At 43.2% G+C, this 144,179-nt stretch overlaps 3 protein-coding genes across 12 annotated transcripts; 2 read left to right on the top strand and 1 right to left on the bottom strand.

Annotated features, from left to right (window-relative positions):
• Positions 1–35,829: 35,829 nt before the first annotated feature.
• cnot10 (CCR4-NOT transcription complex, subunit 10) lies at positions 35,830–83,999 on the bottom strand. 5 transcript variants are annotated; one of them, XM_063056721.1, is made up of 22 exons: positions 83,901–83,999; positions 83,290–83,387; positions 80,371–80,532; positions 78,950–79,100; positions 78,538–78,683; positions 69,275–69,349; positions 67,838–67,921; positions 66,411–66,528; positions 60,753–60,902; positions 58,972–59,174; positions 58,747–58,868; positions 57,440–57,616; positions 56,357–56,440; positions 55,992–56,105; positions 55,167–55,297; positions 53,393–53,428; positions 51,983–52,066; positions 50,242–50,369; positions 46,892–46,967; positions 41,765–41,909; positions 36,217–36,282; positions 35,830–35,914 (listed from the first exon to the last, which is right to left on the bottom strand). In XM_063056721.1, exons 1-21 carry the CDS (start codon positions 83,932–83,934, stop codon positions 36,222–36,224), a joined length of 2,379 nt encoding a protein of 792 aa, XP_062912791.1. In that variant the 5' UTR covers positions 83,935–83,999; the 3' UTR covers positions 35,830–35,914; positions 36,217–36,221. The 5 variants fall into 5 exon arrangements, with proteins under 5 accessions (XP_062912791.1, XP_062912777.1, XP_062912782.1 ...); XM_063056707.1 differs by having other exon boundaries at positions 83,868–83,997; XM_063056712.1 differs by having other exon boundaries at positions 35,831–35,914; positions 78,538–78,680; positions 83,868–83,997.
• Positions 84,000–84,164: 165 nt separating this feature from the next.
• On the top strand, positions 84,165–117,077 carry LOC134350866 (zinc transporter ZIP6-like). Of its 4 annotated transcripts, none has more exons than XM_063056668.1 (10): positions 84,165–84,413; positions 89,612–90,324; positions 97,939–98,107; positions 99,158–99,327; positions 100,127–100,294; positions 106,468–106,579; positions 107,654–108,055; positions 110,745–110,825; positions 113,913–114,103; positions 115,313–117,077. In XM_063056668.1, exons 2-10 carry the CDS (start codon positions 89,617–89,619, stop codon positions 115,463–115,465), a joined length of 2,154 nt encoding a protein of 717 aa, XP_062912738.1. In that variant the 5' UTR covers positions 84,165–84,413; positions 89,612–89,616; the 3' UTR covers positions 115,466–117,077. The 4 variants fall into 4 exon arrangements, with proteins under 4 accessions (XP_062912738.1, XP_062912732.1, XP_062912725.1 ...); XM_063056662.1 differs by lacking the exon at positions 84,165–84,413 and adding an exon at positions 84,424–85,016; XM_063056655.1 differs by lacking the exon at positions 84,165–84,413 and adding an exon at positions 85,031–86,036.
• A 1,011-nt stretch (positions 117,078–118,088) lies between these two features.
• Positions 118,089–139,859, top strand: tcaim (T cell activation inhibitor, mitochondrial). Of its 3 annotated transcripts, none has more exons than XM_063056689.1 (10): positions 118,089–118,461; positions 123,898–124,030; positions 124,717–124,867; positions 125,626–125,875; positions 127,044–127,166; positions 130,016–130,113; positions 133,049–133,140; positions 133,863–134,095; positions 136,399–136,530; positions 137,306–139,859. In XM_063056689.1, exons 2-10 carry the CDS (start codon positions 123,962–123,964, stop codon positions 137,526–137,528), a joined length of 1,371 nt encoding a protein of 456 aa, XP_062912759.1. In that variant the 5' UTR covers positions 118,089–118,461; positions 123,898–123,961; the 3' UTR covers positions 137,529–139,859. The 3 variants fall into 3 exon arrangements, with proteins under 3 accessions (XP_062912759.1, XP_062912750.1, XP_062912768.1); XM_063056680.1 differs by having other exon boundaries at positions 118,090–118,666; positions 137,306–139,858; XM_063056698.1 differs by lacking the exon at positions 118,089–118,461 and adding an exon at positions 118,745–122,869.
• Positions 139,860–144,179: the final 4,320 nt, after the last annotated feature.

Genomic DNA, 144,179 nt, shown 5'->3' with positions numbered 1-144,179 from the left:
AGGACAAGAAACTGCAGATGCTGGGAATCAGAAATAAAGTGCTAGAAACACTCAGCAGGTCAGGCAGCATCTGGTGAAGAGGGCAGCAGAGTCAACGTATTGGGTCAAAGACCCTTCATCAAATGCTGAAGCTAAAATTCTGTTAAAAGAACGTTGACCCGAAATACTAATTATCTTTCTTTATCATGACTTGCTGAGTACTTTGCATTTTCTGCAATTATTTTAGGACAGTTAGCTCTTGTCTATAACATTTGCTGCTGAAGATGGTTGTACCCCGTATATTGGGAGGCTACACAGAGTGGCCACTTTATTAGGTACACCTATACACCTGCTCATTAATGCAAATATCTAATCAGCCAATCATGTGCAGTGACTTGATGCATGAAAGCATGCTGACATGGTCAAGAGATTCAGTTGATGTTCAGAGCAAACATCAGAATGGGGAAGAAATGTGATCTAAGTGATTTTGACTGTTGTATGATTGTTGGTGCCAGATGGAGTGGTTTGATTATCTCAGAAACTGCTGACCTCCTGGGATTTTCTCACACAACAGCCTCTCGAGTTTATAGAGAATGGTACGATAAACAACAAACATCTAGTGAGCGGCAGTTCTGTGGGCGGAGACGTCTTGATGACGAAAGAGGTCAGAGGAGAATGGCCAGACTGGTTCAAGGTGCCAGGAAGGCAAAAGTAGCTAAAAAAAAATACACGTTACAATATCGTTGCACAGAAGAGCCTCCCTGAATGCACAACACGTCAAATATTGAAGCAGATGGCTACTGCAGCAGAAGGCCACAAATATACACGTAGTGACCACTTCATTAGGTACAAGTAGCAGCTAATAGAATGGCTGCTGAATGTACATCTACTTCGTACTTTCTGAAAGATCCCCTTCAATGTCTGCCACATCATCTCAACAGACTGATCCATTAACCTAATTTTCCGGTTCACTTAATCTGCTCTGTTTCTGTGCCCCTATAATTGACTTATTTAAATTTGAAATCCAATTTTGGACCCATTCTCCTTACTGAATATAAAATTAAATCATGTTATCTTCAATGCCACCCAGGTATGCCTTCGTGCTGAGCTCATGAATTAATCCTGTCTGACAACACAATATGAGGTCTCTGGTTGGTTTCAGAATGTATTTCTAAGAAATTATCCTGAAACCACTCCATAAATTCCTCATTTTGGCTTGCATTACCCAGTCTATGTGTACAGTAAAATCCTTCATGATTATCCCAAGTTCCCAATATTTCTTCCTTTATATGGAGTCCTATCGTGTGCTATCTTTCAGGTGACCCTGTACCTCACTCTCAAATTGATCATCTCCACTGATGCTATCTCAAGTCTGTGCACTCCTGGAAACGAACCAATTGGATGAAGAAAAATAAGTCAATTCACACTAAAATGAAGAGCAATTCTCCACAAAACCTCCTTCCGAAACAAAGTACTTCCATCCCTCATTACAAATGACAGAGTGTTTCAACTGCTCTACTGTTCAGTATATATTGCTTTGTGTTATTTGCTATAAGTCTAATTTTGTTTTTGTTTGTTTTGCTGTAGCTTCTGTCTCAACGGCTCATTGTTAATGGGAGGGTTTCGAGAGGTCTCCCTGCAAATCTCCTTTGTACCAAATAAATAAACAGAAGCCATTGCAGGAGGTCCAGAGGAGAGGGCAGATTATTTTTAGTAACAAGCCGAAGTGATAAGTTAACTGAAGCTAATCCAGATGTTGTAACTGTTGCTTGCTCCCGTGGAGTCACAGTCTATCCGAGTCCTTCTTTGCCCGGACTTAGTACCTGGCCTCAGACTGGGTTTCCAAGCTTCGCCACCCACAGTTCATTCCACAGAACCACCTGTATCACGTGAGCCTTCTTCCACGGTGGAATCAAGCTGGTTCTCCTGGTGTGATTGTGCACCCACATGCCACCGTCTGACGCACCGCTAGATCAGCAGCACGTTTTTTTACTAGGATTACCAGCCCTCCAGGTTTACATGAAGACATGCATTTCTCTGGCGCCATTCACAATCCCAGCATGTCCCAACACGTTCAATGGCCAACGAGGTAAATTGTAAGCAGTTTAATGAAGAACACCTAGCAGCCAGAAATGTGAAAATATGAAATGTTTTGATAACTGAAAGATATTGACCCCAGGACAGCCAACAGAAGTCCACTGCACAACTCCCTGATTTTTTTCATAGAACATAGAACGTAGACATCTACAGCACACTACAGGCCCTTCGGCCCACAATATTGTGCCGACCATGTAACCTACTGTAGAAGCTGCCTAGAATTTCCCTCACGCATAGCCCTCTATTTTTCTAAGCTCCATTATCTAAGTCTCTCTTAAAAGACCCTATTATATCCGCCTCCACCACCGTCGCTGGCAGTGCATTCCACGCACTGTGTAAAACTTACCCCTGACATCTCTTCTGTACCTACTTCCAAGCACCTTAAAACTATGCCCCCTCATGTTAACCATTTCAGCCCTGGGAAAAAGCCCCTGATTATCCACATGATCAATGCCTCTCATCATCTTATACACCTCTATCAAGTCACCTCTCATCCTCCGTCGCTCCAAGGAGAAAAGGCCAAGTTCACTCAACCTATTCTCAAAAGGTACACCCTCCAATCCAGGCAACATCCTCGTAAATCTCCTCTGCACTCTTTCTAAAGTATCCACATCCTTCCTGTAGTGAAGTGACCAGAACTGAACACAGTGCTCCAAGTGGGGTCTAACCAAGTCTTATATAGCTGTAACATTACCTCACCGCTCTTGAACTCCATCCCATGGTTGATGAATGCCAACACACCTTCTTAACAAAACTGTCAACCTGCACAGCAGCTTTGAGTGTCCTGTGGACACAGACCCCAAGACCTCTCTGATCCTCCACACTGCCAGGAGTCTTACCATTAATATTATATTCTGCCTTCAAATTTTACCTTCCAAAATGAACCACCACACTTATCTGGGTTGAACTCCATCTGCCACTTCTCAGCCCAGTTCTGCATCCTATCCATGTCCCACTATAACCTCTGACACCCCTCCAGACTATCCACAATGCCCCCAACCTTTGTGTCATCAGCAAACTTACTAACTCACCCTTCTACTTCTTCATCCAGGTCATTTATAAAAATCACTAACAGGGGTCCCAGAACAGATCCCTGCAGAACACCACTGGTCACTGACCTACATGTAAAACATGAACCATCTATAACCACCCTTCGCCTTTTGTGGGCAAGCCAATTCTGGATCCACAAAGCAAGGTCTCCTTGGATCCTATGCCTCCTTACTTTCTGAATGAGCCTTGCATGGAGAGCCTTTTCAAAAGCCTTACTAAAATCCATATACAAAACATCGACTGCTCTACCTTCATCAAAGTGTTTTGTTACAACAAATTTCTACAGTATTGTTTCCATTTATTTTATCTTACCGTAATTACATGGATAATCCAATCACCTCCTCATTCTTGATCTTTGCATTAGATTAGATTAGATTAGATTACGAACGTTTGTAGATTATGAGGACACGCAGTCCTCTTTTATTGTCATTTAGTGATGCACACATTAAGAAATGATACAATGTTCCTTCAGAATGATATCACAGAAACACAAAACAAACAAGACTGAAATATTGACAAAGACCATATAACTATAACATATAGTTACAACAGTGCAAAGCAATACCATGATTTGGTAAGAACAGACCATGGGCATGGTAAAAAAAGTCTCAAAGTCTCTCGAAAGTCCCATCATCTCACGCAGATGGAGAAGGAAGAAAAACTCTCCCTGCCATGAGCTTCCAGCACTGCAAACTTGCCAATGCAGCACCCTGGAAGCACCCGACCACAGCTGACTCTTGAGTCCGTCCGAAAACTTCAAGCCTTCGACCAGTCCTCCGACACTGAGCACCGAGCACCATCTCTGCCGAGCACTTCGACCCCGGCCCCGGCAACAGGCAATAGGCAAAGCCAAGAATTTGAGGCCTTCCCCTCCTGAGATTCTCAATCGCACAGTAGCAGCGGCAGCAAAGCGGGCATTTCAGAAGTTTCTCCAGATGTTCCTCTGTGCATCTCATGTCTGTCTCCATCAAATCAGGATTGTGCTCGGCATCCTACTTACAAATACGATATAATTTTGGAGCGGCCGCGCGCACTGCGTCGTGCTGCCAGCTTCTCCTCCCCTTATTCCCTTTCTAATGGTTGCTGCATTGAGACTTTGTGGACTAGTGAAAAAGCAATGCTTCCACAAAATGCCTCTGTCCAAATTTCATAGTTCAGAAGTTTAACATTGACTTTACCTTATTCAATAAATGGATGCCAACAATTCAATGTGAGACAAATGGATTTGTTTGAGACCAGCCTCCATTCTCACAGATCTCTGGAACATTCCTATAGCGATGATGACACTGCCTCAAAGCAATCCAGATACCACTTGAAATCAGGCAAGTTCTCTGGACACCCATCTCAAGAGTCCACTCAAGAAAGTGGAGTCTGCAGGCCAAACAATGAAGGATGCTGAAGTATCAGAAGTCTAAGTCAAGTTTATTGTCATGCACACAACTCCATGTATACACAGGTAAAATGAAAAACACACTTGTAGCAACATCTCAGACATATATAGAAACATAGAAAACCTACAGCACAATACAGGCCCTTCGGCCCACAAAGTTGTGCCGAACATGTCCCTAACTTAGAAATTACTAGGCTTACCCATAGCCGTCTATTTTTCTAAACTCCATGTACCTATCCAAAAGTCTCTTAAAAGACCCTATCGTATCCGCCTCCGCCACCGTTGTCGGAAGCCCATTCCACACACTCACTCACATATACTATCATATAGGCAGCATCCAAAGCATTTTCCAGGCTGGGGCACTTCATTGGCCATTGAAACAGGAGAAAGCCATTCAGCCTAGAAAGAGAATGCTGTCATTCACTGATGATATGACTTATCTGTGACCAAACTTCATCAAATTGACTAATTTTCAGGAAGTGTTATTAAAGATTTTTGTTAACCAGAATTAAAAGGATCAAAGTTTTAAAAAAAATTACACCTATATCACACCTGTGATGGTGTTACAGATCCTGGGGTGCTCTACAGGAGCATTGAATGAGCTAATCAAGAGGTATTAGGGCCGATGATCAAAATCTTGGTCGGAGAGCAGCAAAACATCTTAAAGGAGAGAGAGATAGAGAGATGTGAAGCGAGGATTGCAAACCTCAAAGCCTTGGTTTTGAAGAATGGTTAAAATTGACAAGAGGCTATAAGATCATAACACATAGGAGCAGAATTAGGCCATTTGGCCCATTGAGTCTGTCTGCCATTCGGCCATGTCTGATTTATGAATGTTTCTATCATTCATTCTAGCCGGCCAGCGGTTTCGGGGCATCTGCACTGGACTTCAAGGAGAGAGGTCCCAGGTTTGGATCCAGCCAGCCCCTTGCATGCCTTCCACCTGTGCTGGGTTGATAACCGAGCTAATAACTCGACCTCGTAAAAAATAGACAAATGTTAGAGAAATGGCAAGGTTTCTGCCCAATGCGCCACAGGGCACAGAAAAGAACGCCATCATTCATTCTATGAGATTTCTTGTTTCGCGGATGTCTGTGAAGAGTACGAATTTCAGGTTGTATACTGTATACATTCTCTAATATTCAAATGAACCTTTGAACCAATTTATTTTCCTTCTCAATCCCATTCTCCTGCCTTTGATGCCCTAACTAATCAAGAACCTATCAACTTCCAATTAAAATGTACTCAATGACAATAACCTGGAACAGTGAAGAGCTTTCAGGGGTATTTGGAGCCTGACAAAATTACAAGGCTAGAGAGGACTGAGGTTGTGGGAGGATTTATATGTAAATTTCTATGTTTTTGAATCAAACTGTCATCAGCAGTGTAAAAGAAATCAGTAAATTGATTTATTATTGTCACATGTTCCAAGGCATACCATTCACACAGATCATTACATCACATCAGCGCATTGAGGTAGCAATGACAGAATCAATAACAGAATGCAGAATGAAGTGTCACAGTTTCAGAAAAAGTGCAGTGCTGGGCATCAATAAGGCCAAAGGCCATAACGAGATAGATTGCATGGTCAAGAGTCTATTTGATTGTACAAGAGAACTGTTTAATCGTCTTATAACAGCAGGATAGAAGCTGTCCTCGAGCCCGCTGTTGTGTGCGTTCAGCTTTTTGTATCTTCTTCTGCATGATGGGAGGGGGCAGAAGACAGAATGTCTGGGGCAGGTGGCCTCTTTGAATATGTCATCTGCTTTACCAAGGCAGTGCGGAATGTAGACAGAGTCCATGGAGTGGAGGTTGTGCTGAGCGGAGTCCGCAGCTCTCCGCGGTTTCTTATGGACTCCAGAAACACAGTTACCATGTCAACCTGTGATGCCTTTGGAAAGGACGCTTTCCAAAAAAATCAGCGAGGCTCAATGGGGACTTGTCAAATTTCTTTAGCCCTCTGAGGAAGTGCGAACATGGTGGGAAGTGGGTGTACAGACTAATGTGTTCTAGAAGGAGGAGCAGAAGATTAAATTAATTTTTGAATAAAATATGAAATGCAAAGTTGAAATGTCACCAATGCATTTAGAATGAAACCTGAAATCGGGTAAGATGTAGAATTACACGCAAGTTCACGAAAGAGATGAGCAATGGATGAAGGTTGAAAAAGGAGTAATGTGAAATCAAGTGGCCGTGCAAGGTAGATGGAACCACTTTAATACGGTACCACAAGAAAACATTTGATACCACACTCCATGTAAGGTTGTACACTTGGGCTAAGTAAGTTAATACAGAGACTCAATGTTGGAACAGTAGATTGGAGATTGAGAGCAGCGATAGAAATAACTAATTGTGTAACTGACTCCGGCTCACAAGTCTGCAGGGAAAATGAGGAAATGATGTCTGAGATGTTTTGACATTTCCAATCTTGCAGTGAAATTGAATTATGAGTTGGAATGAGAAAAGTAAGAGGAGCTGGGAAGACAAGAGCAATGATCTTAATTGCTAATCAAGATGGGAATATTGTTGTAGGATGCCTTTAGTGCTTTTGTGGTTCAGGTGCCTTGGTAAATTGCTGAGTTGGTTTATTATTGTTGTATGCAGTGAGGTGCAGTGAAAAACTATCTTTCATGTAATTCAGACAAATCATTTTATTACATCAGTGCATTGAGATAATACAAGGGAAAAATAACAGAAGGTAGAATGAAGTTTTACAGTTACAGAGAATATGCAGTACAGATAGAAATTAAGGTGTGAGGTCAAGAGTCCATTTGGGGAGGCTATCCAATAATCTTAAAACAGTGAGGCAGAAGCTTTTCTTGAGCCTGATGGTACATGCTTTCAAGCTTTTGGGTCTTCCGTCTGATAGGATAGGGGACAAGAGAGAATGTCCATGGTGGGCAAGGGCTTTGGAGAGGGTCCAGAGAAGGTTCATGAGAATGATCATGGGAATGAAAGGGATAATGTATCAGGGGTGTTTGATGGCTCTGGGCCTGTACTCCCTGGAGTTTAGAAAAATGAAGAGGGATTTTGAATATTGAACAGGCTAGAGAGAGTGGACATAGAGAGGACGTTTCCTTTTGTGGGGGAATTTAGGACCAGAGGGCACAGCCTCAGAATGCAAGGACATCCATTTAGAATTCAGGTGAGGAGGAATTTCTTCGGTCAGAGGGTGGTGAAACTTTGGAATTCATTGCCAAAGATGGCCGTGGAGGCCAAGTTATTGGGTATATTTAAAGCAGAGGTTGATAGCTTCTTGATTAGTAAGGCCATCAAAAGTTACGGGGAGAAGGCAGGAGAATGGGGTTGAGAGGGATAGTAAATCAGCCATGATGGAATGGCAGAGCAGAATCGATGGGCCGAATGGCTTGATTGTACTCCTATGTCTTACGGGCCGGCTGGTGGCGCGGTGACATCAGCGCCAGACTCCGGAGCGAAGGTTCCCGAGTTCAAATCCAGTCGGGCCGCTCCCGGGCACGCTTTCCATCCGTGCTGGGTTGAGTGTCGAGCTCACAATTCGGCCTCGTAAAAAAAAACTGTGCTGTGAGAAGGACGTGAGGACCACTCACAGAACCTTTCCTCCAAGACAACCACTTGAAAAAGTGGTTGTTGAGGGTCTGGCAGAGTATGGCACACAACAAAAAATGTCTTATGGTCTTTGATTATTTTGGCTGCTTTACTGAGGCAGTCGGAAGTGTAGACAGAGCCCATGGAGGGGAGGCTAGCTTCCATGGTGTATTGAGCTGTGTCCACACACTTAGTTGTTTCGTGCTCATGGCTCGTGATGTCATAGCGCACTGCATTATACGGTAACAGTTCCGTAGAACAGACACCCTCCTACAACACCCCCACTTCTGCCTCTCCGTGAAAGCAAGGGTCTGGGATAAGATCGAGTGCAGTATAAAAACTGCTCAGCCTTTCCACAAGGGGTCACCCACTGACTGGGCCTTCTATGTCAGCACTTTGTAACAGCTGGTCATTGCTCACATCACTCTGACAGAGGGAGACCTCTGCCATCCATTAGTGAAGTGACTGTTATCACTGAAATGGCATGTAAAGGTCAAGGGTGAAGTTTTGGCTGCTGTGTGATTCACACCATCAGCTTTCACTCTGTCACATCTCGATTCTGGCTGCTGGACGCGAGAGGTGATCCTAAGGTTTTTGGTACAATTAATGCAGTATAAATAGAACACAGAGATTAATGTCCGCAAATGTTAATCTGACAGCTTTCCACTTGTCGAGATGAATGGGCTGCCACTTCAGGTTATCTCCAGGTTTTCTGAGAAACGGTGACCACTGACAAACATGCTTTCTCAAGCCCTGGATTCCCCCCGCAAACTTCTTTGTCTCTTTCTTCCTCCACCTCAAGGAGATCCTCAAAAACAACCTCTATGAGGAGGCTATGGCCACTACCCTAACGGGGTGAGAGTCAGTGCTAGGTTATGCTTGACATAGCTCTGTATTCGCTGAGGACGTTCACTATCGGACACTATATGAAAGCAGTTTCTTGTTGTGGCACCTACTTGTTCGTGCCAGTTGTAGCATGTGGAATTTAGTGACATTTGCAAATCTGGACTCCAAAGTAGCAATAATTATGTATTGTTGGGTCTATACAAAGGCAATCAAGTCAATTGCCTGACAGTTTCAGGGAGCTGGTTCGATCCCGACCTCTGAAGCTGTCTGCACAGTATTTGTACAGTTCGCCCAAGACTCTGTTTGTTCCCCGGGCACTCCTGCCACTTAGTAACCAAGGAACTATAACATTCACAGCCATCTAAACAAGCTTCTGAATGTTTAATCTAACCACTTTGCCAAGAAGTTTAAACAATGGAAGCTTGCATGCACAACCTACCTAAATATAAGCACTAAATGTGTGCTTATTTGTCAGTCACATCTGAATTCTCAATTACCCACGTGATTGACATTTTACTCAAAGCCGCATTGACTGCCCAGAATTTTGAATGAACTCATTTCTGTAATTGTTACAAATCCTGGTGCTCCTACTGTTCTACTGATACAAAAAGCAGAAAGGGCTGGAAATACTCAGCAGATCAAGCGGTGTCTGTGGAGAGAGAAAAACACAAGAGCTTTGGTTTCAGTCCAAGCACCAATCTCAGATCTCCAGAACTGAGCTTCACTTCAAACTATATATTACGCTCTGCAGATTCCATGTGACGGGCTATTACCATCACGTGGAAAGCTCCTCCCAGCTCTCTGGTATCGATAATCGTTCACTCCAGCCATGTGGTGCCAAGGGAATGTTGCAGTGTCATGAATTCCCGTCTTTTGGACAAGATGCCAAGTCAACCTGCTCTCTCCGGTGGGCTCAAACAATCCATGCTATTAGAGAAGAGCAGGGGAGTTATTCTCGTTTTCTCAACCAATGTTTATCCCTCAACCAAGATCTCAAAATGCAGCTTATCTGGTTATCGTCGCACTGCAGATTGTGGGATCTTGCCATGCATATTTAAAAATATATATTTCCTTTATTTAGAGATAACAGGCCCATCTGGCCCAACATGCCCATACCACACAAGTATATCCATGATTGCTAGAACTGGATTTGCCTTCCTCACCACCGACTCAACCTACAAGTTAACCTTCAGGGAATTCTGCACGAGGGTTCCCAAGTCCCTTTGCTCCTCATATTTTTTAAATTTTCTCCCCGTTTAGAAAGTAGTCTACACTTTACATTAAGGGAAGCATGAATCAGGTGAGAACATGCATTATGGTAAAATATTAGAATCATCTTCCAGAATAGCAGTGGGATTTAGGGATGAATGGCCTTCTCCAGCTCCTATTCCTTTGCCTATTTTGTAAAAAAATTAAGTTGTGAGTCACCTAAAGAGTGCAGTCAGTAAGCCAGAGAGGGTTCTGTAAGACTGTTAAATACGGAGTAGGATTTTATGGGGTTTCATAACAATGTAACCATTGCAAAACTTCAAATCAACTTCAGATGAGAGTAATTTGGACAGAGATCCCAAAGAAAATAAATTTTTGGTGAGAAATCGAATAATTCACTGGGGAAAAAGGAGGAAATTAAGGTGGAATTATTAAGATAGGCAGCAAACCAATTCAGGCTGATTTTAATTGCCAGGATATAATGAGCAATCTCTTTCAATAAGAAGAGATAAATCCATTGTTAAACTGGACTGTTTATTGGCAATCAAACCAGGGAAAAGTTCATGTTTGCTCTAATTAGTCAATCTCAAATCATTTGGGAACATTTGAACTCTAGTGATCAGTATTTTCAAGGAAAAGATTATAGAATTAACAGATGTCATGTCCTAAAAGTACTGACCTAATGAGTGGGAAGAATACTTTGGATGATTACTCAGGATTCAATTAGTTCTGATGACAGAACAGAATTTTTCATTAAACTTCCGCAGCCAGTGAGTGTAAAGCTCCCAAGCTTTGAGTTCTGCTATCTAACTATATCTCTCACTCGAATTCCTGGATAGAGTACAACAAAAAAACCGCCTGTAATGAACAATTCAATCCCATTAGTTTCAGTTCCTTTAACCACAAAATATATATCATCTCCCTCTGAGGATCAGCCTTCTTCTGAATCATTTGTCATTCAAAGCCACCATGACACCCAGGCCCCCCTTTACAAAGAACACACGGCTGTGCTCTACTTTCTCAGTTCATGTAGATTCAGCATGCCATCTAAAACTTCGACAAACTTCTACAGAGTATTGAGCAGACCACCTTCTTTCTGCAAAGTAATGCTGTGGGATCTTGTAAATCCACCTGAGACTGCAGTTTGTCTAGAGTTCGGTTTAACACCTTAACAATGGATGAGACTACTGACTGTGCAAATTCAGCCTGGGTTTTAATCTCAAGCCCATGGAGGGGGACACGAATGGAGGGAAGGGAGAATCATGGTTGTTGACTATATGCTTCCTTACTCTTTTTCCTCTCCCTTTGTCTGCTTTCATCTATCTATCACCACCAACTTTCTTCCAACTCCTGTCCCGCTCACCTTTCTGGCACTACCTGCTAGATATCTTGCGTCCCTCCTCAGTCCACCAATCACCTTTCTCACCATTCTGCTCCTTATTGGTCATCTCGCCTCTCCACCCTCCATCCTGATGCAGGGTTTCAACCTGAAACGTCGGCAATTCCTTTCCTCTTGCAGATGCAGCTCAACTCACCGAGCTATTCCAGCAGTTCGCTTGTTACTACAAAACCTGTTTGACCAGGTCACACTAACTCCACCCAGATCATGAATAAATGCAGTCTGCAAAACCAAGGTTCAACCTCTGCTTTCTGGTAGTCAAGGGTAACTAGTACTTTCAAAAATTAGTTCTGGTTCCACTTACTTCATCAATTTATTATCCACCTAACAACTTCCTTCTTGATCTCGGGTGTTCAGTTTAGCCAGGCTTTTTGGAGGGATCAGATGCGTGCTTAATGTTAAACTACACTTCAGCTATATTCATTTCATCCCTTGACCTTTGCCCTTTCCCTCTCAAGACTAATTCCACACCGCTGGATATGAGGAGCCCTCCAGAAGTACAGAGGTAGCCTTCAAACAGATACTCTACATTGTTTTTTTTTCAGAAGTAATTATCTCCTTCTCATACATTGACTGACCAGCCATTTACAAAAACATCATTAGAGGGAAAAAGAGCTGGATAAGTGTCCTAAAATGTTCCACCACTAAATCCCCCCTTCTGGTTTCATTTCTTGTAGTAAATGCAGCAGAATTCCATCAAAACCCAATGCTTTGCAAACCCAACAGTAAATCCGACGTCTCATTTAGCATGTTGCTTTTGGACTCCCCTTTTCCTATAATTCCTTATGCTATTTCTGCCAGCTTGGATTCAAGATGAGAATCAGTATTTACATTTTCAATTTTAAAAATCAGCAAAAAAATAATAATTTAGATATTTCCATTTCTACTTTACCTCAATTACTCTAAAGGGACCTGTTTGATGTTAAAATCCACGTGCACTGTTTATTTTTTCCATGGTAATTTTAGTTTTATTTGCTTTTTCTTTGCCTTCTGTGCAGATTATTCTTTCACTGTTTCTTAAAAGCCAAAGAAGCCTGGGTTTAAGTCCTCTTATCGGGGACCTGAAGCCAGGATCTAAGCCTGCACGTCAATCTGGAACTGAGGGGCAGCAACATTGTCAGAGGTGTCCTCTTCGGATGAATACTAAACCTCTTCGGTGGCTGGCTGCAAAAGATCTTGTGACAGGTACAGTTTGAAGAAGAGCTGGCCACTTTGATCTCATGTTTATTCTCAACATCACTCCATACAAAATAGCTTTATGTGAATGCGAATGAGGTGTGGGAACAAATAAGCAGAGGCAAAAAATTAGCATTGGAGAAGTTAGTGGGACTCAAAAGTGATAAATCCCTGTGACCTAATTAACAGCATCCAAGGATTTTGAAGAAAATTACTAATGGATGCACTGATTGCTACCTTCCAAAATTTAGTATGTTCTAGAATAGATTGGAAGGCAGTAACTGTAACTATATTATTTAAGAAAAGGAGATAGAAAACACGGCGATAGATGAGACCGCCAGTGTAGGTATCTGGGGCAACACAAGTGGCACTGGAACACTGGGGGCAGCCCTGGACTCCCTACCCAAGGAAGATGATAATTGTGATAGAGGGAGTGCTGTAAAATTTCAGTAGAATAATTTCTTAAATAGTACATTTCTCATATGAGGACATTTTCCAGAATGGACTTGTTTTGAATTGAATTGATTTTATTACTTACATCCTTCACCTAAATGAGGAGTAAAAATCTTTAGGTTACGTCTCCATCTAAATGTGCAATGTGCAATTTATAGTAATTTATAATAAATAATATATACAACAGGACAGTCAATATAACATAGAAATACAATTGTATCAGTGTGAATTAAGCAGTCTGATGGCCTGGTGGAAGAAGCAGTCCCGGAGCCTGTTGGTCCTGGCTTTTATGTTGCGGTTATATTTCCCGGATGGTAGCAGCTGGAACAGTTTGTGGTTCGGGTGACTTGGGTCCCCAGTGATCCTTCAGACCCTTTTTACACACCTGTCTCTGTAAATGTCCTGAATAGTGGGAAGCTCACATCTACAGCTGTGCTGGGCTGTCCGCACCACTCTCTGCAGAGTCCTGCGATTAAGGGAGGTACAGTTCCCATACCAGGCAGTGATGCAGCCAGCCAGGATGTTCTCAACCGTGCCCTGGTAGAAAGGATTTGGGGACCCATACCAAACTTCTTCAACCGCCTGAGGTGAAAGAGGCCATGTTGTGCTTTTTTCACCACACAGCCGGTACGTACAGACCACGTGAGATCCATAGAAACCATAGAAACCATAGAAACTACAGCACAGAAACAGGCCTTTTGGCCCTTCTTGGCTGTGCCGAACCATTTTCTGCCTAGTCCCACTGACCTGCACATGGACCATATCCCTCCATACACCTCCCATCCATGTATCTGTCCAATTTATTCTTAAATGTTAAAAAAGAACCCGCATTTACCACCTCGTCTGGCAGCTCATTCCATACTCCCACCATTCTCTGTGTGAAGAAGCCCCCCACTAATGTTCCCTTTAAACTTTTCCCCCCTCACCCTAAACCCATGTCCTCTGGTTTTTTTCTCCCCTTGCCTCAGTGGAAGAAGCCTGCTTGCATTCATTCTATCTATACCCATCATAATTTTATATACCTCTATCAGATCTCCCCTCATTCTTCTAAGCTCCAGGGAATAAAGTCCCAACCTATTCAATCTTTCTCTGTAACTGAGTTTCTCAAGTCCCGGCAACATCCTTGTAAACCTTCTCTGCACTCTTTCAACCTTATTTATATCCTTCCTGTAATTTGGTGACCAAAACTGAACACAATACTCCAGATTCGGCCTCACCAATGCCTTATACAACCTCATCATAACATTCCAGCTCTTATACTCAATACTTTGATTAATAAAGGCCAATGTACCAAAAGCTCTCTTTACGACCCTATCTACCTGTGACGCCACTTTTAGGGAATTTTGTATCTGTATTCCCAGATCCCTCTGTTCCACTGCACTCCTCAGTGCCTTACCATTAACCCTGTATGTTCTACGTTGGTTTGTCCTTCCAACGTGCAATACCTCACACTTGTCAGTATTGAACTCCATCTGCCATTTTTTAGCCCATTTTTCCAGCTGGTCCAAGTCCCTCTGCAGGCTCTGAAAACCTTCCTCACTGTCTACTACACCTCCAATCTTTGTATCATCAGCAAACTTGCTGATCCAATTTACCACATTATCATCCAGATCATTGATATAGATGACACACCACTCCCTGTGGCACACCACTAGTCACAGGCCTCCACTCAGAGAAGCAATTCTCTACCACCACTCTCTGGCTTCTTCCATCGAGCCAATGTCTAATCCAATTTACCACCTCTCCATGTATACCTAGCGACTGAATTTTCCTAACTAACCTCCCATGCGGGACCTTGTCAAAGGCCTTACTGAAGTCCATGTAGACAATATCCACTGCCTTCCCTTCATCCATTTTCCTGGTAACCTCCTCGAAAAACTCCATGACCTACCACGCACAAAGCCATGTTGACTCTCCCTAATAAGTCCCTGTCTATCCAAATGCTTGTAGATTCTGTCTCTTAGTACTCCCTCCAATAACTTACCTACTACCGACGTTAAACTTACTGGCCTATAATTTCCCGGATTACTTTTCGATCCTTTTTTAAACAACGGAACAACATGAACCACTCTCCAATCCTCCGGCACCTCACCTGTAGACAGCGACATTTTAAATATTTCTGCCAGGGCCCCTGCAATTGCAACACTAGTCTCCTTCAAGGTCCGAGGGAACAACCTGTCAGGTCCCGGGAATTTATCCACTTTAATTTTCCTCAAGACAGCAAGGACCTCCTCCTTTTCGATCTGTACAATTTCCATGATCTCACTACTTGTTTCCCTTAATTCCATAGACTTCATGCCAGTTTCCTTAGTAAACACAGATGCAAAAAACCTATTTAAGATCTCCCCCATTTCCTTTGGTTCCGCACATAGCCGACCACTCTGATCTTCAAGAGGACCAATTTTATCCCTTACAATTCTTTTGCTCTTAATATACCTGTAAAAGCTCTTTGGATTATCCTTCACTTTGACTGCCAAGGCAACCTCATGTCTTCTTTTAGCCCTCCTGATTTCTTTCTTAAGTATTTTCTTGCACTTCTTATACTCCTCAAGCACCTTATTTACTCCCTGCTTCCTATACACGTCATACAACTCCCTCTTCTTCTTTATCAGAGTTGCAATATCCCTTGAGAACCAAGGTTCCTTATTCCTATTCACCTTGCCTTTAATCCTGACAGGAACATACAAATTCTGCACTCTCAAAATTTCTGCTTTGAAGGCTTCCCACCTACCGATCACATCCATGCCAGAGAACAACCTGTCCCAATCCACGTTTTTTAGATCCTTTCTCATTTCTTCAAATTTGGCCTTCTTCCAGTTAAGAACCTCAACCCTAGGACCAGATCTATCCTTGTCCATGATCAAGTTGAAACTAATGGTGTTATGATCACTGGAACCAAAGTGCTCCCCTACACAGACTTCTGTCACTTGTCCTAACTCATTTCCTAACAGGAGATCCAATATTGCATCCCCTCTAGTTGGTCCCTCTAAATATTGATTTAGAAAACTTTCTTGAACACATTTTACAAACTCTAAACCATCTAGACCCCTGACAGTATGGGAGACCCAATCAATATATGGAAAATTAAAATCCCCTACCACCACAACTTTATGTTTCCTGCAGTTGCCTGCTATCTCTCTGCAGATTTGCACTTCCAATTCTCTTTGACTATTGGGTGGTCTGTAATACAATCCCACTAATGTGGCCATACCTTTCCTGTTTCTCAGCTCCACCCACAAGGACTCAGTAGACAAGCCCTCTAATCTGTCCTGCCTGAGCACTGCTGTAATATTTTCCCTAACAAGCAATGCCACTCCGCCACCTTTCATTCCTCTGCCTCGATCACATCTGAAACATCGGAACCCTGGAATATTAAGCTGCCAGTCCTGCCCTCAGTGATGTGTATGCCAAGGAACTTAAAGCTGTTCACCTTCTCAACCCCAGATCCATTGATGTCAATAGGGATTAGCCTGTCTCCATTCCTCCTCTAGTCTACAACCAGCTCCTTTGTTTTTGCAACATTGAGGGAGAGGTTGTTTTCTTGACACCACTCTGTCAGGGTGATGACTTCTTCTCTGTAAGCAATCTCGTTATTATCTGAGATTAGGCCAATCAATGTAGTATCATCAGCAAATTTAATTAGCAGATTGGAGCTGTGGGTGGCAACACAGTCATGGGTGTACAGAGAGTAAAGGAGGGGGCTTAGGACACAGCCCTGAGGGGCAGCTGTGTTGAGGGTCAGAAGGGCAGAGGTGAGGGAGCCCTCTCTTACCATCTGTCAACTCACTCAACTTCTCTTGAGTTCAGAAGAATGACAGGTGACCTCATTGAAATGTAGAAAATTCTTACAGGGCCCAACAGATGAGGAGAATTTCTTCATCCAGAGGATGTTTGCTAAGAGGACGATGGCTCAATTGCTGAGTGCAGTCAGGGTGGGGATTTTTAAATATTAAGGGATTCAGGGATATGGGCATGCCCTGGGTGCTGGAGGTCCTTAAGAAGACTGAGCGATTAAGAGTTCATCATTACTGTACAAAAGAAGAAGAGAGAATGACCAAGTCAAAAGGACTCATTGATTATGTTGGTTGCTTTCACCGGGCACTGGGAAGTATCGACAGAGAGAATGGAGGGGAGGTTAGGGTAAGAAACAATGTGGGAGTGAGCTAATGGGAACCCCTTGGTGACCTCAGCTGGTCGGGTCGCTTTGCATCGGCTGCTACAATGTGCCACTGACCTATTATTAACTAGTCTGATCAGCACCTTTGTGTGGTCGTTTGATGGTTTAGTTTCCTGGCAGCCACTGAATGTACACTGTAACGCTCACGACAATTCGCTTTTAACTATGTTCTCTGTAACTGAATAAAGAAAATAAATATGCCTCCCAGCCCTGGCTCAGGCTCTGAGCATGTTTAGTTTCAGTTACTATAAGCATTTAATCAGATGACTGCATTCATTGGCTTTGATTGACTCATAACATAAGTTGCCAGGGCTTTAAGCATTTTCTTGCTGTTGACCTGGCCAATTCACTTCAAGCAACAGGGTCTTTACTTACATTTTCCTTGTTCACAACTTGAGGGCTTGATTCCTGACCATCTCTAACCCAATCCCAGCCCCTACCATTGAGAGCACAGGGTGACTCCCTATTCTCTGAATGTCACATTCACAGGAATGCTGACTGCTTACAGTCACCTCAGCCCTACTCTGTACCTGCATCTCAACACAAATGTTATCATCTCTTCCAAGTGGTGAAGTGTCCAGCATTGTTTGGTCAGTTCGCATTCTTTCTCTATGTTCTGTCCTGGCTTCAGGTCCAGCCTTTAACAAAGCAGAGCAGGAGGCCATTCAGCCTATTATACTGGTACTGAATCATTGGTCATGGTCCCCGATTAAATCCCTCCTTGCTCCACTTCAGATCTTCAACAATTCCCAGTTTCTTATGCTTTTTTTCCAATCCACCTTTGGTAGTTCCTGTTGAACCTTTACATCTCCCCTATCAAGCAGCACATCTCAAATCAAGGCAATTTGCCGCTGAGAAACGTTTTCTGGTTTGAAATCTAGTCAACAGAACAAGTTGGTCACACCGGAGCATTGATAATGTAGGGGTTCCAGTCCAGCTATAAGCACCTTGCTCAACCTCCAGACTCCACAATGCACAGTTAGACTTGAATAAACTGTTGCTAAAGAATTATTGAAACATTAGAAACATAGAAGACCTACAGCACAATACAGGCCCTTTGTCCCATAAGGCTGTGCTGAACATGTACTTACTTAGAAATTACCTAGGGTTACCCATCGCCCTCTATTTCTCTAAGCAAGAGTCTCTTAAAAGACCCTATTATACCCACCTCCACCACCATTGCCGGCAGCCCATTCCACGCACTCACTACTCTCTGTGTAAAAAAATTTACCCCTGACATCTCCTCTGTACCTAGTCCCCAACACTTTAAACCTGTGCCCTCTTGTAACAACTGTTTCAGCCCTGGGAAAATGACTATCCACACGATCAATGCCTCTCATCATCTTATACACCTCTATCAGGTCACCTCTCATCCTCCGCCGCTCCAAGGAGAAAAGGCCAAGTTCACTCAACCTATTCTCATAAGGCATGCTCCCCAATCCAGGCAACATGCTTGTAAATCTCCTCTGCACCCTTTCTATGGATTCCACATCCTTCCTGTAGTGAGGTGACCAGAACTGAGCACAGTACTCCAAGTGGGGTCTGACCAGGGTCGTATATAGCTGTAACATTACCTCTCAGCTCTTAAACTCAATCCCACAGTTGATGAAGGCCAATGCACCGTATGCCTTCTTAACCACAGAGTCAACCTGGATTCAGACCCCAAGATCCCTCTGGTCCTCCACACTGTCAAGAGCCTTACCAATAATACTATATTCTGCCATTATTAGGCTGATGTTGCTTTCAGGAACTCCCAAAGAATGCAGGCTGGGCAATTGCATTCCCAGAACGGTTACAGGCATCAGGATTAAACAGAGTACGTGAGATGTCAATCTGTCTGTCCAATGCACTTTGTGAACGGGATGAGAAGGCCCTGGTGGGAACAGTACCAATCCTTCAGTGGAATCTCTGTACCACGAGGCTCAAATCATCAGGCTACAGAAAGTCTGTGTGCATTCTCTTGGATATTAAAGACGAAGAGGTGGTCTAATTTATGTGCTTAGGTAAAAATGATAGATCGAGGCATGGTCCTTGCACTTTCATATTCATATACAAAGGCTGTAGCATTTTAAAAGTATAATTTTATTAATAAATATCAAACTACTCTTATACAAAACAATGTCCATAGAAACTGCCTGAAAGTTGAAAGACTGCAAATGCCGAAAACCTGAAATATAAACAGAAATTGTAGGAAATACTCAGCAAGTCAGACATCATCCGTGAAGAGAGAAAAAAAGAGTTTATCTTCCGAGCTGAAGACTTTTCAGCAGAACTGGGAAACAGAGAAAGCAGGGTGATATGAAGCTGCAGTTGGTGGGTGGGGAGGGGTGGGAGGAGCTGCACGAGATTCCTTCCACTGTGTCAAAGCAAGAGAAAAGTTCTGTGTACAGACATCTACTGATGCCTCTGGACACATCTTCAGTGATGTCCCTGGAATCATCGGGTGTTTCGGGTCTTTCAACATCATACAACCTTCTCCAGGTGACCCAGCCAGGGCTGATCAGACCCCAGCTTGTGTCCAGATGGTTAGCTACTTATGACTCCATGGCTCCCCTCTTTTGAGCCACAGCCATCTTCAGGCCCTCTCTGCCGCATCGGTGATACTGCGGATGGTTCTCCTCTTCCTCTCTCCCTCGATGCCCAAATTGCTGAAGGCTCTAGCTAAAGAACAGGCTACGAATCCCCTACAACCAACCTCCTCTGGGAGACACCTCGCTCTCCATCCAGCCTGCTGACAGTTGCTGACCAGTCCTGCGTACTTGGAGAGCTTCCTTTCAAAGGCCTCTTCCAAGCTATCTTCCCATGGGACTGTCAGCTCCAGCAGCACCACTTGCTTAGTGGACTCAGACACCAGGACAATGTCTGGTTGCAGGGTGGTGGCTGCGATATGGTTGGGGAACTTCAGCTGCCATTTGAGGTCCACCAACAGCTGCCAGTCCCTTGCAGAGGTCAGAATGCCTGCAGATGTTCTTTTGGCAGGTATTGGCTGCTCCCCAGCTCTGACAAAGGCAATGGTCTGCTTGGAGGGTCGGGACCGCTTCACCCACTCAACTCCTGCACTGACGGCTTCAGCGATGGTCTTCAGGACCTGATCATACCTCCACCTGTACCGTCCCTCACCAAGTGCCCTTGCGCAGCCGCTGAGGATGTGCTCCAGGGTTCCTCGCTTGGAGCACAGTGGGCACGCAGGTGACTCTGCCTTGCCCCATGTGTGCAGGTTTGATGGGCTTGGAAGCACATCATATACTGCCTGGATGAGAAACTGGACGTGGTATGGTTCAGCTACCTTTGGATCACTTGAGTCCCTGTACTGTACCACTTCTCTGGCTCTTGTCACCTTGAATTCTTCCTCCAAGGATTTGAAGGGCAGTTGCAGTTTGTTGTGGTGTCCATAGAGTGCGATGCTGCTCAGGCTCTTTGGCAGCCCCAGCCATCTCCTGAAGAGATTGCTAATCTTCCTCTCCAAGGTTGGTGTGTGGGGAGGGGAGGGGTGGGAGGAGCTGCACAAGACAAGATCCGTTCCACTGTGTCAAACCAAGAGAAAAATTCGAAGTACTCTGTTTAGGACTGTCGGCAAGGGAAATCCTGACCATTCCCCCAGAAAGCTGTGGGCTTAGGGAGTCAGGGTGTGGTTGGTGCTTTCAAAAGCAAAATTGTTAGTGTTTCTTAGGAAAGGGGTGATTAGACGGGGCATGGTTTAATTGAAAACAGAGAACTACTTGAAGAGGTGGATGACCTCCTCTTGTCCCACTGCTTCTATAAAGGGTAAACATTAGTATTATCCCACTACAAAATAATTCTTCAATTAACTTTGATGTTCCTTGAGCAGTCAAAATGGAACTGGGGTTTTTCTCCAAGGCTTGTGAAATGTTATTGTTAAAACAGATGCAAGTCTTGTGACCACAATTAAAACTAGTATCCTATTTACCATCTAAAAAACAATAGATATTCCTGGCAATATTGAGCTGTTTCCTAAGCCCTTTTGCACCCAGAGGGAAAGGACAGACACCTGCTCTGTATGTAACACTGGCAATGCGTCAATAGGATCTATTCATTGCAATTGTAGTTTAGATGACAAAAGAAAGATAGAAAGGGTTTTATTTTTGCAATGCCATCATGTCCTGAGAGATATCTCAAAATACCTAACAAGCAGTGGAGTAGGACCTTCCATGCCCATTCACTGCAGTGACTTGGAAATGCTGCTGCCAATGTGCACCCAGTGAAGTCCCACTAACAGCAAAGAGATAAAGAAATCAGTTATAGTAAATTTTAGCTAACATATTGGAGAAAGTACCCCATTGCATTTACTGATTAATGCATGGAAAGAAGCCAATCAACTCATGAGTTCCATGCTGATTCTGAGAACAGCAATCTCCTCAAACCTTTTCCCTTTCCCTCTGTATTCCTACAACTTGGTCTTCCTCCTGGCAGAAGTCCTTGCAGATGTGTTCAAAGGCGGGCAGGGATTTTTCTGTGATGGAGTGGGCTGTGCCCTCCACTTTTTGTCAGCTTTCCCATTCTTGGACATTGGTGAATGTGCAATCACTACACTGACAGCATATGAGGTCAGGATTGAAATCGGGTCTCTGGCCCTTATTCAGAATCAGGATCAAACTTATTATCACTGACTTATATGTCATGAAATCTGTTGATGTACAGCAGCAATATTGTGCAAAAGCATAAAATTACTACACATCTTCAACTGCTCCTTGCTTCAGTCTAAGATCCCCTCGTGTTTTAAGAAGGCAACGATAATCCCGGTGCCGAAGAAGAGCGAGGTGGCATGCCTGAATGACTATCGACCTGTGGCTCTGACATCAATTGCTATGAAGTGCTTCGAGCGATTGGTTATGGCACACATCAACCACAGCCTACCGGTCAACCCCGATGCTTTGCAATTCGCCTACAGGAACAACAGGTCGACAGCAGATGCCATCTCTCTGGCCCTACATTCCACCTTAGGACAACTGGAGAATAAAGACACATACGTAAGGCTCCTTTTCATTGACTACAGCTCCGCCTTTAATACCATCATTCCAAATAAACTGATTCCTAAGCTCCAGAACCTGGGCCTTAGCACTCAGATCTGCAGCTGGATCTTCAACTTCCTCACAGACAGAACCCAGGCTGTAAGAATAGGGGACAAGCTTTCCTCTACAATCACTCTGAGCACCGGTGCCCCACAAGGCTGTGTACTCAGCCCCCTGCTGTACTCACTGTACACCCATGATTGTGTAGCCAAGTTTCCATCGAACTCAATATATAAGTTTGCTGATGACACCACAATTATAGGCCGTATCTCGGGTAATGATGAGTTTAGAATGGAGAGGAAATTAAGAACCTGGTGGCATGGTGCGAAGATAATAACCTATCCCTCAACGTCAGCAAGATGAAGGAATTGGTTGTTGACTTCAGAAGGAGTAGCGGACCGCACAACCCCATTTACATTGGTGGTGCGCAAGTGGAACAGATCAAAAGCTTTAAGTTCCTCGGGGTCAATATCACAAATGACCTGACTTGGTCCAACCAAGCAGGGTCCATTGCCAAGAAGGCCCACCAGCACCTTTGCTTCCTGAGAAAGCTAAAGAAATTTGGCCTGTTCCCTAAAACTCTCACTAAGTTTTATAGATGCACCATAGAAAGCTTTCTTCTAGGATGCATCTCAACCTGGTATGGAAGTTGACCTGTCCAAGACCGGAAGAAGCTGCAGAAGATCGTGAACACGGTGCAGTACGTCACACAAACCAATCTTCCGTCCTTGGGCTCACTTTACAGCGCACGCTGTCGGAGCAGTGCTGCCAGGATAATCAAGGACACGACCCACACAGCCAACACACTTTTCATCCCTCTTCCCTCCGGGAGAAGGCTCAGGAGCTTGAAGACTTGAACAGCTTCTTTCCAACTGTGATAAGACTGCTGAACGGATCCTGACCTGGATCTGGGCCGTACCCTCCAAATATCCGGACCTGCCTCTCAGTTTTTTTGCACTACCTTACTTTTCCTTTTCTATTTTCTATTTATGATTTATAATTTAAATTTTTAATATTTACTATCGATTTGTACTCCAGGGAGCGCGAAGCATAGAATCAAATATCGCTGTGATGATTGTACGCTCCAGTATCAATTGTTTGGCGACAATAAAGTAAAGTAAATTGAGAAAAAAATGTGTAAAATAGGAATGACAAGTTAGTATTCATGGAAAGTTCAGAAATCTGATGGCAGAGAGGAAGTTGCTCCTGAATAATAGCATGTGAATCTTCAGTCTCCTGTAGCTACTCTCTGATGCTAGTAATGAGAACTGGGCATGTCCTGGTACAATTTTAATGCATCACCCCATTAAAGTCGAGGATGCCCTAGGGGCCACAATAGGATGAGAGCAAAGACTGCAAAAGGTTGTGGGATTTATTAAGTTTACACTCTAATCAAAAATGCTTCTACACTGAATACACATAGGAGGACTAGATTTTGGATTGATCTGGGGCTCAGTAAAGCCTTGTGTGGATTAGAAAATGCTTCCCTGTTGGGATGATCCTCTTGTGAATGAACTTGACAGCACTTGATCCCTAATTTGAATCAGATCTTTGTAGTAACACAATCTCTGACAGGCTGGTCTGTTCCAAAGTCAATTTACTTTATCCTTTATCTAGATGGGAAATCAAAACACAAAAACAGAGTTTAACTGCTCTGGCATTTCAAATGACAGGGAGTTGTGTCAGCACTTTTACCTCCCTCCTCGCAGCACATTGTGAAAATAGAGAATTCACTGGCCTGTCTCTAGTGTCCGACTGCCCTCCTGGCTCAGGCATTAACCAGTACCAACTCCTTGTTTGAGCACCACGACGAATCACTTTTTCCAGAGCTCAGTAGGTACTTAGCTTTGAAAATTCCTGGGCCAGAAACTCCTTGATTTGAAAATTCTCTCATTTTCTTTCAAACTTCCATCTCTGAAAGTTCCTCCAAAAACATCACCTTCCAAGATCCCTAATTTCTGATTCTGCACTCCTGTGCTACCTGGCATTCCCATCAATCCACCATCAATAACTGTACTTTCAAACATCTTTTTCCAAAACTCTGAGCTTTCTCACTAAACCCCTTTCTTTTTCCTGTTCAAAGATGTCCCTTAAAGTCCATTTCTTTGACGAGTATCTGGTTACCTGTTTGATAATCTCCCTGCCTTGAAGTGATTTAGAGCACAGACTCTTTATAAATACGATCTACTGTTGAATCCGCTTTCACTATCCTTTCAGAAACCAATTGTAACAACTCAATCAAAAATTATCTTCTCTTGGTTCATACTCCCAATTAGTTAAATCCATTTCCTCCAGTTCCCAGCCCAGCTACAGAAGAAAATAATTTACTTGGACTAGTCCTAAATGGGTTTGAATACCTCAATTCAAACAGTTTTTTTTAGATTATGAGGACATGCAGTCCTCTTTCATTGTCATTTAGTAATGCATGCATTAAGAAATGATACAATGTTCCTCCAGTGTGATATCACAGAAATACAAGACAGACCAGGACTGAAAAACTGACAAAAACTGACAAAAACCACATAATTATAACATATAGTTACAACAGTGCAAGCAATACCGTAATTTGATAGAGAACAGACCATGGGCACGGTAAAAAGTCTCAAAGTCGCTCGAAAGTCCCATCATCTCACGCAGACAGTTGAAGGGAGAAACTCCCCCTGCCATGAGCTTCCAGCGCCGCAAACTTGCCAATGCAGTATCCTGGAAGCACCCGACCACAGTCTGACTGAGTCCGTCCGAAAACTTCGAGCCTCCGACCAGCCCTCCGACAGCGAGCACCGAGCACCATCTCTGCCGAGCGCTTCAAACTCAGCCCCGGCTGCTAACAACAGGCAAAGCCGAGGATTTGGGGCCTTCCCCTCCGGAGATTCTCGATCGCACAGTAGCGGCAGCAGCGAACCGGGCACTTCAGAAGTTTCTCCAGATGCTCCTCCATGCTTCTCACATCTGTCTCCATCAAATCAGAACTGTGCACGGCCTCCTACTTACAAATACTAATATCATTCACCAGAGAGGCCGCGTGCGCTACGTCACATCGCCATCTTCTCCTCTCCATATATTCTTTGTAAGAATATAGTTCCATATATTCTTACAAATTAGAGGGCTGTTCAGTCCATCAAGTCTACATTCGCTCACCAAGAAGACCCATATATGCATGGGGCCGAAAGAGATGAGAGAAGATCTTGAGTGGAATTTTCGAATCTGTATTTACTTGGAAGGCTGACACAGAGTCTGTCGAACTGAGATGAAACAGTGGTGAAGTCATAGGCCGTATATGATTTAGAGGAGGAGGTACGTGCTGTCTTGAGGCAAATTAGGGTGGATAAAACCCCAAGTGTCCTCTAGAATCTTGTGGGAGGTTAGTGCAGAAATTGCAGGGGCCTGGCAGAGGTATTCAAAATGTCCTTAACCGCTAGAGCATAGAAGACTAGAGCGTAGCTAATGTGTTTCATTGTTCAAGGAAGACTCTAAGAATAAGCCGGAAAATTATAGGCATGATAAATAATTCGCAAGTATTTGAGGGAATGGGATATATAAATATTTGGATAGATGGGGCCTGTTTAGGTATAATCAACAAGGCTTTGGTCATGTCTAACTGAGCTTATAGAGTTTTTTGAGAAGGTTATCAAGAAAGTGGACATGGTCTGCATGGACTTTAACAAGACCTTTGAAAGTCCCGTGTGGGAGGCCGGTAGGAAATTCTGTCACTGGGCATTCAGAAAGATGTAGTAAATTGGATTTAACATTGGCTGAGCAGAAGCCAGAGAGTGGCAGTAGGTGGTTGCTCCACTGACTGGAAGCCTGTGACTAGTGATTGGTGCTGGGTCCATTGCTATTTGAAATCTACATCAATGATCTGGATGTTGATGTGGTAAAGTGGATCAGCAAATTTGTGGATGACACCGAGACTGGGTGTGTAGTGGCTATGAAGGCAGCTCTCAAAGCTTACGCTGGGATCTGGAACATGAGGGGAAAAGGGCTGAAAATAGCGGACGGAATTTAACACAGACAAGTGTGAGGTGTTGCACTTTGGGAGGACAAACCAGGGTTGGACATACAGTGAATGGTACAACACTGAGGAGTGCGGTAGAACAAAGGGATCTGAGAATACAGATCCATAATTCCTTAAAAGTGGCATAAAGACCTGAAGATTTGGTCATAAAGAGGGCTTTTGGCATACTGGTCTTCATAAATCAGAGTACTGACCACAGGAATTGGGGTGTTATGTTTAAGGTGCTGGTGAGGCCAAGTTTAGAGTATTGTATGCAGATCTGGTCACCCACCTACAGAAAATATATCAATAAGATTGAAAGAACATGAGAAAATTTAAAGGATAATGCTAGAACTTGAGGACATGAATTATAAAGAAAGGTTGAATCAGATAGGATTTCATTTCCTGGAGTGTAGGAGAATGTGGGGAGATTTAACAGAGGTATACAAAATTATGAGGGATATAGATAGGATAAATGCAAGCAGGCTTTTCCACTGAGGTTGTGTGAGACTAGAACTAGAGGGGATAGCTTAAAGGTGAAGGGTGAAATATTTAAGAGGAACCTGAGGGGAACTCCTTCACTCAGAGGATAGGGAGAGTGTGGGAGTGTGGAATGAGCTGCCAGCAGAAGTGGTAAATGCTGGTTTGATTACAGCATTTAATTTTCCCATTTCCACATTCTCCCCACATTTCCATCAACTCTTCCCATATTTTACCACTCACCTACTAACTGGGGAGAGGGGGTCATTTACAGTCACCAATTAACCTAGCAGCCCACAAGTCTTTGGGATATTGTGGGGGGGGAGGGTTGCTGAGAACCCATGGGATAACCCTGAGAATCCATAGCAAAACCCATTCATTCACTGGGAGAACACACACACACTCCTCACAGACAACGCTAGAGGTCAGGATTGAACCTGGTATCTGGAGCTGCAAGGTAGCAGCTGCAGTAGCTGTAGCAAAACCTTCAACTTCTCTCTCAGATTTTAACGCTGAACTTCCTTCTCATGCCTGGCAGTCAAGAAAAGAAAGTAAGATCTCGAGTGTGCGTTCAACACCAAGAGCTCTGAGAATTGCTTGCTTGCTTACTAAAAGGAGACTCAGAAGTAACCAGGTGTGAGACAGAGCCACAATCAGTGAAGTATCATTGTTCGTGACCAGACCATTGCACATACCAGTTTCGTTAGTCTTTCAAAGTTTCTCCCATTCTCTGTCCATGGGATTTTAATTTCCTGTTGGATAAATGTCCATTAAACCTACCACTGAATCTACTCTTCACTTGGCAGGAGTGCTAACAACAAAACAGCACAGCATAAACTGCAAAACTCTGCAGATGCTAGAAACCTAAATTAAAGCTGAAAGTGCTGGAAAGACTTAGCGGGTCAGGCAGCATCCGTGGGAGAGAAACAGGACTAACATTTCAGGTGGAAGCATAAATCATGAGTCATCATTGTGAAGGAGTACAAGTGTGTGTAGTCTGGCTGGTCACTCTGACAGACAGTATATAAATTTGCTGTGCGGAAAGCAGATGAATCAGGGTAGGTCATTCATAGTGAACAGCAGGGTGCTGGGAGTGTTGCAGAACAGAGGGTCCAAGGAGTACAAATACATAGTTCCCTGAAAGTGGCAACACAAGTAAATAGGTTGAGGAAGGCCTTTGGCAAGCTGGCCTTCATCAGTCAAGGCACTGAATATAGAAGATGAGATGTTAGCTTGCACTTGGTGAGGCTGCATTTGGAATATTGTGTTCAGTGTTGGTCACTCACCTATGAGGAAGTTGCCACTGAGCTGGAAAGAGTGCAGAAGAGATGTATGAAGATGTTGACTGGACTGAGAGACTGAATTATGGAGTGAGGTTTAGCAGGCTGGGACTTTAGGAATGTAAGAGAATGAGTGGTAATATTTACTTTACTTTATACTTTATTGTCGCCAAACAATTGATACTAGAATGTACAATCATCACAGCGACATTTGATTCTGCGCTTACCGCTCCCTGGATTACAGATTGATAGTAAATATTAAAAATTTAAATTACAAATCATAAATAGAAAATAGAAAATGGAAAGTAAGGTAGTGCAAAAAAAAACAAGAGGCAGGTCTGGATATTTGGAGGGTACGGCCCAGATCTGGGTCAGGATCCGTTCAGCAGTCTTATCACAGTTGGAAAGAAACTGTTCCCAAATTTGGCCGTACAAGTTTTCAAGCTCCTGAGCCTTCTCCCAGAGGGAAGAGGGACGAAAAGTGTGTTGGCTGGGTGGGTCGTGTCCTTGATTATCCTGGCAGCACTGCTCCGACAGCATGCGCTGTAAAGTGAGCCCAAGGACGGAAGATTGGCTTGTGTGATATGCCGTGCCATGTTCACAATCTTCTGCAGCTTCTTCCGATCTTGGACAGGACAACTTCCATACCAGGTTGTGATACACCCTAGAAGAATGCTTTCTACGGTGCATCTATAAAAATTAGTGAGGGTTTTAGGGGACAGGCCAAATTTCTTTAGTTTTCTCAGGAAGTAAAGGCGCTGGTGGGCCTTCTTGGCAGTGGACTCTGCTTGGTTGGTCCAAGTCAGGTCATTTGTAATATTAACCCCGAGGAACTTAATGCTTTTGACCTGTTCCACTTGCACACCACCGATGTAAATTGGGTCGTGTGGTCCGCTACTCCTTCTGAAGTCAACAACCACAGATGGGGTCAATGTGTATGGACTTTCGCCAGGGTGTGAGAATCAAGGACTAAAGGGCGTAGGTTAAAGACTTGAGGGGAAAGATTAAATAGGAACCTGAGGGGGAACTTTTTCATCCAGAGGATAGTTAGTACATGGAATGAGCTGCCAGAAGTAGTGCTCGAGGCAGGTACATTTTTAAAAGGCACTTGCACAGGCACAGAAAAGGTTTAGAGAGGTACGGGCCAAAAGCAGGCAATTGGAAGTAGCATAGATGAGAACCTAGGTCAGCATAGACCAGTTGAGCTGTGTGAGGCTATGACTAATCTCTGCTGAAGTCTGCAACATTCTCACTCCAGTCAGGAGGTTGTGGCCTCAGGTTCTATATTAGAGACGTGGCTGTCCACAGTCTGGTATTGGGGGAATGCTACACTATCCCACCTGCTGCTTCTGGTTGGGAAGTTTAACCACAATCCAGCCTGGTCTTTTGGCTGCACATAAAAGATCCAGTGCCACAACTGCGTAGGTTCCCAAAGGTCTCCTGGCCATTCGACCTTCATCACTAAAATCACACCACTTGGCTGTTTGTGGTATTTGGCTGTGTATACATCATCTGTTGTGATTCTTACATCAGTGACTAGAATTACAATGTGTCGGCAGCATGTCTTGTGGTCATGGAATAGGTGCAAACATACACGTTATACGTTTTTAGGGCAAGATGTTTTATTGAGTCCAATTCAAACAAACTCAAATCACTATTTATTCACTATCTTTTCTTTGGAGTTACCAAAATCCATATATCTCTTGATTATGGCCAGGGGAATCTGTGCCTCCAATTTGGGGACCACACCAGATATGATCATTCCCTCAGCTCCAACTTTTGTCCCCTGTTCCTTACCCACCAGGGCTTGGGGATCACCCTCCTCAAAGTTCAACAGTTTTTTGATGGAAACACTTTCAGCTTTCTAATGCCCTGTACATGAAAAATATCCGGACCTCAAATCACCTAGTTCTCATTTTAACACTTCCCCTATTAGACAAAATGGTTTCTCTTTCCACTCAATCATCTCCTACATCTTAAATACCGAACCACCTTTAATCACCTAAATTAAAACACACTTTTTGCAACCTGTCCTCATGATTTAATCTTTCTTCCCCTTTATCATTAAGAACCCCTCCTTCTTAGAGGCATAAAGCAAAACAATACTGGAGATACCTGTGACGGTATTGATGTGCTTTTGGAGAATACTGAAGCCGTAGGCAACAGAAGCAGCGCATCAGCTCACAATTATGGTGGAGTCCACAGTTGCTACAATGGCCTCATTGGCCCGCTTGGAACACTCAAATCAGAGTGGCAGCAAGTCACTCTCCACCATCAATCGCTTGGACCAACCTGCACAACCCCAAACCTACCTCAGCAATGGAACACAGTGGACTATCTCTTGGATTTCCATGGACTTGTCTCTGATTGTGTAAAACAAGACATTAGTGCAAAAAAAAATCTATTCCCTTCACGGACTTGTATAATTTATATTGTGTGTTATCTGTACAGATGTGCTTTTGGTGCTTATTCCAATCTGACTCAATACGCTCAGTATTGAGGATTGGAGACGAGGTCTTCACATGCATGTTGGCATATACCACTCAGGTTATTCCCCAAAATGTTCCATAAACATCATTCTGAGACACTGCCAGTCAGAAGCACGAGGGTTCCAGCCCCAGTTCTGAAGACGAACAGCACCACTGAGTGGAACAACTGGGAACAGCAGGTGTCATTGTTGCTAACCCCTGATTGGAAGGGGCACGATTCCACTGCAACCTTCCCCACATCAACTCCCCAGCAGATCCATCAAACAGAGGGAGAAACCTTGGGCAGATGTTCAGACACATCAAAATCAGAAGTATCCTGAAGAAGAAAAGGCAAAGAGGTTCCAAAGTTGAATTCAACCGGAGGCACAATTGATTTCCGGGCTCCAGACACTGAACCGCACCTGGGACACAATAGAGAAGATGGCCAAGGCCAGACAGAGATGTTGGTCCTTCATTAATGTCCTAAGCGCCAGCGGCATAAAGGGCAGTAACTAACTAACTAACTCAAGAATTACAGCATTCTGAGAGGCTTGCAAGGCTGGAGGTAATCATAGATGTAGAACACTTAATGATTTGACAAGAATGAAAATACTAAAATTAAATCACTGCCAAATGCAGGGTTGGGGGGGGGCGGGAGTTGTGGGTGACGAGTGAACAGGATCCTTCATTTCCTCAAAACACCAGCAGTTTCACAGTAAATTAATTACTTTTGAAAGGTAGGCACATTGCCAGTTCCCGAGACAGCAATGTGATAATGTGCAAGTTATTTGTTTAGGTGCTGTTGGCTGAGGGATAAATATTGACCCTGAAATGTCAGGGAGAATTCCCCGGTCATCTTCTTTGAATTCTCCATACTAATCCCAAACTTACCATCAAAGCTGCAGACAACAGGGGTGCCACTGAACTGCAGAGTACTGACCTCTACCTTGTTTAGGTGAGACGGCAACTCTCAGACACCTCCTCATACCTACCCCTTGAAGAGGACCCCACTCCACACCATCAGAAAACCATCTCCGACACCATCACTAACCACACCAACTCTGGAGAACTCACATCCACTGCCACCAAACTCGAGAGTACCCTTACCCCGCACTGCTTGTTTCTACCTCCTACCCAAATCCACAAACCTGGACTGTCCAGGTAGGCCCATTGTCTCTGCCTGCTCCTGCCCCACTGAACTTGTCATCATACCTCGACTCCATTCTACCCCCTTGGCTCCAACCCCTTCCCATCTACATCCACGACAATTCTCCTGACTAACTTTCAATTCCCTGGCCTTGACTGCCTCATTTTCTCCATCGATGTCCAGGCAAGATACACTTCTATCCCCTATCAAGGAGGTCTTAAAATTCTCTGGTTCTTTCTCAATAAAAGAATCAACCAGTTCCCCTCCATCACCACCCTCTTCCATCTGGCAGAAATGGTTCTTATCCTCAACAATTCTTCCTTTGGCTCCTCCAACCTTCTCCGAGGGGTAGCCTCAGGGACCTGCATGGGCCCCAGCTGTGGCTGCTTCTTCATTGGCTATGTAGAATAGGTCATGTTTCAAGCCTTCCCTGGTAATACTCCCCAGCTCTTCCTCTGCTACATTGATGACCACATTGGTGCTGCTTTATGCACCAATGCTGAGCTCATCAATTTCATCAACTTTCCCTGGAGCTTCCACCCGCCCTTAAATTCACTCAATCCATTTGTTGGTCAGCAGATTCTGATGATCCAGAGCAACACACACAAAATGCTGGAGTAACTCATCAGGTCAGGCAGCGTCTATGGAAATGAATAAACAGTCCAAGTTTTGGGCCGAGACCCTTCTTCAGCTGGAATTTATTTGCCATTTGCTGTTCTGTAACCTCCTTCATATTTTAAATTCAAGATCAAGTTCAATTTTGTTGTTATCTGACTGACATGTATACAACCAAACGAAACAATGTTCCTCTGGACCACTATGCACCTGCAAAACATATCACACACAGAGAATAAAATATTACCAGAAATGAGTTTATAAAATATAATTTAATGTGCATGTAGTGTGCAGCATAGGTAAATAGTCAACAGGTTGCTGTCCTGGTGATGAGACCTCAGTGGTGGCTGGGTATTCATTAGTCTCACAGAGGAAAGAAGCTGTTACCCAGTCTGGCAATCCTAGATCTGATGTTTCTATCTCACCTTCCTCTTGGTAGTGGATCAAAGGGATTGTAGGATGGGTGGTAGGGATCCTCAAAATGCTTCAAGCCTTTCGTACTCTGTGTGTAGGAGCCATGTATCTATTTTCTATCTGTATTGTATTTTCTGGTGCATTTATGATGGTAAACTGTCACGACGGTTGGGGCGTGGTAGAAGCAAATGAGTATAGTTATGTATTCACATCTTGGCTTAGTTAGGTTAGTTTGCAAACAAGAGAAAATCTGCAGATGCTGGAAATCTGAGCGATAGACACAAAAATGCTGGAAAAACTCAGCAGACAAGGCAGCGTCTATGGAAAAAAAGTACAGTCGACGTTTCGGGCTGGAACCCTTCGGCAGGACTCCTTTTAGTTTAGTCAGGTGGAGAGGGAGTGAGCAAGCCATGGGGAATGTATTTTTAATTGATAGCTGTTTTAGTTCAGCTGCTAATATCGCTAATTGGAATGTTATTAGACCATTATATTGATAATTTAGCTTTGTTAGTTTTTTTTTTAATCACTGCAAGATTGTTCTTTTTTGCTAGTTTCATAATAAAGGATTGAACTCACTTTTGTCAATTTGGAACTTCATTATTTGGAAGTGTCAATTACTCTGGCTTATTCTCTCAGTAGTTTTCATTTGTTTCCAGGCATCTGCTACAGGATGGAGCACTCCTGGTAAATGTCACGCATGCGGGGGAGAGGGAGACCCCGGTGATCATTTCATTAGTTTTCACTATCCTCTGTGAGGTCATGTGATCCAATGTCTTGTAGCTTCTGTACCACATGAGCTAATGAAACAAAGGTATCTTGCAGCCAGACATGGTGCTACTGTAGAAAGTTGTTAGAATGAGACGTACAAAGCTTCCCAGAATAAGTAGGCACTGCTGTGCATTCTTGAGTAATGAGGAGACACTGGGGTCCAGGTTAGATCTTCTGTTGTGTACACAACAAAGAACTTTGTGTCCTTCACTTTCTCCATGCAGAGCCAATGATATGAAATGAGATGGCTGGCCTGTGCCTTCCTGAAGTCCACAATCATCTCTTTTGTCTTGTCCACATTGAGACTCAGGTTGTTGCTCTCACACCATTTCACAAGCCTCTCTACCTCCTCTCTGCATGCTAACTCATCATTTCATGACCAGACCAACCACTGTTGTATCATCTAGCAGTGCAATTGTAGTTTAGCAGCGGCCTGAGCACTCAGCCCTGGGAGGGGTGCACCAGTGCTCAGCATGATGGAGCTTGTTCTTGGGTAGAACTCAAAAATACAAAGGGTGCAATCAGTGTGATGGAATTATATCACAGATTCCACACCCCCCCCCTCCCCAAGTAGGCACCAGGACATCGAGGAACAGAGGTGCAGGCAGATTAAGGAAAAGTGTAAAAACAATAGGGCTGTTGTCATGGGGACTTTTTAAACTTCCCTGATGTAAACTGTGACCTCCTTCTCGCAAGAGGTTTAGATGGGACAGCATTTGTTAGGTTCATCCAGGAGAATTTCTTAAATAAATGTGTAGATAGTCCAACAGGAGGAGGCGCTGTACTGGATACGGTATTGGATAATGAGCCTGGGAGGTGACCAACCTTTCAGAGGGGGAGCAGTTAAGAACAGTGACCACAACTCCTTAAGTTTTAAGATAGTTATAGATAAAAATAAGTATGGACCTTGTGGGAGAGTATTAAACAGGGGTAGGGTAAATTGCAAGAGCGTTAGCCAAGAACTAGGGAGAGTTAATTGGGAAAAGCTGTTTATGGGCAAGTCCGCATCCAGCATGTATAGGGTGTTTAATTACCAATTGCACAGTTTTACAGGACAGGTACTTTCCAATCCAAAGGAAGGTTATGGATGGCAAAGTAAGATAACATTGAATGTCAAGGAAGTGATGAATTTAGTCAAGAAAGAGGAAAGATATTTACCTAGGAGAAAGGCATGGAGGATAGGTAGATCAATGCCAAGAGCATGAATCTGTTAGAGCATTACGAAGTAAATGAGGAGGTAGTGTTGGGTCTCTTAAAAAGCATTAAGGTAGGCAAGTCCCCAGGGCCTGATGGAATATACCCCAGGTTATCGTGAGAGGCAAGTGCAGAGGTTGCTGGAGCCTTGACCAATATCTTCGTGTCCTTTCTAGCCATTCCTGGAAGATTGGCAAGTAGCTAATATTGTTCCGTTGTTCAAGGAGGGAACCAGGGATAATCTTGGAAACTATAGACCGGTGAGTCTCAGGTCAGTGGCAGAGCAGTTACCCGAGTGAATCTTAGGGATAGGATTTATGAGCATTTAGAAAACCATGACCTAATTAGGGAGAAGCACCATGGCTTTGTGTGGGGCAAGTCGTGTTTTACTAATTTGATTGAGTTTTTTGACAAGGTGATGGGAGTGACTGTTGAAGGTAGATGTGGATATTGTCCACATGGATTTGACAAGTTCTCTTAGGGAAAGATCATCCAGCAGATTAAGATCATGGTGAATTGTGAATTGGGTTTGGATTCAGAACTGGTTTGCCCATAGAAGACTGGTAGTGACTGAAGGGACTTATTCTAGATGGAGGACTGTGATTAGTGGCATTCGGCAGGGATCTGTACTGTAGCCTCTGCTGTTAGTGATGTAAATGACCTGAATGAAAATATAGAAGGATGGGTTAGCAAGTTTGCAGTTGACATGAAGATTGGTGGTGCTGTGGAGAGTGTAGACGACTGGCAAAGAGTACAGTGGGATATAGATCAGATGCAGATTTGAGCAGAGAGATGGCAGATGGAGTTTAACCTGGCCAGATGTGAAGTGTTGTACCTTGGTCAGTCAAATGTAAAGAGAGAGGACACTGTTATGGGCAAGACCCTCAACAGTGTTGACGAGCAGAGGAATCTTGGAGTCCAAGTTGACAGCTCCCTGTAAGTAGCAACACAAGTTGATTGGATGGTTAAAAAGACATACAGCATGCTTGCCTTTATTAGTCGAGGCACTGAGATCAAAAGTCATAAATTCGGCTGTATCTGGAGTATTGCATCCAGTTCTGGTCGCCCCGTTACAGGAAGGATGTTGTGGCTTTGAAGACGGTGCAGAAGACTTACCAGGATGCCGCCTGTAACAGAGGCAAGTGCTAAAATGAGAGGCGCTGCAGAGGCCGAGGGGAGATCTGCCAAGACAATGAGAGGAGATAATGAGATAGAGAAGACAGACAGCATCTCTTCCCCAGGGTTGAAATGTCTAATACCAGAGGGTATACCTTTAAGGTGGAGGGGGGGTAATTTTAAAGGAGATGCAAGGGGCAAGTTTTTTTTAAAATATACATAGTAGTGGATGGTAGAATGCACTGCCTGGGGTGGTGGTAGAGGCAGATACATTAGGGACATTTAAGAGGTGTTTAGATAGGCACATGAATGTGGAAGGATATGGACATTGTGTAGGCAGAAGGGATTAATCGGCCATTTGATTTACCTGCTTCAGCACAACATTGTGGGCTGAAGGGCCTGCTCCTGTTCTATGCTCCACATACAAGGCAATCTGAAAGCAAATACATGGGTCAATACCAGTGGCTGTCATGAATCAATCGTGAAAGCCACTTTCAGCAAATACACCCCCCACAAGGACCTCCAATGAATCTGTATGCAAAGCCATCAAGTGCAAAAACAAAGATCCTGGAACTTGCAGCAAAACCTTACAGAAGAATCAGATACATGCGAGCAGAAATTGATGCGAAGTTGCCTTGCCTTCAAAAAAAAAATCACAGGCTTTATGGATGTTAGCAGTCTTTAAGCTGTATATAGCAGCCGTGACTCAGAGTAGAATGAACTGTCAGCCTAGATTTGTGCACTCCCAATGAACTGTACACAAAAATCTAGTGCAGTACAGTACTCAGAGTACTCAATTATGCATCATCTGTACCCCGCTGCTTACAATAATACTTCAAAAAGCAGAGAAATTTTTCATAGTGCTATAGGGCCCATTAATCCTACAATCAATATTTCTGAAGCAGATTATCCACTCTTTATTACATTGTTGCTTTTCCTACAACAGCAGTGTCTTAATCACAATCATCCTCCCAACTGCCTCTATCTTCACACCGCCCTGGATCCATCTGCTTCTCATTTCGTTTGACTGTCTTCATCTATCATCCACTTGTTCTCACGTCTCCACTCCATCCCCTTTCCAACTCCTGGCTCAATACACTCATCGTCCGTCACCCCTCCTTGGTTCACCAATCACCTCCGGACCTGCCCCCCCTCCTCTTTATCCTGGCCATTGCCCCTCTGTCCTCAACCCAAAATATCAGCAACTTCTCCCACCTTCCCACCACAGTTAGTGTTCAACCCACAGGTCCTCTAACAAATTATTTGTGGGTCTCAAATATTCTATTGGTTGCAATACCCTTTGCAAGATATGGAAGATACTGTGGAAAAAGTCTTTTTATTCATTTAATACTTGCGGCTGCTCCCTCTGTTTTGAGTCCCATATCTGTGCTCAATACAAACGACTCCTCCCTTGCATCTCATCCACAGTATCAGTGTGGAAAGCATGCATTCCATAATGCACACTCAGCCCGAGTTATAGGGTCATCTTTCTTTCCTCCCAGAGGCAGCATACTTCGGCATTGCGGAATGGGTGGGCCATTAGGTTGGCACCCAGAGTGAACTCTAAGGTCAGGGTGGCTGTGGTATCTGCCTTTGGGCGTGTCGGAAGTGTTCCATGTTAAAACAGTTTTCATCACATGGAAAACATCATGGCTCTAATTACTGAGCAGGCCGAAGCTTGCAAGGATACTGTTTCAAGTGTTCTCTCACTTATGCCAAACTACTTTCACTTTAAAGAGGCCAATAGCTTAGAATAGCCAAAGAATTAGGAAGACAGGCTTACTCATTTTCCTTCAACGTTTTCTATTATAAAAGATATTTCATTCTTTTCTGTCTTTTTGCTCAGGAGTAGCAAATGAGAGCAGCCGAGTGTGGAGAATGGAGTTTTCTTCTCCACGCAACTGGTTAGTATGTCATTATCACTTGTATACACGTTGGTTGGGCACCATTTCAACTTCCTACTGATGCTGAGGGCAGAAAGCCAAGCTGTCATATCTTTTTTATCATTTTGAATAATACATTTGTCTGCTACTTGGGCTTACATGCACATCTTTGCTTTATTTGCACTCAACGAAAAGCACCTGATTAACTGCTCCATTCTTGCTGGAAGGGGTCTGAAATCCATCCCATTCAACTTACGGTGTTCAGAGCCTTTGTAAAAACATTTCCCTTCTTTAGGGTTATATAAGGTAAGTAAAGGCATCCAATAGTCTTGCAAGACCATGGATCTGCGAGGGGAAAGTCTTCACTCTCCAGGGCGCAGGCCCATGCTGCAAGTCTCCCCTCTCCACGACACCAATGTTGTCCAAGGGAAGGGCATTAGGACCCATACAGCTTGGCACCAGTGTCGTCGCAGAGCAATGTGTGGTTAAGTGCCTTGCTCAAGGACACAACATCCTGCCTCAGCCAAGGCTCGAACTCACGACCTTCAGGTAGCTAGTCCAATGCCTTAACCACTTGGCCACGTGCCCACATGTGGGTCATATATTAGAATGGATATTTAAAGATTAGAGAGAATTAGAGCACTGTGCAAGAATGGTTCATACAAAGTTAGAACTGATAGTTTAAGGACAGGAGAAGTCAGTATTTAGGAGCCACAATTTGTCAGAGGAACTGTGGGTTGAACACCATCTGCGGTGGGGAGGTGGGAGAGGTTGTCATTTTGGGTCAAAGCAATACATCGGGACAGAGGGTGATGACCAGTTCAAAGAGAGGAGCAGATCCGGAGGTGATCGGTGAACCAAGGAGGGGTGATGGATGAAGCATATTGAGCCAGGAGTGGGAAAGGGGATGGAGTGGAGACGTGGGGACAGGTGGGTGATTGATGAAGGCAGTCAAAAGAAATGAGAAGCAGGTGGATCCAGGGTAGTGTGAAGATAGAGGCAGTTGGGAGGATGATTGTGATCGAGTATTTAAGACGCTACTGTTGTAGGAAATTACATGTACGAGGTTGTTAGGGGTGTGTGGTTGGAGTACTGTGGCACCATGGTAGTGCAACAGCCAGCACGACGCTGTGACAGCTCAGGGTGTCAGAGTTCAGGGTTCAAATCCACAAGTCCTCTGTAAGCAAGTTTGTACGATCCTTCCCATGCGCAAGGGTTTCCTCCGGGTGCTCCAGTTTCCTCCCACAGTCCAAAGATGTACTGGTTAGTAGGTTAATCGGTCATTGTAAATTGTCCCATTATTGGCTAGGGTTAAATCGGTGGGTTGTTGGGTGGCTCGGTTTGAAGTGTCTGAAGGGCCTATTCCGTGTTGTATCTCTAAATAAGATAGAAGAGAAACAAGATAGACTCTGGAATAAGGATTGTTGCTCCGACCGTCAGTCTCTGCTCAATCCTGAGTTGTACAACATGCCGCTCAGATATACAAACCCCAGGAGGGAGGGAGAAGATGGCGGCGTGACGCAGCGTGCGCGGCCGTTCCGAATGATATCGATTATGTGTTAACTAGGGGGCCATGCACAATCCTGATTTGATGGAGACAGACGCAAGAAGTATGGAGGAACACTTGGAGTAACTTCTGTAATGCCCGCTTCGCTGCCACTGCTACTGTGCAATTGAGAATCTCCAGAGGGGAAGACCCCAAATCCTCGGCTTTGCCTATTGCCAGGGCCGGGGTCAAAGCGCTCAGCAGAGATGGTGCTCGGTGTCGGAGAGCTGGTCGGAGGCTCGGAGTTTTTTGGACGGACTCGGAGTCGGACTGTGTTCGGATGCTTCCAGGATGCTGCATCGGCAAGTTTGGCGGCACTGGACGTTTACCGTCTGCGTGAGATGATGGGACTTTCGAGAGACTCTGAGACTTTGACTGTGCCCATGGTCTGTTCTTATCAAATTACGGTATTGCTTTACACTGTTGTAACATATGTTATAATTATGTGGTTTTTGTCAGTTTTTTAAGTCGGTTTGTCATGTGTTTCTGTGATATCATTCCGGAAAAACATTGTATCATTTCTTAATGCATGCATTACCAAATGACAATAAAGAGGACTGCGTGTCCTCATAATCTAAATAAGGAGACAATATGGTTGTCTGGAATGGATGATCTGGGCAATGCAGCACTGGCAGAAAATATGGGCCTTGGACATCTCTCCCAAAACAAGAGGTTCAGTTTTAAATCATGCAAGCAAAGGTATCATGTATTCAGAAGGGCAAAAGATGAACAGCTAGTAGAGGTTTAATGAGCAAGGTTATTAAGTGGAAGCTGGAATACCAATCACTATAATCAAACTGAACTAGATCAAGTGCCGAATGGTGTCTTCCAATCCTAATGTTCCTACAAACATTTCATCTTAATACATTGAAAGTGAGGCAATCAAAGAAACACAGCTATAAACATCCAAAAAGCAGTAAGTTCACAACCAAAACTATCAGTGAATGAGCAGAATGCAGAATTTACATTTGTTCTTTATTCACAATCAGAGTCAACTATGCTTCCAAAATATCATTTCATTTGCAATGTTTAAGAGTACCCGTGTTTGACCAGGCAGTTTGTGATATATTGGAACCTTACCCTCTTGATCTAATATCACCAGTGGGCTTCTGACTGTAGGCAGGATTCATGAGCCACAACAGCTCCAGATTGCAGCTTGTTCTGCTATCAATTAGACCTGATAAGTGGGTTGGGATGCTGCTCTTGGTAGGTTCTGAAGCAATGCTGTCTAACTGAACGCAAACAGCTGAACTTAGCTTCAGCACTGAAAATTACACATTGGGAAAATTATCACGGCCAAGGAGCTCTCTGAGAAAATCAAATGATGTCCTCCCCCTATATTGCTTCCAAACACTAAGCCATCGAGTCTGTGCCAGCTGCCTGCAGGTGTAATCTAGTCAGTTCCTAATCCCAGCTCTTTCCGGTGGCTCTGCATTTTCTACACCTCGATTCCCTTTCTCCCTGCTCTCTCAGAATCCTTTGACAGCCATGCTGGAAATTGGTAAAGTAAGTGAAGAGAGAGCACATTTCATTTTGGTTCCTTTTACGAATTCCTGGATCAAAAATTCATGACAATGCCTTCTTCATTTATTAATCTGATAAATTTCAATATTTTATTTTTTACAAGTTTCTTTCTCTAGGCTTCTTTACATGGTATATTTCCAGAAAGAAAAAGTAGTTACTGCTGAAAAGCAGCAAGAAATGAAGGCCAGGTAAAACACTATTTACAAAATGTCACTGGCTTGATTAAGACAGGACTTCAACTAGTTAGTAAAACTCACATTAGAACATCTGTGATACTCAAGGAAATTGCATTCCTAAAGATATTCTATAGTACCTCAAATGTTCAGCCTCCCCTCTTCTCGTTGTCTACTAAGCTCAGGCAGATAACATCACTAACTTTAGAAGGTGAACCAAGAGGATTTGTAAAACTCTGCTTAGTGGGAAGAATAGTTCCATCATTTTAATTTTGCTAATTGTACTTCCAGAATCAAACTCAATCAGCAATTCCATGACAGTTCAATTAACGGGCAAGATGTTGAGAAGAATTTTATAACATATGCACCATATGAGATGGACAACTAAATTGTCATATGAAAGTGTTCTTTAGCATATAAGGTTTTCATTGGATTACTTTAATTGCTGCTAATATAACAGGAAACACATCTGTTCAGCTATAAATATTGCAGTTACAAACCATTATCATAAAACAAAATATTAAAAACTTGATAAACCTCCAAATTCCAGAAACACACGGAAACTGTGCATGTTTTACCTTCAGTGAGCATTTGAGTCCAAGGTCGATCAACCCTATACTGACTGGTTCTTGTATACCTAGCACTGGATGTTCAAAAAATTCCTATTCTCCATCGTTCGATGGCTGAGAACTGCAGTGCTTGGTGGGTTTTCCCCTCCAACCCGAGCCTCTTCCCCAGCACGGGAACAGTCCTGAAGGCAGCAAATGGATTTTAGTACCGCAGACTCACTTCCGCTGGACAGTGCTGAATGCTGGTGGCTGCACGGTCTGGATGGACTGAAACACCGGCTTCTTCTTCACATCTGAACTCAGGGATTTCACCGAGGGTAGTAACTGATTCCTTTTGATGATCTGTAGTGCCAACTGCGTGTTGCCTGTACCCACCAACCGAAGAAAAAAGAAAGCAAAATGTACTGACTGGTGGAATTGTTCCCAAACATAACTGCATATTCATTGTAGGCAGAGACAAGATGTAAGCAGTATTAACAGAAAATGTAAACTTACAGCAAATTAATACAATGGTCAAAGCAAGGACTACTACATCTGTACATGAGAGCAAGGCATTAAAACTTAGAAGGCCATTCAGCCCCTTGAGCTGCTTCTGTCATTCAATGAGATCATAGCTGATAGCTTAACACACCATTTTCCTGGCACCCTTCTCTGACATGAAGCTATAAATCTGTTTGAAATGGAGTTGCAGATTTTCACTGCCTGCTAAATAGGGAAATGCTTCCAAACAGCGTTCATGAAGAGCGTGATAATGTCAAGGCAATGCTCCTTTGTTGCAGAATCATCTGAGGTGATAATTTCTCTCTCTACTGCTTCAACCTTAAGCATTTTAATCAGATTTTCCTTAATCTTACATCCTCGAGGGAATGTAAAACTTATCTTGCCTTTCAAATCCTTTTGTAGTCTCACTCTTCTTTATCTTTGCAATCACATCCAGCCCCCTTCTGAGACCTATGCCCCAACAATTCTGTTCTCTTGAACATCTCCAGTTTTAATTGTTGCACTACTGGTAGGAGCGTTTACAACTGCCAAGGCGATGTCTGGAATCACTTTCCAAAACCCTTCTCTCCTCATTTATGACATTCCTTGAAACTATCCCTTTTGGCTAGTTCCTGCCCATAGCCTTGACATCTCAATATTAATCATTTTCAGCTTTTACTCATGAAGTATATTTGATCTGTTTTTCATTCAAAACCTATTATATACTGGATATGACATTAATCTGACCAGAGACCCCGAGAAAAGAACCCATATAATGGGAAATTCATCCATGGAAAAGAGGAACACTGACAAATATGGGCTCAGTGAACCTTCGTAATTCAGAAATATGATACAGCAATTGACAATTAGACCATAAGATCAAAGGAGCAGGATTAGGCCATTCAGCCCATCGAGTCTGCTCCGCCAATCTATCATGGCTGATCTCAGATCCCACTCAACCCCATACGCCTGCCTTCTTGCCATATTCTTTGATGCCCTGACCAATCAGAAAACGATCAACTTCCACCTTAAATACACCCGTGGACTTGGCCTCCACTGCAGTCTGTGGCAGAACATTCCACAGATTCACTTCCCTCTGGCTAAAAAAAAAAATCCTCCTTACCTTTGTTCTAAAAGGTCGTCACTCAATTTTGAGGCTGTGCCCTCCAGTTCTGGATACCCCTACCATAGGAAACATCCTCTCCATATCCACCCTATCTAGTCCTTTTAACATTCAGTAGGTTTCAATGAGATCCCAGCACATTCTTCTAAATTCCAGTGAGTACAGGCCCAAACATATGCTCCTCATACATTAACCAATTCATTTCCAGAATCATCCTTGTAAACCTCCTCTGGAACCTCTCCAATGACAACACATCCTTTGAGATACAGGGTCCAAAGCTGTTGACAATACTCCAAGTACGGCCTGAGTAGTGTCTTATAAAGCCTCAGCATCATCTCCTTGCCTTTATATTCTACTCCCCTTGAAATAAATGCCAACATTGTATTTGCCTTCTTTACCACAGAGTGAACCTGTAAATTAACCTTCTGAAAGTCTTACACGAGGATTCCCAAGTCCCTCTGCACCTCTGATGTTTGAACCTTCTCCTCATTTAGATAATAGTCCACACTACTGTTCTTTTTACCAAAATATATCATACATTTCCCAACATTGTATTCCATCTGTCATTCTTTTGGCCCAATATTCCAATTTGTCTAAGTCCTGCTGCAATCACATTGCTTCCCCAGCACTACCTACCTCCCCATCCGTATTGTATCATCTGCAAACTTTACCACAAAGCCATCAACTCCATTATCCAAATCATTGACAAACAATGTCAAAAGTAGTGATCCCAATATTGACTCCTGAGGAACACCGATAGTCACTGGCAGCCAACCAGAAAAGGGCCCCTTTATTCCAGCTCGCTGCCTCCTGCCTGTGAGCCATTCCTCTATCCATGCCAATATCTTTTTTGTAACACCATAGGATTTTATCTTGTTAAGCAGCCCCATGTGTGGAACCTTATCAAATGCCTTCTGAAAATCCAAGTAAATGACATCCACCGCCTCTCCTTTGTCCACCTTGCTTGTTACTTCCTCGAAGAACTCAACAGATTTATCAGGGAAGATTTCCTTTTGCAGAAACCAAGCTGACTTTGACTTATTTTATCATTAGTCTCAAAGTACCCTGAAACCACATCCTTAATAAATGGACTCCAACACTTTCCCAACCACTGAGGTTGGGTTAACTGGCCTATAATTTCTTCTCTTTTGCCTTCCTCCCTTCTTAAAGAGTGGAATGACATTTGCAATCTTCCAGTCCTCTGGGACCATGCCAGAATCAAGTGACTCTTGAAAGATCATGACTAATGCATCCATTATCCGTTCAGCAACCTCTCTCAGGACTCTGGGATGTAATCCACCTGGTCCAGGTGACTTATCCACCTGAAGACCTTTGAGTCTGCCTAGCACTTCTTCCTTTGTAATGGCAAAAGCACTCTCTCCTGTTACCTGACACTCCTGGACCTCTGGCACACGGTTGGTGTCTTCCACAGTGAAGACTGATACAAAGTACCCAATAAGCTCATCTGCATTTCTTCGTCCCCCATTACTACCTCACCAGCATCATTTTCCTGCGGTCCAATATCAACTCTCACCTCCCTTTTACTCTTTATATAACTGAAAAAACTTCTAATATCCGGCTTTATATTATTGGCTAGTTCGCCCTTGTATTTAATCTTTTCCTTTCTCTTAGCTTTTTTAGTTGCCTTTTTTGGATTTTAAAAGCTTCCCAATCATCCAACTTCCACTCAGTTTTGTTAGCTTATATGTCCTTTCCTTGGCTTTTATGCAGTCCTTAACTTCCCTTGTCAGCCATGGTTGCCTACCCATGCCATTTGAAAACTACTTCTTCTGTGGGACATATCTATCCTGCGCCTTGTGAACTATTCCCAGAAACTTCAGCCATCTCTGCTCTGCTATCATCCCTGCCAGTATCCTCTTCCGGGCAGGATCCTCTCTCATGCCTCTCTAATTCCCTTTATTCTATTGTGATACTGATACATGTGACTTATGCTTGTCCCTCAAATTTCAGTATGAATTCAATCATATTATGATCACTGCCTCCTAAGGGTTCTGTTACATTAAGTTCCTAATAAGATCTGGGTTATTATATAAAACCCAATCAAGGAAAGCCTTTCCCCAAGTAGGCTCAAGTACAAGCTGCTCTAAAAAGCCATTTCATAGGCGTTCAACAAATTCCCTCTGTTGCGATTTGAAACCAACCTGATTTTCCCAATCCCCTTGTATCTCCAAGTCCCCTATTACAATTGTGACATTACCCTTATTACACGCTTTTTCCAGCTCCCTGTGCAATCTCAACCCCACATCTTGGCTACTATTTGGAGGCATATATATAATTCCCATAATGCTTTTTTTTAAACCCTTGCCATTTCTTAACCCCACCCACAAAGATTTAACATTCTCTGACACTATGTGTCCTCTTTCTAAATATGTAATTCCACTTCTTACCTACGGAGCCAAACCACTGCCCATGCCTACCCATCTGTCCTATCCATACAGAGTATATCCTTTGATGTTAAGCTCCCGACTATGGTTTTCTTTCAGCCATGACTCAGATGCCTATAATGTCATATCGACCAATCTCTATGTGCCATGAGCTCATCCACCTTATTATGAATGCTACGTACATTCAGATACGGCACTTTTAGTCCTGTATTCTTCGCCCTTTTGAATCTTGCCTTTGTGGTACAATTTAACTCTTTGCTCTGTCTACATCTGTACCCAATCATTGGCTTGTCCTTCCTTACATTCATGTCACACCCGTCATCTACTTGTAAACATAGTGGCTCATCCTCAGCTCTATCATCCTGGTTCCCATCCCCCTGCCATATTAGTTTTGTGCCAAGAGGCCAGGGAATGAATGCGTTACGTTTAACTTGCATTGGGAATTATACATTGGTGAACTTAAAATGAAAATTCATGTGCTTAGACAAGTCAAGAAATAGTTGCATCAAACTATTTCTCTGGCACTTCTCTCCCCAGAGAATTTATTACTGCACATAAGCAAAGAACCAACATTTGCTATTGAAAGATCATCCAGAGGAAAAAAACACTCACAACACACTGGAGGAACTCAGAAGGTCAGGCAGCATCCGTGGAAAAGATCGGTCGACGTTTCGGGCTAGAACCCTTCGTCAGGACTGTAGAGGGAAGGGGCAGAGGCCCTATAAAGGTGGGGGGAGGGTGGGAAGGAGAAGGCTGGTAGGTTCCAGGTGAAAAACCAGTAAGGGGAAAGATAAAGGGGTGGAGGAGGGGAAGCAGGGAGGTGATAGGCTGGAAAGGTGAAGGAGGAATAGGGGAAAACACAATGGGTAGTGGCAGGAGGAGGAACCATGAGGGAGCTGGGGGAGGGGGCAGAGTGACATAGGGATAGAGGAAGGGAGCGGGGAGGGAATTACCGGAAGTTGGAGAATTCTATGTTCATACCAAGGGGCTGGAGACTACCTAGACGGTATATGAGGTGTTGCTCCTCCAACCTGAGTTTAGCCTCATCATGGCAGTAGAGGAGGCCATGTATGGACATATCTGAATGGGAGTGGGAAGCAGAGTTGAAGTGGGTGGCTACTGGGAGATCCTGTCTGTTGTGGCGGACAAAGCGGAGGTGCTCAACGAAGCGGTCCCCCAATCTGCGTCGGGTTTCACCAGTGTAGGGGAGGCCGCACCGGGAGCACCAGATGCCATAGATGACCCAAACAGACTCACAAGTGAAGTGTTGCACAATAAAAAAGTTACTCCAATTTCTACACACTGCAACCTTAGAGATCATTATCAAACACAAACTTACCATTCTGTAGCTCAAGATAAACAGCCAGTAAGATGCCTTCTGGTGGAATCTCTTTGGGACTAATCATTGATGCAGCCTTCAATTGATAAAGGAAAACACAAATGAGCTAGTGCCCAATTACAATGTTGACAGACTTGCTTAGAAAAGGATATATTAAAACTGAAGCACTTCATTAAGGACTTCCTGAAAGCTCAAACAGTAAATACTTTGAGTCATGTTAGTACATTTGCAATCCACTTAAAAAAAAAGGCACTAGAAACATTTACAAGTAGAAAATTTGAGATCAGTGGGAAGATGAATATGAGATGGAAAAGACAAAAAACTGCCAAATGAATTAAAAAATTATCAACTTCATTAAATAAAGCAGTATATTCAAAAGTGAACAAATTACAATAGTGCAGTAGGAGAATACGTTACAGTTGGCCCTCCTTACCCGCGAAGGATTGGTTCCGGGACCCCTCACGGATACCAAAAAACACAGATGCTCAAGTCCCTTATTCAACCTGTCTAAATGTGGTGGACCTTAGGACCCAGTGGAACCCCGGACCTTATTTAACATGTCTCAGTGAAGTGGACATTAGGACCCGGCGGTGGAGCTCTGAATCCACAGTGTTTCTGTTCACGAAAATAATCACAATCACCATTTAAAATAAAGTGGAAATAACAAAAGCGATCGGAAAGAGATGAAATGCCATCGGTCATTGGAAAAGCCTTAGGCTACAGTCGGTCAACGATTGGAACAACTTTAAAGGATAAAGTGAGAAAGGCCCTGCCCCGATGAAAGCTACAATTATTACTAAGCAACGCAGTGGTTTAATTATTGGGTTTTGGGTTTTTGATCCTGCACATCAACCAACCCAGCACAGATGGAAAGCGTGCTCAGGAGTGGTCTGTCACTGGATCGAACTTGGGAATTTCCGTTCCCGAGCCCGGCACTGAAACATACGTTTCTTAAGTGTTTTATATGCATAGAAAGGTAAAATATATACTATATACTAAGACAAACATTTGACTAACTGACGCTAATTAATATTGGATGTACCTGGTCCAACTTACTTAGTAAGGGAACTTGTGGGGTTTTTTTTCTCGATCCCGATGCACGATAACCTACACACATCCTCCATTATACTTTAACTCATCTCTAGATTACTTATAATACCTAATACAATGTAAATGCCATGTAAAATAGTTGTTTTACTGCATTGTTTAGGGAATAATGACAAGAAAAAAAAGTCCGTACATGTTCGAACAACAAGTGCTGGAAAAGCATTTCTGGGTTTTCTCGATTCGTGGTTGGTTGAATTCGCGCATGCGGAACTCATGGATAAGGAGGGCCGACTGTATTTGTTCATTCAGACAAGACTATTTTCATTGGGTTCCACTGATCAGCACAAGGCCGACATGGTAGTCCAGCGGTTAATGTTAACGTACACTGTAACAGCGCCAATTCTGCCACTGTCCGCAAAGAGTTTGTACATTCTCCCTGTGAATGCGTGGGTTTTCTCCAGGTGTTCTGGTTTCCTCCCACGTTCCATGTTAATGGGTTAACTGGTCACATGGGTGTAACTGGATAGTGCGGGCTTATTGTGGCAGAAAGGCCTGCTACTACACTGCATTTCTAAACAAGTCAGTCTAAACAAGGATCAAGCTTCAAACATCCATGTACAAATAGTATGCAGCCCAGAATTCCAAAAGGCCAGTGAAACAGAGACTGAACATTATATTTAAAAATTCAATTGACAAAAAGTATGCAAAAGATTTGAGGGTAGTTAAATATTAAAAGCTCTCGTTATATGCACATGCAGTTCAACTCTTTGAGTGATTAAACACCGAGAAGCTAATAGTGTGTCAATTGTAAGAAACCTTATTCGATAAAATCAAAACACTGAGAAAGACACTGATCAAAAAAACAAAATAGATAAGATCTAAATATTCTAAAGTTACTGAAATATACTGAGGAAATAGTGGAAATTACAAATTAAATAGGTAATATGGTTCATACAGACATCTGATAAAATATCATACAAATTAGATGGGAAGTTGCCAGCCCATGATATAAACAAGTGGAGAAATAGCTGAAATCCAGAAAGCAAAGAATTACGCTAAACTTAAGTTTCTCAGATTGGCAGACAGCAGCTATTGGGAAACCACAGGGATAAGGATTTGTATCACCAGAGGTTAACACACATACAATTCATTCCAGGATTTTTTTTTTACTGGCTAGTGTCTATACTGACTAGGAATCCAATACCACAAGCCTGTTTGTTATCCGATGAATGATGTAAAGAAGTGAGATGATTTTATCTGTTATTTTAATTTAAATGGGATTTAATTTGCTTTCTTTCCCCCACAGCAGGGAAAACATAGAAAATTGTTGTGTGAGATATACCAGTTCAATGTAGGTAATGCTATATTCGGAGAAATGGGCTACAGCAACAAGCCTGGGCTTTAGTGACCAACAAGACAGTCCTAACATTTGGCAGAGCCTGGGTACACATGCTGCAGTTTGGTCACGAGCGCATTGTAGTGATCTGTGACTGTTGTGGAGGGACATTCAAATGCCACACATCTTGAAGTTATCTCAAACGAAGGTTAAACAACATTTTCCTCCAATGTCAATCATTAGGATTTAGAATGATTGGCTGGAAATTGAAAATAAATTCAAGTGGATAAAGATTGAAGAAAGGAAAACTAATTTTCAAATCACAGAATTTCCATCCAAAAGCAGAGTAGGAGACCGAGCAATTCACTCAGATAATCAGTAAAAGCATAAAGGACCACACAACCACTTACTATTATCCTTGACAGAAACTGTACATATTAGTACGCTCAAATGGGATATCAGTCATCAGATAGCAGAATCAAAACACTGGGTTAAAGTGCAGGAGCAAAGTTTTCAGGAAGGCAGATCCTCAACTCCCCGAGTAGATGGGCAGTTAACAAAAATAAAACATGCAGATATAAAATGAGATTATAGTCAGTAAGGAAACAAATACATTTTACTGAAGAACAAGATTAACAAATATATCAAATTTCATTCAGGAGTGCCCAGTACAAGTGGTGACTAATCTTAAAATCCTTTGCAACCTTCATGAAGGCAATGAGCTAAAGAACACTAATTTCTTTCTTGTGGAATGCAAAAAATCTTAAAAGAGAATCAAAGTTCAAAATAAGGATTGAAACGTATCTCCACACCCCACTACCTTCCCCCCCACTTCACACCAGCAGTCTGGTGACAACCATACAGGAACTTTTCCAGCAAGTAAAAGAACGACCTCTCAGACCACAGCTTCCACTTAAGGATTTGGATGGCGCAGTTAAAAAAAAATGACATGCTCTTGCTTCCTCACCTGATGAAGACACTTGCGTGCCTTGTCATATTCACTGCGTAGACAATATGCACTGCCAAGGTTAAAGAGCATCATTGCACGAGCTGATGTAACGGAATTAGGGTAACACTGCAGTATCTGTTTCCCAGCTGGTGAATACACAAAATTTAGAAGAGCACGTTAGCTTCTAATCTGTTTGTTGACGACTGTCTGTAAATCATTACTTAAATCATTTCAGAAAAATCAGAATCTGGCTAGAAAGTATAGAATCAACAGAATGCAATTCAATCTAATTTAATCTCATTGGAAGTATTCTGGTAATCACTCAGTGGAGGGAAAATACAAATTTAAGTGTTCAGAAAGATATAATTTGTGCCAACTATAGTATGTACAGTAACAAACATATTAATGTATGAATCGAGATCCTGACTTTTACGGGACACGCAGCCTGGCTTAGTTGGAGAAATATATACATTGCTTAATGGAGCAGGAAGTCTGGAAGAATACAGAGAGTGTCAGAACAAAAATTAAGTGGAAAGAATGAAATCAAAGAGTCTTTAGAAAAGTAACAGCTGAAGGCTTTTTTTTAATTACATTATATGCAACGGGACAATGAATGAAAGATTAAGGCCCATTAGGAACCAATCAATCAATAAAGTGTGGAGGTAGGGGAACGTGAACAAGGTGCTGAATGAATATTTTGCAAACGCTTTAATGAGGAATTGTCAGTGATGTTGTTATGCATTACTGAATATGATAAACACTTAAAGATGAAGATTAAGCAGTTTACATATTCATTAAATGGACAAACTACTAGGTTGGAATTCATGTATCTGTTAAAAACAGCAAGAGAAGAAATTGAAAAGACTAATTCAAAATTTTTTTCAATTCTCTTTGGCCAATTTAAGCAATGCCAGAGGAACTGACGACTGCTGATGTGGACATTGCTAATAAAGTTTGTTAACGGAAGGTTAGGTGTGACTAATTTGATTCTTTGAAAAGGTAACAACAAAGAAATAGCATAGTAAAATTTGATGTTATCAACATGGATTCTAATCCATGACTGTTTTAATACATAACTGTTCAATAAGTAAATTCCATGGGATTCAAATGAGGGGGCAAATTGGATCTGAACTTGGTTGAGGACAGGAAATAGGGCTGATTTATAGGTGTGTATGACTGGAAGCCTGACACCATTGGAATTCTGCAATGCTCTATTCACCAACCATGTCTATTGTGATATATATCAATTGGTAGGGGTCTAGAACTCTCTGTCCAAAGGAATGGGAGATAGAGAAGCCCTTATCACATTAAAACTGTACTCTAACATGTATTTGAACAGTTGCAGCCTGCAGGTCTGATGGCAGAAGTAGGATTAATTTAGCTATGTGCCTCCTCATTCATGAATTTATTAAATACAGTGGATTCTGGTAAATTGAGACACATCACAACCACTACATTTTGGCCACCTTCCCCAATTTAGCCAAACTTTCATGGAAATAATTAAAAAGGTATAAAACAGACAAACTGAGTAACAAATTGTGTATTTAATTGAAATACAGAACAAGTTAGAACATTACCAATAGAACTGTACACTATAAAACCCTCTATTAGTTCCTAATAGTAACTGATGGAGAAATTCATCCATTGTATGCAATGAACAAAACCAGTGCAGCTAATGGACTGCCTTCATACAATGCTATCACCGATTGCAACCTCCAGATCTTCATTTCCATTGTAATATTAAATATATTGTCGATACCTTCAAAGTCTTTGTAGTTCCTAATTTGTTGAAGTAGTGAAATTGTTTCATTTTCACTCTTGGCCGTTTCTGACATCTCCAAGCCTGAATGTTTGAAACCACAGTGAGCAAAACCGTTCTCAATTGTCTAACTGCTTATTCCTCACCAACTATCAGTGACAAACATCACTGCTTTATGAACACAAACGCAGATGTAACTGATGCTATTTAAAAACTGATTGCTCTAAGCAGTGTAATGCCCAGCAGCCACACAGATGGGTGTGACTGTTAGAACTTGTTCGGCAACAGTCTCCTGCCCAATTAAGCGGCATAGTGTCCCAAATTAACAAAGGGAATCCCGGCAATGTTCTCTTTAAATTTCTGTCCTTTAAGAGTTGTCCCAAATAAGTGCCTGCCCCGATTAACCGGAATCCACAGCCTTCAGCTGTAATATTCTCCATTGCACTGTATCAAACTAAATAAAACCTGATGAACAACTAGATGAGCCTACTAGAGACATGTCCTTAAGCACTCAACATTTGCATTCCTATATCTTCTTTAATCTCTTAAACCAAATCTGAGACTGAGCCACTTCTACAAGGTAGGTATTCAAATACTTGGGGTTGCGCAGTATTTGAAGGAAAAAGTGCTGTGGGGAAGTCTTCCATAGTTTGGGGCTAAAATAACTGGAGGTAAGAGGGTCAGTGGCAGAGAGATTAAAGTCAGAATGCACAAGAGAGAAGTGCAGAGATCAGAGATTGGAGAGCAGAGGAGGTCCAAAGATAGGAAAAGTTGAAGTCATTAAGGATTTGATCAAAAGAATGAAATTATAAACCAAGGGACAGAAAAACTGGAAGCCAGATAGATCAGTCAGCAAGTGATTGTGTAAACCAAACATTAACATATTTATAAACTCTTAAATTATACGGTTGCTACCTGATAATGCAAGAAATCCAACATACAAAATCAATTACAGGCATTTTATGCTTCACACAACCACCCATTTTATATATTACACCAATGCAGGTAGCTCAAGATATTCCTAGTTAGTATTTAAAAGCCGCAACACTCAAAGCCTTTGAGCCATAAAATGCTTTAGCATTTTTTTTTTAAGAATCAGACTATTTAGAATCATTTTCTATTTTCCGATTTTCCAACAGAGACTTCTGCAATTATTCTTTCTTTACTGCTTCACATCAGCTCTGAGACACTACTCTTAACCTGGCTCTACACTCAAAAACTGGAAAATCTCTGACCATCTTCCCATTCTGATGGGAGGTCACCAACACAAAATATCAGCTCTGCTTTACTCTACAAATAATGTCTGACGGGGTGAATGGTTTCAGCAGTTTCTAATTTTATTTCTGATTCTAACAATGGCATTCATGTTTCTAGATGTGATTTTTTTTTTTTTTATTAATGTACACTTACAGCTTTCCATCTGTTCATTTTCTCCTCGGTCAGAACCTGAAAAGAAATGCCAAAATGTCTCAATTCACGTCTCCTTTCAAGCAAACAGAATTTGTGTCAATTTAATTGCTGCAATGCCATTCTTCAAACTGAAGATTATTCTAGTCTTGACACAAAATGTGGTGAATTATAAACTTACATATCACCTCCCAAACCCAGAATGTGGAAAGGCAAGGGCAGTACACCCAGAAGATCCTCAGAATCAGAACCATTACAACCTGGACAAATATCTGCCCTCAACTTCATTACTGGAATATGCTCCCCAATATTGAGAGAGCACCGTCCCCAGATGAACTTCAGCAACTCCTGAAAATTCATTTTAGAAAATAATATGGAGAAGAGAATTTAGATTTGGCTATAACTGGAGGCAGGTGTGAAGTGTGGAAAAGGAAGAGAAGTTCATTTTTAGTCACTGGGACTAAACTCATGACATCTAGTTGAATGACTGCCTGGGGATACGTCAATGGAAACAGATGTCATGCAGCAACCAACAGCCACATAAAAATTTAACATTAGAGGCCAAAGACCAATTACTCGGATGAAGCATGAGTGTCCTAGGGTTACCAGTGTCAGAAGACGGAGAGGACTACTAGGATCACTGGGAAGACATAGTTGTAACTTTTGTATCTGGATATGTCACATTTGGAACCATGTCTAAAACTAGGAGTAATCACAACGGATTTGCAATTTCTGAAGTCAGAGGTGCAGGCCCTAGAAACACGAAATATATCAGAGCTCTTGTAAGAGAAATGGGAGTAGACAGGAGGTGAGAGAGTGTGAAGTGAAGACGGAGTACCAGAAGCATGATAAGAGGACATGTAGATTTATTTGCTAAAATCAGAGAGGAGCTAGTCACTAAACGAGTACCCTGGTTAGGGATTAGCTGCTGATATCTGCAGTTACTGAACATGAACCATTGATTCAGGGCAAATTGCTTCATTCCAAAAACCTCCAACAATAATCAACTCCATAAGCTTATAAAATACATTTCAGACAGCATTTTAGGGAAATTCAGACAATTTTAGGGAAAATTATACTCATTTTTTTCAATTTTTAAAAAATCTTTTACATGTTACCTTTTGTTGAAAAAAAACTACATATCAAAGAGAAATAACAGATGGAAAGTATTTTCAGGAAGTGTTTGAATAATGGTGAAAGCTTGCTTCAACTACTCCCAAGAAATCAATTAATTTAAGTCTCAACCTACACTTTAGGAAGAATGGCAATGCTTTGGAAGGGATGCAGACTAGATTACAGAAATTGCCCCCAGAATGATGGACTTTAGTCGTCTAGAGACTAGAGAAGCTGGAGTTGTTCTTCCTGGAGTAGGTGAGATCAAGGGGAGATTAGATTGGATTGAAAATTACTTCAAATGGCATAAAGACAGATTTCAGTAAAGTGGAATAAAAAGGGTATAAGATTTATCTTCTTATTTAAAACAGTGACTTGCAAACTGAAACTTCCTGCCAAGTAAGGAAGTAGAATATTCTTTTTAGAATTTCTCAGAAGAGAGCTGGAAAAATACTTGTAACAGAGGAAGGAAGAATGCAGGACTATGGGGAAAGAGCAGGGATTGCTGTTAATCAATAGTTCATTCCAGTATTCTGTGTGGTACCATTCCAAAACTCTACTGGATGAGGAGGGGAATAAAGGTCTTAAAATGCAATACTTCACAAGAGCATCTGATATAATATGTTCCCAAGTGGGTAAATATTTAAAACTTGAAATTATTTACCTTGGTCCTGTTCATTTGAAGAAACTCCCAAGAACACATCAGTAACATTTTCAGGATTCAAATGAGTGATGGCATCAGAGATTCTGTCCAGCGAGATGAGGGATTCTGCTGCATACAAGTGACCTAGAAACCTAAACAAAATTACACATTAGAGAATGGCTGCACAACACAGGGGAATTTCTTCCTTCCTCGCCAATCAGTCAACACCCTCCTGATTCTCCCCTGTCTGTTTATGGGTTGTGGATGTCATTGGCAGACCAGCATTTATTGCCAACCTTCATTTGTCCTTTTTCCAGTGGCTTGGCAGGTTATTCAAAGACCGGTTTAGGAATCAACCCCACAGTTGCGGATTAGTATGGCAAACTTTACTTTAAGACATTTGCACATTCTATGATCTTGGTTGCATTTTGATCATGATACATTTTCACTCTGGATTATAACCATTTAAAATTCTCCAGCTGCTGATGTGGGACCTCATTAGTTTACCTCTCTGCAATGCTATCTATTAACTTAACCAATACGCTATTAACTTTACATTCCACCTCAACATCACCGTGTCTCTATTTTCGCCTCTAAAGTTACTGAATCTTAAATGCCCATTGTCATTTCCAATTTCAACAGCAGCTTTCCTTTTTTGTATAAAGTAATTCCCTTTTGAAAAATATTCAGAGCTATGGGGAAAGACTAAGACTATTTGAAAATGGGCTATTGTTTCTTTTCAAGTGAACGCCCAAGAGGCACAGTTTAAGGAAGCACTTTTCTCATAAGGCTCAATCAATCCTGTTTTAATAATAACCACCTGGTTGCATATCTCCTGTTACTTACTTTAGAGATCCAGACAATTTGGGCTGCTGTAGAAGATTCTCTGCATGATTTAAGGCCATGAGGTTGTCACCGAGTGCAAGGGCAACATATGCACTACCAGCCAGAATGGAGCACCTGAGAAAACAGAATGCAACTTGTGAAATAATCAGCCTGCAACAATATTCCATCTTTGGAGTTAAAATCTGTCCAAAACCTTATGTTGTTAATTCCACTTGGATTCCCACTATTTGGGATATATTCTATGTTTTCTCACCCCCGTAACAATTTGGTTTCCACTGCAGGGCACAAACCCTTCAGATTTATACAAAACATTGTACGAAATAACGTTAAAGAAATGGATTAGATATTGAAAAAAAAATCATCACCTCAAATTGTCTAACTCCTGCTTCCTTGATGGAGATGACGGTGGGCCTGGAACCAAGTATTTCTCCCCTTCATGAGGCTTGCCACTTGAGGATGGAATAAAATAATTTTAGCATGTTATCTGAGCTTTCTCTGGCCACAAGGCTCGAGTGTGATGGAATTCTCTTCATTTACATGGGCAGTGCAACAGTTCGATACTGTCCAGGACAAAGCAGTTGTGCTTAAATGTCATCCTATCCACCACCCTAAACTTCCTCTTCCCACCCCACCAACTTCAGTGGCTGCAGCGTACGCCACTTTCAAAATGCTTGTCAGTATGGCTGCTTCCATAACTGTCCTGCCTATAACCTCCAGCACTTATAAGCATTTGGCCAGTTGTGTTTGCGGACTCTACCACTGACAGGCTCTCTTCCAATTTACTCTAAATGTTTTCTTGCAAATATATCACTCCTGGGTGCCACAAATGAATTCTACAATTCCCTTCCCAACAACATTGTAGAAGCACATTCACTAGAAGGTCTAGTAGTTCAAGGAAGCTTCTCAAGGGCAATAGAAGTAAAAGGAAAGGGATGAAGTGCTGTTACATTAAAACAGTAAGGAAAGGATTAATATACTTGTTCCTGTGGAGGGAGGTGAATGGAGTGGCAACAGAACAGGGTTTCTGGTGAAATCATGACAACTTGGGTCTTACTGATTCTTAACTTAAGACACTGTTCATCCATCTCGGAGTTCAGCAAAGCAGCAGCGGAAGACAGTCAAATGGGGAAAATGGGAAATTGAAATGACAGGTTGAACACACGAATACACACACACACACACTTTCTACCTCCTTCCTCTACCCACCTATTAGACACAACGCACTGCACATTAATATTTCCAACCTTGTTTGTGATAGACACTATTGTGTGTCCACCCAATATGGGGTGTTGAGGTACAGAAACAATGGGTCTATGTATTAGCTTCTGATATTTTTTATCTAAACACATGTACTGATCCTTTTGGGGGGGGGCACGGGTGCTCATCAAATCTATGTGCATTAAATTCCACTCTACTCGTCCACTGACACATCTTCCATTGTGCTGTACCTGCATGTCTCACCACTTTCATTGTTAGTTTCACTACTGCCTGACTGATTGAAATTTCTTAATCCATTATCTTTCTTCATCTCTTGTTGATCTTCGGGGAGCAGAAGCAATGCATTTCTTAGACAGATGGCCGCAAACTCCATGCTGGCTACGGGAATGGCTGAAGACTGCCCGTCACTGTGGGAAACATTAAAGGAAGCCAAGTGAATTACAGGATTCCTATTTTCCCTGTCCATATTTAAATATTAATCTTAAAGGTATCCTTCACTATTCCTAACACCTGCCATAGCCTTTATATTCGGACTCCCAAGGTTCATCGCCCATTATCGCGAAGTCACCCTCACCTGAGAGAAGGAAGAATCAAAGTGATACTGCACAACGAGCTCTTTGAGGGAGCTATTCAGTCAGTCCCATTCCCTCCCAAATAGCCCCGTAGACTTCTTAAGCATTTACCGAATTCCATTTTGACAGTACTGTTTAATTTGCTTCCACCTTATTTTCAGGCAGCACAGTGCAGAGGACAACTTGAAGTACTAAATACTCGTTCCCCCATGATAGCTGTTTTCAGTCATTTTGTTAAAGTCACAATTTTGAACCAGCAAACCACAGCCAACCTCCAAAGGAAACTGAAGACAAACTTAGCTGTGATGACTGTTGCAGATGAGTGGCTCTACTCCCATCTCTCACTTAATCTCCCTCAACCACCAGAAACATGCAACACTACACTTCCATAAAATTCTAGCAAGGTGCCCAAACCCAATAGCTCAGCAGCAGCTCTTTCTAGGATGTTCAGGAAACAGAAGGAAGTAATAGTTAGATTTTTAGAAAAAAAATTTTGATGGAAGCTGGTGCAAAATACCACTTAAACTGTGTGGTCTCCGATTACAGGAAACTTCATATTTCCCATAAGCAAGTCTGTTGAGCATTTCGTTGTCCAATTTTTCTAATTTAAAACAGGAGAACATAAGAATTACAACCCAGAGTCCAGCATCAAGAACACAGTTGATCACTTACTCCAGTGCCATTTTCCTACACTAATTCCACCTCAACAATCTATTGACCCAACATACAAGTCAGAACCATTGCATCTGCCTAGAACACAGACCATCATGTTACAAAGTTAACTTCACTAAAATCTTAAGCTTTAAAGTTTCCATGGCGATAGACTGCATACTTTAAAAAGTAATATCTAAACATTGTGTAAGTTTAGTCATTTATATACTGAGATGCACGTTCACTGTTGAATCACTTATATCCGATTGCAATATAGAAATAACATTGCCCATGTACATGCTGTGATCACCCACTTGTACACAGTGTTCTGCATGGACTGTGATGCCAATACTATCTTTCGATGATAGCCTTGACCTAGAATCGATTGTACAATCCCTTTTTTACTTGGCAGCCCTCTGGTCTCTTGTTCTGACGTCTGCAGAAAAACAATGGTGAAGTTTAATTTAACAAGATGATTCAGGTATAAGGGAAGAGTTAGGAGAAAATAAAATAGTTAGCATCTGAAGTAATCCACTCACCCCCTTGTTGGCAGCAATGCAACACTCTGCCAGCCTTAACCACAGACGTGGGTTGGAATGGTACACCTGAACTGCCTCCATCAGGCACTCAAAAGCTGCCAAGGGCCTGCCTATGTGCAACAGTTGAATTCCACAGTTGTGCAACAATTCATAACGCTTGTTCGTCAGTAGGGAACTCATTGGTCTCCCTGAAAACTTCTTCCCTAAATCACCAACCAAAAGTGAAGAAAAAGCCACAAAAAGCAAAATTTAAAAAACTTGCAAGTTGCAGCAAAATTGACCACCTTCATTGTGAGCTATTTCACTGTTACTTCATCAAACCACGACCAGTTAAATGGAAAGTGACTTCAAAGCCACCTTCCAAAACAAAACCAGACTGAAGTTGAAGTTCTAAAATTCTTACTTTACTCTTGAACTTGCAAAAAGCAGTCTGCTTTGCTACAAGATTTTCTACACAAAACTGTTGAGCACAAATGAGATCAAACATCTATAGGGGAAGTATACACAAAAGAATCAGATTTATTAGCACTGACTTAGATTTGTGAAATTAAATGACCTGACATGAGATAACACCAGTCTCGACGAAGGTTCTCAGCCCAAAATGTCTGTTTATTCCCCTACCTGCCTGGCCTGAGTTCCTCCAGCATTTTGTGCCTGTTGCTCTAGATTTCCAACATCTGTTGAATCTCTTGAATCTCTAATGTGAAATTTGTGGTTTTGTGGAGGCAGTACCGTGCAAAGATAAATAAATTACAGAGATGAATAGTGTGGGAAAAAAAGGAATAACAAGGTACTGTTCATGGACCTTTCAGAAACCTGATAGCGGAAGTGCACAATAGTAGATCATTAATTTATTTTTTAAAAAACAATGGCTGCATTTTTCACAATAGCAGGATGCCCTAAAGAAAGTTCATGCAAAGTACTGTTGAAGTGGGATCACTGCTGTAATGTAGGAAACACAACTAACTATGAACGTTGCACAATTTCCCGAAAATGACCACGTGATAACAGACAGATAGTTTCTGGAAAGGTGAATATTGGACACCAGAGGGAATGAACCTTCAATTCCTACATGATGTGTGAAATCTTAAATCTGTTTGAAGTCTGAAGTACCTCGGTTTAATGTCCCTTTCGAAAGAAAGATTCACTTTATTTGTTGCATGCACATCGAAACATACAATGAGATGCATTGTTTGCGTCAGTGACCAACACAGTCCAAGGATGTGCTGAGGCAGCCCACTAGTGTTGCCGCGCTTCCAGCACTGACATAGCATGCCCACAAGTTACCACTCAGACATATGTCTTTGGAATGTATGTGGGAAGAAACCCATGTGGTCATGGGAAGAACATACAAATTCCTTACAGATAGCGACAGGAATTGAACTCCAACTGCCGGCGTTGTAAGCGTTATGTTACCCGCTATGCTTCTGTGCTGGCAAGAAGACTGAAGTACCTTACTTTAACAACCCTCATGAAAGACAAGAATTTCTTTGATACATCACTAAGGTGGCAACCTGAATATTATGCTTGAGTTTGGGAGTGAAGTTACACCAAAATACTGACAAAAGCAAAGTAGCACCACTTATTGACCAACAAGAAATATATCACAAAAGTGAGCACTAGGTGGTACAAAAAAACCTTCAACAATCTGCAGCTGGACTGCACAAGCAACAAATCAGTATCCACCAGTTGCATGCATGTTTAAATTCAATTCATTGATAAAGAAATCAGTTTGATGATTTGTGTTAATTGTTTAGGGCCTTTAATGAGAAGAAACCCACCATGATCTGTGCTCGACCCTGTCAACCGCACACAGGCAACGTCATTCTCCTGCAATGCCTTTTTAAAGTAGAAAATTCCTAGATTGTGTTTTCCCATGGCAAAATGGATGCAACCAAGATTATTCCAGAACATGCACCGAATGCATTCACCTATGGGTAAAGATTTTTAAAAGGAAAAATGTTAAAGGTGGCACTGTACAAAAAAGCAACAAATTCAACATGACAGTATTTTGGCATAAGATTTCAAGTAAATATTAAATTACTGACAGAAGGAAAAAACACATTAAACATTTTACTGGCAGGAAGCTCAGTAATCAACAAGATGGATTCATGGAAAATAGACAATTTTTTGGCACAGTAAGGCAATCAGAAGGATTCAGCATGAAAAGGAAACTGTAAAAAAGGGGAATAGGTACATATTTGAAATTTGCAAGAAACACAAAGATGAGGGTGTGAGGCCAATTGCAGTGATTTTTCAAGAGCTAGCAGCAGCACCAAGTGTGAACTTTTGTGCTGCAACTTTCTGAAAACTAACTAAGAGTGAGCACTACTGAGGTCAATAAAAAGCATGTAAGAAAATTAATGTATTCAGTAAAAGTCACTTTCAAATGAAATGAAAAAGTCTGTGCAAATCTTAGGTAGCACTTACTGGAGATTTATTTCAATATTTCAAACATGTCTAGACTGAAATTCATATAAATAACCAGACAAGATTTTTCCCCACATGGATGAGTAACATACTTTGGCCAAGGGGCCACATGAAGGTGGTCATGGAAACCCAACATGATGTAACCTAAAAGACGTTGTACGATACTTCAGTGACACTGAATAATGAATGAGAAAGATAAATAACTATGTTAGTTAGAAAGAAGATCCAAAATTACCTGCTACACCCACATTCAAACTTAAGTTGTAATAAGTCCCGAAACTTGCGGATGAAGTTGAAATTTTCACCCTATAACCCGAGTGGTTCTCCTTCCACTCTAACACCACTAGCAGTTTATCTTTGGTCCATCTGTTTCTCATCAATATCCCAACCGCAGGGATACCATCCTGACAATATCCATTTCACAGCTCCGCATCACCGCCATTTCTCCAGCCTTCTGGACATTACATACACACTAGACCAGTATGGATTATTTAGGCTACACTTTTCACAATAGTTCAACCAATGATGACTGGAGCTCAATTCCCACTGCTGCCGGTAAGGAGTTTGTCCGCTATGCCCATGACCATGTGGGTTTTCTCACGATGCTCCAGTTTCTAAACATGTACAATTAGGACTAGTGAATTGTGGACATGCTATGCTGCCCCACAACCCTTGATGACTGGATTTGACACAAATGTCACATTTCACTGCATGTTTTGATGTACATGTGACAAAAAATTCTAATCTTAAAAAAAACAGCAGAATGTCTTAAAGAAAGTTCCCGAAGTAGCGTGATCACTGATGTAAAGCAGAAAATACAACAGACTGTGCATATTGCACAATTTGCCAAAAATGACCATGTGATAATAAACTGATAATTTCTTCAGAAGTGAATACTGGACACCAGAAAGACGAGGCATACAATTCACACATGAAGCTATGAAATCTTAAATATGATTCAAGACTGAAAAACCTTGATTTAATGTCCCTTATGAAAGATGGAGCTTTATTTGTCACATGTACATCAAAACACAGTGAAATGCATAATTTGCATTGATGACCAATATAGTCTGAGGATGTTCTGAGGGCAGTCACATGTGTCACCATTATTCTGCCTCGAGACACGGCTCTTTTTGTATAAGTATCACTTCCTGCTCATAAACTTTCCTTTACCTCACTTTCTGCACAATTTGGATTTCAACTTGCAACAAACATGGCTGAAAGACATCCATCTCCATCCACTCTTTATTTGCCCGTGAAACAGCAAAAGACTCAGAGATAAAGCTTTCTTAATATTGGTAAACACTTAGTAGATGGACTTTGAAGGAAGTATTGTTTATTGTTCATCACTATTAAGCTACCATTGCAGCACGAGCTCAATCCAGACCACAATATAGCTACGGAATGTTGGTGTATTACCTTGCTTAATGTCGATCAGGAGAATAATCGATAATATTAGTATATTCAAGTGCATGACTATTCTGCATTGAATCTAATAACTCTTACCTAACTTCCTGCAGATTCACTATGTTTTCATATTTAAAAACCCTGAAGAAAGCTTCCGGCTTGGGTGATTTTTGAAAAGGTGTTTAACTCCCTACCTAGCTTTGCACATAATGCACTGAGAGGGCTGTAGAGTGAAAAGAAATAGCTCATCTTCAAAGGCATTGCCGCAGATAGGAGATGCGTCTGAATGCCGTACGCTGCAATGTCAGCTTCTGTCTCTAACAATGTCAATTGACTAGCCCTGGAAATGAGGTCTGAATGTGACACGTCGATTGCACCTTCGTAACACTCTAGCAAAACCACATTTAGCATAGCTGCAGCATGAGGCAGTGCCAGAAGTGAAGCAGCAGGAATGGGAACAGCACAAAGCTGAAATGCTAATTGAAAAAGCAAGCACAGACATGAAGAAAGCTCACGTAGAAGCTACACTGAACGTGCTCAACAGGAGGGTGAAGCTGCAGCTTCAGCTGCCTGTGCAGAGGCAGCTGCTGACTTGGACAGTGGTGGTCACGTCGATAGGAAGAGGACTGAATAACCAACCAGTGGGGCAAGTCCTTTATTATGACATGGTTACTCAGAGGATGGAATCAAAGCAGCAGACAGACAGGAACCAGTTTCCTGTCATAGTTCACATCAAATTTTTACCCAGCCCTCCTCCTGAACTTGCATCCGCCGCCTCAGATTCAAGCCCAAAGAAAGATGAACCCTCATTTAAGGTATAGGTGCTCAAAGTCACCCAACTTGGAAACACGAGTGTTCACCACTTAATAAGGGCTGAAAGTGCACCGAGTGCACCAGTGGCTCACCTTTCAACAGAAGCTACCACAGACCAACTGCACAGCCCTCACCGACTGCACCAGGCTGTGGTGATACATTCTAAAGACATGTTCAGAAGTCAGCTGAAGCAGAGCCAGTGGATCTGTTGCAGAGTGAACAGGAGAAGACATCTGCTTAATCCTGCCAGCTCTTATTGACTGGACCATATTCTCAGCAGGGACAAAAACTCAACTCCTGAAGCAGCGCACGGTCGTTCACATCCAATGGTTATAGATGACAAGATCCCTCCACTCAACTCTTCCCCTGAGATTCTCCCGTTGCTTGGCAGAGACACTATCGGTGCACACAAGTGTATGCAGAGGAAGTGCAGTTCATCACAAAGCAGGAACTTCTTCCAATCCAAAGTTACCTCAGTGAACCTGTCCCTTTCTTGACTCTGAGGGGCTGCAGCGAACTGGAAGACTTATTAAGAAGGCACAACTCACTTCACAGATACGACACATATTCGTCATTCTGGGTGAGCATTGTGTCACCGGTATGCTCATCAGATAATACCACGAGCAAGTACAGTGGATCAGCAAGGACGACATTTTCAAAGTGAGAACAGCAAGACTGCTTCAAGACTAGTCTCTGAGACTGTTCTTCTTTTGATAGACTTAACGAAATGATCATTTGAAATTTAGTTTCAGTAGTTGAGTGTTCTGCCTCTAGAAGCACTGTTTGTTTTGTATGCAGTTCATTTTGTACAAACATCACCTCCTGTTTGTAAGTTGAATTTTTTTTAAAGCATCATTTCCTGCAGGGGTTAATTTGAATTTTGACTTGGAGCAAAAATGGTAGAAAGATATCCATCCCCAGCAATTCCTTATTTCCCCTTGAAACAGCAATATCTGAGAGACTTCGGCTTTCTTAATATCAATAAACATTTAGCAGATGTACTTCAAAGAAATATAATGTTTTTCGTCATTCACTATTAAGCTATCATTGCACCACAAGTTGACTCTAGTCCATGGCGTAGCTATAGAATGTTGCACATGTGTACTACCTTATTTAATACTGATTATAAGAATAATCGATAATGTTATATATTCAGGGCATGACTATTCTGTATTGAATCTAATATACATTTTGCTTAACTTGCTGCAATTTCACAAAGTTGTCTCATTAAAAACCCTGAAGAAAGTTTCCTACTTTGGTGATTTTTTGAGAAGACATTTAACTTCCTACCTAGCTTTGCAAACAATGCACTTGAGGGCAGCAGTGTGTTGTTTCCGGTGGCAACACAGCATGCCCACAACTTACGACCGTACGTCTGTGGGAGGAAACGAACACCCACAGGAAACCCACATGATCACGGGAAGAACGTACAAACTCCTTACAGACAGCAGCAGTAATCAATAGCGCTGTAAATCATTACACTAACCACTGCCAAGACACGAGTTTCCTTGATATACCACTGAAGTGGTAGCCTGAATATTGTGCCATATTCCATAAAGACTAAATGAGTAAATATTCCCTGCAGCAAAATCCTATGAAGACTACAGCTTTGTCTGTAGATCTAATTCCCTAGCTCCAATCTCTAGATACCTAGCTGATCCTCTACACAGCATCATTCTGAAAATAAACTTAATTCACAAATATGGGTGCCCATACAGAAATGAGCTTAAGACCCAACATGTTCACCTCCAGGCAGAGACCACCTGTTTCCACTTTGCTCATCTCCATCCACATCAGCTAAACAGCTGCTGAAACAAGATTCATGCCTTTGCTAACCGAGCTGGACTAATCCAATATTATTATTCCTCCCCTCTACAAACCCGGGATCATTCCAAACTAGAGTCTGTATGCTAACTTGCAGTAAGTCCCGCTCACCCAGAAATACTGCTTTCTTTATTTATTGGGTAACATCCAACCCAACAAACCACAGGAAGGTGATGTGAACAAGTTTTGTGAAAACAGATTAAGAAAACACAAAAGTAGTTGATAGCTGGAACATGTCAGGGAAGGCGGTGAAATCAGAATCAATTATTACATTTATGAGGCTTTGAGACAGACACTTAAATTGGCAAGACATAGACGGACACAGTGCTAATGAAGGCAAAAGTGATTAGAGTTGATGGGGAAAGGCTTGACATGGATGTGGTAGGCTGGAGAGTCATAGAGCTCATACAACATATCTCAATACCCTTGATTTACAGACTCTCCCACTCTTTCCTAAACTCCTCCAGCCTGTAAGCTCTGTCTTTCTTCCTTCAGTTCAGTCCCCTCACACATCTCCAATTTAAACTGTAGACCACAGACAATAATCAACTGTCCAAACCCCAAAGCAATAGAATTACACCCATAAACACCACGATTACACTTCTTTATGTAGCTCGGTGACTTTGTTTAATGACCTGTCTCTGCAGTGCCTTCAAATGGTTTGTTATGCTGAAATTACTATATCACCGCCTGCTAGCATCGGAAAGGACATCTTCTATTCAACCACTGACTGTAGAATAATAGTAACGAGGATGAATAGAACAAGCATATTTTAAGAGCTCACTGGAACAAGATAGAAAGGAAATCTGTTTCCCAGAAAGCAGTTTAGGGTTTTTTTTTTCATTCCCTGGAGGACTGAAGAAAATCAACCAATCAAAATTTAGGAGCACTGCCAAGCTCTTGATTACAACTTCCATTTACCAATAATTAATTCAATGTAAAACTTGTGTTCTTTGGATTCTTACCTGTGCTGAGAAACCCAGGATGATCTGTGATGTTGGCACTGTTCAATAGTTTCACTGCTTTTCGATAATTCCCCCTTAAATATTCAAAATTGCTCTTCAGAAACAGCGATGGAGCCGACTGCAAGAGAATAAATAAAATAGATAGGTACGTACATCCACAGGCATTGTACATGTACAAATGATAAATCAAAGCCCCATTATGATAATCCACCAAAATCTACAATGATAATCCTACTGTATACACTAACTTCAAGTTTGGAAAAAAATCTATTGAATGATGCCAATTGCCAGGCACACAAAGATTACATTTCTCACAAACCTGTTCACTTATATATAAATACATCATGATTCTACTGAGCACAGTCCCGTAAAATTCAAAAAGTTCTCTAAAGATTGAAATAGAAAATCTCAGTCGTCACACCCAGTATAGCACCTTTTCACATGAGCATGGAACATGTTAAAGAAGAGCAGTGGGATCTTTGCTATCTTAAAAAATATTCAGAAGATCAAAGTTGAGTTTATTGTCAAATGCACAAGTACACGTAAGCACAGATACAATGAAAAGTTTACTTGTAGTAACATCACAAGTACATAGTATTAGGGGCACCATATTCACAAGAAAAAACAAATTATGCAGAAAAGAACACAATTAGAACAATAAAAAGTCACTTGAACCTGTAAATACTGTACACAAAATCTGGGATATGGAAATATGCTGGATGGCTGTTCTTCAACATGTGAGGACAAGTCGGACCATAGGATCTTTCTGTGCCTCAAATTCCAAAGATGAGACGAACAGCCTCTGCCTGTGTTTACTTGCGTTACGGTTAGTAAACAACCCAGAAAACGAGTCACCAGATACAAAGAAACTGAATATTCTGGAGGAGAGCCCAAGAAAGAGTTTGATGTGTTATCAACAACACAGGTATAGTTGAATTAAAAGCTGCATGCTCAATGCTCTGTATATTCATATTTCACAGGAGCACAGCAGCAAGTTGAACTTCACAATGAAACTGTTTGTATTGGCAGGTAGATCAGTAACCACAAGACAGATTTACAGAACAAGAAGAGCAATGGGGAATTTTAAAGGCACTGATTGTTATGACCCAGTTAAACTATCAGAAAGGGAAAAACAAATTCCAGAACAGCCATTTAAAAAGGAAAATTGATACTTTTATACAGCTGCAGGATGAGAGTAGGAAACGAGGATTGATTTGATAGTCCTTTCAAAGAGCTGGCACAGGCACATGGGTCAAATTCCTCCCTGTGGTGCGACATTTAAGGTTTTCAGATTGCCATAAAGCTCCATCCACCCATACCCAGATTTATATCAGGCAGTGAAGGAAGGAAAATGCACACAGATTGAAAGATTCCCAAGATTTATAACAGATTTGCAGAGCAGAAACAGTTATGCCTGATTTACTTACATTTCCAGCTGTATTCATAACAGATTTGATTTCTCGTTTACAAGCCTTCAAAGATTTCATCTGGACGTAAGCTCTTACTTTACACTGCAAAAAGAAAATGAAATGGAGATGGCCTTTGTAAACCATAAGCATTGTAAATGGCATACATTTGGTCTGTTGCAGAGCATCCTGGGGTGCTTACACAAAGATGGCATTGGGTCAACCTCTCACTCTCTATCAAACAAAGATGATGCTTTCAATTGGGAAAAGATAGAAAATTACAAGCATGACAAGATAAATATACCATACCTGGTTAAGCATACACATCACATTTGCACCATCGTGAGCACAATAAATGCAAGAGAAGCTCCATTTTCTCACACCTACTTTGAACCAAGATGGGCCAATGTCCAATTCTTACCCAATGATGAATAAAAGACTAATCTTATGGTGTGAATACACCAACTTGTTCTGGTACAATCACACAGATGCTATGGCTAAGAAAGCAAACCAATGCCCCTACTTCCTTAAGGCTAAGATAGTTCATCATGTCCCATGTCCATAATGACACACAGCAATTTTTTTTTTACATATGCACAAATGAAAGCATCGTATCTGGTTGGTATGGCAACCAGTCTGCCCATGACCTCAAGAAATTGAGAGTTGTGAATGCAGTGAAGTCCAACACACAAACCAGCATTCCCTCTAATAACGTCATCATTCTGTCTGCAGCTCCCGCTGCCTTGGAAAGGAGTCAACACCTGACCTCTCACACCAGTCATTCCCTCTTCTGCCTCCATTGGGAAGATACAGAAGCTTGAGAGCATTATACCAGGCTGAAAGAGAGCTTCTGTCTCACCAATATCACACCCTTGATTGGACCTTTTATATGCTGAAGGTGAACTCCTGATCTCACAATCTACCTCATCGCAGCCCTTGCACTTTATCTGTCTGCCTGATCTGCACTTTCTCTGTAGCTGTATTATTAAATTTTGCCTTGTTATTGCTTTTTCCTTTGTACAACTTCATTGTACTTATATTTTCAAATGATCTGTCTAGGATGGCAAACAAAAGCTTTTCACTATATCTTAGTACATGACAACAACAAATCAATTACCACTTTACAGCAAAGGCCATTCAGTCCATCATTCCCTTTACAACTACATCCCCATGGCTCTGCCTTCATTTCCTTTAACTTTTGAGGCTTATTATTGAAACTACTTTCACCAGCATTTCAAACACAGCTTTCAAGAAAATTAAGTCAGGTTTGGTTCTTATATTCTTCATTTTAAATCAGTGTCCTTCAACACAGTCCCTCCTGCCACTGAAAACAGTGTCATAACCCTATATCGTAACCCTTCAATTTTGTTCACTTTATACATCCTGACTAATCCCCCACCACACACCACTTATATTTGAACAAAAGGAAGACCCGCTGAAGATAAATTATTCACATACCTGATGAATTTTAGACTTGGCAGCTTCCACCATAACTCCGGCATCAACCTTCTGACTGGCGGCATCTTTGCAAGCCTTTGTTCAAATCATACAAATCAGAATCAGCTTTAATATCACCCACATATACGGTGAAACTTAACTTAGCAGCAGCAGTACAATGCAATACAGAAAAATAATAGTGTGTGTGCATGTGCGTTATAATAGTTAAATCAAAAATGGTGCAAAAACAGGGGGGGAAAGTATGGCAGAGGTGAAGATGCTGTCCCTGAATTGCTGAGTCTGTGCCTTCAGGCTTCTGTACCTCCTTCCTGACAGTAACAATGAGAAGAGGGTATGTCCAGGGTCTTGGGGGTCCTTAATAATGAATGCCACCCCTGAGGCACTGCTCCTTGAAGATATCTTGCCTACTGCAGAGGCTAGTACCCATGAGGAGGTTGACTAGTTTTACAATTTTCTATAGTTTCTTACGATCCCATGCGGTAACTCCCCCAACCCTACCATACCAGACAGTGATGTAGCCTGCCAGAATGCTCTCCACATTACATCTGTAGAAGTTTGTGTTTTAGGTAACAATCTCCAAATGAAATATATAGAACAGTGAGAAGTGACTAGCAAACTTTGTATTGACGCATACCACAATGAGCACACTTTGCAGGTAAGATTTAATTGAAAAAATTATTTAAAATGTTTGAAATACTTAGCAAGTCTGTGGAGAGAGGAGTTAACATTTCAGGCCGATGACCCGGTATGAGACAGGGCTGAGTACTTTTAGCATCCTGTTTTTATTTCATATTTCTTTTCATCTTGGCTGCTTTTTGACTATCTAATGTCTAATTTATTTCCTGTAACACAGCAATAAATGTCAGAACACATTTCTCCGATTCTGCTGTTCCTTAGATTTGGTCTACATTTAATTTAATTTCTGTGGACGTGAATGGGACACCCAGATGGCATGTTGCCTCCCAGGTTCCTAGGTAAGGGACACAGCATTTTAGAGAGGGAGGGACAGCAGCCAGATGTCTTGCTGCATATTGGTACCAATGACATAGGAAGAAAAAGCAATGAAGACCTGAAGAGAGAATTTAGAAAGCCAGGCAGAAAGCTGAGAAGCAGCTGAGGGATGTGATGCTGAGGCTTTATAAGGCACTGGTGAGGCCTCACCTTGAGTATTGTTAACAGTTCTGGCCTCACCTTAGAAAAGATGTGCTAGCATTGGAGAGGGTTTAGAGGAGGTTCACATGGATGATTCTGGGAATGAAAGGGTTATCATATGAGGAACATTTGATGGCTCTGGGTCTGTACTCACAAGAATTTAGAAGGATGGGGTGGGGGAAGATCTCCCTTTCGAATATTTAAAGGCCTAGACAGAGTAGAAGTGAAATGGATGTCTAATGAATGTTTCCCATGGTGGGGGAAGTCTAGGGCAAGAGGGCACAGCCTCAGGATAGAGGGGCATCCATTTAAAATAGAGATGGGGAGAAATTTCTTTAGCCAGAGGATGATGAATTTGTGGAATTTGTTACCACATGCAGCTGTGGAGGCCAGGCCATTGGGTGTATCTAAGGCAAAGATTGATAGGTTCTTGATTGGACATAGCATGAAAGGTTACGGTGGGGGGGAGGGGGGGGGAAGAAGGCCAGAGAATGGGGCTGATGAGGGGAGAAAAAGGGTCAGCCATAATTGAATGGCAGTGCAGACTTGATGGCCCAAATGGCGTGATTCTGTTTCCATGTCTTATGATCTAACGACCTTTAAAAAGATTTGCGAAACAAATTTGCAAATATACACAGTATCTTGTCCAAATCTATCATTGAGCAATGGTTTATTATGAAGACGATTTGGATCGGTTCATGTATAAGAAAGGTTCCCAACCTTTCAATACCAATAAGCAAAGGGTTCATGGACCCCAGGTTGGGAACCCTGGTTTGGAGGGATATGGACCAATGCAGGTAAAAGGAACTAACTCAAGGCAACTTGATCAACATGGATGAGTTGGTCCAAAGGGCCTGTTTCCAAGCTGTGGTGGTTGGCATTCATCTGTCTCAAAGGACAATGGGTGATGAACATCATCATAAGCTTGGGCGGAAGGTATGAAAATCCTGAGATGCCCAGGTATCAAGATCCCCCTCTCGGCCTCACCAGTGTAGTCCAAAGGAAAGCTTATGAAGCAGTCTGTTTGGCACAGCTTGGCTGCAGGAGCTGCCAGAAAGATGTTCCAGCCTCCTTAATGGCTGTACTCTGGATTTGCTGTCTGAGTTTACTCCATAGCTTTGGTCTCCCCTGAGGATGTCCACCAGGCGACGGGCCTATTTACCCACACCTGGGGGTCTGGCTCACTAACATTAGGATGTGTCCACATTACATAAGCCGGGAAGATGTGGAATCGATATGGGTAGAGCTGCGTAACACTAAGGGGCAGAAGACGCTGGTGGGAGTTGTGTACAGGCCACCTAACAGTAGTAGTGAGGTCGGAGATGGTATTAAACAGGAAATTAGAAATGTGTGCAATAAAGGAACAGCAGTTATAATGGGTGACTTCAATCTACATGTAGATTGGGTGAACCAAATTGGTGAAGGTGCTGAGGAAGAGGATTTCTTGGAATGTATGCGGGATGGTTTTTTGAACCAACATGTCGAGGAACCAACTAGAGAGCAGGCTATTCTGGACTGGGTTTTGAGCAATGAGGAAGGGTTAATTAGCAATCTTGTCGTGAGAAGCCCCTTGGGTAAGAGTGACCATAATATGGTGGAATTCTTCATTAAGATGGAGAGTGACATAGTTAATTCAGAAACAAAGGTTCTGAACTTAAAGAGGGGTAACTTTGAAGGTATGAGACGTGAATTAGCTAAGATAGACTGGCAAATGCCACTTAAAGGATTGACGGTGGATATGCAATGGCAAGCATTTAAAGGTTGCATGGATGAACTACAACAATTGTTCATCCCAGTTTGGCAAAAGAATAAATCAAGGAAGGTAGTGCACCTGTGGCTGACAAGAGAAATTAGGGATAGTATCAATTCCAAAGAAGAAGCATACAAATTAGCCACAGAAAGTGGCTCACCTGAGGACTGGGAGAAATTCAGAGATCAGCAGAGGAGGGCAAAGGGCTTAATTAGGAAGGGGAAAAAAGATTATGAGAGAAAACTGGCAGGGAACATAAAAACTGACTGTAAAAGCTTTTATAGATATGTAAAAAGGAAAAGACTGGTAAAGACAAATGTAGGTCCCCTGCAGACAGAAACAGATGAATTGATTATGGGGAGCAAGGACATGGCAGACCAATTGAATAATTACTTTGGTTCTGTCTTCACTAAGGAGGACAGAAATAGTAGGGGACAGAGGGTCCAGTGAGATGGAGGAACTGAGCGAAATACATGTTAGTAGGGAAGTGGTGTTAGGTAAATTGAAGGGATTAAAGGCAGATAAATCCCCAGGGCCAGATGGTCTGCATCCCAGAGTGCTTAAGGAAGTAGCCCAAGAAATAGTGGATGCATTAGTGATAATTTTTCAAAACTCGTTAGATTCTGGACTAGTTCCTGAGGATTGGAGGGTGGCTAATGTAACCCCACTTTTTAAAAAAGGAGGGAAAGAGAAACCGGGGAATTATAGACCAGTTAGCCTAATGTCGGTGGTGGGGAAACTGCTGGAGTCAGTTATCAAAAATGTGATAACAGCACATTTGGAAAGCGGTGAAATCATCGGACAAAGTCAGCATGGATTTGTGAAAGGAAAATCATGTCTGACGAATCTCATAGAATTTTTTGAGGATATAACTAGTAGAGTGGATAGGGGAGAACCAGTGGATGTGGTATATTTGGATTTTCAAAAGGCTTTTGACAAGGTCCCACACAGGAGATTAGTGTGCAAACTTAAAGCACACGGTATTGGGGTTAAGGTATTGATGTGGATGGAGAATTGGTTAGCAGACAGGAAGCAAAGAGTGGGAATAAACGGGACCTTTTCAGAATGGCAGGCGGTGACTAGTGGGGTACCGCAAGGCTCAGTGCTGGGACCCCAGTTGTTTACAATATATATTAATGACTTGGATGAGGGAATTAAATGCAGCATCTCCAAGTTTGCGGATGACACGAAGCTGGGCGGCAGTGTTAGCTGTGAGGAGGATGCAGAGTGACTTGGATAGGTTGGGTGAGTGGGCAAATTCATGGCAGATGCAATTTAATGTGGATAAATGTGAAGTTATCCACTTTGGTGGCAAAAATAGGAAAACAGATTATTATCTGAAAACAACAGGAATTCTGCAGATGCTGGAAATTCAAGCAACATACATCAAAGTTGCTGGTGAACGCAGCAGGCCAAGCAGCATCTATAGGAAGAGGTGCAGTCGACGTTTCAGGCCGAGACCCTTCGTCAGGAATGGTGGCCAATTAGGAAAAGGGGAGGTGCAACGAGACCTGGGTGTCATTATACACCAGTCATTGAAAGTGGGCATGCAGGTACAGCAGGCGGTGAAAAAGGCGAATGGTATGCTGGCATTTATAGCAAGAGGATTCGAGTACAGGAGCAGGGAGGTACTAATGCAGTTGTACAAGGCCTTGGTGAGACCACACCTGGAGTATTGTGTGCAGTTTTGGTCCCCTAATCTGAGGAAAGACATCCTTGCCATAGGGGAGTACAAAGAAGGTTCACCAGATTGATTCCTGGGATGGCAGGACTTTCATATGAAGAAACACTGGATGAACTGGGCTTGTACTCGTTGGAGTTTAGAAGATTGAGGGGGGGATCTGATTGAAACGTATAAAATCCTAAAGGGATTGGACAGGCTAGATGCAGGAAGATTGTTCCCGATGTTGGGGAAGTCCAGAACAAGGGGCCACAGTTTGAGGATAAAGGGGAAGCCTTTTAGGACCGAGATTAGGAAAAACTTCTTCACACAGAGAGTGGTGAATCTGTGGAATTCTCTGCCACAGGAAACAGTTGAGGCCAGTTCATTGGTTATATTTAAGAGGGAGTTAGATATGGCCCTTGTGGCTACGGGGATCAGGGGGTATGGAGGGAAGTCTGGGGCGGGGTTCTGAGTTGGATGATCAGCCATGATCATAATAAATGGTGGTGCAGGCTCGAAGGGCCGAATGGCCTACTCCTGCACCTATTTTCTATGTTTCTATGTTTCTATAACGGTGGGCCTGTGTGCTACATGTTCCAGAGCCAGACCTCCTCCTGACCTCTCTATTTTGGTCTGAGTCCAAAAGGAGTTCAGTTTACACGTGTTACCAGCGAGGAGGTACTACACGAGGCTTGCTGATGGAAAGACTCACATATTCAGCTCTCCCTTTCGCAAGACTGCTAGCCAGTGGTGGAAGCTGAAAGGGAGAGCGACAAGCACTACCCACTACACTACCACACTAGACATATGACAACAACCATTTTGAGCTGCATTGCTCTACGAAATCTCCTGCTAATGAAATCTTACTGATATTCTGATTGCCTACTTCAGGTCTTTTTCCCTTAAAGTTATTTTCATGCCTTAACATGCTGCAACACAGAACTACAAAAACCTTCTGCATGTGGCTTGTCATCACAACTACAGCCATCATCAGAGTGAAACCTTGGAATTATATAGAGATGCACATGTCCAAGGTCTTCACTGGGCAGAGTTGAGAACTGATAACATAAGACCATAAGACATTGGAGCAGAATTAGGCCATTTGGCCCATTGAGTCTGCTCTGCCATTCAATCATGGCTGATCCTTTTTCTCCTCCTCCTCAACCTCATTTCCCGGCCTTCTCCCCGTAACCTTTGATGCCATGCCCAATCACGAACCTATCAATCTCTGCCTTAAATACACCCAATAACCTGGCCTCCCAGCTGCACGTAGCAACAAATTCCACAGATTCACCACCTTCTGGCTAAAGAAATTGCTTTGCATCTCTGTTTTGAATGGACGCCCCTCTATTTTAGACTCTCCCACCATGGGAAACATCCTTTCCACATCTACTCTGTCTAGGCCTTTCAACATTCCAAAGGTTTCAATGAGATCTCCCCCGCCCTACCCTTCTACATTCCAGCAAGTACAGACCCAGAGCCATCAAACATTCCTCGTATGATAACCCTTTCATTCCTGGAATCATCCTTGTGAACCTCTTCTGGACCCTCTCCAATGCCAGCACATCTTTTCTAAGATGAGGAGCCCAAAGCTGTACACAATACTGAAGGTGAGGCCTCACCAGTGCCTTTTAAAACCTCAACTTGTCTGTCTCAGTCCTTCTGCATCCTAAAAACTTACCTTCCCCTCCACCAATCTTCGTATCATCTGCAAACTCGGCAACAAAGCCATCCATTTCATCATCTAAATCATTTATATACAGCATAAAAAGAAGCGGATCCAAAACCGACCCCTGCGGAACACCACTAGTCACTGGCAGCCAACCAGACAAGGATCCTTTCATTCCCACTCGCTGTCTTCTTCCAATCAACTAATGCTCTAACTATGTTAGTAACTTTTCCATATTATGGGCTCTTAACTTGGTAAGCAGCCTCATGTGTGGCACCTTGTCAAAGGCCTTCTGAGAGTTCAAAATACAACATCCGCTGTATCTCCCCTTTATCTATCCTACTTGTAATCTCCTCAAAGAATTCCAACAGGTTCATCAGGCAGGATTTTCCCTGAAGGAAACTATGCTGATTTTGTCGTATCTTGTCCTGTGTCACTAAGTACTCCATCACCCCGTCCTTAACAATTGACTGTAACGTCTTCCCAACCCAAGGTCAGGCTAACTGGTCTACAATTTCCTTTCTGCTGCCTTCCTCCTTTCTTAAAGAGTGGAGTGACATTTGCAATTTTCCAGTCCTCTGGCACCATGCCAGAGTCCAATGATTTTTGAAAGATCATTTCTAATGCCTCCATAATCTCTAATGCTACCTCTTTCAGAGCCCTAGGGTGCAGTTCATCTGGTCCGGGAGACTTGTGTATTTTTAGGTCTTTCGGCTTTTTGAGCACCTTCTCTCTTGTAATAGTGACATATTTACAATAAACAAGATACTATAAGTGATATCACAGAAAACATCCTACCTGATGCAACACAGCTCAGTACAGCAACTGCTCTGCCCAAGCCCACAGGGAATTGCAGAGAGTTGGGGTCAAGCAGCTGACTCCATCACAAAAGCCAGCCTCCCTTCCATGGGGCCACCTGCACTTCCTACTGCCTCAACTAATGAAAAATCCCTCCCGTCTCGGACATTCTAATTTCTCCCCCCCCCCCCACAAGCCAACATAATAAAAGAAAACAGCCAACGTAATAAAAGATCCCTCCCATCTCGGACACTAATTTCTCCCCCCTTCCACAAGCCAACGTAATAAAAGATCCCTCCCATCTCGGACACTCTAATTTTTCCCCTTCCACAAGCCAACGTAATAAAAGATCCCTCCCATCTCGGACACTCTAATTTCTCCCCCCTTCCACAAGCCAGAAGATGAAGAAGCTTGAAAACACAGACCACCAGGCTCAAGAACAATTTCTATTTTGCTGTGATAGGACTCTAGAATGGACCTAGTGCATGTTAAAAATGAACATTGACCTCACATTCTACCTCATCATGGTCCTTGTTCTTCACTGTCTATCTGCACTGCAGCAGTAACACACTAGATTCTGCGTTCTGTTATTGCATTCCCCTTTCCCTTAAACTATTTATGTTTTCAAATATCTGTATGGAGAGCATGCAAAACTGTTTTTTTCCGCTGCTTCTGGTATATGTGACAATAATAAACCAATTCCAATGTCAAAAATCACACAGGATCACAAAGAAAATCAATAGCGTAGATAATCAAAGATGCAGGCTTTAAGCAGCAAATTAAGAGTCTGAACAAGCAAAAGCATGGCTACTAATGAGAGTGAAGATATCCAGGGATGCACAAGAAATAGGATTTCCATACTGTACACCATATGCCTCCTCAAAATGAAAGGTTTGCAAAGTAATTCCTTGCATCCGCTTCCTGATATGGAGTTTCACAGCTCATGCAGGCTCAGGTCTCCAGGAAAAGATTCACCTCTTACGTTTGCCCTCTAATAACCGATGGTGTCAATTGGACTGAGTGTTCTGAGGATCAGTGATAATACTTCATTGGTATTAATGGGGAGTAGTCAAAAAATGCTGCTTTAAAAAAACGTAATTAATGAAAAAGATTTCTTTAATGATCAACAGATGATGTACAGTGGGGATAATCCAGGGTGGGGAGACAGGGAGACAGAAAGCGAGAGAGTGAGAACTTTCTTATAAAAGGCAATGGCTCAACACCTTCTTCTTAAGAATTGAAGGGTGGTCAATAAAAGCTGACCATCTCATTCATGCTCACACATCACATGGATGAGTATTAAAAAAGACTGGAGACTCAAATTGCTTAAAAACCCAAACTGATAACCCTGAATCAGCAAAATAGATTCAGAGATTAGGAATCACTTTAACCATAAAGAAATTACACCTACACCAAGATGTAAATAGACAAACCCCAAAGTGATAGTGGGATTAACGTGGAATGCACACTGTCTCTCCACACAGCACGGATCTCTTTACCCTGATGAAACAGAATTATTTCATGGCCTTGTTGGCATCACTTTCACACTGCAACATTAGGCCATTGAATGAACACTCAAGCCCTGCCAAGTGAATCAGTTTTGTATTGCGAACCAGCTTCATCAAATGACTCAACTTCATTTAACATCAGATTCAAACAGGGATATCTCCTCATTGAAGTTAAACACCAATGCAGATTGTGCACTCAACAGGAATCAGCCTGACAAACAAGGCATTGATCATTTAGATGAAAGGTGGAGAAATTTCTTCACCTGAGCCCCATGGCTGTTCAGAAGTCCCTATATCAGAGGCGGTAGCAACGTAATCATTCAAGGTGAGTACAGTGGTTTCCTAAAGGATTGTCTTTTGGTAGGTACTCAAGTGGCTGTAGGGTCCGATCTGATAACCACATTCTGGTGCAGTGTGGGCAAGAGGAAGTGGTGGCTGTGGTCACTAGTCAAGTCCGTCAGGGGACTTTGGACACGCAGCAACTCAGAATACTCAAGGGTGTAATCAGTCATTTTTCCAGGCACTCAGCTGAGGAACTGCATGATGTAAAAAACTATCCATCATCATAGTTGGAGCATTCACAATTGACTTTCTGACTCCTGCTCACATTTTTTATACTTCGCGTCAGCAATTATACTTCACCCTCTCCAGTTTGTTAAATTTCACTGTTCACCTCTCTTCAGGAAGTCTCTGTTCAATTCCAGACAGCTCAGTTATACTGACCTCACCAGACTTGCCATTCTTGTTGTTTCCTTGTGAGATCATCTTTTCCAGAACTGCAAGCAGCAACAAAGCTTTCTCAGGCTGGTATGTTAATAGATAAAGGTCAACCAGCAAGAAACACAGGGCCTGGGCAAATTTCTCTTCTGCTTAAAAGTTGGAGATAGAAACAACATAAAAATTAAATCAGATTTTAGTGAGCAGACCATTAAGCATCTCAACTCCAAAGACAGAATTCTGACAAAGTGCTACTGGCCCAGAACATGCTGCTATAAGTGTTGCTAATTCAAACATAGTCTTATCAGCTCACTGGTCAAGTTTTTAAAACTGGTTTGAATCTGCATTAATTAGCCAGGTATGGGGTGATTTACACTAGCAATTTACTAGAACACAGAGTGAAAGGAGGCACACCTACCAAAGGGCTCGATGAACTGGTAAAGTTTCTCCCCAATGGATATAGCTTCAGTATACTGCCTCAGGTGGTAAAGAATAATTGCTTGGTTGTAATAGAGCATACTGTTCTCAACATCGTCCAATCCATCCATTTCTTCCACTGTGGAATGGACCTAAAACAATTGAACAGTTTGCAGTAATCAAGTGCACATTTATTCTCCCAAGCACAACTTTCTCGCAAGAAGTAGGATATCGATATACTGAAAATTCTCTTCTACCTTCCTACCTTCACCCACTACTATACCCTCAGCCTGTCTTCCTTCAACTGGTGACTTGTTCCACTTCGGCCTCAATTCAGTCCCAACGTTACAGCCTGCCCGCTTCTACCATTATTGCAACAAAGTTCACAATAGAGAATAGTAGGCTCGACTCTTGAAGGAAACGAGCATTAAATCAATGGTGGGCCTCACCAAAATTAACATTAACAAAATATCAATAATAGACAATAGGTGCAGGAGTAGGCCATTCGGCCCTTCGAGCCAGCACCGCCATTCACTGTGATCATCCACAATCAGTATCCAGTTCCTGCCTTATCCCCATAACCTTTGATTCTGCTATCTTTAAGAGCTCTATCCATCTCTTTCTTGAAAGCATCCAGAGACTTGGCCTCCACAGCCTTCTGGGGCAGAGCATTCCATATATCCACCACTCTCTGGGTGAAAAAGTTTTTCCTCAACTCCGTTCTAAATGGCCTACCCCTAATTCTTAAACTGTGGCCTCTGGTTCTGGACTCACCCATCAGCGGGAACATGCTTCCTGCCTCCAGCGTGTCCAATTCCTTAATAATCTTATATGTTTCAATAAGATCCCCCCTCAGCCCTCTAAATGAAGCCAATAACAGCATTGCACAAAGAATGCCTAGGACCAGAGTACAAGGGATACAGCACACAAGAAAGAAAGCTGGCCTTGGACGAAGTGAGGTGTAGAACTAATTGAATGACATCTTAAGCACCAAGAGTTAAGCTACGAGAACAGATTTCATAAACTGTGTCTGATATCCTTCTACAATGAAAAAGCTTTTCCAGATATTGAGGAGAACTGATAGTGTAGACAGTCTGATTGGGGAGCCCTGGACTGGAGGAGTCAGGCCTTTTCAGACGTATTTCTATACCAACTATGGAAATGGCATGGAACTATTCTACAAGCAACAATTACACACTAGGGCAAGTTCAAGACTGAGATTATTTATTAACTATTAGAACAAGGATTTTAAAAAATGTAGTTAGATCATGCACCAGATACATTTGCAATGACTGATGAAACAGGAAGCAGAATAAACTCCTATTTCCGGAGAAACGACTATAGGAACTGACTTAGGATGCACTTTATTGATATTTCAAAATATGGGAAAGTCAGACAATGTTTGTAGTTCTGGGTACTTACCTGATTTTTCAGCAAGTTGAGAGTCTGCCTCAAGGTGTCCGTCAAGGTCTGCCCATTTTTATAGAATTCCACCACTGCTTTATTCAGGGATATTTTGTAATCGTCCTTGTTTAGTTCTTGCAGATGACACAGGTACTGGAGGCAAGTGTCGAACTGCCCCGACTGAAATGAAGAAATACATAATGGCACACATAAACACAACCACCATTTGCAGCAAATTATCTTACATCGATGTTCCACAGCGCAGAGGATCAATAAACAGTCAGTGGTGGGAGCAGCAAGCAGAGCTTAGAGAGAGCAAAATGTCCACAGAAAATGGAAGAAGAAAAAGAAGAAAGCCCTTAACTCCCAGAGGAGCCATCGGGACGCCGTCATGAAGCGTTTTTTCAGCAGGCTTTCTTATTTCTACGAGGCTGAGTTGCTAGCTTGATGCTCAACCCAGCATGGATGGAAAGCGTGCAAGGGAGCCGGCTGGATTCGAACTCGGGAGCCTTTGCTCCGAAGTCCAGCGCCGATGCCACTACGCCACCAGCCAGCACAGAAAATGGCCCATGATACAAAATTCATTCCTGGAACAAATAGTCTCATAGTTATGGTACAACACAGGACCTCTGCCCACCAAGTACATACTAACCATTAAACACCCATTTTCCTCTCTGATCTTACACTAATCCACAAACCCACCAATTCCCCCAATATTCTATCACTTGTCTACACACCTACAGCACCTTAACCCAATTACATGACCAACCTGCACACTCTTTGGGATGCAGGAGCAAAGTGGAGCACCCAGAAGAAACTCACATTGTCAGAGGGGAACATGCAAACTCCACACAGACAGTACTGGAGATCAGGACTGAATCTGTGTCACTGGACCCTCTCTACTAGCCATGTCATCATGCTACCCTCTTACAGCGCTATGTCAAACTTCAAAAGCTACACTTTTCATTAGCTTTAGGTAAACTAACTACTTATCCATGACACTGTCTATACGAAATGGAGAAATCGTACAGGGGTTCTGCACGTCACCATAACAAGCACTTGTAAAATGTACAACAGCCTCAGGACTCGCACCACAAGATGCAAGAACAGTTACTGCCCCACAAACATCAGGCTCTTGAATGGAAGGGAATAACTACACTCATTTGCCCATCCATTCAGATGTTCCCACAACCAATAATCTCACTGTAAGGATTCCTTATCTCATGTTCTCATTACTTATTGTTATTTATTTTATATTTGCATAGCTTGTCTTCGGCACTCTGATTGATCTTTCATTGATCCTGTTGTAGTTACTATTCTGTAGATTTGCTGAGTATGCCCGCAGGAAAATGAATCTCAGGGTTTGTATATGGTGACATATATGCACTTTGATAATAAAATTTACTTTGAACGGCAAATTGGTCAAGGGGTGGAGGTTGGACTAAGAGTGGTCCACCAATCCTTCACTTTCAGGGGTTCAACTCAGGGCTAACAACCCTGACTGGTCAAACAAGACTGTTAGGAAACAGCAAAGAAAAGTAGCTTCAGCTTGCCACAACATTAAAGGTATCAATTACACAGGAAATTCTCTGGACAGGGGTAGAGTCAATAAGACGCTCCTGATCTCTACAGCTATTTTATGGAGCTTCACAGGTCCAGAAGTTTACATCCTTTTTTATTTTAACAGATCTGAAGGGCTTATAGTAATGGGCCAAAAGAGTCACTTCAATCAGTGCATTTTACAGAGGATCCTCTGCTCTAGGTCACCCGTCTATAGAAGTTAAGTGATTAAGTTAGAAGGGGCACAGAAAATGTGCTGCAATGATGTTATCAGGACTGGAAGATTTGAGCTGCAAGGAGAGACTGGGTAACCTGGAACTGTTTCCCCTGGAGTGAAGGAGGCTAACAGGTGTTTATAAAGTCATGGGAGTCACAGGTAAAGTGGACAGTCAGCTTTTTTCCCCAGGCTTTGAGAGTCTAAAACCAGACGGCATAGGTTTAAGTTGAAAGGAGAAAGACTTACAGGGAACTTGAGGGACGGGTTTCCCCCATATACAGGGAGGTGTGTACATGGAATGAGTTGCCAGAGGAAATGATGCAATTACATTTAGAAGACATTTGGTCAGTGTGTAGACAGGAGAGGTTTAGAGGGATAGCGATCAACCACAGGGAATTGGGACTAGCTCAGGACACATTAGCTGGCACAGACAATTTGGGCTTAGTGGCCAGTTTCCGTGTTGTCCTTACGACAGATTTTCCCTAAGGGCCAGTTTCCGTGTTGTCCTTACGACAGATTTTCCCTAAGGGCCAGTTTCCGTGTTGTCCTTACGACAGATTTTCCCTAAGGGCCAGTTTCCGTGTTGTCCTTACGACAGATTTTCCCTAAGGGCCAGTTTCCGTGTTGTCCTTACGACAGATTTTCCCTAAGGGCCAGTTTCCGTGTTGTCCTTACGACAGGTTTTCTCGCTTCTCGACATGGAAGAGCAATTAGCAAACAACATTTTTGGAGTTCCCGTGCTAATCAGCACAACAGCATGGTGTTATTTTCTTCATGTCATACTACAGCTCTTTTACAGGAACTGGTGCTTAGTAAAAGTGTATAGCAGGCAGAGACAGTAACAGCAACCCAAAAGGAAGAAATACTGGAAAACAAAAAGAGACAGTTGCTGGTAATCTGAAATAAAAACAGAAAAAATTGGGGATAATCAACAGGCCAAGTTCTGATGAAAGGTCATTATTAAACTGAAACATTAGCTCCACTTCCCCCCGCACAGGTGCTGCCTGACTTTTTGAGTATAGGACAGCTACTGTTTTAGTCGTTATATCATAAAGATCAACAAATGAGAAAGAAAGTGAAAGGTAAAATTTAAATATAATGCTTACAGGTATGACTTACAGCCTCTGTTTCTCTGTGATTCTCAACAAGCCAATACTTACTGTGTAAGCTTGATAAGCATTGTTTGCAAGCTCCTTTTCATGGTCAGCAACTCCTGGTGACAGAGAGTTGTTCTCCGTTTTCACATCAGTGCCCTGATCTACAACGCAAAGTCAAACATTTAACAGATCAACTCTAGTGACTAGTTTCTACACATGATAAAGAGTTAATAATTTCTTTGGAAATTTAATAAATACTGTACAGCTAAACTACGGGTAAACTTTACAAACACAATAAAGTTCGTCGTAGCACTTCCTTTCGGTATCAGCCTAAGAATTCAGTGGGGTCACAGACATGAGCCATAGGGAAATAATTAATTCAGCAATTGAGAAAATCGTTTACGTTTGGCTTCTGAGGAAGATTAATACCGGGAAAGGACGACAAATGGGTGACTACACTGGGACAACAGCGGCTCCGCTCCACACAAACTGAGAAATGGGACCAAAGGCAGCGTCCGGCTCGGGGGAGAGCGGGGATGATGTACTCAGAGGGGGAGGGCACGAGTGTCCGAGCTGCGGTGTCAGGAACGTGGATATCCGAAGCCCCGACCACAGCCCCATATCCACGGCCCGGTGCCCACCTCCAAAATCCCGGACCCAATCCCCGACCTCACCCCCCGTTCCCGCCGTCGCTGTGGGCTCCGCCATCACCGTCGCTAACGACCCGTTTACTGTGCACCAATCACGGGGGAGACGCAGCAAAATAACATCACTTCCTCCGAACGGCAGCGAGTCGGAGCCGCGGCTCAAAATAGCCTCGGTCCAAGCCCCGCCCCCGCGCACACGGCCCGCCCCTAACCACCAAGCCCCGCCCACGCCCCCACGATCGATGGGGCGGGACGTCCGGTCACCGCGCCCCGCTGTGAGAGCCCCATAGGGCCGGTGCAATGGTCACCTCTGTCCCTGCGGTCAGGTGCCTCCGGCGCTGGTGGGGGACAGAGAGGATGAAGTTCAGTTTTCTCCTCGCGTTGATTCACCCGCTGCCTCCTGCAGACCCAGTCCTGGCAGACGTCCTCAGGTCTGAGCCTGAATTTTATTCACTTGTTGAGATACAGCGAGGAACAGGTCTTTGGAGCTACCCTCCAATTTGAATCCTGGCCTAATCACAGGACAACTTACAGTGACCGGTACGTCTTTGGACTGTGGGAGGAAACTGGAGCACCTGGAGGAAACCCACACGGTCGCAGGGTGAACGTACAAACATTCTTACAGACAGTGGCGGGAATTGAACCTGGGTCTCTGGTCCTGTGAAGTGTTGTGATCACCACCACACTACCGTGCCACCATCTGAGTCTACAAATCAGTACAACGGCTCCTAAGCCGCTCTGAGTGATGAATGGTGAGCTCCCAACCCAGTTACTCTCACTGGTTCTTCTGAATGTTGTTCAACATTGAGAGGAAGTGAAAGTTGTCCTCTCCCATGTACGGCCCGATGCCCTGAGACTCCATGAAGGATGGAAAACAAATATGGGTGCATCTGCTTGAATCTGAAGCAAACAACAAATGCTGGAAGAACTCCCGATGGGCAGCATCTGTGGAAAGAGAAAGAGGGAAAACTTTGAGCTCTTGGCCTGCGATCTCCCTCCTGCCTAAGTCCACTGTGCCACTTGTCTGCTGGACTAGTCCTGCTGATGGCGGAGGGCATGCCCAGAGGTGTGATGGGAAGCTGTGATTCTGTGACTCGGGCTGTTGCTTCGCTTGTCAGATTCAGATTCACCTATTAATCACAGGTACATCAAAGCATACAGTGAGATGGAGTTCGAGTTAACAACCGAGGGATGTGCTGGGGGCAGTTCACAAGCGTCACCTTATCTAGTGTCAACATTGCACGCCCACCATGTTCCACTGAAAAACACAAGCAAAAACAGCAATAGCGACGCAACAAACCCCTTTCTCCATTCCCCACACACAAACAGTCTTCAGCCCCGGAACACGCCATCTCTCGGCTCCCAACCTACAGTGCCTGGTCTGGACGTGCAGACATCGGGTTTCTAATTTCCAGACTAACTGAGCATTGAACCTCGCCAACTTTAGACTTCGACCTTCGGGCTTCAACCTTCGATATCAACCCCAGGACTCGCCGATTACGGCCTGGCCTTGGACTCTGGATTTGCACGGGTTTCCAACCCCAGAACTTGCCAGCCTGAGGTATCATGCCCGACACAATTCTCAGACTTGCAGTCCCTGGGCCTCCGACTTCTGGACATGTTTCCATAGACACCACAAAGTGTATGTTCCTCTGCAGACCGAGCATTTGTAGCAAATTGCACTAGGATCTGGTTCTTCAGAAACATCTCTCAATTTATGGGAGCCTCTGTAGAATGTAGAATTTTGGAAGACAATCCCTATCACTTACTGTTGTTTCAACTATCGTCTTTAAAACCTTCTGGGAATGAATTGGCTTCCAGTCCTTTAAGGGTTTCATAGCTGGCTTTCCTTTCCTAGTACTCCACAAAGCATACGGCCTCAAGCTGAAATCATGTCCTACATTGGGCACTGTATCTCCAGAAATGAAACCAATGAGAGATGTGACTGAATGCCTTACAAAAGTCCATGTAGACAAAATCATCTTTCCCTTGATATGAGATTCAATGTCCTGTAATTTCCAGGATTATCCTTATTTCCCTTCTTCCTCACAGATAATCTTCATTGTACTGGAGAACCACACACACAAGTGCTTCTGTGGATAAGTAAGCCAAGTATAGCTCTCTTTGGTTAATAGACAACTGTACCATGCCCCCGTAGTGCCGGTGAGTGGTAAAACTTGGGGAATGTGGGGAAATTAACAGATTTTAAGTGCAGTATTGGTGTAGAAAGGTTCCTCAAGGGCCTATTTTTGGGCTGATGGGACTATGAGACTGATTTTTTTTCTGAACAGCCGTGCAAGGCAAAATGTCCTCTTCCCGTTTCTCTCCCTTATTGTCTTATGATGAAAATGGAGGCTCTTGTGCAGCAAGGGCTGCTGAGGACAAGGTTCTCTTGCAGTCACAAACATGAAAAAATCTGCAAATGCTGGAAATCCAAAGTAACAACACACACACAATGCTGGAGGAACTCAGCAGGCCAGGTAGTATCTGTGGAAAAGAGTAAACAGTCGTCATTTCAGGCCGAGACCCTTCATTGGGACTCTGTTCTGGTCCTGATGAAAGGTCTTGGCCTGAAACGTAGCTTGTTTACTCTTTTCCATAGATGCTACCTTTGGGCTTGCAAACACGAGGAAATCTGCAGATGCTGGAATTTCAAGCAACACACATAAAAGTCGCTGGTGAACGTAGCAGGCCAGGCAGCATCTCTAGGAAGAGGGACAGTCAACGTTTCGGGCCGAGAGTAACTGAAAGAAGAGCTAGTAGCTATGTCTATCCACAGCCTCCTCTACTGTGAAGATGAAGCCACACTCAGGTTGGAGGAACAACACCTTATATTCCATCTGGGTAGCCTCCAACCTGATGGCATGAACATTGACTTCTGAAACTTCCGCTATTGCCCCACCTCTCCCTCGTACCCTCTTGTTGAGATGCTGCCTGGCCTGCTGCGTTCACCAGCAACTTTTAGGTGTGTTACTACCTTTGGGCTGCTGAGTTCCTCCAGAATTTTGTGTGTGTTCTTCTGTAATGGATGCTGCCACACAATGGGGCTGATGAGCGCGGGAGAGGGCTGGCTCCTGCTCTTACAGGCGTCACCACTGGGTGGGGCTGCTGAGCAAGGGGAAAAGGGGACGCGTTGTGACCGGCTCCTGCTGTTACAGGCGTCACCACTACGTGGGGCTGCTGAGCAAGGGGGAAAGGGGACGCGTTGTGACCGGCTCCTGCTGTTACAGGCGTCACCACTCGGTGGGGCTGCTGAGCAGGAAAGGCGCGTTGTGACCGGCTCCTGCTGTTACAGGCGTCACCACTCGGTGGGGCTGCTGAGCAGGAAAGGCGCGTTGTGACCGGCTCCTGCTGTTACAGGCGTCACCACTCGGTGGGGCTGCTGAGCAGGAAAGGCGCGTTGTGACCGGCTCCTGCTGTTACAGGCGTCACCACTTGGTGGGGCTGCTGAGCGGCTCGGACGGAGTCGTGACGCGTCTCCCAGGCTGTGAGAGTCGATCGCGGTCCCGCTCTTTGAGCTTCGGTTTCTTCGCTTGGGGTCGGCTGGGCCTGGCGAGGGTGAGTCGGGGCTTGGGATGGTGGTAGCAGCCCGGCAATCAGTCTCCACCTACAGTCCAGTGGGTCTGGGCCGGGCCAGGACGGCGGTGGGCCCCGCACCTTGGTGTCCCGGGGAGGGGAAGGGGGAGATGGGCTAAATTCTCGGCCTGTCCCCAGTGAAAGATCCCGCGCTACAGCTGGTGCCCGCTGATCCTGAAGGGGAGTTCCGCGGGGCGCTGCGGATATTCCGGCTTCAGGGGAGGAGAGATGGCATCAGTGCAGGGCATTAACGAGGAACTGGCCTCGAGGGTACTCAACGGGGTCGAGCAGATGTTCCCTGGAGCGGAGGCTGTGAGGAGCCGATGCAGATTGACAAAGTTGATAGGGGTGGGAGCAGTAGAATGGAGACTCCCCCACCCCCCACGGAAGAATGTATTTTATTGTTAAACATGTACTGAGGCACAGTGAAGAAACAACTCTGCAAGCTATCCATCCAAAACATATCCTGTTCCTCTTCCTAGAGATGCTGCCTGGCCTGCTGCGTTCAGCAATGATTTTTAAGCGTGTTGCTATCCAAAACATAAGTGTTTTCGGAGATTACAGGGGAAATGCAGTAGCAGAATGCAGAATAAAGGTATTAATGTAGATGGGTGTAGTAGGTAGCATGAACATAATGGCTGGCAGACATCCCACCTCTCCTGGAAGTTCCGGGAGTCTCCCGCATGTCGATAGAGGCTCCCTGATGCCGGGCAATTATATACAATATCCCGGAAATCGATTTTTTTGAGAGTGAGTGGGAGAGTGAGCATCCTGATCGGTCTCTCTTCGTGCTAAGTAGACCTATCAGTTTTCTCTGTGGGCAGGCTTTACGGTGGACCTCAAAAATAATGACAGTGTTGCTCGCTGCACTGTTCACAACATGTGACTTTTCCATTGCCCATGATGGGTTAAAATGTAAAAGACTTGTTGAGGTGAGTTTAACATGTGTCATCTGTTCATTAGCATAGCTAACGTTATTTAAACTGGTTGGCTAGCTAGCTGCTCTATTGATGTCCTATGTGATGAGGCCAAATTCCCTTTAGACTTGCTTCAAGTTGTAATAGAATAAACATGATAGTATAAGTACTTATTTTAATGTCAGATTTTCTGCATATACCTAACTTGGTTTACAGATTAGACATAATCACTAAACAAAATATTGCATACACCCTTGGAGGTCGACCGGGGGAGGGGGGTGCTACCTCCCTGAAATGAGTTTTTGCAGGGTGGGATATCTGGGCTGGAGGACACCACTGCATTGTGTGACTCCATGAAGAAGTATGAGGCAGAATATTGAGTGATGTGCAGAAGCAGGGGACATCCTCAAAGGTTAATAAGAATGCTCCGTTTATTAACTGAGGTACAGAATACAGAGCTAGAAGGTCATGCTAGACCTGAATACAACTGTAGCTGGTCACAAATTGAATACAATTCTGGTCACTTTATAAAAACACTGCATCAGGTATACTGGATACATCGCTGGGGGGAAAAAGAATTAGCTTTAAGGAAAGGTAGACTGGGTCATTTTGTTTTTGAAGAAGTTTAATTTAGATGTATAAAATTATTAGATGGACTAAGGTAAACTAAATATCTGAGTGGAGGGATCAAAAGCCAGACAGAATAGATGTAATTTGTAGAATAATTATAGCGGAGACGAAGAAACAAAATTGATCTGGAGAGTGGTGGGGATCTAGAATTTGCTGTCTGAAGGGGTGAGAACACCTCAGCACACCCGGATAATATTGGAGACGTACTTGAAGAGCTATACTCTGCAGGGTCAGGGACCCCCTGCTGGAAGGTGGAGTTGAAAATTGACATAAAGGACTTCTGTGCCATAAACTTTATATGAATCTGAGGTACCAATAAAACGTCCCAACAAGTGAATGGAACAGGTGATCTGAACGTTTTACCAGAATCTGAATTTGTTGGAAAGTTGCAAGCCCCTTTAAACTGTTGTACTATAGTCCTCACACACAAAATGCCGGAGGAACTCAGCAAGCCAGGCAGCATCTACGGAAAAGAGTAACCATAGATTCTGACTGGCCTGCTGAGTTCCTCCAGCATTTTGTGGGTGTTGCTCGGATTTCCAGCATCTGCAGATTTTCTCTTGTACTGTGGATTTCCTCTGACGGCGTGTGTATAATCACTCCTTTTTTTGGCAGGAGTAATGGCAGAAGGAAGGATTTGTGCCCTCAGTTTTCTCTCGGTATGCCTGTTGACCCTCCTTTGGAACAAGTGCAGTGGCCTTGCCGATCATGATGCAGAATGTCCTGTGCTTGGCGAGCATAACCACATCGAGCAGCCAGATCCAACGTCTGTGGCTATGGACAGGCACAAGGCAAAGTTTGAGCAGAAGTATTACCTGCACAAGCTGTTCAGTCAATATGGTGAAAATGGTACACTCACGATGGAGGGACTGGAGAAGTTACTGTGCAACATCGGGGTCGGAGGGATTAGGACGATGGTAACCAACCACGAGCACGTAGACCACGTCGCCAAGAAACGCACAGTGTTAGCGGAAGGAACCATCCGTCACCGCTGTTGTCCCAGCTGCCGACAGATCCAGTTGAAAATCGGCTTGCAGACCACTCCCAAAGAGGTTGGGCATTTCCCAAAGTTGGTCTTGTCTAGCGATAAATCTGGAGAAGAGCAGCACGTGAGGCCGGCTCGCAGCCCTCCCAGTATAGTGTCCCTGCCAACTGAACCATCGGCACCCCTTGAGCTGGGTGCCCAGCTTGCCACAACAGTTCGGTACCCCAGCAATGCAGGGAGACAACTGCCGCCTGCATATTCCACACACGAGGTTGCCAAAGAGGCCCAGAAGAGAAATCATCTGCCTGAAGAGCATGTAGATAAAGATTTGAAGAAAGAAGAGGTAAGATTCTTGGTGTCTTTCACTCTCTTAACAGTGTCAAAAGGTTTGTGGGGAGGAGGCAAGAGAATGGGTTGGGAGGGATAACCGACGTCAGGGATGCGTAGTAAGAGCTAGCTTTCAGTCGGGAAGGTGATCGAGATTTTGAAGGCAGAGCTTCACGGTGGCTTCTCTGAGTTGAGGAGCAACCAATTCATTAAAAAGAGCCCATTAAAATGGCGCCGGTGCAAGTGGAATGGCCGTTCCTGTGAGTGTGCCCGTGTTCAGAGTGGCTTTGGCTCATCGGGCCTGGGGGAGGTGGGTTGTCTTGCAAGTTACTCTCACTCTGTCCTTCTTTGTTCATTCATGGTCTATTATAGGGCATAATAGATTACTGAGAATAGCTCCCGGGGTAGCGTTTTGTACTGCGTGTGGGATGTGGGAAGTCTGGGAGACGTCTAGTCTCCCAGATAACCATGGCTGCACCAGGTGCAGCGAGCTGCAGCTCCTGAGAGAATGTATTAAGGAACTGGAGCTGCAGCTCGATGACCTTCGACTCATGCGGGAGGATGAGGAGGTGATAGAGAGGAGCTACAGGGAATTAGTCACCTCTAGTTTGCAGGAGAGAGGTAACTGGATGACTGTCAGGAGGAGGAGGGGAAATGCACATCCAGTGCAGAGTAAATCTGTGGCCATTCCTCTCAATAACAAGTGTACAAGTGTAGGTAATATCGAGGGGGTGACCACCGTGACGGAGTCTCTGACGCAGTCAGCAGAGAGGTGAAGAGGACTGCGGTATTGATCAGAGATTCTGTAGTCAGAGGAACAGTGACGAGGTTCTGTGGGTCCAATAGGGGCACTCAGTGGTACGTTGCCACCCTGGTGCCAGAATCAGGGATGTCTCGGATCGGGTCCATGGCATTCCCTCAAGGGTGAGGGTGGACAGCCGGAAGTCTTGCTGTGTATTGGCACCGATGACATAGGTAGATGAGGTGAGGGGTCCTGAAGATAGATTTTAGAGAGTTGGGTAGAAAGCTGAGGTACAGGATCTCCAGAGTGGAAATCTCTGGATTGCTGCCCATGCCATGTGCCAGTGAGGTTAGGAATAGGACGATTTACCAGGTGGATGCGTGGCTAAGGAACTGGTTCGGGGGACAGGGCGTCAGATTTATGGATCATTGGGACCTCTTTCGGGGAAGGTATGACCTCTACAGCTAAACCGAAGGGAGTCCGATACCCTTGCGGGCAGGTTAGCTTAAATTGTTTGGGAGGGTTTAAACTAATTTGACAGGGGTGTGGGAACCAGAGTGATAGTGGTGAAGATGGGGTAGCTGGTTTACAACAGAGGCAATGTGTAGTGAGGAGAGGCTGTTGATAGGGCAAAATTGCAGTCAGGATGAGTTGCAACATAAAAGGCAGACAAAATGGAAAAGGGTGAATACAGGACTTGAAGTTGTTATCTTTGAATGTGCGCAGTATGCAGAATAAGATAGATGAACTTGTAGCAGAGTTACAGATAAGCGTGATATTGCAGGCATCACTGAATCATGGCTGAAAGAATATTATAGCTGGGAGCTTAATGTCCAAGGATACACATTGTATCAAAAGGACAGGCAGGAAGGCAGTGGTTGCATGGTTGCTCTTTTGGTAAAAAACTAAATCAAATCATTAGAAAGAGACGACATAGGGTCAGAAGGTGTTGAATCATTGTGGATAACTGCAAAGGTAAAAGACCCCGATGGGAGTTGTATACAGACCCCCAAACACTAGTAAGGTTGTGGTCTACAAGTTACAATGGGAGATAAGAAAATGCATGCCAAAAGGGCAATGTTACAACAGTTTTGCGGGATCTCAATATGCAGGTAGATTGGGGAAAAAAGGTTGGTGTTAGATTCCAGGAGGGGGAATTTTTAGAATGCCTACAAGATGGAGATTTAGAGAGGCTCGTGGTTGAGCCCACTAGAGGATCAGCTATTCTGGATTGGGTGTTGTGCAATGAACCAGAATTGATTAGAGAGCTTAAGAAAGAAGAACCCTTGGGGAAAATTGGTCATAATATGATCAAATTGACCCTGAAATTTGAGAAGGACGAAGTAAAAGTCTGATGAATCAGTGTTACAGAGGAGTAAAGAGAGTTGCAGAGGCATGAGAGAGGAGTTGACCAGAATTGATTGGAAAAGAACACTGGCAGGGATGATGGCAGAGCAGCAATGGCTGGAATTTCTGAAAGCAATTTGGAATGCACAGAATATATACATCCCAAAGAGGAAGAAGTATTCTAAAGGCAAGATGACATTACCATGGCTAACAAGGGAAGTGAAAGCCAACATAAAAGCCAAAGAGGCATATAATAGAGCAAAAATTAGTGGGAAGTTTTGGGAAGACTTTAAGACCAACAGAAGGCAAGTGAATTAAGTCATTTAAGAAGATAAACATGGAATGTGAAAATAAGCTCACCAGTAATATTAAAGAGGATCCCAGAAGTTTCTTCAGATGCATGAAGTGTAAGAAGAGGTGAGGGTGGCTATCCAACTGCTTGAAAGTGATGCTGGAGAGGTAGTAATGGGGGACAAGGAAATTGGCAGACAAACTAAATAAACATTTTGCATCAGTCTTCACTGTGGAAGACACTAAGAGATTTGGTGGAAGTTCCAGGTGTCGGGTCATGGGGTGTGTGAAGTTACCATTACTAAAGAGGAGGGTCTTAGGAAACTTAAAAGTCTGAAGGTAGATAAGTCACTGGGACCAGATGTTGTACACCCCAGAGTTCTGAAAGAAAAAGCTGAAGAGATTGTGGGGGCATTAGTAATGCTGTTTCAGGAATTACTAGATTCTGGAATGGCTTCAGAAGACTGGAAAATTGTAAATGTCACTCCACTGTTCCAGAAGGGTGAGAGGCAGAAGAAAGGAAACTATAGACCAGTTTAGTCTGACCTCAGTGGTTGGGAAGATGTTGGCATCTATTAAGCATGAGATTTCAGGGTTCTTGGAAGCACATGATAGAATAGACCGTAGTCATTATCCTTTCCTCAAGGATAAATCTTGCCAGCCCAATCTATTGGAATTCTTTGAAGAAATAACAAGCAGAATAGGCAAAGGAGAATTGGTTGATGTTGTGTACTTGGATTTCTAGAAGGCCTTTGATAAGGTGCCACACAAGAGGCTGCTTGACAAGTTACGAGCCCATGGTATTACAGAAAAGTTTCTAGCATGGATAAAGCAGTGGCTGATTGGCAGGAGGCAAAAAGTGGGAATAAAAGGGGCCTTTTTTGGTAGGCTGCCGATGACTAGTGGTGGTCCACAGGGGTCTGTGTTGGAATTGATTCTTTTTATGTTGTATGTCAATTATTTGGATGATGGAATTGATGGCTTTGCAGACGATAGGAAGGTGGAGGGGCAGGTAGTTTTAAGGAAGTAGAGAGGCTACAGAAGGTCTTAGATTAGGAGAATGAGCAAAGAAGGGGCAGATGGAATACAGTGTCATGAAGTGTATGGTCATGCACTTTGGTAGGAGAAATGAGATGATGACTATTTTCTAAATGGAGAGAAAATACAAAAAACTGAGGTCAAAGGGACTAGGGAGTCCTTGTGCAGGATTCCCTAAAGGTTAATTTGCAGGTTGAGTCTGTGGTGAGGAAGACAAGTGCAATGTTTGTATTAATGTCAAGAGGACTAGAATATAAAAGCAAAAATGTAATGTTGAGACTTTATAAAGCACTGGTGAGGCCTCACTTGGAGTATTGTGAGCAGTTTTGGGCCCCTTATCTTAGACAGGATGTGCTGAAACTGGAGAGGCTTTAAAGAAGGTTCACAAAAATGATTCCAGGAATGAAAGGATTGTTGTATGAGGAGTGTTTGATGGCTGTGGGCCTATATTCACTAGAATTTAGAAGAATGACCTCATTGAAACCTATCAAATGGTGAAAGGCCTTGATAGAGTGGATGTGGAGGAGATGTTTCCTATGGTGAGAGTGTCTAAGACCAGAGGACACAGGCCCCGAATAGAGCGGTGTCCTTTTAGAACGGAGATTAGAAGGAATTTCTTTAGCCAGAAAGAGGTGAATCTGTGGAATTCTTTGCCACAGGCAGCAATGGAGGTCAAGTCTTTATGTATATTTAAGGCAGAGGTTGATAGATTCTTAATTGGTCAGGGCATGAAGAGATCTGGGGAGGCAGGAAATTGGGGCTGAGAGGAAAATTGGATCAGCCCTGATGAAATGGTGGAGCAGACTCGATGGGCCAAATAGCCTAATTCTGCTTCTATGTCTTATGGTGCCTCTAACTTTGTCATCCTACAACAAAATCAGTAATTTGCATTTATGTGGCACCATTAATGTGGTAGCTCACCCCCAAATGACTCCAATGTATCTGACAATGGACGATATTAGACGAACAGCCGAGGGTTTTGAGAGTGACGGTGTTGGTTGGAATGATGGGTTTTGAGGAGTGACGGGGTTGGTTGGAGTGATGGGTTTTGAGGAGTGACGGGGTTGGTTGGAGTGATGGGTTTTGAGGAGTGACGGGGTTGGTTGGAGTGATGGGTTTTGAGGAGTGACGGGGTTGGTTGGAGTGATGGGTTTTGAGGAGTGACGGGGTTGGTTGGAGTGATGGGTTTTGAGGAGTGACGGGTTGGTTGGAGTGATGGGTTTTGAGGAGTGACGGTGTTGGTTGGAGTGATGGGTTTTGAGGAGTGACGGTGTTGGTTGGAGTGATGGGTTTTGAGGAGTGACAGGGTTGGTTGGAGTGATGGGTTTTGAGGAGTGACGGGGTTGGTTGGAGTGATGGGTTTCGAGGAGTGACGGGGTTGGTTGGAGTGATGGGTTTCGAGGAGTGACGGGGTTGGTTGGAGTGATGGGTTTCGAGGAGTGACGGGGTTGGTTGGAGTGATGGGTTTCGAGGAGTGACGGTTGGTTGGGGTGATGGGTTTTGAGGAGTGACGGGGTTGGTTGGAGTGATGGGTTTCGAGGAGTGACGGGGTTGGAGTGATGGGTTTCGAGGAGTGACGGTTGGTTGGGGTGATGGGTTTTGAGGAGTGACGGGGTTGGTTGGAGTGATGGGGTTGGTTGGAGTGATGGGTTTCGAGGAGTGACGGTGTTGGTTGGAGTGATGGGTTTCGAGGAGTGACGGGGTTGGTTGGAGTGATGGGTTTCGAGGCGTGACGGGGTTGGTTGGAGTGATGGGTTTCGAGGAGTGACGGTTGGTTGGGGTGATGGGTTTTGAGGAGTGACGGGGTTGGTTGGAGTGATGGGTTTTGAGGAGTGACGGGGTTGGTTGGAGTGATGGGTTTCGAGGAGTGACGGTTGGTTGGGGTGATGGGTTTCGAGGAGTGACGGGGTTGGTTGGAGTGATGGGTTTCGAGGAGTGACGGTTGGTTGGGGTGATGGGTTTTGAGGAGTGACGGGGTTGGTTGGAGTGATGGGTTTCGAGGAGTGACGGGGTTGGTTGGAGTGATGGGTTTCGAGGAGTGACAGGGTTGGTTGGAGTGATGGGTTTCGAGGAGTGACGGTTGGTTGGGGTGATGGGTTTTGAGGAGTGACGGGGTTGGTTGGAGTGATGGGTTTCGAGGAGTGACGGGGTTGGTTGGGGTGATGGGTTTCGAGGAGTGACAGTTGGTTGGGGTGATGGGTTTTGAGGAGTGACGGGGTTGGTTGGAGTGATGGGTTTCGAGGAGTGACGGGGTTGGTTGGAGTGATGGGTTTCGAGGAGTGACGGTTGGTTGGGGTGATGGGTTTTGAGGAGTGACGGGGTTGGTTGGAGTGATGGGTTTCGAGGAGTGACGGTTGGTTGGGGTGATGGGTTTTGAGGAGTGGCGGGGTTGGTTGGAGTGATGGGTTTCGAGGAGTGACGGTTGGTTGGGGTGATGGGTTTTGAGGAGTGACGGGGTTGGTTGGAGTGATGGGTTTCGAGGAGTGACGGGGTTGGTTGGAGTGATGGGTTTCGAGGAGTGACGGGGTTGGTTGGGGTGATGGGTTTTGAGGAGTGACGGGGTTGGTTGGAGTGATGGGTTTTGAGGAGTGACGGGGTTGGTTGGAGTGATGGGTTTCGAGGAGTGACGGGGTTGGTTGGAGTGATGGGTTTCGAGGAGTGACGGTTGGTTGGGGTGATGGGTTTTGAGGAGTGACGGGGTTGGTTGGAGTGATGGATTTTGAGGAGTGACGGGGTTGGTTGGAGTGATGGGTTTCGAGGAGTGACGGTTGGTTGGGGTGATGGGTTTTGAGGAGTGACGGGGTTGGTTGGAGTGATGGGTTTCGAGGAGTGACGGTTGGTTGGGGTGATGGGTTTCGAGGAGTGACGGGGTTGGTTGGAGTGATGGGTTTCGAGGAGTGACGGTTGGTTGGGGTGATGGGTTTTGAGGAGTGACGGGGTTGGTTGGAGTGATGGGTTTCGAGGAGTGACGGTTGGTTGGGGTGATGGGTTTTGAGGAGTGACGGGGTTGGTTGGAGTGATGGGTTTCGAGGAGTGACGGTTGGTTGGGGTGATGGGTTTTGAGGAGTGACGGGGTTGGTTGGAGTGATGGGTTTCGAGGAGTGACGGTTGGTTGGGGTGATGGGTTTTGAGGAGTGACGGGGTTGGTTGGAGTGATGGATTTTGAGGAGTGACGGGGTTGGTTGGAGTGATGGGTTTCGAGGAGTGACGGTTGGTTGGGGTGATGGGTTTTGAGTGACGGTTGGTTGGGGTGATGGGTTTTGAGGAGTGACGGGGTTGGTTGGAGTGATGGGTTTCGAGGAGTGACGGTTGGTTGGGGTGATGGGTTTTGAGGAGTGACGGGGTTGGTTGGAGTGATGGATTTTGAGGAGTGACGGGGTTGGTTGGAGTGATGGGTTTCGAGGAGTGACGGTTGGTTGGGGTGATGGGTTTTGAGGAGTGACGGGGTTGGTTGGAGTGATGGATTTTGAGGAGCGCTGAGAAGAACGGCAGAAGCAGGCATGTTTGGAATGGGATTCCCTTGACTGTTGAAAACATGAAAAGCTTGGAGGATTGCTGGAGTTTTGGAATTGCAGGATTGGAGGAAGAGAGTTGGCATGAATTTGAAAACATGGAGAATTTTAACTGTGATGCTGGAGAGCTAGAACCAGTGAAGTCAATGAGCAGGGGGCCACAGGGTAGCAGAGGTGTGGATAATGTAAGCTTCTCATATTTGTTCATGGCATGGGCAATGTGGAGACAGTTTAATATCATCCGTGTTGGAGTCACATTAGATGAAGGGCAAGGACGTATGTGAATACGTTTGTAAATATGAGCTCATCGAAATAGAAAATGGGATTGAAAGGCCTGGATAAATTGGTGCTGGTGCTCAACAGGACATGGGTGTCCTTGTGTACAGATCACTGAAGTTAACTTGCAAGAACAACATGCAAGTAGACAGACAAAAGAATTGCGAGAGTAATCTTGCTGCAATGATGTAGGACCCCGATGAGTCTGCTTCCGTAATTGTTTGGATAGGTCTGGTCTTCCTCTGCACTTCCCCCTGGTGGCTCTGGTTGTCGTCAGTTGCAAGAGAACATTGTGTGAGAAATTTTAAAACTCTTAACTCTAATGAGCTTGAATAGATTGCAGATGGGGAGGGGTTTGAGTAGGCAGATAAGTAAGTTGATTGTTTTTGTCGGACATGCCTGTTGTACTCTTGTGTCCCTGCAGTGCCTGAATGCAGACCATTTATTCTTGTCTCATGGAATGCCCTCACATGCGACTCTGAGTGCTGAGCAGTTCAGCTACCTTTGCCCTGCCCTCCTGGATCAAATCGAAAGCAGGGCATGTATCGGACGTGAACCTGGAAAGATGTATTCCACCTATTCCATTGGGGCAGGTAAGTCACTTCATGTAATTTGGCTGAGTGCCTCCTATTGAGTGCTATACATGACTACAATACATTACTGCAAAGAACAGGACTGTGGGGGTAGGGGTTGTTTTTTAGTGTTTCAGGTTGAAACGCAGCATCAGCTGATGTATAATCCAGAAAATTATATATATCTCATTGTTCTGGTGAAGCTCCCCACAAAGCCTTTTAGACGTTGAGAGCTGAATTACTTCATTCAAAGATTTAGAAATATCTTGCATAACCTGCTTTTGTTTCACCATTTTTTATGAAACCAAAGGATCCATGCGTTCAACAGCTTTAGCTTAGGAAAGTAGGATTTTTTTTTTAAAAACACATTATGGTTTACAGTACCACATTATCCACTACTACAAAGGTGCATTCTTGGTGAGGAACAGGGAATAGCAAATCATTTATCAATTCACATCTTTCTATCGAATAGACTAGAATAGTGTAGTATACTTTTTACTAACCTTCCAAAGCAGTCTATTCATAAACTTCAACTCATTCAGAACGACATTGCCAGACTTTCAACTAAAATCAGGATGAGGGAGCATATCACTCCAATCCTATCTACTCTGCATGGGCTTCCTGAACCTTTTAGAATTGATTTTGAAGTTCTCTTACTTGTTTTTAAAGCTCTCAATAGTCTGGGACGGAAGTACATCACAGAATTGCTTTCGTCTTATAATCAAGTCGTCTTCTACCAGTCTCTTAAATTTAAACAATTTCCCTCAAAAGATAATTGGCAGGTTAGCTTTTTTGAACTACACTCCTAATTCCATACCTAAAACTATAAGGGATAGAGATTCAGTCCAACTCAAAGCCTATTTATTTAACCTTGCTTTTAACTGACTATTTGTCTTTTGTTTTCATGTTTGCAGTTTATCTCATTGTAAAGCACGTTGAACTACATTGTCCATATGAAAAGTGCTATGTAAATAAGTTATTATTATCAAATCTTATTGAAATGGTTAGAAGTTCTGTTCTTGGAAGATATAATGAAGCATTTATTTCTGCCTGTTCCTTGTTTTACGATAGCTTGGATTGGAGGATTTGTGTCTGTCACAGTCATCAGTCTGCTGTCACTTTTGGGTATCATCTTCATGCCTTTAATGAATAAGACTTTCTTCAAGTTTCTCTTGACGTTCCTGGTTGCTTTGGCTGTTGGGACACTGAGTGGGGATGCGTTTTTACATCTCTTGCCACACGTAAGTACTGTTTATTTGTTGAATCTATTTTTTCAGAAGTGTAATTTTTCAAACAAAACCTAAGAGCCCACTGAGGGCGCAGCTGAAAACACTGCGAGCACTAATCTATTGGAACCATGCAACCTACTTTACAAAGGTGTACTTACTTTTGGGAACCATTTCCATATCAATATTTGTTGAGGATTTGCCTAAATTTAAGTCTCAGCATCTGAATGTTTTGCTCTAGCTGTTGACAATTCCAGGTTCTCCTAACAGCCGCTGCTCTGGGGGACTGAGTGATGAACAATAGCTAGGTCATATCAGAAGGTTGATTTGAAGGAGGGTTTTACACCAGGTTAAGAGGTCCTTGTGCTGGTTTAAAGGGCAGTACCTCAGGTACTTTGTTACTAGATCTTGAGCAATGCCTGTGATAATCCCACCACCACCTGTACTCAAAATCCGGTATACCCATGGTCATTCTCTCTCCACCTGTATGATCGCCAGAATCCCAGTGAGATGTGAAACAGACATCTGCTGTGTTTAGTGCTTGTAAAGGATCCCTTGGCTTCTGTTTTGAATGAGCACAGGAGGTTTTCCCAGACATCCTTGCTGGTAATGACCCCACCACTGACATCACCCAAACAGATTACCTGGTCACCAACATTTTTGTGCAAGGTTGCTGCTGCATTCCCAATGTAATAACAGTGTCTACCCTTCAGACGTACTAAAATGATTGGGGCTAGAAATAGAATAGAAGCTGAAGCTTGTGGGACTCCTTCATTACTTTGGAACTAAAAACAAGTACTTATGCTCTTTCCAGTCTCAAGGTGTCCATCAGCACAGTGCCGAACAGCATGAACACCCTGAAGAAGACCACGATCATTTGAATTATGTGTGGAAGGGGCTCACAGCTCTTGGTGGCCTTTACTTTATGTTTCTCATCGAACATTTGATAACTTTAATTAAATTGTACAAAGGGAAAAGGAAGGTAAGGCAGTGCATTCTGTCCCTAATATTTTAAAGAGGTTAAAGATCAGCTTTATTTGTCATATATACAGTGAAATGCGTCAAATCAAATCAGCAAGGATTGTGCTGGGGGGCAGCCCATAAGTTTTGCCATACTTCTGGTGCCAACGTAGGGGAGGGAACGTTGACTCAGACCATGGGAGGCCTGCATCGGGCGTTTTCATGCCTTACAAGGTGCAGATTGGAAGTCTGTGTGGGGCGCCACTCCTCACACAGACACTAAAGCAATGTGTGGTTAAGTGCCTTGCTCAAGGACACAAACACGCTGCCACAACTGAGGCTCAAACATAGAATGCCCACAACTTACTAAACCTACCCTGCAACACACGCAGAATGCTAGAGGAACTCAGCAGGCCAGGCAGCATCTATGGAAAGAGTAGAATCGATGTTTTTCTTCGGCTGTACTTTTTCCATAGATGTTGCTCGGCCTGCTGAGCTCCTCCAGCATCTTGTGTATGTTGCTCGGATTTCCAGCATCTGCAGATTTTCTCCTGTTTGTGATTAAGTTTGCCCCGTGCGTCTTTGGAATGAGGGAGGAAACCAGAGCATCCAGAGAAAGCCGATGTGGTCTGGAGAGAACGTACAAACTCCGAACAGAATTGAACCCCTGCCTTACTACTGGCACTGTAAAGTGTTGCACCACTGTGACGAGCGGAAGGATAACTTTATTGCCATAGTAATTGTCTTGAATATTTGTCGTCTGGTTTCCTCCTTTAGGATTTTTGAATGGGAAGGTAAAACTGCCTTAGTTGTAACTTTTCATGTATGGCTAATTAATGGAGGGATTGGATCCAGATAGCAGGCAATACAGATTGTATTATAATGAGGGAATTCAGTGATACAATTGAGTTTTTCAAGCAGAGAAGGTTAGGAGATTTCAGAAATATGTTTGGATGAATAAATAAAAATAAATTTTCCAGTGACAAAATTTGGCCAATGGGGCCTGGGATTGTAAGTGATTCACAGGTGAACTCTGGATTATGTGTGAATGTTTTTAACAGACCAAGTTACTTTGGCAGCAAGGAGCTGCCTGTAAAGGTGATGGAAGTGTATTTGAATGGGACCTGGTTAAGTTTTTCTCTGCTACAAGTAGGGCTCTCTGTGCCACATGTTGCCAGCATTCCTGTAATGTATTTTGCTCAGTCTTTTCAGTTTACAACATTTCACTTTTGTTTAAATCAAGGAAAAAAATCTGAATATTGAAATATTTAAGGAGCTAGTGTTGATTCAGACATACACAAAATGATTTCTTTGAAGTCTTGAGTGCTTGTTAGGCATTATTTATAGAGCAAAGTATTAAAAACAGAAAAAACTGAAAATGGTCGTTCGGGCAACATCAGCGGAGATAGAAACAGAGCGAATGTTTAATGTCTGTTTCTGAGATCATCCTGAAACGTTAACGTTGCTTCTCTCTCCACAGATGCTGCCTGAATCTGTTTTCATAATTGCTAACAGCTCAGTTACAAAAACAATAGGTCTGAAAAATACAGCTGATCAGACAGCATCTGAAAAAAGAAAAAGTTAAATTTGGGGTAAATGCAATGTTAAGTTGCTGAAAAGATGGGGTGGGATGGAGGGCACAAAAGGGTAGAAAACAGGAGAGAATGAATGACAAACAGTGATGGCTTGTCGAGGCTGTCAAATAAAATATCACTCTGGGTGAAGTGTAAATAGGAGAAGTTGAATGAAACCTCAAACTGCTGGAAGGTGGGATTCTGAGAATGGGAGGACGAGCAGAGTGGCTGATTGTAATAAATTATTGTAATCAGTTTCCAGACTGAACAATGGACTCATTGATTTCAGACAAGAATAGCACTGATAATTTCTCCACTCTGCTCATTGCAAATCTTGGCCTATTGCCCAGTCTCCACCCATCAGCAACGGCCAAAAATTGTGGTCAAACTCCTCACTACTGTGATCCAGCTACAGGTTGTCTTGATATCCCAAGCTTGCTTGGATATGCAGTACTCCAGTCGAGCTGCTCTGTGCAAGAAGTTACAGCGAAACCAACATGGTTGTTGCTTTAGGCTGATACCTAACTCGGTAGCTGTTGTACTGACCAAATCTGCCTGAGGCATCAGCACTTTGGGGCAGAACACTGAAACAATGAAGGCATTTGCCATTCAGAATGATTAAAATAGCAAAATATGAATCAGATTGTGAATTCTGAGGAGCATGTGGACTGGCATTCAAATCTTCAAACAGCTGTTCAAAGTGAATGGCCGAACATGATGCATGGTAGCATATTCAAGTAGTCTGGTTAGATAGGGCAAACCCATCTAAATTCTAAAATATATGGTCTGGTCAAACTAACCAGAATAATAAAATTAAATCAGAAAGGGAGAATAAAGTAACTGGAGTCAGAGTCTTAGATTGAAAAGGTGTCAAAGATTACCGCTCATTACAAATGGACGTTATAACTTCCTTACACTAATCAATTGCAGATAATAGTGTGTATTTAAAATGGAGTGAGTGTGATTGCAGTCGAAAACAAGGCATCTAATCTCTGAAATATCTGAATATCTTTAATTGTGTTTAGTGTTGAAATTTTACATGATACTGTACATTAGTATTTTGTTCGGAAGATTAGTTGGTGACACTGAATGTGTTTGGATGGCTCCACTGGGCCCCTCAAAGGCTGAGATTATAAACCGGACTGATTATACACCTATTTCTGCACCACTCTGGCTCTGGTAATGATCATGAAGATTGAACAGGGGTACAGTCTCTGTATCCTCAGGAGCATTTCCGAAGCCACTGCCAGAATCAGCAGCCTCTCACTCCGGGGAGACTTTGACTGAGCTGGAGTTGGTAATGAATGGCAGGAGGTGGGCAGCACCCCAGTGAGTGTGAGTGACAGGTCATTGGAGCTATGTGGGTGGGGGATAGAAGGTCAGAGAGGGTGAGGTAGAAAGGTGGAATGAGAGAGAGTGAGCAGGGGAAGAGAGGTGCAGTGATGGGCTAAGAGAAGTTGGGTGAGAAAACGGTGGTGTCCAAAGAGAGGCAAGTGGAGGAAGGAAGAGGCAGGGATGTAATAGAAATCAGGGAGCTGAGCAATAGACTGAATGTTTTCTTTGTTTATCTGTGTGTAAGGATAGTGAACCTGTAGGTAATCCTGAGCTCAGTATGTTTGATGCCAAGCCTGGTCTCCAGTCAACAGAAGGGGTAAGGGTCGGCCACTCAGCTTCTGAAGCCCGTCCCACCATTTAATATGATTGTGGCTGAACTGTTCCAGGCCTCATCAACCCCAATTCCCCAATATTTCAAAAACATGTTTACATCCTCTTTAAATAACCCCAGTGATCCCGTCTCCACAGCACTGAGGTAGAGGATTACAAACATTCACCACTTTCTGAAACTCCACCATGGACAGTCCCAAGCCCGACTGAGAAAGGAGGATAGTTGGGTATGGGCTAACAATCCAAGCCCATAAAAACCCATTGCCACAAAACTGCCCACAAAAGCTCCCAAGACCTCATCCCCGGGAGAGGAAGGGTCTTCGCCTAGAAGACATATGAAGTTGTACGGTGAGAGCTGCTAGTCCGTGGAAGCCGCAGGCCAATAAGCCACCAAACTGGCCCGGGACAGAAAACTCTGGCAAGCTGCTGTCGCCCAGCCTAGGCCCCTGTACGGCTGACAGGCTTAACTAACAACCCTCTGAAGAAATCCCTGTGCACCTCAGCTTTAAATGCCCGGCCCCATATTTTGTCCCGTTGTTTAAGACTCTTCCCACTAGTGGAACCTCCTCAAAATTTACCCAGGTTTGCTGCCTAAGTATGTTTGTGTAAGATCTTCGTTTTTCTAAACTTCAAAGACTACAGATTCCAGCTTCTTTAGCCACTAATAATAGATAGGACAGACCTCATCCCAGACATCTGTCTGGTGAAGTAAACAATCTGCTGGGGGAGCTTAACAGGTCAGGTAGCCTCTGTGGGGGGGGGGGCGCGGGGGGAGTTAGCTATGTTCCACACTTAAGGTTGAACTCTTAAGGTTGAAGGACTGATGCAGAGTTTCGACCCAAAGCATTGATGACTCCTTTCCCACCTCGGATGATGCTCAACCCACTGAGTTCCTCCAGCAGGTTGCTGCTCCAGATTTCAGCATCTGCAGTCTCTTGTGCCTCCAATTAGTGTAGTGAATGTCTTTTGGCCTCCCCCCAATTCTTCAGGTGTAGCCTCATTTTGACTCTACAATTGTAGCAACTCCCTATTTTTAAACTGCAACTCCTTATGACAAAGGCCAATGTGTCAATTGGTGCCACACGTCCTCTCCATCCCCGCACCTCCACTAACTTTTTATCATTTATGCACTAGAATGACTTGATCCTTCTATCCTTCATAGTTGCAATTCTTCTCCATTGAGATAATCCACTTTTGTTTCCTTTTGCCAAAGTGTGTGACCTCGCACTTTATACTTTATTGTTGCCAAACAATTGATACTAGAACGTACAATCATCAGAGCGATATTTGATTCTGTGCTTCCCACTCCCTGGATTACAAATATTAAATATTAACAATATTAAAAATTAATAAATATTAAAAATTTAAATTATAAATCATAAATAGAAAATAGAAAAATGGAAAGTAAGGTAGTGCAAAAAAACCGAGAAAAAGGTCCAGGTATTTGGAAGTTGCAGCCCAGATCCGGGTCAGGATCCGTTCAGCAGTCTTATCACAGTTGGAAAGAAGCTGTTCCCAAATCTTTCCTACACAATCAGAACCACTGACATATAATGTGAAGTTTGTTGTTTTCTGACAATAAAAATACTATAAATTACAATAAAAAATAAATAGTGCAAAAGTAAAATGTTAAGGTAGTGTTCATGAGTTCAGAAATCTGATGGCAGAGGGGAAGAAGCTGTTCCTAAAACGTTGAGCACGGGTCTTCAGATGTACAGGGCAATACCCCAGTCCTGCATCGCCAATTGTTAATCTGTCATCGTCTAAGCAAGAGACACCATAGATATCTGCATTACCTGTGTGACAAATGACCAAATTTTTCAAACTGGATGCACAGCCAATCTGAATTTAAGCAATAAACAGTAACATGATCCAATCAAGAAAGATGCAAATCCCATTGTTGCTAAACGAGGGGTGTTTGGAGCTTCCTGTGAAAGGGTGAGACAATTAAAGACAACTGATCTCAAACCAACCAATAGTGTGGAAATAACTAAATCAAAATTTAAATATTGAGAAAAAACTAACTGCCTAATCCAGTTTGCTATGATTATCCAGTTGATTCCTAAACAGAAAACAAAGGCCAGTGCCAAAGGCTTCTTACCAGAAGCAGAGACATGGAGTGCCTGGTCACTTCTCAGGTCCAGTAATTAATACTACGAAAGAGACCCTTAGCTTCTCTGCTAGAAAATACAGATCCCTGTTTAACCCAGCAGCTGGTTAATCACAAACACAAGGTTTTCTTGAACTGGGATCTCCACGTTTTAAAGTATTAAATAGCTTTTGAAAACTGCGGTGCAGGAAGTATGTAAAGAACCAGTGTAGCTGATAACTCTAGCATATGAATTCTTCAACATTTTCCATGGTCCAAACATGAAAACCAAGAAAACAGAAGTGGTTATCAGTCCTACTGAAAGGAGCATCTCAAGATGCCCTTTAAGATAGACTTGGTCTTTGACTTGTGTTTATGATTCCTGCCCATAACATAATGTCATGTCTCTATCAACCCCAAGGCAAAAATGAGCAAGATCTAAACACAAATTCAGCAGATGCTGGAAATCCAGAGTAACACGTGCAAAATGCTGGAGGAACTCAGCAGGTCAGGCAGCATCTATGGAAAGGAATAAATAGTTGACGTTTTGGGCCAAGACCCTTCATCAGGACTGGAGAAGGTCCTTTCCATAGATGCTGCCCGACCTTCTGAGTTCCTCCAGCATTTTGCATATTAGAATGAGCGAGACCTTTCAACTAGATGGACTGTCAGATTATGTACTTTCAATTATATTTGAATTAAATCTCATCTGGTTGGGGTGGTATTAAGATCTCCTCTTAAACTGAAATACTGAGCACCTCTGCTTAGCTACCCATAAGGTGATTTTCTACATTCAGCCTTGTACTTATTCTTTGTGATTTCACCAGTACTTCACAATATTTGAGATGTATTATTTTGCTTTAACAGCAAAAGAAATCTAACCAGGATGAACAGGACATGGATGTTGATAGAAATGTGGATCCCCAGGAATCACAACAGTTATCAAAGGAAGAGCCTCCATCTCTAAAACAGTTTGCAGGTAGGTTTGTGACTGCACCAATGGTAAATGAAGCATACCTTGTAAAATTTATTTTGAAGATGAGATTACTATTATCCTACACCCTGAGAGGATAACAAGAGTTTTGTATGGATGTTTAAACAAAGCTTTTTCTGGGATTGTTCTGGAAATCTTGATTCATTTTTTGTTTCGCTGGAGTGAAACTACTGAAGCTGGTAAATAGCAGAAATTATGTATTGTAGTAGAAAGGGGTGAAGAGATTGAACAAAGGAAGCAGCGGATGGAGAATTGGGAATCTAAAGATGTAGTAAGCAGAAGCTATTTCAGTCAGAAATTACTGTGTTTCAATGAATGTGTCCTAAAGATTTAGGCAATGTGGCATCCTTTTGCCTTTGGGAAAACAGATAATATTGTTTCAGCCATCCGGTATTTACTGATGTTACTTAGTGCTCAGGGTGTGTTTTCCGGTATGAGACTGTTAATTGATTCAGCTTTAAAAGGGGGTCATTACATACTGTGTTGTCATTGGCCACCATCAGTGACCTTCTGCACCACATGTATGACTGGCAAGCTGACAATGAATTCACCAAGAGATTCTGCAGATGCAGCTCGCACACAAAAGACACACAGGTTGGGCAGCATCTGCAGAGGAGAATGAGTGTTGACGTTTTGGGCTGAGACCCTTCATCAGGGGTGGAAAGGAAGGGGGCAGAAGCCAGAATAAGAAGTCGGGCGGAAAAGAAGGAGCAAGGAGGGGAGAGAAATTACCAAAAGTTAGAGAAATTGTTGTTCATGCCATCAGGTTGGAGGCTACACAGAAGGAAAACAAGGTGTAAGTTTTGATGATTTTTTTTCCTAGTACTTTTCAGTAAAAATATCTTTTGAAGAAATACAAAGACAGGGAGCAATACATAATACTTCCCAGTTCTCATTGAAGAGAGCTATGTGTAAATTCCACCCCCCACATTAAATTTCTTCTTTACTTATCTATTGGATGAAATAATTTGTATTTGTAAATGGATGTATACTAATCTGGAATTCTTGCATAATTGTTTCATATAATGTTATCGCTCTGTGTGTCTTTTTGAAATGTAGAATACATGCAGTCTACCGATCTGGATGACTCTCAGGCTGAATCCAAGGATCAGTCAAACCTCCCCTCTCTGGATTACAGTCAAAACTCACTGACTCCAGAACAAGAAGTTATGATTACCCATGCTCTTCCAGAAGGAAATTACAGCACATATGTGCCTCGAGGCTGTGAGAACAAGTGCCACTCTCACTTCCACGACACTATAGGAAACGCTGATGACTCCCATCATCACCATCACCACTACCACCACATTCTGCATCACCACCACCACCAGAACCACCACCCCCACAGTCACGGCCACTACTATTTGCAGGAGAACCTGAAGGATGCAGGAATCGCAACTCTGGCGTGGATGGTGATAATGGGTGATGGGCTTCATAACTTCAGTGATGGTTTGGCCATTGGTGAGACTCGTTTTCATTCAGTAATACAAAACTACTTCCAGTATGATGATTATCATGTGACAGAAACATAGTTGTTCTGGAAAGTTATGGTTGAAGAGAACATTTAGTTCAGGAGGGGAAATTACTCTTCATATATTCTGTGAATGTGAAAGACAACAGCTTGGGAACGGGCAGTCAACCCATGTGTTCATTCTGTATTGACAGAGTTATAAGCATAGTGGTCTATATAGTCATAGAGCAACACAGCACGAATGCAGACTCTTTGGCCAATAATTCCAAGCCAGCCACGGTGCCCTGACAGCTAGTCCTAAACCACCTACTCATGCGCCAGATCTCTGCAGCCTTTCTCCTCAAAGCAACCACACTACTCCCCTTGCCAGTTAATACTGAATCAACTTCTGCCCTTCAAGGCAGTATATTCGTTGCATTTTGAAAGAAGAGGTTTCCTCTCAGTTAAGACATAGAGCTGTGGACCTCAGGGCAGAATTTTAAAATATAAAATAAAATTGGCAGTAAGGATTTATGTACACAGAAGCAGGCCATTCAGCCCAACTCTTGTGTTAATGCTGCTCACAACTTCCTTCCACCCTGCACTTGCGGTATATCCTTATCCTTTCCCTTTCCCTCTGTCCATCAGCAATGAAGCCCCTCAACTACCACCACCCGGTACTGAGTTCCACCCTCCCTACTCAGTTAAAACATCCAAATTGTTCTCTGGATGAAAGTTTGGTCTTTGTAAGTTCAGATTGGTTATTATAGGGCAAGTTCAGAGTGCAGCTCTGGCTGAAAATGATGCTAATGAAATCTCTGCGTTTTACACAAGCAAATTTGGAACTGGATTTCTGGGATCCCTGTTTATCCTTCAGCATCAGAGCATGCCAGGTGTCTCTCTGTTGCCCTTCTCTACTGCATGTTGATGCAGAAACTCCACAGCACAGTGTTGTGTGGGGTGTGGGAGTTGCTGCACTGAATGCCCCTATGGACTCCTGATAGTTAACATCACATCCACGTGAGTAAAACAGTGCAGTTCTCCATGGTGGTGTAGTGGTTAGCATGACGCTATTGCAGCTCGGGGTGCTCTGGAGCGTGGAGTTCAATTCCAGATTGCATTGGGTTTCCCTGGGTGCTTCAGTTTCCTCCCACAGCCCGAAGGCATATGGGGGAGGTTAATTGGTCATTGTAAATTGTCCGTGATTAGGTTAGTGTTAATTGGGGTTGTGGGGTTGCTGGGCCGGTGTGCTTTGAAGGGCCTGCTCCACACTTTATTGCTAAATAAATAAACAGGTATTCCAGCTCTCCCTACTTTCCCACTTTTACAGGTTACATAGCTCAAAAGACATTTAGACAGGTGGATGAATGGCAAAGTTGAGAGGGATTGGGCCAAAGGCAGGCAAAAGGGACCAGCTCAAGTTGGCACCTTGGTCAGCATGACTGAGTGGGGCCGAGGGCCTGCTCTCAAGCTGTGTGATTCTATAACTTTTTCTAGTCTGCCGGTTATGGCACATCAGATGTTCTTCTTGGTACATTCTAATGGTCACTGAAAGGCTTTCTGCTTCTATCACCTGTTGCTCTGTTCAGTCCCTGTTGTTCTTTATTTGAAAAATAGATTTCCTCAACTTTTCCCTAACCCTTCTGCATCCCCAAGTCTTTCGTGCTGTGAAAACCCCTGCCCATCCTAGTTAGATTACTCATGTGGCTTGTACACAGATAGGCATCTCTTGTGATTTGATTCCATTTGACCGTGTCTGTTCGCGAGGAAAAAGATGGCACTGGTTTTTAAAAAGTATGATAATAGCTAAAGGAGTCCAAGGAGCCGGAGAAGTTTATTCAGCCCCAGTTTCAGCTGTGCCCATCAGTAAAGTTACAGCTGATGTTTTATCAACATGTCTCGTTATTCTCACGTACCCTGATTCTTGTAATATCTAAAAACTATAAATGTCTGCCTGTAATATACTCGCATATAGTGTCTATTTACTGAAATGGGAACATCTTCATGGAAGTTGCACTATGTAGAAGCACAGCTCAGGACTCACATTGACTGGTGGGAAGTAAAGGATGAACCTGTGCAATAGATAGACTTTGCATATGTCTGTAATTATTATTCACTGTTTTCTGGTTCCACTTATCAAATGAAAACAACATTCCAGATCTGGGGTTCACATATTTGTTACCCTTTACGGATCCATTTTCTAGGCCATTTCAGAGAGCATTCTACATGCAGCTTTCAGAGCCCCACACAAGCCCAAGCATTGTGTCCCAGCTTTCCCCTACTCCCTCAGGGGACCAGCCTCCACCACAGTCAGTGATACAGTCACTCATTTGTTTCTTCTTCTGAATTATTTAGTCTCCATGTCTGCCACAGGAACGATGGCTGAGTTTTAAATTGCTTAAATTACAGCATATTTACAGAGAATTGATGTCCCTTTGAATACTTCGCCAGCATGTATGAAGGAAGCGCGAGAAAAACCTCTGTTGGAGCGAAGTCTCTTCCATGGATCAATTGTAGTTCAATGGGAGTTTATTTTGGAGTGGTGGTCTAAAAGTTGCTGCTTAAAATTCCTATTGAATAATGACAAATTTATTTTAATTCGAGCATATTCACATTGATGTTATGTTTAGCTCCATCTGTTTAAAGCTAATTTTGTCTTTTGTGACTCCAACATAATCAATGTTTCAATCTTATGTTCAGGAGCGGCTTTTACTGGAGGCTTATCCAGCGGACTGAGTACGTCGGTTGCAGTTTTTTGTCATGAGCTGCCGCACGAACTAGGTAAGTGTTTAAACCAGAACAGTCACACAATAACATACCTGGCTGTGATTGCAAAGGGGAAAATGTACAGTTCTATGCAGAAGCATTCATAGGACTTTAGGACCTTCCAATAGGGAGAGTTTCAAAGTTCAAAGTAAATTTATTACTGAAGTACATAGGTCACCATATATAACCCTGAGATTCATTTTCTTGCAAGCATTCACAGTAAATACAAAAAAACTATAGAATTAATGAAAGAACACCCCCAACCTACGTGCAAAAGACAACAAGCTGCAAATACAAAAAGGAAAATAAGTAAGCAATAAGTATCAAGAACATAAGATAAAGAGTTAGTTTGCTTATCGAACCAGCTTGACAAAGTTTCAAAATATTTATCACCAACATATCATTTGTGGTACTAGAGGAGCCAACAACACACTGAACCATTGTTATACTACCATCAAGGACACGTTCCATGTCATCCTACACTCTTTTTGAAAAGTCTGATCATTTGGCTGTACTCCCTGAGTATAGGCAGAGATTAAAGAGTGCAGCACCAGTAGAGTGGACTAAAAAGGTATAGACAAGGGAGGCAAAGGAGCACTTACAAGATTGCTTTGTATTGGTGGACTGGACAATATTCAGGGATTCATCTTTGAGTCTGAATGAATATGCCGCACTTGTCACTGACTTCATTAAAACCTGTGTGAGTCAGTGTATGCCTACAAGAACATACCGTACAAACCCTAGTCAAAAGCTGTGGACGAACCAGGAGATCATGTAGAGGGCTAGATCTGTGGCATTCAATTCTGGCCACCCAGGAGATACAGGAAGGACAGATATGACTTACGGAGGGTTGTCTCAAGAGCAAAAGAACAATTCTGATTGAGGTGAGGCGGAATTGGATGCAGGTCAACTCTGACAGGCTTTTGCGGGTCATTACTTCCTACAAAGCAAAACACAACATCATGAATGGCAATGATGCTCCACCTCCCAGACGAGTCCAATGCCTTTTATGCTCGCTTAGGAAGGTAGATTAAAACTACAGCATTCGGTGATCCAGTCATATCTGTCTCGGAGGCATGTACGAGCGATATTAAACCTGATTCTGAGTACATGAAAGTGAGTCCATAGGTTGTGGGAACAGTTCAGTGATGGGTGAGTGAAGTTATCCCCTCCAGTTCAAGATCCTGATGGTTGAGGGGTTATAACAGTTCCTGAGCATCGTGGTGTGGGTCCTGAGACTTCTGTTCCTCCCTCCTTCCTGATGGCAGCAGCGAGAGGACAGCATGGCCTGGATGGTGGTGGTCCTTGATGGATGCTCCTTTCCTGCAACAGCTCTCCATGTAGATGTCCTCAGTGATGGGGAAGGCTTTACTTGTGATGGGCTGGGTCGTATCCATTACTTTTTGTAGGCTCTTCCAATGAAGGAAGAGCTACTGATGCTCCCAAGCTCATCTCTGTGGGTTAGAATCTTCAAAAAGCTTCAAGGTTTTTACAGTCAATGAAACAGGATGTAGTTGAGTCACTGATAAGTGAAAAATAAAATCAATCAATCTGTGTACAGCAGGCTTCACAGATTGCAGATCAAGTTCACGTTTATTCTTCAACCATACACATGCATACAGCTAAACAAAACATCTGCTTCTCTGGGAACAAGTGAAAAACAGTACATATAGTCACACACAGCACACATAGTTACAATCCAGTACATACAGTCACAAGACCCTGAGTGACAAAGGCCTGAAGATTTACGGGTTGACATTAGGTGTGAGGTGCACATTTATGTAAGACAGTATAATGTTACTGACACTATAATAATAAAACATGCAGTTGTATAAATGTGAGTCGGCAGCAATGAAAAATGACCAGTGTAGAGTGAGCGTGTGTCTAAGTTGGGGAGCGAGGAGAGGTTGGGGAGCAGGTTGTGAATGCGTGTTGTGTGGCAGCAGCATGTTAAGTCTGGGAAAAGAAGCTGTTACCCAGCCTAACAGTTGTGGTTCTTAAAAGACTGGCCAAAGGAAGTCACTGAGCCAGGTGGGATTTGGACTTACAATCTTCTTATCCATATTCAGACACGTTATCCATTGTTCCACTTGCCCAATCTGGAGCAACACACAAAGGCACTGGAGAAATTCAGCGAGTCAGGCAGCACCTGTGGAGGGAAATGAAGAGTCGATGTTTTGGGTTATGACCATTTATCAGCACTGGTCATCTCCCCATTCCTGGTGAGGTGTCTCAACCTAAAACATCAACTGTTCGTTTCCCACCATAGATGTTTCAGTGAGGCTGGAATAAATATTCTTCCGGGACACAGTGAACTCCGTGTTCCTCTTCAGATAGTCTTGTGGAATCTTATTAAGTGGAATCTTATTAAACCAAGGCCACAGATGACACAACCTGAAGGGATGCACTGAGAGTGGCGTCCAGGATTTTGTAGTCCACAGCTTTCTGACTTGGGCAAATTATTTTCTTCACTTATTAAAAGGTGAATCGATTGTCTAAAAGCAATACATTGCACATTGAGGTGGTGTTACACAGTGTAAGACAACAAGGCCTAGAAAACACATGGGTTTGAACAATGAGTCCAAAATGTCTTGCACTATTTTTGCTGTAGGTTGTCTTGTCTCGGTTCGCCCTGATCATCTGCACTGACCTGTGGGCTGTTCCCAGGGCACGCACCAAGACAAATTCAAGTGCTGCCAGAGGTTCACCAACTCTTGGGCTGCCTGGAACTTGTTGGTCTTCCAGAACAATAAGATAACTGTCAGGGAATGCAGCCAAAGCAAAGGCTGTGTGAGGCAGGACCACAGTCTCAGGTGCTTCAGTTACTAGACATCAAGTGGACTAAGTCCATGGTAGGTGTCCCTCAAACGCAAAGTTTATATTGTCACAGAAGTCCACATGAGCAGCGGTGGTGCTCTGTACACAGAGTGTGCTCAGCTTGGTGTATAGAACAAATAACACTGACTGTATGGATTGAGCTACACTACAAATGTACAGATAACCTTGCACTGTATTTTTGTAATTTGGTATTTCTTGTGTATATATATATTTTTTTAATGAAAAAGATATATTTTGAAATTTTAAATAAGTCTTTGCATGCAGGAAATTTTGCTGTGCTGCTGAAGGCTGGAATGACCATCAAGCAAGCTATTCTGTATAATGTCCTGTCTGCTTTGTTGGGATACCTGGGCATGATAACAGGCACAGCCATTGGACATTACGCTGAGAATGTCTCCACGTGGATTTTTGCGATTACTGCTGGTTTGTTCTTGTACGTGGCTCTGGTCGATATGGTACGTATATATTATAGGGATTTATTTTCAAATGCACTCCAAGGAATTACATATTCATATATATTCATACCACTATAACTTATTCATAGAAAATCATCCCAGAATGGCTTAGTTAATGTTAACATCCTCTTCTAATAAGATGCAAGTGTAGTGATGTCTAACAGATCTGTTCTGTGGCAGATAGCTGATTTAAGTCTGTGTGCAAATATTTACCAAGTACATGCAATACCATTAATATGCAAGTACAGCCAATAATTAGGCAAATTGCATGATGCTCACTACAGCTGAAGGGGAAAATTCAGCTGCAGTAGAACACAAGGAATGTTACATATATTTCAGGGTTTTGCTTCAAGGAGAGCTATACTGACACTGGAGACAGTCCCAGAAATATTAACCTAGTTTTGGCCTTTACTGGTGCAGTTCTCCCTTAGTACTGGATTATCAGCATAGATTCCTATGGTCATGTGCCTGGAGGAGACTTGAATCAACTACTTTCTAACTCAAGATTACTGAGTTTATCTCCTGTATCTTATCACACTTCCATTTGAAATCCACATCCCTTGTTCCTTTATTTCTCCCAAAAAAGATAATTTGTTTGCATACTTTATCCTTTACAAACCTCTATAGATTGTCCTTAATTAGCTTGACTATTTTCAGTTAAGCATTAATTCTGTGTGTTGTGAGGTTTCACTGCTTATAGTGGTCTGGTTAGTCTACAGTTTAACCTCCAGCTGTTCTGGACTAATACTCCTGTCAAATTATATCTGAAAGATTGTGATCAAAACTTCTGCTAGCTTCTTGCAAGCTCTGCTCAGTAGTCCAGGGTGTTTAGGTACTAGGATTGTGTGCCTGTTCCTCCTTTGAAGTTATCAGTGACCATGCAGGTAGTCTGAGCTTTGTTCAACCCAGATTGTTGCAGCTAGAGGGAGGGGCAGAGAGAACGCATGCAGAATTGCTCCATTCTTACCCTGCAAAAGATGCCTGCATGGCCCCCTCCCCACCAGCCAGAAAATCCACCCCCTTCCATCCACCGGTCTCCCAAATGCTTATCCATAGGTACAATGTATCTAGAAATTGGGCATTCATAATCGGGGCAAGACTGCATTATCTGGGAAGAATATCAACCCTTCATCGGGGCCAGCTTGCCCCACTGCTTTGCTCTCCAGAATTATAAAATTGACACATTCTACCTGTCATCTCATTTTACAGGTTCCTGAAATGCTTCATAGTGACGCTGGTGACCATGACTACAGTCACGGAACGTACTTTCTGCTGCAGAATGCAGGAATACTCCTGGGATTTGGCATCATGCTCCTTATTGCTGTATTTGAGCATAAAATCTTGTCTATTGTAAGACTGTAACAGTTGTTTCTTAACCGGTATTCATAATTACTGGTTTGAAACTTATTTATTGGTCACGTATGTTATTGTGTGATTAGTAATATGATGATGGTGAACAATAAACTCTGCCCCAATCTATCCCCCAGTCTGCACCACTCTCTTCTCCAGGCCTAAGCCACCCAGCTCATGACTTGTCCTCCAGTTCTACTTGCATCACTACATGTTCTTGTGTTAACATGGAGGCCAAGCTGAGAACAGAATCTTGGAGGAAGTAGGCATCCTAACTTGGAGCTCTGAAAGGGGTGGGGCTATCTTCTGCCAACCCACTGAAGTCAGTGGAGTCAGACTTCAACTTTTCACCACGACCAAAAGATAGTTTCTCCCCGCTACTCACAGTCACAGTCGGCTGAGAGACTCTCCACATTCTGCATTTCTAACAGCCTTTTGCCCTCGCTTGAAAGCTCTTAACCCAAACTTTCTGTCCTTTCCCCTCCATAGATGCTGCCAACTCACTGAGTTGCTCCAGCATTTTGTGTTGTTTCAGCCTTTCATCCCTTATGTAGGGATTAATCTTTGGCTGGATCACTTTGCCTTATGCAATCCACGTTTTAAATTTAAGGCAACCAATTAGATATGAATTCCTGAATGTATGAGATACAAACCAGATTTAGTTAATAGCTATGTTAAATGATCATTTGACTGGACAAAGGTTTTGAGACAGACAGGAAGGAAGCTGAATGTCTAATAAGTAGAAAAGGGAGATAAAGCTGAGCAGTGAAAATGTTACAGAAACAGTTTTATTTTCAATGCAGCCCCACAGGCCTTCAACTTGTCATTTCAACTAGTTTTTGTCAGCTACTAAGGTGACAGAATATTTATTTATTTATTTGATTATAACAGTCTGGATAACACTCACACATTCCACAAGCTGCCTTTATCCAAAAGAGAAATAGTTGACCAAAGCCTGCAGGATTTGTGTTGAAGTTATTGTTACAAGATGCATTGCATGTACAAATGTTACACGGTGGATATCCAATATATATTGATGCTTTTTCAGCTGTTGTTTAAAACAATTGCATTGCAGTCTCTGAGTGGGGTTGTTTAGTATGTGTGTATTTAGTAATAAGGTTGTAGATTGTTTTATTCAATTGATGCTGTTACTCTAGATTGATAATGTCCCAGATTGTAGATTTAAGTTCTTTAGCGTATTCTCAGTGTTTTGAACTGTTACAAAAGAGACTGGCCCTGCAGTACCTTTCACCGACTGGGGGCATCCCAAAGCACTTTACAACCAATGAAGTACTTTTGAAATAACACAGAGAGATTACACAATTAGTAATCTGACTGTGACCAGTCCATGAATGCTGTTATTTTTACAAGGCATTCATAGATGGAAGTGTGGCACTGTAGCCATTGTGCTGCTGCTGTTATAACTGGATCCTATGGCCTTAAAAACGGCATTGTTTAAAATAATGTTCTGAAAAACAAAGTCCACATGTTAATTATTGCAAATATTTCTTTGTCATATTTATAATCTGTATGCAATGAGATTTACAGTAGTGTGATATTCCATTTTTGTGTATGTTACAGGCAGCTGTCACTGAGAAAATGTAACTAAACTATGATAAATTTTCATGTAGTCTGTGACTTGAAAACAAAATTTGAGATGAAATTTAAAGCATGGGGTACTGTCAGAAATAGCACCGTTGTGGTTTTACATTGAAATCTTGCTCTCAAGTTTTCCTGTAGGTTGTAGATTGACACAAGAAGACTGGGATTTTGTTTACTATTTGTGTGTTTAATAAAGTTGTAGACAGCTGTATTTAGTAAATCTTGTAACTTTTGACCAATAAAGTTCTAGACGTCAGCTATTACAAAATGGATTCACTGTACGGCATCCATGGGAAGATCAAATGAACATAGACAACACATTTGTGAAGTAGCACTGTTCAGGAGGTGCCAATGACCATCTTGATGCAGGGTCTCCACCAGAAATTTCAACCATCTCTGCCCTACAGGTGCTGCTAGACCCACTGTGTTACAGAGTTTTATAGGCAGATACATGGGTCTTTTGGCTCAATCACAAATGAGAAAATCTGGAGATGCTGGAAATCCAAGCAACACACAATGGTGGAGGAATTCAGCAGGCCAAGCAGCATCTATGGAATAGAGTAAACAGTTGACGTTTCGTGCTGAGATTCTACATCACTAATTCCCATAGATGTGTGCTCGACTGACTTCCTCCAGCATTTTGTTTGTGTTCCTTTGACTTAGCTTGTCTATGTCGACCAAGGTGTCTGCCTCCAGAGTAACATCTAAACTACTGGAGGAAGTCAGCACGTCAGGTAGCATCTATGGACAGGAATAAAGTCTCGGCCCAAAACGCCAACTGCTTATTTCTTCCTATAGGTGCTGCCCGACAGCTGAGTTCCTCCAGCATTTTGTATGAGCCTACCTGAGATAGTACCATTTCCCTGCATTTGGTCCCTATCTCTAACCTTTTCTATCCATGTACCGCCTTCTATATATGGTTAATGTACCCGCCTCAACCTTCCATATACTGGCCATCCTCTACGAAGAAGGTACCCTTCGGGTTCGTATTAAAAATCTTGCCCCTCTCATTGTAAATCTAGGCTCTGTAGCTTTCGATTCCCGAATGCTGGCATTCATCCTATCTGTGTCCCATGATTCTATACGCCCCTCATTCGCATACGTTCCAGGGAATAAAATCCAGTGGTTTACGTCTTTGGCAAGGACCCCATTCTGCCATCTGATTCCCCCTGAACAGCCGTGCGAACCTTCCACGTCTACCCGACTGCAGGCGAGTCTCAAGCGCTTGCGGCATTGGCAGCGGACAGTCATCCCCCACTACCACCAGTCTCAAGCTTCCAAAATAGTTCGGATCTGACACTGTGGGGACGGCGACTTTGAAACACGGCTCCCCGTTCGGATACGGGCCTTCGACTACCGGGCATTGACAGCACAGCGACAACCTCACCCACCGCCAGATCGATTGCGTGAGTCTGCCAGCCCGGCCGCGGTCGATTGGTTGCGTCTGGCCCGGCCCGACTCGATTGTTCAGGTTGATTGGTGGGGCCTGGCGGTGGTCTCGGACTCGGAGGCGGCGGGGCCCCAGGCCTCGGCGGTAACGGGGAGTCCGGAACCGGGGCGGCTGATGATCCGCGGCGAGCCGCTGTTGCGGCGGTTCTGGGCGCTGAACAGGTGAAAGCGAGCCCATTCCTACTATTTGCTCCAGATCCTAGATTAACCCCCGACCCCCTTCCCACCTTATCCCCTGATCTGAACACCAGCCCCCATCTCTCGAACCCTCCAAGGGACAACCCCGGGCCCCTTATACTGAAAATGCTTCATGTTGAACCTTGTGGTCGGCAGTCCGGACCCGGGCACTACATACAATGCCCGACCAAGGTCAGCATAATCACAACAGCAGAACATCAAAACTGTAGACGCTGCAAATACAGTACTCAGCAGGTCAGGCAGCTTATGTGTAGAGAGAAACAGAATCGACGTTCCAGGCCTTTCGACAGAAAGTGAGAAAACAAGAGTTTTGAAATGCTGAGAGGGAGGGATAAAACAAAGGTCAAATGTGATAGCGAAGCCAGTGTTTCCCAAGTTGTTTTGTTTACAGAATTGCCTGTTCAATCGTTTAAAGACTGAGAGAAAACACAAAAATGGAATATGTAAACGGCGAAGTGCAGGTCAGAGCTGTTCAACCGGACAAAAAGGAGAATGCTGGAAATGCCAGCACACCAGTCAGTGTTTCTCGGGGGCTGAAATCCGTTCCCACGTGTTATTTTTAGTCCTTTGTCAGTCGTCTCCATTCAGTGTCCCCAGACTGTTGAGCCCTTAGCCAGTGAGAACAACATCTGCCTACTCTGTTTATGCCTTTCTGATCTTAAATTCTTGCAAGCTCTCTTAGAACAATTCTGGCTTCTCCAGTACATCCATTTAACTAAAGACCCTTATCCTTGGAATTATTATCATAAATCTCTTCTGCGACTGTTGTAGGTTACAACAGGACATTTTAGGGTGCAGAGCTGGCTGAGAAGTGGCATAGAGCTTAGATACTTATTAAATGGCAGAAAAACTTAATAACTATTTTGAGTCCATCTTCACCCTGGAAGACACCGCCAGTATGCCACAATTTCGAGAGTGTCAGGGGGCAGAAGTGAGTGTAGTTATTAAGGCAGAGATCCTTGGCAAGCTGAAAGGTCTGCAGGTGGATATGTCATCTATATCAGATAAACTACACCCCAGGGTACTGAAAGAGGTAGCTGAAGATATCATGGAGGCATTAGTAGTGAATTTTCAAGAATCACTGGATGCTGGAATGGTTCGAGAGGACTGGAAAATAGCAAATGTCACTCCACTCTTTAAGAAGGGAGTGAGGCAGAAGAAAGGAAACTATAGGCCAGTTAGCCTGGCTTCAGTAGTGGGAAGATGTTGGAGTCGATTATTAAGGATGAGGTTTCAGGGTACTTGGAGGCACATGACAAAATAGGCCAAAGTCAGCATGGTTTCCTTAAGGGGAAATCTTGCCTGACAAATCTGTTGGAGTTCTTTGAGGGAGTAACAAAGGAGAGTTAGTGGATGTTTACCTGGATTTTCAGAAGGCCTTTGTGCTGCACATGAGGCTGCTTAACAAGATAAGAGCCCATGGTATTACAGGAAAGATACTAGCATGGATAGAAGATTAGCTGATTAGCAAGAGGCAAAGAGTGGGAATAAATGGGCCTTTTCTGATTGGCTGCCAATGACTAGTGGGGTTCCATAAGGGTCTGTGTTGGGACCACTTCTTTTCACATTATATGTCAATGATTTGGATGATTGGTTTGTGGCCACGTTTGCAGACGATACAAAGATAGGTAGAGGGGAAGGTAGTGTTGAAGCAGGGAGTTTGCAGAAGGACTTAAACAGATTAGGAGAATGGAAAAAGAAGTGGCAGATAGAATATAGCGTAGGGAAGTGTATGATCACGTACTTTGGTAAAAGGAATAAAGGCATAGGTGGGGAGAAAATTCAAAAATCAGGTGCAAAAGGACTTGGGAGTCCTTATGCAGGATTCTTTAAGGTTAATTTGCAGGCTGATTTAGTGGTAAGGAAGATAAATGCAATGTTAGCATTCATTTCAAGAGGACTAGAATATAAAAGCAAGAATGTAATGCTGAACCTATATAAGCCATTGATCAGACTGCACTTGGATTATTGTGAGCAGTTTTTGGCCCCTTATTTAAGAAAAGATAAGTTGGAATTGCAGAGGTTCCAGAGGAGGTTCATGAGAAAGATTCCAGGAATGAAAGAGTTAATGTATGAGGAGCATTTGATGGCCCTGGGCCTGTACTCGCTGGAGTTTAGAAGAACCAGTGGGGGGGCGGGGGGATCTCATTGAAACCTATCAAATATTGAAAGGCCTCAATAGAGTGGATGTGGAGAGGGTGTTTCCTGTGTGGAGGAGTCTGGGACCAGAGGGCACAACTTCAGAATAGAAGGATGTCCATTTGGAACAGAGATGAGGTGGAATTTATTTAGCCAGAGGTTTGGGAATCTGTGAAACTCCTTGCTACAGATGGCTGTGGAGTCTATGACATTGGATATATTTAAAGCAGAGGTTGACAGATTCTTGATTAGTCAGGCATCAAAGCTTACGAGGAGAAAGCAGGAGATTGGGGTTGAGTGGGATAATCAATCAGCCATAATGGAATGGTGGAGTAGAGGTCTAGTATAGAACAGTACAGCACAGAGGCCTTCAGCCCATCTAGTCCATGCCAAACTATTATTCAGTCTCATCCCATCAACCTGCACCTAGATCGTAGCCCTCCGGACCTCTCTTATCCATGTGTGGATCCAATTTTCTCTTAAGTGTTGAAATCGAACTCTCACCACACTCTGAGTGAAGAAGATCCCCCTCATGTTCCTCTTAAACATCACACCTTTCGTCTTTAACCCATGACTTCTAGTTCTAGTCTCACCCAACCTCAATGAAAAAAGACTGCATTTACCTTATCTGTGTCCCTCATAACTTGTTATACCTCTCTTTCCATTTCTTACACTCCAACCAAGCAATAAAGTCCTTACCTATACAACTTTTCAGGTCCTCAAACCTAGCAATATTCTTGTAAGTTTTCTTTGCCCTCTTTTAATTGTATTGATACATTTTGTGTAGGTTGACCAAAACTGCATGCAATACTCCAAATTAGATCTCACCAACTTCTTATACAACTTCAACATAACACCCCAACTCTTGTATTCAGTACTTTGATTTATGAAGGCCCATGTGCCAAAAGCTTTCTTTATGACCCTATCTACCTGTGATGCCACTTTCAAGGAATTATGGATCTGTCTTCCCAGATCCCTTTGTTATACTGCATTCAACAGTGCCTTACCGTTCACTGTGTAAGACCTACCCTGTTTGGTCCTACTGAAGTGCAACACCTCGCACTTGTCTACATTAAATTCCATTTCCCATTTTTCAACTCCTTTTTCCAACCGATACAGATCCCTCTACAGGCTTTGATAGTCTTCCTCGCTGTTCACTATGCAACCAATCTTGGTGTCATCTGCAATTGCAGCTGGAGTTCAATCTGTAAAATTGTGAAATGGTTCTCTTTGGAAGGTCAAACTCAAAGGCAGAGTACAGGGTCAATGACAGGGTTCTTTAGCAGTGTGGAGAAACAGGGATTTAGAGGTTCACATCTGTAAATCCTCAAAGTTGCAGCTCAAGTTAACAGGCTGTGGAAGCTTTTGAGAGGTTGCAAAAGAAATTTATCAGGATCCTGCCTGGATTAGAGAGCGTGTCTTATGACGGTAGGTTGAATGAGCTAGGGCTTTTCTGTTTGGTGAGGAGGAATATGAGAGCTGATTTGCTTTACAAAATGATAAAAGACATGGATAGAGTAGATAGCCAGAGACTTCTTGCCAGGAGAAAATGGCTATTGAAAGGAGGCATAACTTTGAAGGTGTTTGGAGGAAATTCGAATGGAGGTGGCAGAAGAATGTTTTTTACACAGAGTGGTAGGTGTGTGGTACACGCTGCCAGGGGTGGTGGTAGGGGCAAATAAATTAGGGGCATGTAAGAAACTCTTGAGGCAGATGGATGAAAGAAAAATGGAGAGCTCAGTGGAAGGAAGGGTTAGATTGATCTTAGATTTGGTTAAAGGGTCAGCACCACATTTTGGATCGAAGGGCCTGTACTCTGTTGTACTATTCTATGTTCTAACTGTCCTTAGCCCTCTGAAAATATTTAGCCTTAGCCTGTGGTCAGTTTTCCCATACATAAACCCAGCTGGCTTTTGTTTGAGTTGAGTTCAGTTAAGGTGATCGGCCTGCAAAGCTGGGATGTTGGATATCCAACGAACACAAGTCAAAAATATCTGTCCGGATTGCTGATTTCCACTGTTGGACATGGTATGAATCTCTGATGTCTGTTATTATATGTCCTTGTGCTCAATTTGTCTCTCAGAATCCAGTATTTATCCCTTTCTGTCCTTGAGAAGGTGGGGTGGTGGGGTGAGTCGCTGCCTTCAACCAGTAAATCAGTCGTGATCACACTGATTTGTTGCCTTGCCATTTCACAAGTCGTTTAAGAATCAGTCCTCTGTGTGGATCACATGGAGACCAAACTGGGTAAGGAGGGCAAATTTCTTCCCCGGAATGACGTCAGTGAACCAGATGGGTTGTTATGGCAATCCAGTAGTTTTTATGGCTTCATTACTATATTCCAAAAAAATTAATCAAATTTAAGCTGCACAACTGCTGTGGTGGGATTTGAACTGGGGTCCCTATTTCTGATGACTGGCCCAGTAATGTAATTGCTGAATCACCACCACTCTTGTCCCGTGTACACTCTAGTTTGCTTTGGAAACTTCTTATTGTCGATTCGTACTCTGTTCACTTTAATTGAGGCAGCTAGCTTATAAATATCGACTACAAGTTAAAGATTACCAGAATTGTAGGTCTGTTTGCTGACCCCATATGTACACCCATCCTTGGGAATGTTGCCACCCGGAAAGACGGGGGTAGCAGATGCTTGAGAATATCTCCTCCTGTTGCTCTTCTCCAAGTCACCCCCATCCTGATTTGCAAATCTATTGTCGTGCCTCTCTCGTTACTGGATGTAAATCCTGGGACTCCCTCTCACACTGCACTGTGTAAGCACCTTCACTGGACTGCAGCAATTCAAAACACGGCTCATCGCCTCCTTCTCAAGGATAGTTAAGGAATGGGGAATAAATGCCAGTCTTGACAGTGACGCTCGGGTACTGAAAAATGAGTTTTCAAAAATAATTTGATGAAAGATTTTCAACAGATTGACATTGAGGTTATCTGTAGCAATTCCTTAGAATTTTCTTCAAAATGCTGCACGTTTCATTAGGAAAAAATTAATTAAAACAAGGAAGATCCACAAATAACCATGATTTCCCTTCTTAAATCAGGCTTTGTATCACAGGAGGTAATCAACATGCTCGCTGTGTGAGAACCTTCTCAGTTACTGATGCCATGAATGCACTGAGGCCATTCTACCTCGCTGTACACCCAGATTTCTTTGGCCAACATCCGAGAGAGAGGGTAAGTGGTGTGGGTGGGTGCTGTGCTGAAGAAATTAATGCCTTGAGAGGTTTTTGAGGGCCTAGAGGCCAGTTATTGGAACAGCTTTTACTATTCCGTCTATAAAATCCTTTGAGTTACAGTACTGTGCAAAAGTCTTAGGCACATGTATATAGCTAAGGAACCTAAGACTCCTTCACAGTATTGTATTTGTCAATGTGGGGTGGAGAGCAAGTTTCTAAAATCTGGTGGGAGCAAAGGATATTGGGAATGGCAAGGGCGGAGCGCCGTGGGAGGGGTGTGGGACAAGTGGCAGAGAAGGAGTGCCAGGGGCAGGGGGTGGTGTGGGTGCAGACACACCCAGCCCTGAGACGCCAGGCAAAGTCAGTTGATTCCAGACATTGGCTTATTGATCATTTCAGAATGTTTCTCTGGTGCTTTCCACTCCCTCCTTTTTTCCCAACCATGATTCCCCTCTCACAGCCCCCTTCCCACTCTCAGCCCACCATAGAGACTCGCATCAGAATCAGGTTTATCATCACTCACATATGTCTTGAAGTCTGATATTTGTGGCAGTACAGTGCATAAAATTACTACAATGCTGCACAAAAATCTTGGGCACCCTAGCTATATACATGTGCCCAAGACTTTTGCACAATACTGTAGTTCTGCAAGGTGCTGTAAGAAAATCTGTTTTTTTTGTGCAGGACGTGAATGAGAATTCTCTCAAGAAGCTGAATAACCATCTGGAGTGTCTGCAGCGACCTGGGCACAGAACTCCTCAACCGACCCAGCTCACTTTCTATGTCAGAGAGACCGCAGGCAATGCGAGTGTTGCTCAGTGCGTGAATACTTCAGGTCTGTCAAGTCAGTTGTCACATTGACATGATTGCACTTGCAACATGCTTGACTTAAAGCCTTTGTCAGAATGGTTTTGGTATGTGGAGTCTCAAAGCAGGACACACTGGAGGCATAGAGCTATAGAAATGTACAGCGTGGAAACAGGCCATTCAGCCCAGCTCATCCATGCCAACCAGTGAGAACTCATCTGTATTAAGCCCTTTGCCCAGCACCTAGTCCATCGCACTCTATACCAGGTGATCCACATGCTGATCTCGACACTTTTTACATGGTGTCGGTGACTTTACTTCCACCACTCTGTCAGGCGGGCTCTCCAGGTACTCACTCCTCTCTGGGTAAAAAGGTTCCCCCTCAGATCCCATCTGAATCTCTTACCCCATACCCTAAACTTGCATGCTCCAGTATTATCTTTCTCTAATTTGGGAAACAATTCCTGTATCTATTGTATACACCTCAATTGTGGTGTACCCCTTAATCCCCTCCAATCCAGGGAGAACAGACCCAGCTTCTCGGTAACTGAACAAAGTCTGTGCCCATCACCTCTTGCCTAGCTACTGAATCAGGAATTGTTTGGTTTAAGTCCTGGTCCAGGACCATGAGCAGGATGAATGGGTCCAGTTGAAGAGTAGTCATTGGGCTGAATCGCCTCTTCTTGTGTGGATTTCGCAATGTGCTTTAGTAAGTTTGTTTTAATAAGGTTAATAAACAATTATTTTGCTTAAGCTGGAAAGTTAAAGGCAAATGATTTATTTCAGGGTTTCGAATTGTCAGCTTCACCCTTCATACTCAGGACCTTCTCAGTACTGTTGTAAATATCTTGAAATGCTGCAATTTATCCAGTGACCATGTGCAGCAGTCAGAGGTTGCTGTGGACTTCTCTCATAAAAATGGAACCATTCCATTCAGTCGACCCATCCGGTGGGATAAGACGTATTACACCTTCACAGGATACCAGGACCCAGAGGAGGAGCTGGGTTCCGCTCGGCAACTGGAACCTACACTCAGGTATGAGTGCCTCCATATTCTTAGAGAAGCTAGGTTGTGCGGACGGGTCTTCATCTGGTGAGAAGTAATTCCCGTTGTTGACATTTCACGTTGGGGCTCAGTGTGCAGCATCCTTGCCTGTGGGTCAGGTTTATGTGTTTTATCTGCACTGCAGGGACTCGAACAGCCAGCCCAACCATCACCTCAGTGCTGGTGCAGAATGGAAACTGATAACCCACCCCTCTCTCAAGTGGATGTGAAAGAGTTCACAACCTCCTTAACACAACTCGCGTGACTGGAACAGAATCTCAAGTCAGAAACCATAAGACACAAGAACACAATTAGATCATTTGGCCCATCAAGTCTATTCCACCGTTCAAGCTGATTTATTATCTCTCTCAACCCCATTCTCCTGCCTTCTTTCCACAACTTCCTGACTAATCAAGAACCTATCAACCTCAGCTTTAAATATACCCAATGACTTGTCCTCCCCAGCCATTTGTGGCAGCAGGTACCACAGATTCTGTTCCTATGGCTAAAGAAATTCCTGCTCATCTCTGTTCTGATGGGATATGCTTGTATTCTGAGGCTGAGCTCTCTGGTCCTCGACTCTCCCACTCCCACAGGAGCAGGAGTCACCCCCTCAGGCCCCTGAAGCCTGCCTGCCATTCAGTATGATCACAGCTGATGTCTCCTGGGTCTGTGTTGGCGTTTTGAAAGGGCTCCCAGTCACTTGACAAACTTCACCCCCACTGCAACTACATGGTAACCTTGATGGCTCATGTCTATGGATTCCCAGGTCCTGCTGAACACCCAAATGGCTCGCCCTTTTAAAAAAAATTCTTCTGTTTTCTTGTCAAAGTGGATAAGTTCACATTTCACCACATTATATTCTATCTGCTGTGTTTTCTCTCTCACTCTCACTCAACCAACTTGTATCCCTTGTGGCCGCTGCATAGCCCACTTTTCTACCTAGCTTTGTATTGTCAGCAAATTAGGATATGTTCTTTAATTCCACCCTCACAGTTATTGTTACAGAATGCAGATGCTGAGGTCCCTGCACTGATCCCTGTGGCAGTGTGTGGCCAACTTGTTGAAATTTGGGTGACCCTCAAAACCAGAAATTAGTGTATTTGGACCAGAGAGCCTTTAAGGACCAGTGACACTGATCTTGATGTTCCTTTTGTAGGTTGTGGTTGAATAAAAATGTATCTCTCGCCTTAGAAAGACTGACTGCCAGTCTTCCACTGCGAGATGACCTTCAACGCCTAAAAACAGAGCTTTGTCAGCAACTGGAGATAACCGATATCAGGTATGTATGCTGAACACAAACTCAAGAAACAGAGAGAAACACTGTGTCATTTAGAGGTTTTTAAATGTGTCCTTGTGTGGTTTATTAATTTGTGATCTTGTGCCTCAGAGGTGTGAGCCCCATCTAGTCCTTTACCACATCCTGGACATTTCTTTGGCAAGTTCCAATTCGATGTTACATTGCAAGATGTAGGGCTGAACTAGACTTTTGCCGTCTCTTTGTCCTATTTGTAGAGCTGAACTAGACCTTTGCCATCTCTTTGTCCTATTTAACCATGAACTAACACTCTAACCCGGATTCTGTTCCTACCCTGCCTGTTTACTGAAACCCTCGCCTGGACTCCTGTTATTTCAGAATTATCCCGCTCTGTCTCCGCTACCTGTCAATTAACTTGCCCCAGTTCCCACTTGCCCAGCACCCTCTGTGCTCATTTACGTACACCAACATCCTGATTTTAAATTGAAATTTTTAATCATTCCTTTCAAATCCCTCCATGGGCCTCTCTCTATAACCTTTTTCACGTCTCCAACCGTCCATCCTGTACCACCTGGGTTTCCACCACAACTCTGTAAACTCTAAGCTTTGTCACTGCAACACGACATCACTCTTGTCTCTTTTAAGTCACTCCACAAAACCTTCACTACTAAGCTTTTGGTCATCTTCCCCGGAGTTCCACGTGGATTCATGCAGACTTGGCTTAATGGCTTCATTATGGAATGCTGTGGGATATTTTGCTGTTGTTTTATAAATATACAGCCACTCATTTATTATGTCCCAGAGTGTAGGTTTACCTGCAGTGTATAATAGTGTCTGTCAGAGTGGTGCCGGTATTGAGGGCTTCAGCTGATCATTAAGAGGCCTTCCTGTTTTCACACCGCTGCAGTAAAATCCATAAAAGGATCAGGACTGACCTGGTGTCTGAATAAATGAGTCATGGCCAGTCAAGGTTATCATTCACATAACTGCTTCAGAGAGTCTCGTGATCGCTGCCAGCTGGAAAGCTAAGGGGCAGCAGGTGCGTGGGAAGCCACCACATTCACGATTCTTCCCAGTCACACAGCGGCCTAATTTGGAAATAGGTAGTCAATCCCTGTTGCTGGGTCTGATTCTAGAACTATCTACCTCACTGCAGCTTTCCTTACGCCTTCTCAAGGAAAAAGGTTGGGCCTTGTCATCATGTCATTTCCCAGAAATGGACTTTAGAAACACTGTGATCAGCGGACTGGGAGGGAACTGGTATCAGTAAGGGAAACCAACTGGATCTTGCACATATTCAAAAGTATAAAATGAAAAACTCCACTCATTGTTACATGGAAAAATCCAGCAGTCAAACTTGGCCATCAGAGAGATTCCCTTCCTTCCCTTGAAGTAAGTTGTGGAATCTTTTACCCTCTCCTGGAAGATGGCATACAGACCTCATTTAATATTTCCAGTGAAAGGCAGCCCCTCAGATTTAATGGTCAGGTCTCTGGTGTGGTGCTTTAACTCAGGGGTCCCCAACCTTTTTTGCATTGCGGACCGGTTTATTATTGATAACATTCTTGCGGACCGGCCGACCGGTGGGGGTGGGGGGTAGGGTTGCCAACAGACAAGAGTAGCAGTCAAATACGTTGTGTTAACCCCTAGAAAGACTATAATTACCATGAAGCCATGCGCGGGCACCAGTGCTCATGCGTGTACGTACCAATTTTTTTTCCCTCCAAATCGTTTTTGGCGATTCTGTTTGGTGGGGGGGGGGGTGTTAATCACGACCGGAATATAGGTGATAAGTGGCTAATACACTCAATTTTGTTTCTAAAAGGGTTTATCTAACGATTTTAATATTAAACACACAGCGCATATTTTCCTCACATGAATATAGTGATAAGTCAATTATCAGGGGAGGACAGGGGAGCTTGAAGCAAGTGTTGAATGAACTTCCAGTACAAGTGGTAAAGGCAGGTTCAATATTATCATTTAAAGAAAAATTGGATAGCTATATGGACAGGAAAGGAATGGAGGGTTATGGGCTGAGTGCAGGTCGTGGGACTAGGTGAGAGTAAGCATTCAGCACGGACTAGAAGGGTCGAGATGGCCTGTTTCCGTGCTGTAATTGTGATTATGGTTATATAAGTCACTTAAAGCATCATAACATTTTAAGTAACGTTTGGATATTAAACACACAGCACATATTTTCCCTGTATGAACATATAAAATAATTGCAACACGCCAATATCGCTGAATCAGTGGGAGCCCTGGGCTTGTTTCCCTGTAACAAGATGGTTCTATCAAGGGGTGGTGGGAGACAGCGATACTCGAAGGGAGCTCCTTATGTCCAGTCTATTCCGCAATTTAGTTTTCGTTGCATTCATTGCAGAGATATGTTGGAAATGGAAGCAACGTTTTCAGTGCTTTCGTGGCTGTCTCAGGATATTTAGCCTTGACTTTGATCCAGAATGCCGGCAGAGATGTTATGTTAAACATACTTTTCAGCCCGTCGTCATTTGCAAGCTTGAGGAGTTGATCTCCTTCCCGCGCCGACATGGATGACGCGAGGGTAATGACCTCGCATGTGTTCAAGTTCAACAGTGGGTGTGACAGGGAATGAGGAAAGGTGCAGCTGACTCATATCGCCAAATCATATCGTTTCCTCGCGGCCCGGTAGCACATGCTTTGCGGCCCCTTACCGGTCTGCGACCCGGTGGTTGGGGACCGCTGCTTTAACCCACAAACTTCAGAAAAGGTGTGCTTCACTCACGCTGTCCCATGCACACACACTTTGATAAATTGAAGTTGTAAAAATGCTTCTGATCCTTTAGTTCATGGAGCTGTGCTGTGGTAAGTTGATCCTAATTTTCTTCTTGGCTTAGATGGCGGAAGAGTTGGGGAGTGGCTCATCGGTGCAGCCAGCTGCACAGCCTGAACCGATTTGCCCAGCAGAACTCTGCAGTCTTGCACAATATCAAAGGTGTGTCTTCAGATACTCACCCGCTCTCGACAGACTGATGGTATGCAAGTAAAACCTGTATCCAGAATTCATTCTGCGCCACTTAACCGCCTTTAACCACCTCCCACTGACATTGAGGCACGAGAGATGGCCGATGCTGCCGCCTGGAGCAAAAAGCAAAGTGTTGGTGGATCTCAGTGGGTCAGGCAGCATCAGTGGAGGGAAATGAATAGTTGATGTTGTGGGTTGAGACCCTTCATCTCTTTCAGTCCACAGATGCTGCTTGACTCACTCAGTTCCTCAAGCATCTTGTTTTTACTTCCTCTGCTGACACTGTTTGATGACCTAACTGTTTGATTTGCCCCCCAGGGTTTGATTTATGTGCTTTATGAAAAATAAAACACGTAAATTGCTTCCCCGGTGTCTTTCAGCACCTCAACAAATTCCAAATTGCTATTAAGCCAATGAGTTAATGTGTGGTGTAATCACTGTTGTGACGCAGGTAACATGGCAGCCATGTTATGCATAGCAAGCTCCCATAAACAGCAATGTTATAATGACCAGATAATCACTTCTAGTTTCATTAGTGTTGGCGGTACAGTAATGAGAACTTTGTTGACATAGTCTATGGGATGTTTCTGATCACGTGAAGAAAGGAGTGCCCCAGTTAAATGAGTCATCCATGGCACTGTGTCTTTAACAGTGTGACTCTCCCCCAGCACTGTGGCTCACATTCTGAGATGTCAGCAGTGGGACAGGACTTGATTTTGCCCTGGGGGTGAGATTGCTGACCCCTAAGCTAAACTCTCCAGAGCAGAACGTTTCCTCGGGCAGAGTTGCCACGGATAAGGAGACTGGTTTCTCACAAATGAGATCAGGGAGCCCTGAAAGCAAAGGGTGACTGGAACCTGCTAATCGCTCAGCCAAAGCATAGTGGGAATCAGAGGATAATCAGAATCTCCGGGAATTCGGTTGGCTTAGAGCATTGAAGGATAAACCAATTTGAGCTGCAGGTCTGCCATGATCCTTTTGAATACAGGAATGGCTTCGTGGGGCAGAATGGCCTCTCCAAGAGCCTTTCTTCTTTCTCTTTCAGTACTTGTGGCTCACTGACCGTGACTAAAGGCATTGCAGGAGGTTTGTTGGCTGTTACTGGGGTTTGTAGGGATTGAAGAGAATAAGAACATTCTCAGCCAGCTGGACAGCAGTAGACATGTCAACTGGTCCAAGTGAAGAGTCTCAACCCGAAACGTTAACTGTTCATTCCATCCCCCCCATCCCCACAGATGATGCCTGCCCACCGATTCCCTCCAGTGGAGGGGTGATGGAGGATGGTAAGGCCAGCTGTGTTGGTTGAGGGGAGACCGTTTACCTTGGTCACTTTGGATCTATGCGTGTCTTTGGCAAAGTAGCGAAGGCCAAGAGGAGACTTAGTAGAAGTATTCAAATAGTGATACAGTAAATAAGAAAAAAAGTATCTCCTATGGTAAACGGGTTTGTAACCAGAAGGTACAGAACGAAGGAATTGGCAAAGGAAATAGGTGGCACTGAGCATTAATTTGTACAGTGATTGTGATCTGAGAAATCATGGTAGGGCTGTGTGGAGAGAGGGGACTGGGAGTAACTGAGACTCTTAAAATTTTGAACAGGTAGGATGTGTGGAAAGCCCTCATAATGTGCAGTATCACACTGTGATATTGTGTTTAGAAGACCTTGGTGCTGTGATGATGGAGAACTTCGGGGAAGTTCAAACAAGGCAAGTATTGGGACGTGTGGAGCCAACTGTTCACGTTTCCAGATGGGAATTAGAACAAGGTGGCAGCACTCAATTCACTCACGTACTTGGTCACAAACATCTCCTATCTGGCTGACCTCGTGCTTCCTCCTGCAGGAGGTTGCAGAGAATCTGCCTCTGTAAATCAGAACTAGTACGTGTCTGAGAACTTCCCAGGCTTTTCTCAGTTCTGACTCTTTGGGGAAATTATTGAACCAAAGGAAGTCTGAGCAGAGGAAGGGCCGTGCGTCCATGATGCAGTCCTAGGGCCTTCTGCTCTTCTCTCAATGCTGTACACTTTCCCAAGCTTTTCAGTCATGCTGCAGATTCCTGTTCAAACCTAACCCTTGGGCACTAACATTGAAACCATAGGGTTTTACTGGAAATTGCAAGTGAACTATGGTGTGCTTTTAGCTTCTTGTCCTGTAGACTGCTGCTGGCTCCATTTTCTTTGCACCAAGACACTGCTCTAATGCTTCAAATTTCCCAAGCTACCTGCCACTTTGGAGCTAAGATATATGAGTTCATTGACTTTGATGTATAACCTTTCCTCTCTCCCTTACCCTCTTTTCTGAGCATTTTCCTTATCCCTCCTCACCTCCTTATCAATTCCGTTACTTTGAGAAACAAAGAGGTGGTCAGTCCTTCGAATTCTCTCTCAACACAATGTGCTTGCTTTAATTAAACATCCCTGGAATTCTGCCCCCCCTCAAATTTGAAAATTGAAATTGACCCTCACCATCTGCAGTGTTTGGAGAGACGAGAGGAGGCGGGCAGAGAGTGGGACTGGACGTGAGTTCCAGATTTGCACTGGTATGACCCGTTTATTTCCTGAATCTTGTTGTGCCTTTTGTTACTGACACCACCTGTCTCCTGACCAAGTCCTTAAATCAGATTAAACACCCTTTTAGGACTACTCCCACCCTTAGTCTTCCAAATGCAGGGACCATGCACCTGGGTGTGGAGTCCGCCCTATTAGATTATCCATTTTACTCCTGATATCCACATAATAATTCTGTACTGTGTTCCCCATAACGCCCAACTTCCTTCCTGAGATGTGGTGACCATAATCTTGAATTGGAAATAATCAATTTAAAATAGAAGTCTGTGGTACATTTTCTGCATTACGTGTTGAAGTAAACTGCTTATGCTGTGTTCTGGATTTGGCTGTTTTCTGCACAGGGTGTACAATAATTTTTGCAGAGCACTCTGGAATGAATGCCGCAGGGCAGATTATGTTGGGAACTGTAGATGTCCATCATCACTGGACAAAAGTAAGTCAAACTAATTAGTAACAGCTACAAATGTTCTTAGGTACAGCTTGTGCATTTGTGTGTTCAGTATTTTGGTGCTAATTGTATTGTCTCAGCTTAGTCTGGCTGTGCCCACTTCATGTTCGTAGAGTGACAGGAAGATGCCATGCTAGTTAATAAAGATTATCTGACCCTTCATATTGTTACATGGGGAAACAACTTCCAGTTATACACCAAGAAATCTTTGATAGCAAGATGTGATAGCAAGGATCAATGGCTTAAAAATAGTCAAAAAGTTAATACTTAGCAAGCGGTTTAAAAGAGAAAGGTTTACAGAAAAAATTTCAGACATTAGGAAATTGGCAGCTGGAGGCATTAATGGTGCAATAATTGAACTCTGGGACCTTTAAGAGGTAGAATTAAAGGAGTCCATAGATGAGCAGGTTTTTGGCCTGGATGAGTTTCTGGAGGTTGGGAAGGGTCTGTCCATGGAGGACTTAAAGCCAGCATGAGACTTATTTACAGTTTGCGCATTGAGCCATGATTTGATCTAGGTGAGCAATGAGGAGTGAAAAGTGAACAGGACTTGATGCTAATTACGATAGTTGATATTAGGATGAGTACCAAATTCCGTAAGAGGTGAGAGGCAAGTAACGAATGTAACAAAGGAATAAAGTGCTTGAGATATGTGTAAATACACCAAAGATTATTGCAATAAATCTTTAACCTGTTCTTACTTGAAGCTGTTGGAGAGGTTGCCTACCTACTATGATCTTCACCACCATGTTTGCTTGTTGGAAGAGAGGATCAGCTTCCTTCTGGGAGACATGGAGTTAATTTACAATGAAGACCTGCAGCCTGTGATGATGCTAGAGGATTATTACAGAATGTTAACAGTCTTCCATCAGAATTTGACTGTCAACCGACCTCTGTTTCATCCACGAAGTCTAAAAGGACTGCAGATGATTCTAGAAAAGTGAGTGACAGCAAACAAAAAGTCTGATCCATGAGTGTCTGAGCTTTGCCTCTGAAGTTGTTAGGGTACTGTGCATGACTTGCTCTGAGAGGCCGAAATAGAAAAACATAGAAAACCCACAGCACAATTCAGGCCCTTCGGCCCACAAAGCTGTGCCGAACATGTCCTTAGAAATTACCTCGGGTTACCCATAGTCCTCTATTTTTCTGAGCTCCATATGCCTATCCAGGAGTCTCTTAAAAGACCCTATCTTATCCTCCACCACCGTCGCCGGCGGCCCATTCCACACACTCACCACTCTCTGCGAAAAAAAAACTTACCCCTGATATCTCCTCTGTACCTACTTCCAAACACCTTAAAACTGCGCCCTCTCGTGCTAGCCAATGCAGCCTTGGGGAAAAGCCTCTGACTATCCACATGATCAATGCCTCTCATCATCTTATACATCTCTGTCAGGTCACCTCTCATCCTCCGTCGCTCCAAGGAGAAAAGGCCGAGTTTACTCAACCTTTTCTCATGAGGCAAGCTCCCCAATCCAGGCAACATCCTTGTAAATCTCCTCTGCACCCTTTCTATGGTTTCCACATCCTTCCTGTAGAGTGGTGACCAGAACTGAGCCCAGTACTCCCAAGTGGGCTCTGACCAGGGTCCTGTGTAGCTGCAACAATAGTGAATGGGTGGAGTCTGAAAAGTCCAAGGGTAATTTTGCTTTGCGTGCTGCAAAAGAGTTGCCCAGTCTGAGTAGGCATCTCAGCTGCATTTAACTTCAGTTGTATTTATATAATGGAGAACTTGTTTTCTACTTGTAAGCAGCAGTTACAAATGTACACAATGAAGTGGCCCCTTGATCCTGCTCAACCCACATTAATGGCTGATCTAATTGTAACCTTAGCTCCTCACTCCTGCCCCTTGCTTATGTAACCCTGCCACCGGGCTCGTATAAAAACTTGGCTTACTAGCTAACTCTGCTAACAGCCACGTCACTCAGCAGTGAGAAGGCCACCTTTCATAAGCAATAAATGTCTAGGGTTGGTATGATTTGGGGTTCAACCAAACAGAAAAGTTGGGATGTTCCAGTTGAGGAACTTTGATTGTAGTGAATGCCGTGCAAATACTGCCCCATACACAGTTATCAATCGTCCAGGAAATAACAGATCATACACTGGCATAAAATTACAAAGAAAGTGTATTTACCAATATTTCAACTTTAACAGACAGTTAACAGAAAAAGAAAAGAAAAATAAAAGGGCCTATTACAGTTAAACTAGTCCAATCGTGCACATAAATGTTGGAGCTCATTACTGTGGTAGTCGGGTGTTATCGCTTTACCCTCGCACTGAACCGATGTCCTGCGTGAGAGACACCAGCCACAGTCAAAACTCTCCTCGAAGACCATCTTGAACAAACTGGCTAACTCAGGAGTACTGGCACTTATTCCTTGGAACCATTTGTCTGCGCAAAATACTTCTTACAGTGGGGTCTCTCCTTCGAGCAGCATTCTGCATTCTGCGAGCAGTTTGCCTTGTGCCCCGCTCTGCAGATCCTGCCAGAAGACCCCAAACCAGACTACTGTCTTTCAGAAATCTGATCCCGCCCAGCTCTCCCAAATCTTCCATTGCATCCCACTGAGCAGGAAGTTACAATGTGAATCAAGACAAACCCGATTGTCTGACACAACATTCCTAACTAGGACAAAATGGCTCTTTATCTTTAGCCAAAGCCAAAACACTCTACAGAATACACTGCTTTACAGAAAACTATTAAAATAAAAACACCTCACAGCATAGCAATAGAAATCTTAACCAAGGCATGACACTTAACACATGTACATCTACCTTGGTCTTAAACCCTGCGTCCACTCTCCTTTGGGGATGCCTTTCACAGACTCTGAGTGCTCCAACAGAAAAAAGAATTGCTTTGTCCCTGTCCCACCTCCAGTTCCACTGTTATTTCAAAAGTGCCAAGTTATTTTCTGGTCTCATAACTTTTACTCGGAGGAGAAATGAAAACCTTTTGCTCAAGATTTTACCAGTCTTTTGAAGAGCAAAGGACTAACTTGCATCCGAGTGAATAGTTACCTCTCCGCAGCCAAAAATAATTAACAGTTGTCCCATTGCTCTTTCTGAGCACTTGTTTCTGCAATCTGATTCTGACGTTTCCTCTAATAGCTCTTTAAAAACAATACTTTGGTTGTGACGTTCTGAAGTTGTGAGAGGCAGTCAGGGTCACGTTTTAAATGTTCCTTTATACTCCTCCATTCTTTCAACTGTGTCCGCTAACCAGATGTTGTTCTGTCATTTCAGAGGCTCTTCTGCACCTATTCTTCTTAAGACAGGCCAGCTGAGAGTGCCCGTCACTTGTGACCCCACTGCCTTGCAGTGGTTTATTCTGAGCCACACACAAACAGCCAGAGATTTCCTGAGGAACGAGGAGGAGTAAGTGAAAGATTCTAACCTGTCGCACGCTGAAAATGAGAGAGCGTAACTTGAAAGCAATCCAATAGGATTGGGATATGTGATCTAGGTGTCACATTGACACACTGCATGCTTGCACATGAGGTGTGTCCAGTGTGGTTTTGGAAACTGGGTGAGTCACTTAATTGTTTCTCAGTTTGTGACTTACAGTAGAATGGAAATGGGAATCAAAACCAGTTAGTGCGCTGCTACCGATTTTAGTTATCCTTCTCAAATGATTATTTCATTGCTGTAAAAGTATATGCAACTTCAAACACTAGTATTTGTGTTCCGCTTGTGTTTCTCTCTATAGCCTTATATTCCTTTCTCCTTTCTACTTCTCTGGCTTCCTCTTCAACATGTCCATGCTGTTCACCTTGATCAGTGTGATAACATTGTCCCAATTTCCTACGGATTTATCAATGACCATCTCAATTTTGACACTCTTGTGTAGCACCTTGGGATATTTACCAATGTAAAATGTAATCCACTTGCAAATTGTTGATTACCACCCATTCAGGGTGCTGTCATTAGAAGCCAGTCCATTCTAGGTCAAGGATATTACTTACTTACTGAAGTTTGTTCAAAATGAGCGAAATAGAAAATTCTGAAGATTTGCAACTTGTCTTACATCTCAGTTCCCTGAAATTGATATACAGTTTACGCCTGAAAGTCACTAATCACTCTTTTCCAACAAGTTCTAGGCCTACATGTTTTTACTCCAGAATATAATGAACTTTTTTTTCAATCCCGATAGGTTAAAAGTACAACAGGAAGATCTAATCAAAGCTTGCACAGAGAGGTTTTGGCTCAAGAGACTGTACAAAGAGCAAAGTGTATCCAGCGAACAGATGATACAGTCATGTAAAAGACTGCTTGAGGAACAGATGGAGTTATCTGGGATACACCTGTGCATTTCACATTTCTACTCAGTGTTACAGGATGGTGACTTGTGCATTCCCTGGAACTGGAAACAGTAGATGGGGGAAAAAAAGCAGAGAAAACATTTGGGTGGTTTCTGCTAGGATGGAACAGTGCCAGGTGACTACATGAAATTCACATGTGAAAACTGGACATCTGCATTGTTTTTTTTGGAAGTGCAGTTGACATCCAGGGCTGGGAAATCCTAGCTTGGCAACTGTATTCTGATTTGTGCGAATATAACAGCATATAATATGCCAAATGTGATGAGTCCCACCAATTCTTCCATCTGACTCGTCGTTCTTGGTATTTCCACGAGTGCAGCCAGTTCGTACTCAGGCAAGAGGATTTGCAAGCCTCCTTCAGTGAAGGAAATACGAATGCAGGCAGTTTTTGGCTGAGATTTTGAAGCTTCACAAAGGATTGTGGAACTTACCCATTCTCTCAGCAGGAATCTTTGTGCAAGATTAGTGAAATCTTGGTGGTGATTACAGGAATGCTTACATAAGGAAGAGTACAATGATGCTTGGGCTTAGCCAATGATAGCCCAGAATTGCACTGCAAAGAAATTCCTCCAAAATCCAAAGGAGAAAATAACAGCAAATACCATCCAAAGAGGAAAGAAAGAGACATAGTACTGCAGGTGCTGTTATCTGCTGGAGGAACTCAGCAGGTTGAGCAGCATCGGAAAAATTCTTCATCTTCAGAATAAGTCCTTTCCTGATGAAGGAGCTGCAGGTACATTTGACCCTCAGACCTGGAAGCTGAGCTGTTATAACTCTTCATTGAACTGCAGTCCTTGAGGTGGTGTGTACCCGGTCTGGGCTGGTTAGATGCCGTGGAATTGCTGCCTCTGTTGTGGTTTATTCTGTTGACTGCAATTCTTCAGCAGGACACCTTCACAAATGAAGCTAGTTATCAACTGCAAGCAGAATATTTCAAAGTCAAATGGTTTATTATACAGTGATTAGCAATTTGATGTAAAGTACTACAGTGGATTCTGGTTACATGGGGCAGCCACTTATTTGGAACAACCCTTAAAGAACAGAATTGGGAAATAAGTCGGGATTCCCTTTGTTTATTTGGAACATTATGCTGCTTAACTGAGACAGGAGACTGTTACCAAACAGGTTTCACCTAGAATCTGTGGCATGCACTTGTGTGGCCATTAGGTATTACGTGCGTAGAGAGAACACTTCATAAATAGCATCGGATGTGTGGGTTTGTGTTCAAAGAACAGTGATTTTTGTCACTGATAGTTGGTGAGAAATAAGCAGTAAGACAATTCGGAACTGTTTTCCTCACTACAGTTTCAAATATTCAGACTTGGGGATGCCAAAAGGGGCTAGGAGTGAAAATTCGACTATTTTGCCACCAGCAAGTAGGAACTACCAAGTATTTGAAAGCAACGACAATCACCTTGAAATTTACAAAAAAAAGATTTGGAGAATACTATCGTCGAAAGCATTATACGAAGGCAGTTCGTTATTTACACTAGGTGTCTGCGCTGAATTTGTTCATTTACAGTCAATCAAAAGAACACAACAGCATACACTAGATGAATTCCTCTGATAATTATGAACTAATACAGTTTTATAGTACTGTAGCAGTATGGGTAGTGTTCTAATTTGTTCTGTATTTCATTTAAATACATAATTTGTTACTCAGATAAACGGTAGTTTGTCTTTTTTATGCCTTTTTTACAAATTCCATGAAACTTCAGCTAATTGGAGCAGCCACTTAATTGGGCCAAAATCTATTGGTCCCAATGTGTCCCAGTTAACCAGATTCCTCTGTATTAATGTTCAAGCTGAACTAATACCTTTGATACTATTAGCCAAAGTGCCAAACCTTGCCTCCCAACCTCATTTTCTGTTCAAGGCACCTGAGGGCAGAGGAATATTACAAACTGAAAATCTCTTCTTTTGCAATGTTGACCGTTACGCATTTTATTTGAAGCTTTGGTTCTGAAATTCGAGTGGCTGCCAGCAGTCTGTCCACTGCTGCTGCTTATTCTCCATTTGCAAATGAACTTTCATCTTCATACCTTGAGAATACAAAAGCCAGTAAATTAAAATACCTCCTTGAACGTGAAACAACGAATATGTTCCAAAAAATGAATATCTTCTCAGCACAATCTGCTGAGACACTAGGACTCTGAATATTGCTTGCATTTGTTACTAGAAACATTTTCATTGCCAATAGCATTTCCAGTTCTAACAGGAAACAAGGAATTGGGAGTAGTTCATGTTACAGGTTGAGTACCCCTTATCTGAAATCAAGTAGGGTAAGTAGGTTGTCCCGTGATTAGGTTAGGGTTAAATTGAGGGTTGCTGGTCGCACAGCTCAAAAGGCTGGAAGAGCGTATTCTGCGCTGTATCTCTAAATAAATAAATAAGATTAAAATCTTTGGGTCCATGTTGCTCTGATTTGAATTACTGAATACATGTTCAAGAAAGAGGATTCATACAAGAATATAATAAGTAAGTCATAGAACCCTTCAAAGCTGATGTGCTATTCACCAAAGTTGTGGCCAATCAATTTCAATTCTACTTTCCTGTCCTATATAATAGTGCTCAAAAATCTGTCCATGGCAGCCTTGGTGATTAAGAACCCACTGCCTTCTTAGGAAAGAATTCCAAAGATTCATAACATTCTGACTGAGACTTTCCCCTAATCCCAGGTTTAAAAGCTGTAACACACTTATTTGAGATTATGACTTCCTGTGCCCGGACATTCCAACCTCTATCAATCTTAACTAGGTAGGAAGATGCCAGCTGCTTCTTAAACCATGTGCCCACATCATGATGACCTCCAGTAAGCATCTCTTCCCTTTCCCTCCTTTCAGAGGCACGTAATCTATGAGACAAAGGAACTAAAGCCACTCCATGAAAGTACAGGCAATGACCATCTCCAACAAGAGAGAATCTCACTACCTACACTTGACATTCAATACCTGACAACACTGGAGACTCGGATTCAATCCTGACCTGTCAGTGTGGAGTTTGCATGTTCTCCCTCTGAACTGCATAGGTTTCCTCTGGTTTCTCTCTACATCCCTAAGGTCAAGTGGCCGCTGTAAATTGCCCCTAGTATGTATGTGAGTGGAAGCATCTGGAGGAGTGGATGAGAATGTAGGAAGAATTGTTTAAAAAGGTTAATGATGAGCAACTCAAAGCCCTTCACCATCTACAAGGCACAAAGTCAGGTGCATGATGGGATGCTCTTCTTTCACTCAAATGAGTGCAGTAGAAACAACTTTCAAGGAGGTTAACACCATCTAAAAATAAAGCATACCACTTGACTGGCATCCCATCAACTGCCAAAGTATCCTCTCCCTCCACAGGCAATGTATATTGGCTGCAGTGTGTACCCTTTACAAAATGCCCTGTAGTTACTTGCCCAAGCTCTTTTGTAAGAAAATCAGCTTCACTTGTAACACCACCTTATAAACCTGCAACCTCTACCACCATGGACAAAGACAGCAGGATCTTGATTACACCAAGACTTGTAGGTTCCTTATAATTCTTAACATCATCCTGTTTTGGAAAAATATTGACCTTTCCTTTTGCTACACCTTCAGCAGAAGGACACAGGTTTTTGAAGATGGCTCAGCACCACTTTCTTGAGGGAAATAAATATCTTGTTAGCAATGCCTAGATCCTGAAAGTCAAAACAAAATAGTTCCTCCTGAACCCTGTTCCCTCTGACAATCTGTAGCAATCCAGGTGATCACTTGTACTGAATGCTATATGAAAGGCTGGATGCTTCACAGATAAGGGGCAGCCCAGTGCCACAGCTAATAAGACCATAAGACATAGGAGGAATTAGGTCATTTGGCCCATCAAATCTGCTCCGCCATTCAATCATGGCTGATCCTCTCCTATCTCCACCTCAACCCCAGTTCCCGGCCTTCTCCCCACAACCTTTGATGCCATGTCCAATCAATCTCTGCTTTAAATACACCTAATGACCTGGCCTCCACAGCTGCATGTGGCAACAAATTCCACAAATTCATCACTCTTTGGCTAAAGAAATTTCCCTGCATCGCTGTTTTGAAAGGGTGCCCCTCTATCCTGAGGCTGTGCCTTCTTGTCCTAGACTCTCCCACTATGGGAAACATCCTTTCCACATCTACTCTGTCTAGGCTTTTCAATATTTGAAAGGTTTCAATGAGATCCCCCTCATCCTTCTGAATTCCAGCGAATACAGACCCAGAGCCACCAAATATTCCTCATATGATAGCCCTTTCATTCCTGGAATCATCCTTGTGAACCTCCTCTGGACCCTCTCCAATGCCAGCACATCTTTTCTAAGATGAGGGGCCCAAAACTGGTCACAGTACTCAAGGTGAGGCCTCACCAGTGCGTAATAAAGCCTCAGCATCACATCCTTGCTCTTGTATTCTAGACCTCTTGAAATGAATGTTAACATGGCATTTGCCTTCCTCACCACTGACTCAACCTGCAAGCTAAACTTCAGGGTGTTCTGCACAAGGACTCTCAAGTCCCTCTGCATCTCAGATTCCTGTATTTTCTCCCTGTTTAGAAAACAGTCCACACATTTATTTCTACTACCTAAGTACGTGACCATGCATTTTCCAACATTGTATTTCATTTGCCACTTTCTTGCCCCTCCTCCTAATCTGTCTAAGTTCTTCTGCATCCTACCTGTTTCCTCAACAATACCCGCCCCTCCACCAATCTTTGTATAATCTGCAAACTGGGCAACAAAGCCATCTATTCTATCATCTAAATCATTTACATACAGCTTATAAAGAAGTGGTCCCAACACCGACCCCGTGGAACACTGCTAGTCACTGTCGGCCAACCAGAAAAGAATCCTTTTACTCCAACTCACTGCCTCCTACCAATCAGCCAATGCTCTAACCATGTTAGTAACTTTCCTGTAATACTTGGGTCTCTTAACTTGGTAAGCAGCCTCACGTGTGATACCTTGTCAAAGGCCTTCTGAAAGTCCAAGTATACAATGTCCACTGCAATCCTTTTATCTATCCTACTTGTAATCTCCTCAAAGAATTCCAAAAGGTTCGTCAGGCAGGATTTTCCCTGAAGGAAACTATGCTGACTTCATACTATCTTGTCCAGTGTCACCAAGTACTCCATCACCTCATTCTTGACAATTGACTCTAACGTCTTCCCAACCACTGAGGTCAGGCTAACTGGTCTATAATTTCCTTTCTGCTGCTTTCCTCCTTTTCTTAAAGAGTGGAGTGATATTTGCAATTTTCCAGTCCTTTAACACCATGCTTGAGTCCAATGATTTTTGAAAGATTATTTCTAATGCCACCACAATCTCTAACATTACCTCTTTCAGAACCCTAGGGTGCAGCTCCTCTGGTCTGGGTGATTTATGTACCTTTAAGTCTTCCAGCTTTTTGAGCACCTTCTCTCTTGTAACAGTAACCGCACCCACTTCTCTTCCTTCACACACTACAACATCAGACATACTGCTAGTGTCTTCCAAAGTGAAGACTGATGCAAAATACTCATTTAGTTCATTAGCCATCTCCTTGTCCCCCATTATTATTTCCCTGGCCTCATTTTCTAATGGTCCTGTATCCACTCTAATTTCTCTTTTATTTTTAACATACTCTGATATTATTTGCTAGCTTGCTTTCATATTTCATCTTTTCCCTTTAATGACTTTTTCTAGTTGCTCTCTGTAGGTTTTAAAAACTTCCCAATCCTCTACCTTCCCATTAATTTTTGCTTTGTTGTATGCCCTTTCTTTTGCTTTTACAATAGCTTTGACTTCCCCTGTCGATCACGGTTGTACTATTTTACCATTTGAGTATTTCTTCATTTTTTGAACACACGTGTCCTGCACTTTCCTCATTTTTCCCACAAATGCACACCATTGCCACTCTGCTGACATCCCTGCCAGCAGCTCCTTCCAATTTACTTTGGCCAACTCCTCTCTCATATCACTGTGATTTCCCTTACTCCACTGAAATGCTGCTACATCAGACTTCACTTTCTCCCTGTCAAATTTCAAATTGAACACAATCATATTGTGCTCACTGGTTCCTAAGGGTTCTTTTACCTTGAGCTCCCTAATTGCCTCCAGTTCATTACATAACATCCAATCCAGTATAGCTGATCCCCTAGTAGGCTCAATGACAAACTATTCTAAAAAGCTATCTCTTAGACATTCAACAAACTCACTCTTGAGATCCATTACCAACCTAATTTTCCCAATCAACCTGCATGTTAAAATCTCCCATGACAATCATAACATTGCCCTTTTGACATGCCTTTTCTATTTCTTGCTGTAATCTGTGGTCCACCTCCTAGCCACTGTTGGGAGGCCTGTATATAACTTCCATCAACGTCCCTTGTAGTTTCTTAACTCAACCCACAAGGATTCAACATCTTCCGATCCTATGTCACATCTTCCTACTGATTTGATGCCATTCTTTACCAGTAGAGCCACACCACACCTACTGCCTACCTTCCTATTCTTCTGATATAACGGGTAACCTTGGACATTCAGCTGCCAACTACAACCATCCTTCAGCCACGGCTCAGTGATGGCCACAACATCATACCAGGCAATCTGTAATAGTGCAACAAGATCATCCACCTTATTTCTTTTACTCCGCACATTGAGATACAACACCTTGAGTACCATATTTGCTATCCTTTTTGATTTTACATCCCTAATGTACTGATACTCAATCTGTTGGC

The sequence above is a fragment of the Mobula hypostoma genome, chromosome 1 (genome assembly GCF_963921235.1).
Source record: "Mobula hypostoma chromosome 1, sMobHyp1.1, whole genome shotgun sequence".
In the NCBI taxonomy this organism is placed as follows: domain Eukaryota; kingdom Metazoa; phylum Chordata; class Chondrichthyes; order Myliobatiformes; family Myliobatidae; genus Mobula; species Mobula hypostoma.
The sequence above is the reverse complement of the archived record's forward strand: the minus strand, read 5'-3'. Positions and strand labels throughout refer to the sequence as shown.

What these genes read in the sequence shown, in the direction of transcription:
- cnot10 (XM_063056707.1), bottom strand. Translation starts at nt 83,934, where the DNA reads ATGGCGGAGCCCACAGCGACGGCGGGAACGGGGGGTGAGGTCGGGGAT. An exon ending in TTATGAATACAGCTGGAAAT is followed by an intron (nt 66,529 to 67,837) that starts GTAAGTAAATCA and finishes ATTCTCTTGCAG; the next exon opens with TCGGCTCCATCGCTGTTTCT. An exon ending in GCATTGCTGCCAACAAGGGG is followed by an intron (nt 58,869 to 58,971) that starts GTGAGTGGATTA and finishes GTTTTTCTGCAG; the next exon opens with ACGTCAGAACAAGAGACCAG.
- LOC134350866 (XM_063056668.1), top strand. Translation starts at nt 89,617, where the DNA reads ATGGCAGAAGGAAGGATTTGTGCCCTCAGTTTTCTCTCGGTATGCCTG. An exon ending in TGTACAAAGGGAAAAGGAAG is followed by an intron (nt 100,295 to 106,467) that starts GTAAGGCAGTGC and finishes TTGCTTTAACAG; the next exon opens with CAAAAGAAATCTAACCAGGA. An exon ending in CAGTGATGGTTTGGCCATTG is followed by an intron (nt 108,056 to 110,744) that starts GTGAGACTCGTT and finishes TCTTATGTTCAG; the next exon opens with GAGCGGCTTTTACTGGAGGC.
- tcaim (XM_063056680.1), top strand. Translation starts at nt 118,620, where the DNA reads ATGATCCGCGGCGAGCCGCTGTTGCGGCGGTTCTGGGCGCTGAACAG. An exon ending in CTGGAGATAACCGATATCAG is followed by an intron (nt 127,167 to 130,015) that starts GTATGTATGCTG and finishes TTCTTGGCTTAG; the next exon opens with ATGGCGGAAGAGTTGGGGAG. An exon ending in AGTCTTGCACAATATCAAAG is followed by an intron (nt 130,114 to 133,048) that starts GTGTGTCTTCAG and finishes TTTTCTGCACAG; the next exon opens with GGTGTACAATAATTTTTGCA.